This window comes from Theropithecus gelada, chromosome X, assembly GCF_003255815.1.
Source record: "Theropithecus gelada isolate Dixy chromosome X, Tgel_1.0, whole genome shotgun sequence".
Classification (NCBI taxonomy): domain Eukaryota; kingdom Metazoa; phylum Chordata; class Mammalia; order Primates; family Cercopithecidae; genus Theropithecus; species Theropithecus gelada.
In genome coordinates this window covers 150,994,673-151,133,149 of record NC_037689.1, presented here as the reverse complement: position 1 = coordinate 151,133,149, position 138,477 = coordinate 150,994,673, and the positions used below count along the sequence as shown (strand labels likewise).

At 55.6% G+C, this 138,477-nt stretch overlaps 3 protein-coding genes, 1 long non-coding RNA gene and 2 pseudogenes across 15 annotated transcripts; 2 read left to right on the top strand and 4 right to left on the bottom strand.

Annotated features, from left to right (window-relative positions):
- Positions 1-20,010: 20,010 nt before the first annotated feature.
- LOC112615109 lies at positions 20,011-22,251 on the bottom strand. The gene is made up of 2 exons (XR_003117280.1): positions 21,952-22,251; positions 20,011-20,318 (listed from the first exon to the last, which is right to left on the bottom strand). It is a non-coding gene; the product is annotated as an uncharacterized LOC112615109 (long non-coding RNA).
- Positions 22,252-25,905: 3,654 nt separating this feature from the next.
- On the bottom strand, positions 25,906-26,439 carry LOC112615310 (annotated as a pseudogene).
- Positions 26,440-27,552: 1,113 nt separating this feature from the next.
- LOC112615308 lies at positions 27,553-28,407 on the top strand (annotated as a pseudogene).
- A 5,232-nt stretch (positions 28,408-33,639) lies between these two features.
- On the top strand, positions 33,640-45,421 carry CCNQ (cyclin Q). 4 transcript variants are annotated; one of them, XM_025371800.1, is made up of 6 exons: positions 33,640-33,869; positions 36,588-36,771; positions 38,415-38,547; positions 40,316-40,543; positions 44,895-44,991; positions 45,203-45,421. In XM_025371800.1, the coding sequence occupies exons 1-5, from the start codon at positions 33,758-33,760 to the stop codon at positions 44,982-44,984; spliced, it is 747 nt and encodes a 248-aa protein (XP_025227585.1). In that variant the 5' UTR covers positions 33,640-33,757; the 3' UTR covers positions 44,985-44,991; positions 45,203-45,421. The 4 variants fall into 4 exon arrangements, with proteins under 4 accessions (XP_025227585.1, XP_025227587.1, XP_025227586.1 ...); XM_025371802.1 differs by having other exon boundaries at positions 33,640-33,865; positions 44,895-45,421; XM_025371801.1 differs by having other exon boundaries at positions 44,955-45,421.
- A 4,719-nt stretch (positions 45,422-50,140) lies between these two features.
- ATP2B3 (ATPase plasma membrane Ca2+ transporting 3) lies at positions 50,141-97,798 on the bottom strand. Of its 6 annotated transcripts, XM_025371734.1 has the most exons (22): positions 97,465-97,672; positions 92,354-92,551; positions 91,984-92,241; positions 91,469-91,594; positions 90,666-90,867; positions 87,945-87,952; positions 87,689-87,730; positions 85,846-86,010; positions 85,012-85,226; positions 84,139-84,381; positions 83,549-83,790; positions 80,540-80,774; positions 76,806-76,985; positions 76,617-76,704; positions 76,017-76,123; positions 74,778-74,969; positions 73,085-73,298; positions 72,162-72,373; positions 70,811-70,918; positions 68,159-68,341; positions 63,601-63,687; positions 51,904-53,120 (listed from the first exon to the last, which is right to left on the bottom strand). In XM_025371734.1, exons 1-22 carry the CDS (start codon positions 97,670-97,672, stop codon positions 52,800-52,802), a joined length of 3,834 nt encoding a protein of 1,277 aa, XP_025227519.1. In that variant the 3' UTR covers positions 51,904-52,799. The 6 variants fall into 6 exon arrangements, with proteins under 6 accessions (XP_025227524.1, XP_025227522.1, XP_025227519.1 ...); XM_025371739.1 differs by lacking the exon at positions 87,945-87,952 and having other exon boundaries at positions 50,141-53,120; positions 63,534-63,687; positions 90,742-90,867; positions 97,465-97,798; XM_025371736.1 differs by lacking the exon at positions 63,601-63,687.
- Positions 97,799-123,661: 25,863 nt separating this feature from the next.
- Positions 123,662-138,255, bottom strand: BGN (biglycan). Of its 4 annotated transcripts, none has more exons than XM_025371773.1 (8): positions 130,638-130,786; positions 128,292-128,540; positions 127,840-128,003; positions 127,168-127,381; positions 126,603-126,713; positions 126,319-126,412; positions 126,057-126,195; positions 123,662-124,991 (listed from the first exon to the last, which is right to left on the bottom strand). In XM_025371773.1, exons 2-8 carry the CDS (start codon positions 128,527-128,529, stop codon positions 124,794-124,796), a joined length of 1,158 nt encoding a protein of 385 aa, XP_025227558.1. In that variant the 5' UTR covers positions 128,530-128,540; positions 130,638-130,786; the 3' UTR covers positions 123,662-124,793. The 4 variants fall into 4 exon arrangements, with proteins under 4 accessions (XP_025227558.1, XP_025227560.1, XP_025227561.1 ...); XM_025371775.1 differs by having other exon boundaries at positions 127,891-128,003; positions 130,638-130,784; XM_025371776.1 differs by having other exon boundaries at positions 127,891-128,003; positions 130,642-130,784.
- Positions 138,256-138,477: the final 222 nt, after the last annotated feature.

Here is a 138,477-nt window from a genome sequence, read left to right as displayed (position 1 = left end):
AATGCAATGCTTCGGGAGTTTCAGGAAGTTTTCTTAAGTGCTCTAACGTTTAACTCGAAAAGATCCCTGTGAAGTTGAGGGCCTTAGCATTTCACAGATGAGGAAATGAAGACTCTGAACATCTGAATGACTTGTTCAGACTAATTCAGCCAGCTGGAGGTAGACCCAGAGTTCAATTCAACTCTTCAATGTGAAGTCTGGATCCAGGAAAGTAAATGTAAGTGCTCTAACATCTTCCAGCTTCCCAATATATTCAAGTTTTAATGTTTTTTGAAAGCTTTGGGCTCTCCAGATATTGTTCAAGTCAACCCTCTCCCATGCACCAACCTGCCTCTGAGAAATTGATTCCTTTTTAGGGAGAGAAACAATTGCCTTTCTTTTTGTGCTATAAATATCCCCCTGGGCACTGCTTTAGCTGCATCCCACAAATTTTCCTGTTTTGTAGTTTTGTTTTTGACTATTTTGGTGTATTTAAAAAGTTTTTCCTTTAGACTTCCTCTTGGACCCATGGGTTATTTAGAAGCATGTTGCTTACTTTCCTGGTGTTTGGCGATTTTTCTGTGATTCATTTGGAATTTGATTCTATCGTGGTCAGAGAACACACTGTATGATTTTAGCTCTGTTAAATTCATTGAGGTTTGCCTGGGATATAATCTATATTGGGATGTGCCCAATATAGATGGTGATGTTGAGTTATTTTATAATTTGCTGATTTTCTGTCTAGTTGTTTTGTCAATTTTTGAGAGAAGTGTGTTAAAATCTCCAACCGTAATTGTGGATTTGTCTATTTCCCCTTCCAGTTTTGTCAGAGTTGTTTGTTGTTGAGACAGGATCTGGTTCTCTTGCCCAGGCTGGAGTGCAGTAGGATAATCACAGCTCACTGCAGCCTCAACCTCCCAGGCCCAGGTGATCCTCCCACTTCAGCCTCCCAAGTAGCTGGGACCACAGGCACACACCACCACACTCGGCTAGCTTTTATATATTTTTTTTTTTGTAGAGATGGGGTTTTGCCATGTTGCCCAGGCTGGTCTTGAACTCCTAAGCCAAAGCAATCTGCCTGCCTCAGTCTTCCAAAGTGCTGGGGTTACAGGCATGAGTCACTGCACCTAGCCCTCCAGTTTTATTAGTTTTTGCTTCACATATTTTGTAGCTCTGTTGTTTGGTGTATATGCATTTAAAATTGCTATGTTTTCTTGGTGGAATGACCCTTTATCATAAACACTTTTGTTGTTAAAATGAATTTTAAAGATTTTTATGCAGGTGATTTTTTTTTTAACCAGTTACAGTTTTCATGATATTTGAGGCCTGGCGACAGAAGAGGGTCTCAGTGAAAAAAGACTCAACTCAGAGGAGGTAGTTTTGCTTTCTTTAGCTATTCTAGGCCCAGACTGAGGAAGAGGAAGGACAGTCTGCACCTCCTTCTGCCCTTCACCATGGAAAAGGGACAAAGCTGCCAGTGAACATTCTCTTCCATTTGGAAATGCCAATATAACAGAAGCACAAATGGGGCTGGAGGTTTTGATAAGAAACTTGTAACTCCTTAAGGAGGTGTTTGGTGAATTGTTAATTCTGCCTCTGACACAGACTCATATTTAACAAGCAGTGGCAGCTCATGGCTGATATTGAAACAAGATCCTTAGTTTTTTCTTAGTTAATGGCATTTCTTTAAATCCTGGTCTACATTATGGTTTTTCCTGAGTGTGTATTCTGGTATAGTAATTGATGGTTGGTGATGTTAACTAAGAGCTTATCTTTAGGGAGAAGCATGATGCAGTAAGCTCCCAATCCATGCCTGTGGAGTGAATGGATGAACCAATTCAGCTGGATTCTGGGTACAATCTAGGTCTGGGATAGTTACTGGGATGGTGGCTGAGGTATCAGGAGCAAGTGATCCACTTTTAACAAGTAGCTCATAAGACCCACAGGTAAGACAGGACCAGGGAAAGCCACTGGTTCTGCAGAGGAAGAAGGCAGGCCACTGAGCTGCCACTCAAAGTAGGAGTTCACCAGGTGGCTCTGGAAAGCAAGTCATAGCAGGCTGGGGGCACAGCATGGGCAAGAGCATGGAGGCACGGAAATGCTTCCCCTGCTCAGGGACCTAGAAAGAGGGTCTGTAGGCCGGGCGCGGTGGCTCTTGCCTATAGTCCCAGCACTTTGGGAGGCTGAGGCGGCTGGATCAGTTGAGGTCAGGAGTTCGAGAGAAGCCTGGCCAACATGGTAAAACCCCGTCTCTATTAAAAATACAAAAATTAGCCAGGTGTAGTGGTGCACGCCTGTGATCCCAGCTACGCAGGAGGCTGAGTCAGGATAATAGGATAATTGATTGAACCTGGGAGGCGGAGGTTGCAGTGAGCCGAGATCGCGTCATTGCACTCCAGCCTGGGCGACAACAGCAAGACTTCATCTCAAAAGAAAGAAAGAAAGAGGGTCCATAGTATTCCTGGAGTGTACTGTACCACAGGGCGTCTGTGCGTGTGCTCATGTGCGTGTGCACGCAAGTGTGTAGATATTCAGGATAAAAATGAGACTGAAAGCCGAAGAGCCTGGATGTGCCACACGGCTGCCGCATCAGAAGAGGGAGCTGCGGGGAGGGAGACAGCAGAGGCTGCCCTTTTGTTCAAGAGCCTAAAGATGCTTCCTGAATGCCAGCTCGGCTCCTGGAGTCCCTGAGGCAGAGCGCACTTGCTCCCCTGGGTCATGCACAAATGCACTCACGTGTGTACACAGACACAGGCATGCACAGGTAGGCAGATAGACACACGCGCACACACACACACACACACAAGCCTGCCTTGTTCACTGGCGCAGCCCTCCCCAGGCTCTCACATGGCCTCCTGCACACTCCTGCCTGCAGGCACCGCGTGTTCCGAATGTGTGCCCACGTATGCTTCCTTGTCAGCCTGATGCTGCTGGCCCTTGGAGGCGCCCCTCAGTGCCGCCTTGCTCCTGGACCCCTCTTTAGCTGGCTGCCTGGGACTAATCCCTTCCCTTGCCCCTCCCCCCTGCTCCTGGCCCTCTGTACCTTCCAGAGTGTGAGTGAGAGGAGCCTGCTGGGGGAGGGAGGGAGGTCCCCTGGCCCACAACTGGGCCTACAAGCATTCAGTGCCCGCTGCTGGCCCTACCAGTTGAGTCCTCACGGGGAGGCCCACCTCTGGACCAGTCACCTCCCAGGGCAAACAGGACGCGACCGTCTGACTTGGCCATAGGCTGACAGGCCCCTTGAGGCTGTCCTGTCTCAGGATCTGTTTGTGTAGACAGCCTCAGGGCTGCAGGGCCCAGCCTCCCATGTTACCTGCATTGGAGAGCAAACGATTTTCACATGTACATGAAATGCAGAGACCTGTGTGTGTGTGTGTGTGTGTGTGTGTGTGTGTGTATGCATGTATGTGTGTTGGCTGCTCACCCCTCACCCAGCCCCTTAGGGGGTTGCTGAAGGAGAAAGGACCAGAGCCTTCCAGAATCCCTCGGAATAGCCTGCATGCCCGCGTGTGTGCTCCCGGGAGGGGTGTGAAGAGAAGAGGCAACCGCAGCTGGAGCCACTATAGATGTGGTGGGGCAGGGGAGCCTGGCATTAGAAATTGCTCAAGTGCTTGGCATATACACTTGGGTGGAGGTGCGTGGTGTGCAAGGCCACCCCCATGAGATGCTAGGTGGGCAACTGGGTTCCTGGGTCTGGAGCTTGGCTAGAAGTCTGGCTGGTAGGGAGCAGGCAGGCCTCGGGGAGGGCGCCCCAGGCTGAGCAGCTGGCTTACTTCCTGGCAGTCCCAGCCTCCCGGGCCTCTTGCCCGCCCCTTGAGGCCCCCGGCTGCCGCCCTCACTGCCCCAGCCCCGGCCACATTGGCCCTTTGCACGGTGTTGACACACATTCCATCGCCTCTGCTTACCGCCTTGCTTTCCATGTGGGCAGATGCCTGCGGCGATGGCTGCCTGGGCCTGTCCTCTCTCCGGGACCCTACTTCCTGCATGGCGATCTTGTGAATACCTCCCACCCATACTGACTTTGACCCGACCCGGTGGAGGTCTAGGGGGCTGATTCTTGGAGTTTGGGGCACCCCTGTGAGTCCCCAGGCTGAGAGGGCCAACCTCCAGCCCTGGCTGGTGTAGACAAGCGTCCAGGTTTTGAATCCGGGTTTGCTGCCTGGGAGGCCCTGTCCCTACTTAAGGCAGATGGAGATGCCTCTGTCAGGAGGCCCCAGGCCTCGGGGCCACAGTAAGGGGAGTGGAGAGGAGAGAGGGCCGTGTGAGGACCGCCGGCGGGGCCGGTGTGCCCTGTCATCCTCTGGAGGTTGGGCGTGTGTTTGCAATTCTTTACAGTAAAAAACTGAAAACATGCTGGAAGGGAGATTGATCTCCTGACAGGATCACGGACTTGTCAAGGTCGTCTTCACTTGCTCTAGGCGTCGCGCTCTTCAGCTGACCGCAGTGCCGTCTCCACCACCAATGTGTCCACACACGCAGTGCCAACAATGGTGCACACGGCAGCCCCTGCTCCCCTATTTCTAGGCTTGTGTGGGACCCACAGCCCAGTGCACATGACTCTTCCTCCTGCAGTGGAAGTGGGGTGCACTCCCAGGGGCCCCCGGCCTAAGGGGCTCACTCCCCAGCCTCCATGCAGGTTGGCCGCTCACGCTCTCTGGAAATGAGCCAAGGACAACAGGAGCTGCCTTCCCAAGGTCGCCCCAGCCCCCATCAGGTTACTGGACGATGCAGGTGCAAAGGTCCCCCCACCCCCCCGCCTCCACGGCCCAGGAAGACTCTGGACTCAGCCCATTCCCTCGTGTCGGAGTGGCCTGGGCTGCCGCAGCAAATGACCACAAACCGTGTGGCTTCAGCCAACAGGAATTGACTCTCCCAGTTTTGGAGGCCGGAGTCCAGAATTGGGCGCTTCCTCCGGTGGCTCTGGGGGTGGATCCTCCCTCCTCTTCCAGCTTCTGGGGGCCCCGGGCACTCCCCACCTTTGCCTCCACATGGTCTTCTCTGTGTCTCTCCTGTCTCTTCTAAGGAAACTGTCCTTGGATTTGGGGCCCTCTGGATCCTCTAGGTTGCTCTCATCTCCACATCCTCAATTTAATGACATCTGCAGACACCCTTTTTTTGCATATAAGGCCCTGATCACAGGGCCCGGGTGTTAAGATGTGGATGTATCTTTCGGTGGGGGCACCTACCAGTCACCCCACAACGTGTCAACAGCCCAGGCCCCAGCCACAGCGCCCTGGTGAAGGGACAAGCTTGGGCACCAGGCCACACAGCCGAAGGCCACTGGGCACCTCCCTGCCTCTGCTCAGGAAAAGGGGCTCTGAAGCTGTCCCTGCACTAGGCCCCCTGGGGGCCCTGCTCCCTGCAGCCGGAGGTTCCTTGAGCAGTGTCTCCACCCTTCCCCTAAGCCCCGGATGGACAGCTTTCGTCCTGGGAGCACAGGCCTGCTGAGGGATCCTTGCTGTGGGCTAAGTGCTCCTAGCCAGGGCCCAGGGTCTCTGAAGAAAAGAAATCCCTGAGCTCTGGTTTCTCAGGGGCCGAGGGGGCTCCTAACTCATGCTCAGCTCCCAGCAGCCAGGGCTGGGTGGGCAAGGCTGGGACATGGGAGCGCTGAGCCCTCAGTATATGAAGGGGACACTGGCATCTGGTAAATGCAGATTCCTAAGGTCTCTGTCCTCCGGATCAGGACACTTCAACTCATTGAACCTCCTTTTTCAACTAGATGCACATGTGGGAAAGGCCTCTGCCCCCAGGATCCCGCAGCCAGCTGGGTCAGCTGAGCCAGCCCAAGGCAGAGGAGGGCCGCCCCCACTCTCCTTCTACCTCCTTCAGACCATGTAGCTCCACAGTTAGCCCTGGGGCGAGGTGCCGCCTTGGCCCCTGCCCTGCCGTGAAGGTGGCCCACAGCCCCCTTTGGCCTGGTCTTCTCCCACTGGCTCAGTCCTCTGGGGGACTCTCTTGCCTCCCATGGACACCTTGGCTTCACCCTGGACCTCCCTGCTGGGCCTCTGGGGACCTGCTGCTGACCTGTCCCCAGGAGGGAGCTGCCTCTGGCCTGGCAGGTGCCCCCAGCACAGCGGGCAGGACCACAGCTGTGGGACAGCGCCTGCTCCCCTGTGCCCCGGATACCTCGCCTGCCCCTCGTGGACCAGCCTGGGACAAGAGGAGAATGGGAGACCGGAGCTGGGGAGCAGCCAGGCCAGCCAGACTGGGAGGGGGTGACGAGGACCCAGGGAGGAGAGGGGATCTCCCCACTCCCAGACCCCCACTCTTCCTCCCCAGCCCCTCCTCACCCACCTTCACACTCCAGCTCTTTCTCCTCCCTTGGCTCTGCCAGGGGCTGTCTCATTCCCTGGACTTTTGACCTGCCAGGCAGTGGCCGCTTTGCAAGTGGCTTCTGGGCCATTGCCCGGAGGGGTGGCGTGAGAAGATCGCCCATGAGGAAGAGATATGGCTCCAGGGCAGTGAGTGGAAGGCTCTTTCCCCCAGGTACCCCATCTACCCTTCAAAGAGGGGAGGGTACACCAGTCATGCCACAGCAACAGTCGTTCATTTCAGAGGCTGCCCAGACCACTCTCTGCTCCCTGCAGGAAATACTGGACCTGTTCATATATTCATTCATTCATTCAACACATATTGAAGCACCTGTGCTGGTGATAGAAGAGTGGACTCGACCAAATGGCTGTCCCCATGACTTTGACAACCTAGCTGGGGAGCCGGAAGGTTACCTGAATGAAGGTCAGCTTATTCCAAGCCAGGGTGCACCTGGGCCCAGGCATCCTCTGAGCCCCTCAGCATGAGCATGGCTGTGGCAGGTTCCTGACTCACCAACCTCTTGTCCTGTGGCACCTGGGGGGTCCTGGGTGGCAGTGCCTGTGCAGCCATGAGACCTCCCTGGGGCCCAGAAACTGTGGCTACTGGGCTTCATGGTGAGCCCGGGCTCCCTAGGCCTGTGAGGCGTTGGGGTTCTGGCCAGCCTGCAGCCTTCAGTGGGGTGGGTCTGCACAACGGAACCTCTGGCCCATGGTCTGCAGGCTCCACGTCTCCGTCATGGCCTTCCCTTCCCTCCTTCCTTGCAGTTAACCTACATTTGGTGTCTCCTGGCTTTGCCCTTTGTTTCTCCTGCTCACGGTGCCAGCCTCTGAGAACAGGCTTCTGGGCCATCCCAGTCCCTCCTGCCCCTCCCCCTTACTTGAAGCCAGAGGTCATGGAGCTGAAGCACCAGGCCCTGGAGGAGGGTCATGGGAGACAGAGGGAACTGTCTAAAGGGGGTGAAGGAGAAGGGAGTGACACCTGGTTGGGGCGGGTGACTGTCAAGTGGGACCAGGCTTTCCAGAAGTCTGGCTAGGAGACACGGTCCTGTGAGCAAGAGGGTGTAGCTGGAGGGGGCTCCAGTCTGCCTGTCCCTCCCCAACCTTGGCTGTGTCCCCAGCTTTCCTCTCAGTGGCCCAGCCCGGCCTGGTGTTCGCAGTCGGTGAGTTCCTCCTGAGCCAGTTCTGACAGGGACCTGTTCTTCAGGACAGGGGGTGTTCCACGTGGCTTGGTTCTGTGGGGTCCAGTCTGCCCAGCCAGTGGCCCTGGGGCTTGACTTGTTGACGGCCCTTGATCCATGGCATCCACCACTCATGTGCTCCAAGGGGCTTTTTCTCACCGAATGAGTGTCCCATGGTTGCCATAAGAAATGACCATGGGCCCTGGGGCTTCAAACAGCAGCAATCGATTCCCTCACGCTCCGGAAGCCAGAAGTGTGAGATCTAGGCGTGCGCAGGGCCGAGTCTCCGGGGGGATCCTTCCTGCTTCTTCCAGCTCCTGGGGGCTCCAGGCTTCCTTGGCTCATGGCTGCATCACCCCAATTTCCGCCTCCATCTCCACATGGCCTTCTCCTCTCTGTCTCTCCTGTGTCTCAGAAGGATGCCTGTCATGAGATTTGGCACCCCCTGCCCCCCATCATGTAGACTGAGCTTATCTCGAGAGCCTGACTGTCATCACATCTGCAGATACCCTCTTTCCTAACAGGGTCCCACTCACAGGCTCCAGAACGTGGACACACCTTTTGAGGACCAGCACACCCTGACAGGCACCCCATTTCTGAGGACAGCAGCACGTGGATGCTGACAGGGCAGCTGCTCTCTGCTGAAGTGTGACAGGGCTAAGCCCTGCAGTGGGGACCCCTCCCTCCTCCTGGCCCAGCCGCCAAAGCCACACGCTCTGTCACCCTTGCCTGCTCTGGCTCTGGAGAGCTGAGGGCCCTTCTGGGGGCCCGGATGTGTCTGTGACTGAGCTCGGGTACAGGTTGATGCCTAGGGTGCCCCTGTTTGTGAATGAGAGGAGTGGGCGTTGGAGAGGCCAAGTCCTTGACCTAACCTAGCCAGAGGGGAGAGGCCAGTGTCTTTGCAGAGGGGCTGACCTCAGGAGACAGCAAACACAGGGGCGAGGACAGGCCATCTGGAAGGCTGGCAGGAAGCAGAGTGGTGGGGGCGGCGGGTCCAGTGGTGTCGGGGAGCGCTGGGGCCCGAAGGATGTGGGGGCAGGAGTATGCCAAGACAAGGGTCCGCCCACGTCTTGGGGGCCTCCTCGAAGGCTTCCATGAGTCCCATCCCCCAAACCTTTGCTGTTCTACCCCTTCCTATCCCCATGCTTGGAAATTATGCGGCCACATAAATGCCGCTCATGGTGGGGCCATGCAAGCTGCATTTTGTTTTCCCAGGAGTTAATCATTGTCCTTTGGGTTTGCTGTTTGCATGTATCACGAACTCAACCCTAGACCCCATCCATGTGTGGAAATGTTCTCTCAAGATGTCCAAACACAGCCGGCGTTCGAGTGATTTCATCTTGCAGAAACCCTTTCACAGCAGAGCCTCTAACCTCCCCAGGCTGTCTGCCTTGCCCCTGCCCCTGGGCAAAGCTGGCATCCTGGGTCTCCCTCTGCCCTTCCCCCCTCCTATGTTGCAGCCCTCAGTTTATGGTCACTTTTCCTTTAAAAATAATGTACTGCTTGTATAAAGTTAAAAACACACATTAAGAAAGAGCTAGACGGGATCTCAGTAGCCTTGACTGTTCCGCGTGACCTTGAGTAGTCATCTCCCCTTGCGAGATCTTGCTCGCGTTATCTCTGGAAGGACAGAGTGGGACTGCAGTTATTCACGAATGCTTCACTTATTCAACAGACACTTGTTTAGTGGTGACTCTTAAGAAAATGGTTTATCATGGAAAAGTTCAAACATAAACAAAGAGAGAGTTCATGAAACCCTGTGGATCCATCAACTGGCATCAATAGTTTGCCCATATTTTTCATTTATACTTTTCTTTTTTTCTGCTGGAATATTTTTTAACTTGTTCTTTTTAAACCGTTAGATTCACGAGGACTTCGGTGAGAAGTGCCTGGGAAGCTGTGGCCCCTCCCCACAGGTCCCTCTGACATTGGCTACTTGAACACCCGAGGCACGACCGGAACCCGGACGCGATGTCCATGCTCAGGTGTCTCCTGTGTGCGTGCACTCGTGTATGTACATCTCTATGCAACTTCATCACTGTGTACATTCATGTAACACTCAGTGCAATCAAATTACAGAACGGTTTCCTCACCACAAAACCCCCTGTGCTACCCCTTTATAGATGAGTGTTTTTGTAAGAAACTGCCAACTGTTTTCCCGAGTGGCTGCCCGGTTTGTCATATCCACCAGCAATGGGTGAGCACTGGTTTCTCCACACCCACTCCGACATCTGCTGTGGTTTAGTTCAGCCATGGGATAGGTGTGTGATGGCACTGCACGGTGGTTTTGATTTGCGTCTCCCTAATGGCTGGTGATGCTGAGCCCCTTTTCATGTACCTCTTGACGATGGTAAGACTGATCAGGAGATTCAAGTGGTGTCAGCCTGATCTGGCCTTTATAGAATTCTCTAGTATCCCTTTGCCCAGTGTTTTTAGCACCTAGATCCATTATTTAGGGTTGAAAATGGTGATTTTTCGATTCTATAATTATTCCGGCATTTCCTAGTTGGAATTCTGTAACAGAAGAGCTTTCCTTCATTGACTGGTCACCATAAAAAAACAGGTGAGGCAGAATACTATGCAGCCATGAAAAAGGATGAGTTCGTGTCCTTTGTAGGGACATGGATGCAGCTGGAAACCATCATTCTCAGCAAACTATCACAAGAACAGAAAACCAAATACCGCATGTTCTCACTCATAGGTGGGAATTGAACAATGAGATCACTTGGACACAGGAAGGGGAGCATCACACACCAGGTCCTATTGTGGGGAGGGAGTAGGGGGGAGGGATAGCATTAGGAGATATACCTAATGTAAATGACGAGTTAATGGGTGCAGCACACCAACACGGCACATGTATACATATGTAACAAACCTGCATGTGGTGCACACGTACCCTAGAACTTAAAGTATAATAAAAACACACACACACACACACACAAAAACAGGCGAGGCAGGAAAAGCCAGATAGCCATGTGAGTGTTCTTTCTATACATCACCCTTCAGAGTCACAGGCCAGTCCCCAACAATTTCTGCAAGTGACCCATTGTTAAGAATATTCTGACTCTGGGCTGGGTGCGGTGGCTCATGCCTGTGATCCCAGCACTTTGGGAGGCCGAGGCGGGCAGATCATTTGAGGTCAGGAGTTCGAGACCAGCCTGACCAACGTGGTGAAACCCCGTCTCTATTAAAAATACAAAAAAAATTAGCCAGGCATAGTGGTGCACGCCTATAGTCCCAGCTACTTGGGAGGCTGAGGCAGGAGAATTGCTTGAACCTGGGAGGTGGAGGTTGCAGTGAGCCGAGATCACACCACTGTACTCCAGCCTGGGTGACAGAACAAGACTTTGTCAAAAAACGAAACAAAACAAAACAAAACACAACACAACGAAACAAAAGAAAACAAAGAATCCCTATTCTGACTCTGGCATATGTCACATGCTTTATTCCATGGCCATCCTTCCTCCTCTTGGTGCTGTTGGCCAGTGGGGGTGCCTTGGAGGGGGCTTCCATGTCCCTTGCTGCAGTCCCAGCAGGATGTCCTGGTCTCATCTTCTCCACTCTCCACTCCAGACCTGCATATATACATCACTCCAAGGAACCCCAGGTCCTTTTAGGGGGAAATGTATTCAGAGAGACCACACTTAGGCATTACTGAATACCATTTCAGATTTCTTTGCAATTTTTTTCATCCTTATCCCATTAGGGGCAGGGCACAGTGGCTCATGCCTGTAATCTTCGCACTTTGGAAGGCCAAGGCAGAAGGATCACTTGAGCCCGGGAGTTCAAGACCAGCCTGGGCAACAGAGTGAGACCCCCATCTCTATAAAAATTTTCAAAAAATTAGCTGGGTGTGGTGGTGTGCACCTGTAGTCCCAGCTACTCAGAAGGCTGAGGTAAGAGGGTCACTTGAGCCCAGGAGGTCAAGGCTACAGTGAGCTGTAATCATACCACTGCACTCCAGGCTGGGTGACAAAGCAAGACCGTGTTTCAAAAAAACCACATGTATCCCGCCAGGTGTGGACAATACAAATACTGCTTTTTCCGTCTTTTCTTTTCTTTTCTTTTCTTTTATTTCTTTTTCTTTTCTTTCTTTTTTCTTTTTTTTTCTGAGACAGAGTCTTGCTCTGTCGCCCAGGCTAGAGTGCAGTGGTACAATCTTGGTTCACTGCAACTTCTGCCTCCCAGGTTCAGGCAATTTTCCTGTCTCAGTGTCCGGAGTAAATGGGATTACAGGCGTGCACCACCGCACCCAGCTAGTTTTTGTATTTTTAGTAGAGATGGGGTTTCACCATGTTGGTCAGGTTGGTTTTGAACGCCTGACCTCAGGTGATCTGCCCGCCTCGGCCTCCCAAAGTGCTGGGAGTACGGGTGTGAGCCACCGCGTCCAGTCAACCAAAATACTGTGTTTTCAAGACACTTGAAATACTTCTACATATGATTATGCCACCAACTTTTATATTGTTTGGTTCATCTATTTCTGTTTGTTTTGATTCTTAGGGATGGCAGTGATCTTTCTTTCCGATTTTTTATATTATGGAAAACATTTTTCATTAAACAACGTATGTGCATTCATATCCCCACATTTTTATACAAAAAAATGGCATATTGTTGTGTGCTTCACTGTTGGGTGTATCTTGGTATGCTGGGGGCGCCCCGGGCAGCATGCTGACTCTAGCTGCATAGTATTCCAACACGCAGGTCAGCCCCAGCTTGTTCAAACAAGCCCAGCTGATGGATGGTGGCGTCGTTTCCAGTACTTTGCTATTACAAATAATCACCTATTCTTGTTAGGTCTGTAGGACTCCTTCCCTTCCTCCCTCTCCCCCATTCATATGCATATATATATATATGGTTTGTCATCTGTGTACCCGAATCTCATCCTAACTGATAGAAGAGAGAACCAAACAGATGTGGTCTTGTTATTATCAAGTGGGGAGATAGTCATTTAATGACACACATAATAAGTAAATGTGTAATTATTATTGCAAAAATATCTATGAAAGAAAAATACGAGGCCACCTCCTCAACAAGAAACCGAGAGAGAGAGAGAGAGAGATTCATCTTTGGTGAATGTATCCAGATTTTCGCAATGAGAAAACCAAGAAAGAAGTTGTTTTTATGTGAGCATGCATGTCAGTTTTGTGACATTTCAAAAGGTAAAAACTGATTTCTGTTTTCATTACAATTATAAACTAGGTGCTCTGCATGACCCTTCTGATGAAAACAACTAAATATGCTAAAGAAAAGAAAATATTTTAAAATCATCTCTCTGTTTTTTGAGACAGAATCTGGCTCCGTTGCTCAGAGTGGAGTGCAGTGGCATGATCTTGCCTCACTGCAGCCTTGACCTCCTGGGCTCAAGCCATTCTCCCACCTCAGCCTTCCGAGTAGCTGAGACTACAGGTGCCACCACACCTGGCTAATTGTTTTATAGAGACGGGGGTCTCACTCTGTTGCCTAGGCTGGTCTCGCACTCCTGGGCTCAAGTGATCCTCCTGCCTCGGCCTCCAAAAGTGCTGGGATTATAGGCATGAGCCACCGTGCCTGGCCTTAAAATCATTTTTTTTTTAATGCACCAGTGATATGACAAAGAAGTAAGGAATTCCCAGAGTCCAAAAATTAAGTCAAAGCAGGAACTCCGAGAGGTAACCAGAACAGTGAGGCTAACTGTCACCCTTGGGCATTTGCAGACCCTGGTGACTTTGGGCTTCAGTTTTCATGGCCTCATGGATTGTGGGGACAGAAGACAAGGCCCAAGACTTGCAAAATGAGAAGTCTAAAAGGAACCACCCCCCTTACCACCATCTGCATGAAGGTGGGACCATAAAAGGTGTTATCATCATCGTCAGGATGAACTGGAAATATTGACCACTACCTCTTCATCACCAGGCCTCAAGGAGAATTGCTCATTTCCAAGCCTGGCATGAGGGGGAGGGGAAAATACCTCCTCTTGAGTATTTGTACTCACAAGCCAGCACCACGTGGTTTTGCAGCTGGAATTTACAACACCCAGATAGGCCATAAACTCCTCAAACTGAGAATTTAGTTTAAATACTTCTGGGCAAGGTGTGGTGGCTCATGCCTGTAATCCCTCCACTTTGGGAGGCCAAGATGGGAGGATCACTAGAGCTCAGGAGTTCGAGACCAGCCTATAGACAGACCCCCATCTCTAAAAAAAAAAAAAAAAAAAAAAAAATAGCTGGGTATAGTGGCATCTGTGGTCCCAGCTACTCAGGAGACTGAGGCAGGAGGATCGCTTGAGCTCAGGAGTTGGAGGTCGCAATGAGCCATGATCGCAACATTGCATTCCAGCCTGGGTGACAGAGTGAGACCCTGTCTCAAAAAAAAAAAAAGGTTCTGGGTTAGAGTGCCCCGGAAAACTGTCAGAAGGCAATGCAAATCCTCTCTGGAGGGAACCACCTTCAACCAGGTCTCAAGGCATTCCCACTGTGAGATCTGAGAAGGAAAAATATCCAGTCAAAAAATCCAAACACATGAGTGAAAAGGAAACCACTCCATGGGTAAGTGCCAGCAGAGCACAGCTCCCACAGCCAAAGCTGGGATCATCAGCTACAGAGCATAACGTCAGCGTGTTTAATACATTGACAGAAATCGAAGAGGGGCTTGAAAATATCAAAAAGGCAGTGTTCTATGAAACAACCAAGGACATTTGAAAATGGACCAAATTATACTTTTAAAAGTGGAAAATAAGGTAGTTGAATTTAAGAATTCAGTGAAGGACTTCCACTTGTGATCATGATAAATTAGTGAATTTGTGCCTCCCTCCTACTGAGGGCAATTAAAAAAACTGGAAAAATATGAAAGTCATCTGCTTGAAGGCATCATAGAGCAAAAAGAGGATGAAGAACTTCCAGGGCAGGATGCTAGGGAGGCAAGGCCAGTGTTTGCAGCTGCTCACACCCTGAGCGTGATTGGAGATTGAGAACGAGGGGAGTACGAACTGTCCAGGGCTTTTGATGGCTCCTGGGGCTAGCAGGACAGGCACGGGAACCAGGACCTGCTCATGGAGCACCCTGGTGCATCTCTCTCATTTTGGTGGGGACCCTATAGGGCTGTTCCCTAGGAGTAAAGGTGATCCAGCAATAGAAAGAGTCTCTAGTACTTTAGCTAGCTTTTTAGCCTCTCAATACCAGAAACTGGATTAGGGCAACTAATCTTAGATTGCTGGCATCCTCAGAAGCTGGGACAGTCAAGTGGCATCTTCTCTGCAGGAAGGTGACATCGCCCTAGTCCTTAAGCTATCACTATAAAAATGTCTGCAATTGAAATGTTCAGCAAACAATAAAAATAACTAGGCATATGAAGAGTGAAGGCAATATGAATGGAAGCAGCAGAAATAGACCCATAGTGGAATTATCAAATACAAACTTTAGGACAACCTACGGGAATCAAGACTGCATGGTATTGACATAAGAAAAGGCTCACAGATCAATGGAGTAGAATTGAGAGGCCAGAAATAAACCCACACATCAATGGTCAATTGATTTTTGCCAGGCGCACCAAGACCATTCAATGGGAGAAAAAATCATCTCTTTAATAAATGGTGCTAGGGCAACTAAATGTCTACATGCCAAAGAATGAAGCTGAACTCCAACCTCACACCATACAGAAACACTCACTCAAAATGTATGAAAGACTCGAATGCGAGCCCCAAAACTATGAAACTCTTAGAAGAAAACGTAGGTGTAAATCTTCATGACCTTAGATCAGGCAATAATTTCTTAAACGTGATACCCAAAGTCCAAGTGACAAAAGATAAAATAGATAAATTGGGCTTCATCAAAATTGAATAGTTCTGCACTGCAAATATTACTAAAAAGAAAGTTAAAAGAAAACTTGCAGAATGAGATAGAAAATTTGCAAGTTATATATCAGATAAGGGACTTGTATCTAGAATATATCAAGAACCTCACAAAACCCCACAATAAAAAGACAAATGACCCAATTTTTAAAGTGAGTGAAAGATTTGAATAGATATTTCTCCAAATAAGATATAGGAGAGGCGAATGAGCACGTGAAAAGATGTTCAACATCACCAGTCGTCAGAGAAATGCAAATCAAAGCCACATGAGATACCACTTCACACTAAGATGGCTCTATTCAAAAGGACGGACACCAACAAGTGTTTCCCAGGCACGGTGGCTCATACCTGCAATCCTAGACTTTGGGAGGCCAAGGTGGGCAGATCCCTGAGCCCAGGAGCTCAAGACCAGCCTGGGCAAATGGTGAAACCCCATTTCTACAAAAAAATACAAGAAAATTTAGCCAGGTGTGGTGGTGCATGCCCGTGGTCCCAGCTACTGTGGAGACTGAGGCGGGAGGATCACGAGCCCAGGAGGTGGAAGCTGCAGTGAGCCATGATCGTGCCACTGCACTCCACCCTGGGTAATATGTGAGACCCCATCTCTACAAAAAGTTAAAAAAATTCAGCCAGGCATGTAGTTGTGCACCTGTGATCCCAGCTACTGGGGAGGCTGAGGTGGGAGGGTTGCTTGAGCCTGGGAGGTTGTCACTGCAGTGAGCTGTGATCATGCCACTGCACTCCAGCCTGGGTGACAGAGCAAGATTCTGTCTCAAAAAAAAAAAAAAATACTATAATCTACAGACCTTAGAGTTTGTTAATTGTGCCAATAATATCTTTTCTATAAAGTTCTTTCCAGAAAAGGAGCACCTGTGATCACACGTTCTATGCAGTTGACCTAGCCCTTTAGTCTCCTTAAGTCTGGACCAGCTCTTTGTTCTTTGTGGCTTTTGACAGTTTTCAGGAGCAAATGGGCCAGTGATTTTGCAGCACTTCTGTGTGTTGGGGCTTGGCTGATGTTTCTTCATGATTCCATCCAGGTTTTGCACTTTCCATGGCAATAGCTCAGAAGTGCTGCATCCCTCTCTGTGTATGGCATCAGGAGGCCATGATGCCAGTCCCTTTGTCCCATTGCTGATGATGATCACTTTGATCATGTGGTTAAGGTGGCATCTTCCAGGTGTCTCTGCTGTCCGGTTCCCACGAGTTTTTTCATTCATTGATTATTTTTTGCTTGAAACTCATTACTACAATAGTTGCCAAATGGCGATTTCCTATTTCCATCATTCCTTCTTCATTTATTATTTGGCTTTGTTCTGTGAGAAAGAGCTTCTCTTCTCCCCCTTTACATCATGTGTTGCTTGATGATGGGGCTATGTTCTGAGAAGAGTGTTGTTAGGCGATTCCATCATTGTTCGAGCATCCTAGAGTGCACATACGCAAACCTAGATGGTGTAGCTTACTGTACTCCCAGGATATATGGTATGGCCTATTGCTCCTGGGCTACAAACCTGTACAGCACGATAATGTAGGCAACTGTAACACAGTGGTAAGTATCTGTGTATCTAAACCTAGAAAAGGTCCAGTCAAAATGCAGTATTATAGGCTGGGCATAGTGGCTCACACCGGTAGCCTCAGCACTTTGGGAGGCTGAGGCAGGAGGATCACTTGATCCTAGAGGTTCAAGAACAGCCTGACCAACATAATGAGACTCCATCTCTACAAAAAAGTTTAAAAAATAGCCAGGCGTGGTGGCAGGTGCCAGCTACTAGGGAGGCTGATGTGGGAGGATTGGTGGAGCCTGGGAGGTCTAGGCTGCAGTGAGCTGAGGTCATGCCACTGCACTCCAGTCTGGGCAACAGAGTGAGACCCCATCTCAAAAAAAAATGCAGTATAATAATCTTGTGGGACCACTGTCATATGTGCAGTTTGTTTTTGACCAAAATGTCATTATTCAGTGTACAACTATACTTATTTCTTTTTATCAGTGTGGACTTGGGGGTTTCTGACTTTCTGGAAGAACAGGGTATTCTAGGCTCATCTTGACTTTCCCTGGTCTCCTTTTCTGGAATCAGCCATTTCTCCTAGGATCCCTGATTCATTTTGAGTGGATAATGGCACTTAGAAGCTTACTGGGAAATTACACACACATAGAGAATACATACATATATGCAGATACATATATGTATCTTTATGTATATACAGTCCCACATCTATCTGTCTATGTATCTATCTACCATGAGTTCATACTGACCCATCCAATTTCAACCCAACAGCACCAGGTCCATTCTAGTCTTCCTCCTACTTCTTGGTTGGTAAATTCTTTCCCTCTTGCTGAGAAAGTTGGCTCCCATTATCCACAATATATTTATGTATTTGCTCAGTCCTAGAATGCTTGGAAAGTAGTTTCAGAATCATCAACTCATGTCTCTGCAAAGAAGAAAACTACTATGTAGATTTCCAGGTTTGTCTAGAGTCCTTTTTGTCTTTCCCTTGAGGACATAGAGTCCCATACCGCGTTCAGGCTGCTTGCTGAGTTTTTTTCTCTTTCAAGGTGGTTGTGTTGTTGTTTGATATATGGTTTGCTTCACTTGTTTCCGTTTGTATTTCCTGTGAGGATCTATTTCCCCATCCTTGTGACTTGATCTGTTTTAGGTACTTTGAAGTTCAAATGCTCTTTGTCTTCTGATTATGCTGAGGACATGAGTTTTGGGTGGTTTTATTTGTGCTTGCTTTTTAAAAATGATTTTGGTTTGGAAGCTCTGTTGAGAGTTCCAGATTTACGGGGCTGCCATTACCTTGGATATCCAGGATTTTCTGAAAAATCAAGGTTTTGAGCATGCCAGTTCTTCCCAATTGAAGTTTTAGATTGAACGTAATTGTAATCTAAATGCCATTTGTAAATGGAGCTTGACAAGGTGGTTCTTACATCTATATGGAAGAACAAATGGCATAGCTAAGACACTCATAGAGAAGGAGGGGGTGGGTGGAGTTGCCTCAGCAGATTCTAAAAATTATTATAAAGGTGCCATATTTAAGATAGTGCGGGCCGGGCACAGTGGCTCATGCCTGAAATCCCAGAACTTTGCGAGGCTGAGGCAGGAGGATCACTTGAGCCCAGGAGTTTGAGACTAGCCTGGGCAACACACGGTGAGACCCTGTGTCTACAAAACTTACAAAAAATTGGCGGAGCATGGTGGCGGGCGCCTGTAGTCCCAGCTACTCGGGGGACTAAGGTGGGAGGATCACCTGAGCCCGGGAGGTCGAGGCTGTGGTGAACTGAGATCACACCACTGCACTCTAGCTTGGGTGACAGAGTGACACCCTGTCTCAAAACAAACAAACAAACAACAACAAAAACAAAAACCTTAATCTATGACAAAGTTGGCATTGCTGGCCAGTGAGGGAAGGAGATGTTCAATAAATTAAGCTGGTTATCCATATGGAAAACAAGGTCTGACAACATCAAGTGTTGGCAAGGCTGTGAAACCGCTAGAAAGCTTGTACGCTACAGGGGGGGCGTATGGATCGGTACAACCACTTGAGGAAACAATTTGTCATTGCCCAGCAAAGTTGCAAGTGTACATTTCTGGTGGCCCATGGATTTTCCCCTGGATATACCCACTAGTGAAACTTGTGCTGGGCATCAGGACTCTGGTAACAGCCCAAAACGTGGAAACAATTCCCCCATCCACCAAGCAGGTGATACAGAGATCAGTTGTAGTTTAATCCCATGACAGAACAGAATGCTTGCAGGAAAAATGGATTATAGCTCTTAGTCTCGTGAATACCACATTCAAGTGGAAAGGCAGGTTATAGAATAATACAGACAGTATGATTCCATTTATATAAAATTCAAAACAGGCAAAACTAAAAAATATATCGTTTGGGGATGCAAAGGTGGTGAAACTGTAAAGAAACACACGAGTGGTAAATGTAAAATTCAAGAAGGTGGTCACCTCTGAAGTGGGGGTGGGGGACATGGGGCGAGGAGAAGGGTCACTCAAGGTCCTTCAAAGGGAACGTTACCTTTCTTCTAAGCTGGTGGTGAGTACACAGAAGTTCGCTGTATTGTTTTTTACACTTACACATATTTTGTAAATGTCCTTTTGTGTCTACTCAGTGTCTACTAGACCATTTTAAAAGGTGAGAGTTCTGCTGAATTCCATATGGAGAGGCACCGTAATTCTTTCGTGGCTAACAAACCTCAAAAGTCTTCATTAGGCCCTGGTGACCCCTCCAGGTAACAGACGAGGGGAGAAATTGGGTCCCAGGACTGGCTCTGACCCCTGCCATCTCCAGTCACAACAGCTGGTACTCACTGGTAGGGCTGTGCCTGTGGCTAAAATGTCAAAGTACCTCTGCACCCGTTGGTAAACTGCAGCTGACCCTGAACCAGTCTCTCCTTTGGGACCCCCCCCTCGGCCCCTGCTCCTCCTGATCCGGAACTAGTGGCTCATTCTGGGCACAGCAGTGGCCCTTGGAGAACCTGCATCAGCCCCTCAGCAGCCTCTGTACCTGGGCTATCCTGGTGTTAAGTGCTGGGAAATTCACACTGCGCCCTTGGGGTCCCAACACCCACACTTTGGGAGGAGAGAAGACTTCAGGTGACGTCCACCCACCGGCTCTGTGTGCAGCCCTGTCCACCCACAGCCAGTTTGCCTCATGGCTAGGTCACCTCCAAGCCTGAATTTGGAATTCAAATGAAGGAGTTTATTTTTACCTTTTATTCAACAGCGGCTGTAGCTTAATCAGTTCTCTAATGATCAATTGTTCTGATTTTAAGAAATCAAACACTTTGAAACCAATTCACTGAAGGCCCTTCTGTCTCTGCGAAAGGATTGCTTGTCAGTTGGGTTAGGGGCTGCTTCCTCTCCTGGGGGCTTTTTCTTCACCTTTCTTCTAAAGTAGATGGTCTGGCTGCCGAAGCCTTTCGCACAGGGTTGCCCATTTGCCCTTGGGCTGGTGTTGCCCCCTCTGGCTCCAGGCAATTGCTCCCTGTGCCCGCAGCTGTCATGCCCGGCTCTGTGAGGGAAGAGAGCAGCGAGGCAGTGTGGCCCTGCACTTGGCTGCACTGTGTGTTTAACTATGTCTAATGCACAAAGAAAAACTGCATCAGGACACACAAAATCAGTCCAAAATATGTTTTGTTTTTTCTTTTTTCCTTAGACGAAGTCTCGCTCTGTCACCCAGGCTGGAGTGCAGTGGCACGATCTCAGCTCACTGCAACCTCCACCTCCCGGGTTCAATCAATTCTCCTGCCTCAGCCTCCTGAGTAGCTAGGATTACAGGCATGCCCAACTGCGCCTGGCTAGTTTTTTGTATTTTTGGTAGAGATGGGGTTTCACCATGTTGGCCAGGCTGCTCTCGAACTCCTGACCTCGAGATCACGCTGCCTTGGCCTCCCAGAGTGCTGGGATTAGAGGCGTGAGCCACTGCGCCCAGCCAGTCCAAAATATCTTAATAAGGTATGCTTATTTCTAGGAAAAATAATCCTTATTTCTAGGAAAAAATAATCTTAGGAAAAGGTCTTTATCCAAAAGGACAAGAATTCTCTTGGTTTCCTCAGCTCAGGGGAGAGGCCTGAGTAGAGAAAACAGAAAGGACAAGGGCAAGATGTCCCAAAGGGGTAAGTGCCCTCCTGGCTCGTCTTGGCCTCTGACCCCGGCAAGAATCACACTTCCCTCAGGAGAGCAGCCTCACTCACTCCCACAGAAGCCCGGTGCGGAAACAGGCTGCCCTTAGGGGAATGCTTTGTTTTTAAACCATAAAATGCCAAAATGTTGGGAGAAAATAAGGCCCTGCCAGTGCTGTGGACACAGCCCGCAGTCCCCGGAGGCTGTGGGGAGAGCTGGGTATGTCCCCCTGGGGATGGGGGACATGCTGTATTCCTGAGCAGGCACCTGCCTGTCTGCCCGCCGAGGTTTCTGAAGGCAGGACATTTGCTGAACCTGGCAGGACTGAAGGCACTCTTACCCTAGCTGCCTTCTGCTCCGGGGGCACAAGGTGTGGGAGCCAGAGGTCTGAGGGGGTCCCGTAGGCACTGGTGGGGCCCAGAGAGGACAGGGCTTCCCAATCCCAAAAGGTCTTTAGCCTTAGCAACCAGGGGGCTGAGTCCGCCCTCGGAAAAGGGCGATTCCATTGGCAGGCATCAAAAAGTCCAGGCAAAGATGGGGCCCCTCTCACCCCCTCACCTTGGCACAAGTTCTGCCTGCCTCGGCCTCGGGGGGTGGAGGGTGGGAAGGGAGGGAAGGGAGGTCAGGCCACCTCCTCTCCATTCCAGTCCATTCCAGCCCCAAGGATGGGGAGGGGAGGCCCATGGGATGTGAGTCTGGGCTGAATTTTAATAACTGAAAAGGACCAGAAAAGTTAATGATCGGGGTGGGGGAGGTGCCAGAACACAGTGACTGGCGTAAACAAGCCCTGTCATGAGTTCCACCAACAGGAATGGTCTGGAATGGCCGGCACAGCCCCAGGAAGTGCTGGAGGGGCTGCAGGCCCAGGTGTGATCACCCCACTAGGCTGTGTTGCCCAAGCTGGGGTCAGGCCTCCAGGGCGCTTCCTCACCCTGTCCCCTCCAGATGGGGCAGAGCAGGGAGCAGCTGAGCAAGGACAGGCATTTGAGGACAAGTGGGCAGCACAGACATTTCCCACTCACTGAGGCTAGGAGGTTGGGCGGGGAGCACCCTGGGGTGAACAGAAAGCACTGGGCTGTGAGGGAGTCCTTGAGCAGACTGGGTCCAACAGGAAGCCTGCAGCTGTGGAACCCTGAGCTCAGCCCTGCTAGTGATTTTCTAGGCTCTGTTGTGCTGTGCCAGCTCCGAACCTGCCAGGAAGCCACCCCTTGCTCTTTCTCTGGCCAGAAGAGAGGAAGGCTCTCCAGTCCTGATGGCCTAGGTCCAGCGCCCAGGCCAAGGGCGCCCCTGCAGACAGGTGCTGACGCTAACATTTGTCCATCCGGCCCACGTAGCCGCCCTCCGATGTCTTTAGATCCGTGGCCTTTTCTCCGTGGCGGGCGGGTCTCCGGGGCAGTCTGTCCCCTTCCTCGCGTGGCGGCCTGCTGCACACCAGCGGCAGCAGCATCCCATCGCGGCAAATGGCTGCCGCGCAACAGGCTGCCTGGTGGTTGAGCGGAAACCATGGCAACGGGAAGCAGGGAGGATATTCCCGTCACCCTCTGGAAAGGGCAGCCTATTTCTGGGACCCGAGCCCAGTTCTTCACTAGTTGTGTATTTTGCTGTGAATTTCGATGCCGGAGACACGGCGTGGAGGGTGCGGGGCTGAGGTGGGGAGGGGCAGTAACCGCCCCCAGCCCCAACCCCGGGCCCGGAGGAGGAGACCCAGTTCCGGGCTCAGCCCCACCGGATCAGACCCCTCTCCAGCCACCCCAGGGGAGGGCGGGCGCTTTGGGGGGCACTGGGGCAGGGCCTGCTTCCCAGTCCCCAACAGAGGGGACCTTTTGGAACCCCTTGGCCGGGGACTGCCTGGGGCTCCCAGCAGCAGGGGGATGGGGTGAGGGTGGCGAGCCTAGCTCGCGGGACTCAGCGTCAAGCGAGGCCCCGCCGTGCGTGCACACGGGCTCGCGCATCTCCCCGCACGCGCACGCTGGAGCAGGGTGGCTTTTGATGTAGACGGCTCTGCCCCCTAGCGGCAGCTGTGATCAGCATGCGGGGCTCCTTCCAGGGAGGGCTTTGGAGAGGAAGGAGAAGGGGTCCAGGGAGAGAATCGCAGGCTGAGCTTGGGGTGGAAGATCCCAGGAGGGGCTCGCGGCGGCCCACTCCTTTTCACCCGCCACCCTCGTCCTGGGTGACCTCAGTCCCTCTTATGGCTGTCCAGACCTTTCCCCTAGGGGACAATCCCCAGGAAGACATAGGCCCCTCAAACTCCACGTGTCACAATGGAGCGCGTCTTCTTCCCACATCCGTCCCTCATCTGGAAGACTGGCACCTTCACCCACCCGGTTGGCCCAAACTTGGGAAAGCTCCTTGATATCTCCTCTTCGTCCTCCCCAACATCCACCTCCTCACTGATCCTGGGGATTCTCCATCCCAAATAGCTTTGAAATAATCAACTTCTGGTAGGCAGAATTTCGGCCCCCATGACCTTCATTCCCGTGTCACTCCCGTGAGTATGTTACATTACATGGCCAAAGGGACTTTGCAGATGTGATTCGGGCTACTCATCGGTTGACCTTAACATAGGGAGATGAGCTCATACAAGCAGAGCTTCACTGGCCGAGGCCAGAAGCCGAAGTCAGAAAGATGCAGAGATGATGGGAAGAGCTCTTGGCATCATTGATGGTTGGAAAGTGAAAGGAGGGCCCAGCTCCAGGGAACTGAATTCTGCCAACACCTGAATGAGCCCAGTTCATCTGACACCTTTTTTTGTTGGCTTGTCTTTATTTTGAGTTATGATAGATTCACAGGAAGTTCTAAAGACAGTGCAGGGAGGTCCCATGTACCCTTCACCCTGTTTCCCGATTTAAAGTATACATGCCAGGCATGGTGCCTCCTGCCTGTAATCCCAGCACTTTGAGAGGCCATGATGGGTGGATCACTTGAGTCCAGGAGTTCGAGACCAGCCTGGACAACATGGCAAACTCTGCCTTTACAAAAAATTTTAAAGTGTACAATGCAGTACTTTAAAAAATATTCATAGAGTTAAGTAACCATCACCACGATCTCATTCCAGAACGTTTTTATCACCCCCACCAGGAGCCCTGTATCACCTAAGCACTAACTCCTCATTCTCCTCTCCCCCTAAGTCCTGGCAACCATTTGTCTTCCTTTCTATGGATTTGCCTGTTCCAATCTGGCATAGAAATGGACTCATATAATTTTGTGGCCTTTTGTGTCTGGCTTCTTTGGCTTGGCATAATGTTTCCAAGGTTCACCAACACTGCAGCATGGACCAGTGTTTCATTGCTTTTGGGGGCTGAATAATGTTCATTGCCTGGATATGCCACATTTTGTTTATTCATCTATTGATGGACATTTGAGTTGTTTCTGCTTTTTGGCTATTATGAATAAATCTGCTATGAACATTCGTGCAAATTATCTGGTGTGGGCATATACTTTCACTTCTCTTGGCTGTACAGCTAGGAGTGGAATTGCTAGGTCACATGGTTACTCTATGTTTAACCTTTGGAGGAACTGCCAGACTAGTTTCCCAAATGGCTATAACCATTGAACATCTTACTAGCAATGTATGAGGGTTCTGATTTCTCCATATCCTCTCCAAACAGACACTTGTTATTTTCCATTTTAATTTTATTAGTCATCCTAACAGGTGTGAATTGTATCTTATTCGAGTTTTTCTTTTTTTCTTTTTTTTTCTTTTTTGAGACAGACTCTCACTCTGTCGCCCAGGCTGGAGTGCAGTGGCATGATCTCAGCTCACTGCAACCTCTGCCTCCTGGGTTCAAGCGAGTCTCCTGCTTCAGCCTCCTGAATAGCTAGGATTACAGGCACCTACCACCATGTCCAGCTAATTTTTGTATTTTTAGGAGACACGGGGTTTCACCATGTTGGTCAGGCTGATGTTGAATGCCTGACCTAAGGTGATCCACCTGCCTCAGCCTCCCAAAGTTCTGGGATTATAGACATGAGCCACTGCACCTGGCCTCATTCTAGTTTTGATTTGCGTTTTCTAGTGATCTGCATCGCTAATGACTAGTGATGTTGACCATTTTTTCATGTGCTCATGGCACATTGTACATAGTCTTTTGAGAAATGTCCGTTTAGATCATTTGCCCAATTTTTTTTTCTTTTCAAGCAAATGAATACTTTGATTAATACGGTAAGTTTAAAAAAAAACATGGTAGGGTTTTGACCCCAAATATTTATCAGGTCTGCTACTCAAATGAACTTATAGCTGGACAATGTATGAACCTTGAAGATGCCTCTTCCACTCCAGTTTAGGGTCCAATGCACAATTCCACACTCTCATCCCCCAGCTCCTCAAGGGTCTTTGCAAATCTCTTTCATTTTATGCTAAGTCTCTGAAATGCATCAGGGTATTACATCAAGTTGTACAGAATATCAAGATCTCATCCTCTATTTTAGGTTCCATGTCAGATAAAGCTGAATTAGGTTGTCCAAACAAACTCACCAGACAGGTTATATCAGATAGTGTACCACATAAAATTTAAATTTTGAACAAAATATATATCTCCTCCTTTGGTCTCACACAGAAATTAAAGTCCTCAAATACAGATAATACTCTCCATTCTCCAGCTCTTCTCCAGATTCGTGGGTCCAAGCCAGGTCAGCCCATCCACATTCCCAGTTGAAGTCTGGTCCTTTCTTCAGTAGTTGCTGTATGGAGTCATCTTCTAGAATTATTGCAGCTCCTTCAGCCCCTCCAGAGCTGGAGAACTCCAACTGTGAGGCTCATGTGTCACACACAGACCCAAAGTTCCATGGAGCTATCAGATCACACAAGAAAGAGCAAAGCACCTCAAACATCTAGAAATAACAACCAAAGCCTGGGAACAAATGTGACTGCTGCAAGAGCGTGGTCTAGGTCCTCATTCCTGTATGAGAGAGCATTTTCCAAACAAACTTACTTCCCCAGACAAAAACGCTAACAATCAAAACTCACTTTGAGTTCATCAACCACAGACCATAACAGAGAACTGAGTGTGAGTGAGGACAGAGCGTGGACAGAGGAAAACAGAAAACCAAAGGCTCTCTGGTTTCAGCTTCTCCTGGGTGTCAGCCAATCTCCACCAGATGACCAGAATCCATTGGCTGTAAACCACCGACCGTGCTCTCAACTCGTTCGTCTCTATCCTCCGGGCCAGCTCCACCAGCATCCCTGCCATCTTCACCATTTCCTTGGCCTTCTCCTCGGCCTTCTGGCACCTGTTGGCCACCCTGCCCTCCATTGCGTTGCCCGGGTTGTTGAGGTGGTTGAGGATGCTCCTCTGAAGCTTCCACCTGGGTTTTGATCTGGATGAGCATATTGCCCATCTTCCACAGCGTGCTCTGCTTCCACAGGTATGCTGGCCAGTGCTTGTCAGCGACGCGATGTCCTCTCGCATCTCATGGATGACTGGGAGCAGAAACTGCTCAAAATCCTCCTCCACCTCCAGCACCTCCACTTCCTTCGGTTCTGACAGCTCGACGACGTCCGGGGGCCGCATCTCTTCCTGCTGCCTCAGAACCGCAGTAGCAACGTGAGCAGAGCAGCGGTAAACAAAATCCCTTTACCTAATTTTAATTGGGCTATTTCTTTTTGTTATTGAGTTGCATTGGTTCTGTATATGATCTAGATACAAGTCAATTATCAGCTACTATGTAATTTGCAAATGGGTTCTGTTATTTTGTGGGTTGTCTTTTCACTTTCTTGATGGTGCCCTTTGAAGCACAACAGTTTTTCATTTTCCAATTTATTTTTTGCTTTGCTTGTTTGATACTTTGGACATCCTTTCTAAGAAACCATTGCCTAAGCCAAGGTCATCAAGATTTACTCTTGCGTTTTCTTCCGAGAGTTTTATAGTTTTAGCTCTTACATTTAGATTTATGATCCATTTTGAGTTAATTTTTGTATATGGTCTGAGCTAGGGGTCCAAGTTCATTCTTTGGCTTGTGGATGTCTAATTGTCCCAACACCTTTTGTTAAACAGACTATTCTCTCTGCCATTGATGTTGGTCTTGGCACCCTTGGCAAAAATCAGTTGACCATAGATGTAAGGGTTTATTTCTGAATTCTTAATTCTGTTCAATTGATCTATGAGTATCTTTGTGCTAGTACCACACAGACTTGAGTCTTGTAGCTTTGTGGTAAGTTTTGAAATTAGGAAATGTGAGTCTTGGAAAATTAGGAAAAGTAACTTCATTCTTTTTCAAGATTGTTTTGGCTATTCTGAGTTTCTTGCATTTTCACATACGTTTTAGGGTCAGCTTGTCAATTTCTGCACAAAAGTCAGCTAGGACTGATTTTCTCTTTCTCTCTTTCTCTCTTTCTCTCTTTCTCTCTTTCTCTCTTTCTTTCTTTCTTTCTTTCTTTCTTTTCTTCCTTCCTTCCTTCCCTCCCTCCCTCCCTCCCTCTCTCTCTCTCTCTCTCTCTCTCTCTCTCTTTCTTTCTTTCTTTCTTTCTTTCTTTCTTTCTTTCTTTCTTTCTTTCTTTATTAATGTAAGCCAGCTGGGATTTTGATAAGGATTCTATTGAATTTGTAGGTCAATTTAGAGTGTATTGTCATCTTGGTTGCCGGCAAAGCTCGAGTCCTGTCCTCTTGCTCTCCTCCACGGACAGCATGAGCTTCACCACTTGCTCCACCTTCTCCACCAACTACCAGTCCCTGGGCTCTGTCCAGGTGACCAGCTATGGTGCCTGGCTGGTCAGCAGTGTGGCTAGCGTCTATGCAGCTGCTGGGGCCTCTGGTTCCCAGATCTCCGTGTCCTGCTCCACCAGCTTCCAGGACGGCATGGGGTCTGCGGCCTGGCCACAGGGATGGCCAGGGGTCTGACAGGAATGGGAGGCATCCAGAACAAGAAGGAGACCATGCAAAGTCTGAACGACCGCCTGGCCTCCTACCTGGGCAGAGTGAGGAGCCTGGAGACTGAGAACCAGAAGCTGGAGAGCAAAATCCGGAAGCACCTGGAGAAGAAGGGACCCCAGGACAGAGGCTGCAGCTATTACTTCAAGACCATGGAGGACCTGAGGGCTCAGATCTCTGCAAATACTGTGGAAAATACCCGTGTTGTTCTGCAGATCGACAGTGCCCGTCTTGCTGCTAATGACTTTAGAGTCAAGTATGAGACAGAGCTGGCCATGCGCCAGTCTGTGGAGAACGACATCCATAGGTTTTGCAAGGTCATTGATGACACCAATGTCACTTGGCTGCAGCTGGAGACAGAGATCGAGGCCCTCAAGGAGGAGCTGCTCTTCATGAAGAAGAATCACGAAGAGGAAGTAAAAGGCCTACAAACCCAGATTGCCAGCTCTGAGTTGACCGTGGAGGTAGATCCCCAAATCTCAGGACCTCGCCAAGATCATGGCAGACATCCAGGCCCAATATGACAAGCTGGCTTGGAAGAAACAAGAGGAACTGGACAAGTACTGGTCTCAGCAGATTGAGGATGCCACCAGAGTGGTCACCATGCAGTGACAGGGTGAGACATTCCTTCTCAAAAACAAACAAACAAACAAACAAACAAACAAACAAACAAACAAACCCTCTGAACTCAGTGAATGGTACCTTATTTGGAAAAAGTGTCTGTGCAGATGTGCTTAAGTTAAGGATCTCGAGATGAGATCATCTGGATTAGGGCCCTAAATCCAATGACAGGTGTCCTTATAAGAGAAAAGAAGTCACAAACACAGAGGAGAAGGCCACGTGGATTCACAGAGAATAGAGCGGTGTCATCACAAGCCAAGGGACACCCAGATTCCCCAGGAACTGGGAGAGGCAAGAAGGAGCCTCCCCCAGAGCCTCCAGAGGAGGGAACAGGGTCCTGCAGACACCAGGATCTTAGGCTTCTGGTCTCCAGAGCTGCAAGAGAGCGCATTTCTGTTGTGTTACTTTGTTACGGCAGCCACAGGAAATGGGGTGGTGGGGGGGGACCATGAACGGGAAACAAATACATCTTCACTTTGATGCTTTTGTACAAATACCCCCTAGGAAAATAACACATTTAGGGCCCCATTAATGCATGACAATTGAGTAACTCATAGACAGGCCTCACTCCTCTCTCCCTGATACCTTGACCTTTACCCTCCCTCCCTTCCTCAGCCACTTGCTCCTGATCCCCAGATCCTGTCAGCATGTTGTCATGGATAGAGTGGACCTGTGTGATATGTGAGGGACAGCGAGATCAAGGTCCCTGGAGACAGACTGTGGCATGGAGCTGGAGAGCTGAAGTGTCCTAGGGGGAGGATAGTAAAAGCATAATGTTGCTCTTTGGGGCAGGTGGAAACTTCTAGAGTTCTCTGTGTATGAGAATGGAACTGCAAATCATTTGCCAGTGACTTTCCTGCTTTGCTCCAGCGAGAGGGTCACAGTGGGACCAGTGGCTGTGAGTGGAGTCCCCATGGGGTTGCGGGACAGGAGCTTCCACAAGGTGCCTCCTGCTGCAGGAGCCTTCCCCCACCTGAGCCAGGGAGCCAGCTGTTCATCACAGGAGGGGCTCAGGGGCTGCCTAGGAGACAGATTTCAGGCCAAAGTCTTTCCATCAGCTCCCACTCTGGCTGCTGTGCACCCCACAACGAGGATCCTCCATCTCCAACCATCGCAGTGGAGCCTTGTTTCAGAGGTGACCTCGCTGACCTCGTTGCAGGACTTTGAGGGTACACCCCACTCTGGTCCCCTCCCGCACCACCTCCTTGCTATCAGGAGTCGTCCCTGGGCTATCAGGAGTCCCGGGACAGCCCGGCCACCCACCCTCGCTGTGGCTGTCCTGCTGACACCCTGGGTTTCTCAGGTCCTTGCCTTCACTTGGCCCTTCTGAGAGCTTCCTGGCTCCGTAACGTTGCCCACTTCTTCCAGCTGCTCTGCCCTCCGACTTTCTTTGCTGGCCAGTCTCCCAGCTCTTCCGTGTGAAATCCTTCTCCCCACAAGAAGATTTTGTCCTCAGTGGCACGATTGCATGTGGTAGTTTTAAAAAATAATGGATTTACTCAGATATAATTCACGTACCATAAAATTCACCCATTTAAAGCATACAATTCAATGGCCTTTTAATGTATTCACAGAGTTGTGCCACCGTCACCACTATCTAATTCCAGAACAGCCTTGTCACCCCTGTCTCCATCAGCAGTCACTCCCTGTGATCTCTTCCTGGCCCTGGCACCCACTCATCTGGTTTTAGTCTCCCGCACATCTATTGCTGGGGTAGATTTTCCAGCCCTCATGCCCGACTGGCAGCACTTCTCCCTAGGTCCAACTTGGTCACACCCAAGATCCCGTGCATGCTTAGAGCTTGCTCAATTACTCTATTGAGCTCCTGGTTACTCGAGTCTCTGAAAAAGAAAATAATACCAGGCAGTAGATTCACCAAAAAGTCATAATCTGACCAGGCTTTGTGGCTCACACCTGTAATCTCAGCACTTTGGGAGGCCGAGGTAGCCAAATCACCTGAGGTCAGGAGTTCGAGACCAGCCTGGCCAACATGGTGAAACCCCGTCTCTACTAAAAATACAAAAAATTAGCTGGGTGTGGTGGCGCACGTGGCCTGTAATGCCAGCTACTCAGGAGGCTGAGGCAGGAGTATCACTTGAACCCGGGAGGTGGAGGTTGCAGTGAGCCAAGATCATGCTACTGCACTCCAGCTTGGGCGGCAGAGCGAGATTCTGTCTCAATCAATCAATAAATAAAAAGATGAAGGGTGGGTTGGCAGTGGGGAGCGGGGAGGGAGAACAGAGATGGAGGCTGTGGATCTTGCCGATGGTGAGAGGGAGCTGGCTCGGATGGCACAGTGGATAAGTGACTATGGCAGGAGATTCCCAGGCAGTGAGGAGTTTCTAAAGACAAGTAGTAGGCCTGGACTTTGATGAGGCTGCCAGGATGAAGACCTGGGCAGGTTAGGTGCTTTGGAAATTGCCTCTGCTTTTTGAAGACCACCCAGGCTTTCCCATGGCCCTGCCTGTGCACAGCCTCTCTTCTGGACCCCAAATGCCTCTTCCCTCTTTCTCTGCCTCATCCTTTGATCTTCAGACCGAGTCCTATTCCTTGAAATGAGTCACTCACTCTTTTCCATAATAGTGCTATTGTGAGGGAAAGGCTGTGATTTAATCAATGTATGGGCACATGGTGAGGATTAGCTAAGGAAGCGCTGGCAAATATTACAGAATCGTGTTTCTGATGGTGACTGGCAGCCCCAGGGCCAAGCCTGGGGTTGCGAACCAGGCTTCAGCCCTCAAGGAACTCACCATCTGAGCCAGGGGAGATGAGACGGGGTATGCCACATTTGGGACAATGGGGACAGGCTTGCCAGTGGGAGAGGAGGTGCTGCCTAAAGGTTTGCTGGCTCCAGTTGGTGGCTAGTGAATTATTCATTTATCAACCACTGCGCCGAGGTGACCCAGGGCTTTAAACTTCATGTGTTCATTGAGTCATTCCCTCGGCTCACATTCCCAGGCACCTTTTACTAGCTGAGCTGGGACTCTTCTCAGCACATAAGGCCCAGAGCAGAAGGAGGAGTTCGAGCTGCGCCTAGAGGATGGGCGGGCCACCAGGGGCCAGAGGGAAGCACTGTATGATTTGGGGTGTTCGCATATGTGCACGTGTGTATGTGGGGGGAATGTGTGATGCATGTGTATGGGGGGGGGTGTGTGTGTGTAGTGTGCACAGATGTGGTGGTAGGGGGAAGCTGAGAGGCAGCAGCCTGATTCTCCAAGGCCCATAGCTGCTTTAGGGAACATGGGCTTGAGCCTTCTAGATCTAGCTGTGGCTGGTCCAGCCCAGGGCACTGTCTGGAGGAACACAGGACCTGGCCTCCACCAACGGGGCTGAGGCAAGGTGGGCCCTCTGGGCATTGCCCAGGTTTCAGCCTTGGGCTGGGGAGAGGGTGGGGCTGCTCACAGCTTGGGGACAGACACAGTGCTCAAGGTATGGCAGGTGTCAGCAGCACCGGGAGCTGGGGACCCTGAGTCAGTTCACACACGCACACATATGCACACACACGTGCACACCTGTGCACATAGACAAAAGCAAGCTGGGTGATGGAAGTGGAGCAGTAATTCCTTCACTAGGCAGAATATGTGCAGAGACGTTCAGCTGGGAGGCCATAACCTTTAGGGGACCTGCCGAAGGTCTCTGCCATGAGGCAAAGTGGTGAGATCTGAGGCCGGTCAGTTGACAGGGTGACTCTGCAAGGACCTGCATGTGAGGCCAAGGCCCCACATTTTCTCCTGAGGGTGAAGGGACCCCGGAGGGTGTCAGGCAGGGCAGGACCTGTTGAGCCTCGCCGTTTAGAAAGCTGGCTCCGGCGGCTGCTATTGTGGGCTGAATGGCAGCCCCCAAAAGGTGTGTCCATGTCCTAATCCCTGTGACTGTAACCTTATTTAGAAGGACCTTTGCAAGATGTAATGAAGATAAGGATGTCAAGATGAGCTCCTCCTGGATTATCTAGGTGGGCCCTAATCCAGTGACAGATGTGCTTATAAGAGAAGAGAAGACAGGGAGAAGGCCATGTAAAGATGGAGGCAGAGATTGGAGTGATGGGGCCACAAGCCCAGGAAGAACTCAGGCTGCAGAAGCTGGAAGAGCAAGGAAGAACTGATCCTCTGCCAGAGCCTTTGAGGGAGCAAAGCCCTGGTGTCACCTCCATTTCAGGTGTCTGGCCTCCAGAATTGAGAGAGGATATACTTCTGGTGTTTTTAGCAACCCAATTTGTGGTCATTTGTTACAGTAGCCCCAGGAAACTAACCCAGCTGCGATGGAGAGGACTTGGGGAGCCTGGTGGAGGCAGGAGGTGCTGAGGAAGGAGACCCAGGCCGGACTGGGTGTGTGGGGTGGGGGTAAGAGGTGGAGACTTCCACATCATCCGGAGATCAAGGCGCCTGGGTAGAAGGGTTTAGGGAGTAGTAGCTGTTGCCTCTTCGTATTGCCAGCTGTCTGAAATTGTAGCAATGATCTGAATGTATCAGAATGGCTCAAGTGACTGTCACTAGCTTGGGAGTCCTTTTGGGGTTCTATGTCCCTAAAGCCTGATGCGCCATTTCCTGCTTGTGGAAGGCACGAATGAAAAATGGGATGGTAAATACATGAGCTCGATATTCAGCATGTATTCAACAAACATTTATTAGGCTCCTACTGTGCGTAGCGCTGGAAAGGCAAGCAGAAGCTTGATTCCCAATCGATCCCAGGAGGCTGGACGATCCAGACACAAACACCGTTCATGCGTCTATTGGAAAAGGCCCCCTTGGAATTTTGTGCACAGCATTTCCTTGGGGTGTCGGTGGATCGGGGTTTGCAAACACTAGCACCTTTTCCGGTGGCCGGTGCCTTCTCAGACCTCAGACACCGGCGCCTCCACGTGAACTCCCGCAGGCGTCTCTAGCCCAGGGCTTGGCGGGCGCTGCCGGCTGTTCCTGGCCTAAGCCATGTTGGGCCGCCAGCCCGGGGCTACACCTACTTCGGACGGCGGGGATTTGCGGCTCGGGTGACCGGAGGTGCCCTCCCGCGGGTCTGAGAGCAGCTCCGCGGACTCTCGCTCCGCGGGGAGGAGCCTGCGTCTCCCAGAGGCGGGGCTCGAGGCGTCTAGGGGGTCGCCACTCGCTAGCCGCCCGGTGGTGTCGGCCTCTGCGCCTGCGCCTGCGCCTGCGCGCGCGGCCAGGCAGCCTCTGTGGCGCAGGCGCGCGCTCACTCTTGGGTGCTGGCCCTGCGGGGCGGGGCGGAGGAGCGGCGGGGCGAGACGGAGACGGGTGGGGCGGCCGTGCCCGCCGCGAGCACCACCCCCGGCTTTGCCAGCGTCTGCGCGCCGGGGCCGCCTCTCCTTCCGCCGGGGCCGCAGGGCCTCATGGAAGCCCCGGAGGGCGGTGGAGGGGGGCCCGCAGCGCGGGGCCCTGAGGGGCAGCCGGCGCCCGAAGCCAGGGTGCACTTCCGAGTGGCGAGGTTCATCATGGAGGCAGGTAACCGCGGCCAGGGGCAGGCCGGGGCAGGCGGCGCCGGGGCCCGCTTCGCGGAGCGGGCGCGGCTGGCCAGGCCGGGCTTCCGGAGTGCTCGCCTTACAGAGGCCGGGAAGCCCGGCTCGGGGCTGAGGACCTTTGCGCCGCGCCCGGTGTGCTGAGCAGTGAGCCGCGATGTGTTCCCATTGCGTGAACCGGTGTGCAGGCCCTAGGAGAGGACGTGGCCGGGTCGGGCCTCCAGCGAGGCGGGGACCAGCCCGGGCACCTGCAGCTCTGCACAGTGCGCCACGCCTTCTGCCGCACCCGCGGGCCTGCACTGGCGCTTGGTCTCGCGGAGCCTTTTGGAGAAGGCTGTCCGGGGTTTCCTGTCACTCCTTGGACCTAGGCTGCATGCAGCTCCTGTTCCGAACCCTGCCAGGATATCCACAATAGTGTTGGGCTCCGCGTTTCCATCCAGCCATCAATAGTGTTGTGTTTTGTTTTGTTTTGTTTTTGAGACGGAGTCTCGCTCTGTTGGCCAGGTTGGAGTGCAGTGGCGTGATGTTGGCTCACTGCAACCTCCGTCTCCTGGACTAAAGCAGTTCTCCTTCCTCAGCCTCCGAGTAGCTGGAATTACAGGTATGTGCCACCACGCCTGGCTAATGTTTGTAGTTTTAGTAGAGATGGGGTTTCACCATGTTGGCCAGGCTGCTCTTGAACTCCTGGCCTCAGGTAATCCACCTACCTTGGCCTCCCAAAGTGCTGGGATTACAGGCGTGAGCTACCTCGTCCGGCCCATCAACAGTGTCTTGATAGGAGAGACTGTTAGTTGGTGGATAGTTATTTCCTACCTTTACTGCTTGGGGGAGAAGGGTTGGGCAGATATACTTTTCCTCAAGGTGGACAGAGAGTCTGAGGAATGCTGCAGGACTGTTCATCCCACTGATATGTAAATGTACTGTAATTTGCAAGAAGAGTTGCAATGTTATTATTAGGGAAGGATAGCAGTGACACCTCATCTGCTACCATCTGCTCGGAGAGTCCATGTAAATTGGGCTTTGCTCTGTAAAACAAGGCTTGGAAGGTCATGTCAGTAACAGAACCTTATCTGGCATCTCCTGGAATGAGGGGTCCCAGGTAGGAATTGTCTCTATATAACAAGTTTAGACCTTCTGAGGGACTTCTTTATAAAATGTATTGCATAAACCTTTGTTCTTTGTAGGAGGCTAAATATTGATTTCCCAAAGATGTCCCTGTCCTAATCCCTGGAACCTGTGAATGTCATCTTATATAGCAAAAGAGACTTTGAACATGTGGTTAAAGACCCTAAGATGGGGGATCATCCTAGATTATTTGGATGTAACCATCCTTATAAGGGAAAGGCAGGAGGAGTTACCATCAGAGAAGGCCACATGAGGACAGAAGCAGACTTAGAGGCTTTGAAGATGGAGGGAGGGGCCAGCAACCAAGGAATGCAGCCCTCCTCTAGAAGCTAGAAAAGGCAAGGAAACAGATTTCTCCCATGGAGCCTCCAGAAGGAGCCAGCCCTGCTAAGACGTTGATCTTAGCCTTCTAGGCTTGTTTTGGACTTCTGACCTCCAGGATCAGGAGAGTATAAATGTGTGTTGTTTAAGTGACTGAATTTGTGGTGATTTGTTGCAGTAGCCCTAGGGAACTGATCTACCTTCTTAGGCAGAGGACACTAGCTGTCATTTCATGGTTGATTGTTGGTTGTTCTCCACCTTCCTGTTTTGGCCTAGTGGATGTCATTTAACCTCTTGTGAACCCTGGTTGTTGTGAATTTGTTTTGGTTCTGTGCACCAGGGCAGTGATTTTCTTAGGAGCCATTCAGGAATGGGCTGGGGATGGGCTTTAACCCCTAAGTGAATCCACTGAGTTGTGTTCTGGTGTTTTGAGTTTTGTTAACCTTAAAATTTTTTTTCTTTTCTTTTTTTTTTTTTTTGTAGAGACAGGGTCTCATTCTGTTGCCCAGGCCGATCTCAAATTCCTGGGCTCAAGCAATCCTCCTGCTTTAGCCTCCCAAAGTGCTGGGATTACAGGCATAAATCAGCATGCCCAGCCTACTTTTCAACGTGTTGGTGTCCTTCCCCCGTACCTGGCCGTGGCCATAAACATTGCTTTTTCTCTGTAATGCGAGTGGTTACTCTTGGCAGTCACGCTGCTTGCTTTGCTCACCTCTTCTAACCCGTGAACTATGAAACCAGTGCTCAGTATAATCTTTCACTGTGACTTCAGGACTTGTGGTACCCACGAGGCCGTTTCTCTTCTGTCATCGTAGCTGTGGGTTGGGTGACTTCTAGCTAGCGGCTTGCTAAGGTGAACCCAGACACACAACAGCATATGGTCCTTTCCTAGGGTTTTGCAGAAGCAGCTATGCCAGTTGCTAACTGAGCAGTCCTTGGAACCCTTGTTTCCCAGAGCGTGGTCTACAGACCCCTGACATGGGCATGACCTGGGGCTTGTCACAAGTGCAGAATCTCAGAGCTGCAGACCTACAGAAGGGGAAGTTTGCATTTGAACACCGTCCCTAGGGGCTTGGGTCATCCACTGGAGTCTAAGAGCCCAGTGAGAGACCCGGCAGGAGCCACTGGCTCTGCTGGAAGCTCTTAGCCTTGTCCAAGAAGGGTTGTACCTGCTAGGGCCCATTCCAGTGGCTTCCCTCACTGGAGTAGTGAACCAGCGCTGGACTGAAGTCCTCTCTTACCTGCTTTCTCTCTGCAGGTGTCAAGCTAGGGATGCGGTCCATTCCCATTGCCACTGCTTGCACCATTTACCATAAGTTCTTCTGTGAGACCAACCTGGATGCCTATGACCCTTACCTGATTGCCATGTCTTCCATTTACTTGGCTGGCAAAGTGGAAGAGCAGCACCTGCGGACTCGTGACATCATCAATGTGTCCAACAGGTAATGGCATTTGGATGGGCTCCTGGTGTCCACGTGGTGGGGGGGAAGGGTAGGGAAGGCTCCTACGGGGCCCTGCCCACCAGGTGCCAGCAATGGAGCTTGGAAGGAAGTACCTGGATGGCCTTGAACCAGGGCCAGAAACACTAGCAGCAAACGTGGGAAGGAGCCTGATGTCAGAGGCCAGTGGGGTCTGTGAGAGAAAAGCTGGGCCAGATTATGGGGAGCCTGGAAAGCTGGATGGAGGGTAGAGGTGGGGCTTGAGCAGGGGGAGCTTGGAGAGGCATGTCAAAGAAGATTCTGTTGAAGTCTTAGACAGGGATGGCTGCATGCAGAAGAGCTTGCCTGCATCAGGAGGGTACAGACCCAGCCAGGTGGTGGGTCCCAGTTGCTTAGGGGCCTCGCCCTGCTGTGGGTGTGGGCATGGGCATGGCACAGCCGGCCCAAGCAGGTGTGTTCCTCCTGGGGCAGGATGCAGGGTCTTCGCCAAGGCGAAGGAAAAGCGGTCTGGGAAATATAAAACTGAGAGATGTTCACTTTTTGGAGTACCTCATTCCCATGAGAGGCTTAAATATCTTTCTTGGATGGCTGGACATGGTGGCTCATGCCTATAATCCCAACACTTTGGGAGGCCGAGGCGGGTGGATCGCTTGAGTCCAGGAGTTCAAGACCAGCCTGGCCAACATGGTGAAACCTTGTCTCTACCAAAAATACAAAAATTAACCGGGTGTGGTGGCGCATGCCTGTGGTTCCAGTTGCTCGGGTGGCTGAGGCAGGAGGATCGCTTGAGCCCAGGAGGTCAAGGCTGCAGTGAGCTGTGACTACACCACTGTACTCTAGCCTGAAAGACAGAGCAAGACCTTGTCTCAAAAAATAAAAAATAAGGCCAGGCGCGGTGGCTCATGCCTGTAATCCCAGCACTTTGGGAGGCCAAGGCGGGTGGATCACGAGGTCAGGAGATCGAGACCATCCTGGCTAACACGGGGAAACCCCGTCTCTACTAAAAATGCAAAAAATTAGCCGGGCGTGGCGGCGGGTGCCTGTAGTCCCAGCTACTCAGGAGGCTGAGGCAGGAGAATGGCGTGAACTCGGGAGGCGGAGGTTGCAGTGAGCCGAGATCGCGCCACTGCACTCCAGCCTGGGCGACAGAGCGAGACTCCGTCTCAAAAAAAAAAAAATAAATAAATAAATAAATAAAAAATAAAAATAAGATAAAAAAATACGTTCCCTGGGCCCAGAGTGAGAGCCCTGGGCATTGCCACCTCAGGTGATGAAGATTCCCTACTGCCAGGCTGAATATAACAGGAAGCACAACCGACTTGGCATGCTCAAGCTTCCGGTTCCTCTGGAGCCATCGCCAACAGCCAGTCTTTGCACTTGACATTTTGCTGAATGATAGCAGACAGCCCATCTGGCTAAAACTAGGACCTGGCTTCTTTCCTCTGTTGGTTACTGTTTTCATTCTGTACACTAGATATGGAGATGAAGAATTTTTGTATAAAAACACAAATAAAATGACCCTACATTAATCTGCAGATGGACAATGTAGTTTGCATCTGGACATTGTGTGACTTAAGCAATTTGAGCCATGCAATGCTCAGGGGAGACTGCACTGGCTGCTGAAGCATTGCCATTTCTCTGTGCAGGTACTTTAACCCAAGCGGTGAGCCCCTGGAATTGGACTCCCGCTTCTGGGAGCTCCGGGACAGCATTGTGCAGTGTGAGCTTCTCATGCTGAGAGTTCTGCGCTTCCAGGTCTCCTTCCAGCATCCACACAAGGTACATGCTAGGGAACTGGTGCCTGTTTGGGGAGGCTCAAGCCATGGTCTTTGTTTTTTATCCCAAAAGTCATCCCATCTCATACTCGAGAGCGCAGCACAGAAGGAGAGCAGGGCAGCGGCTGGGAACTGGGTCTCCCCGCTCCGTGTTTGTGGCTGGGTTGGCTGCCTGGCCTCTCCTGTCCCACTCCTGTGGGTTTTCTCAGCCAAATCTCATTTCAGCTTCTGCCTTTCTGCCTGCTCACCTGTGGGCGAGGTCCATGTGGCCCGCTGAAGCTGTGGCAGCTCCTGTGGCCCATATAGATGGTATGCACGCTGGGCCTTGGGGAAGCAGGCTGGTTTCGTGACCAGCCAGAGTCCCCGTCCCCAGGAGATGCTGTGATGCCTCGGAGCATGCATCCAGCTCCGCTGTGCTTAGGAAGCCATCTAGGAACGTGTGAGTCTCAACAGAAGAACCATTTCAAACAGCAGCAAAAGGGAAAGGCGAAACGCTAAGGCGACTGGCACACGATGCTCTGGGCACCGCAGCCCCACGCACGGGCAGCTCAGAAGGCTGGCTGGAGACAGAGATGGAGGAGTTGTGGTTTGGGGCTCTGGGCTAGGAGTTTCATTCTTTTTCATCAAAACTCTTACTGAGATCATTGTAGATTCCCACACAGTTGTGACATGTACCCTTGGCCCAGTCTCCCCCAAGGGGAACACAGCCAGGATGTCAACACTGACACAGTCCACTGGCATCCTTACTTCCACTTGTATTCGTTTGTGTATTTTTTTTGTTCCATTTTATCACGTCTCCGTTCACAGACCTACCACCACAGCCAAGGTGAGAGACAGTTCCAGCTGCACAAGCCCTTCGTGTTGCCTTTATAATCTTGCCTCCAGCCTTCCACACTCCTACCTTAGTATCTGGAAAGCCCTGGTCTGGGATTTCTGCTCAGTAGTGTCTTAGTGGGCAGAATGCTTGGTGAGCATCCTGGGGGAAGGTGGGAGATGCCCCGGTGGCTGCAGGGTGGAGCTGTCAAGGCGACAAGGCTTAGGAAAGAGCAGCACTCAGACCTCGGGGGGTGTGTGATCTGTGCCCAGATGGGAAACTGATAGGTTGATGTGGCTGGGAGCCTGCCAGCCCCTTCCCCTCCTTCCAGTCAAGGCTGGGGCGGAAAGTAACCTATGTATCCCTCCTGCATGGTGTGCTGGGGTCACACACACATGTGTGTTCCAGACTGTCCAGAGAGCTTGCAGCATCTGTCTTATTGTGTGAGGTTCCGGCAAAATGTCTGTTCTGAGAGCAGGAGCTGGCAGCTGGGCTGGGAGGTCATTTGGATGTTGTGGCTGAGGACAGCATGTGCCCTTGGCAGCAGGCCAGATGCATGGGGAGCAGCACCCTCTGTTCTGCCCATGAAGAGGGTGCTTTCCGGAGCACCAGGCCCCAAGGAATTTCATGGTGGCCAGAGCGGGCCCTGTGGTTGAGAGGGACTGCGGTGGGGGTGGCCCTCATAGGTTTCCCTAGAGCTGGGTCTGGAGGATGAGAGTGGGCAGGTGCATATGGTGAGGTGGTTTCAGGCAGACAGCTCCATGAGTGTGAAGGCCCTAGACAGGGTGCGCTGGAAGGCGGGATGGGAGGGGCAGGAGATGGGGCCAGCAGAAGGCCTTGGGGCTTCTTCCTAAGGGACATGGAAGCCGCTGGAGGGTTGGTGCAGGTGCTGATACGATTATGTCAGCATGAGGAGAGCAGCTGGTGGGATCAAAGGCTGATGCATGTGTCTTTGCAGTATCTGCTCCACTACCTGGTTTCCCTCAAGAACTGGCTGAACCGCCACAGCTGGCAGCGGACCCCTGTTGCCGTCACTGCCTGGGCCCTGCTGCGGGACAGCTACCACGGGGGGCTGTGCCTCCGCTTCCAGGCCCAGCACATCGCCGTGGCAGTGCTCTACCTGGCCCTGCAGGTCTACGGAGTTGAAGTGCCCGCCGAAGTTGAGGCTGAGAAGCCATGGTGGCAGGTGAGGTGGCTACTTGGCATACCGGACGTGCCCCCTTTGCCTCTGGAAGTCTGTATTGCAGTGCTCACCAAATTCTTTCTATTAATTATCCATGAAGAAAGATATGGGCTGCTGGGGAGCATGGAAGCTTCAGAGCGCCCTGTTGATGGCCTGGGCCAGGCTCTCCCTCAGCACAGTTGCCATTTAGGGATCCCGGATGTTGAACAAGAGTGCTAGCCTCCACCGAGATGTCGCCGGTGTCCCAGGAGGCGGGTTGCCCCAGCGGAGAACCACTTTTACTGAATTGAGTGGGAACTTGAGTGTGGTCACAGGTTACCAAACCTGGCTTCCCATCAGAAACATCTGGGGTGCTTTACGGAGAGGGCTGGGTGACTAGGTAGGTGGCAGCTAGCTGGCTAGTTGACAGACACCTAGGTGGATGGGTGAGAGAGCTGATGGGCTGGGTGGCGGGTGACTGATAGGTATTAGTAGGTAGATCCTGGAGGGATGGATGGTAGAACTCTGTAGGCCTGCCCAGCGGACAGCTTTCCAGGTGGCCGCTGCTGTTCTGCATAGAGGCGCCCCTGCCTCTCTTTCCTGGCCCGTGTGCCTTGCGGATGACCACAGCACTTGCTGATTTTTGCATGTTTATTGTCTAATCTCGTATCCCCAGTCAGCTGTGAGCGCCTGAGGCCAGGCAGCTCATCTGCCCCATGCCGCCACGTTTCTCGCGCCACCCTGGCACTATAGCAGGTGCCCATGTGTCTTTGAACCCATGCACCCGTGTTCCTAGTCTCAGGCTGGAAGCACCCTGTCCCCGAGGCAGTGTGCAGGTGGTGCAGGGCCATCTGTGTGGACAGACAGTATTGCTCCATGCTCGGGCTGCCAGGGACTTTCAGATAGCATGGCTGCCTTGTGCTCAGGGTTGGACTCTGGTGAGGGCAGACACCTTCTGGGGACATCTGGTGGGTGTGGCCCTGGCCCTGGGCTGCCTGGCTATCCTGCATCTCTCTTCCTTTCTGCTCTGTCTTCTGCGCTTGCTCATAAACCTCACCTGGTGTGCTGGTACCACCTGCGTCCCATGCTTAACCCCTTCCAGAGGAGTGCGAGCCCAGGTGAGCCTGCACAGCCAGGAAGCAGCTCCACCAGCAAGTTGTTTGCTGGCGGCCCAGCTCACCCAGTTGTTGTTCAGACTGCGAAGAAGTTACCCTTTGTGAGGTGGCGAGCTTATGTTCACCCAGCTCTTCTTAAAGGTTGCTAAACTTGACCTGACCTTTGCTTCCCAGCTTGGGGCTGTGCACCAGAAGCTTCCGGAATCCAGGTGCATCCTATGGGCTGGTGGGGTGCAAGGGCCTGATCCCTCATGATGAGTGGGGCCCTGGGAGGCCTCACCCACCCAGGTGCTGCGGAGCTCACAGCCTAGCTTTTGAAACCCTTTCTTCCTTGTGTGCTCTCGGCCACCACTTCTTTTTTTGTTTTTGTTTTTGTTTTTTTGAGACGGAGTCTCGCTCTGTCGCCCAGGCTGGAGTGCAGTGGCACAATCTCGGCTCACTGCAAGCTCCGCTCCACCTCCCGGGTTCACGCCATTCTCCTGCCTCAGCTTCCCAAGTAGCTGGGACTACAGGCGCACACCACCACGCCTGGCTAATTTTTTTGTAATTTTAGTAGAGAGGGGGTTTCACCATGTTAGCCAGGATGGTCTCGAACTCCTGACCTCGTGATCCACCCGCCTCGGCCTCCCAAAGTGCTGGGATTACAGACGTGAGCCACCGCGCCCGGCCTCGGCCACCACTTCTTATAGCGACTCCTGTCACTTGTCTGCCATGGGCTCGGCATGGCAGCTTGATGTGCTTCCCTGGAGAAGCTTGCCTGCACTCTGACTTGCCAGATGAGCAGGGATGGTGGCAGTGTCAGAAATGATGCAGGTCGTCACACAATGCTGCTGAAACTTCCACGTCCAGAGCCACACTGAGTGCCCTCCATCCCCTCGTTCCTTAGCAGAAGGAGAACCTGCCTCTTTCCAGCCACTGCTGCTCTTTGTCTTATAAACAGATGGACCGCCCACAAAAAGGCAAAGTCCCCAGAGGCCAGCAGTGTCTCCTCCTAGGACTTGGGTCTGTGTCCTTTCTGCTGTCAGGTGCGCCAGGGTTGTCACCTGTTCTGGACTGTTACATTTAATTGTGATGACATACACATCACCTAAATTGTACCATGTTCACCATTTTTAAGTGTGCGGCCCAGGGGCAGAAGCACATTCACGGTGCTGTGCAGCCATCACCACCATCCAGCCGCAGAACTTGTTCATCTTCCCAAACTGAAGCTCTGGCCCGTTCAACCCCAACTCCCCACCCCCCAGCCCCTGGCACCCACCCTTCCACTGTCCGTCTACAGAGTTCACGGCTCTCATTTGAGGCCCCTCACAGTGTGTGCCTTTCTGTGACTGGCTCCTTTCACTGAGCACAATGTTGGAGCCCCTGTCTCAGAATGTCCTTTCTTTTGATGGCTGAATCATATTTCATGGCCTGCATGGACTGTATGATATTAACATATTCATCCATGGATGGACGCAGGCTGCTTCCACGTTTTGGCCCTGCCTTTTTTTTTTTTTTTTTTTTTAAAGTGACAGAGTCTCACTCTGTTGCCCAGGCTGGAGTGCAGTGGTGAGATCTCGGCTCACTACAGCCTCCGCCTCATTGGTTCAAGTGATTCTCCTGCCTCAGTCTCCCAAGTAACTGGGATTACAAGTGCCTGCCACCACACCCGGCTAATTTTTGTATTTTTAGTAGAGACGGGGTTCAAGGAACTCCTGACCTCCAGTGATCCACCCGCCTCGGCCTCCCAAAGTGCTGGGATTATAAGCGTGAACCACCATGCCCAGCCCCTGCATGCTTTTTAATGATTGCTTCTGAGCTTGGGGTCTCCAGGAGCACACAGGTCACGGACCCCAGCAAACAAGTGTGCATTTCTGAAGTATTTGTTTTTCACCCAGAGCCCAGGGTAAGACAGCTATGCTTCCTGAGTCAGGACTTGGAGGGTGTCCAGGTTACCATCTCCTACCTCAGGTTGTAGGCCACAGAGGAACCTATGGTTCTTTGGGAGCATTCAGCAGGGGTGGACTTAGGTCCACTTCTTGCCTTGACTTGGGCCAAGGCCTTGATCTTATTGGTACATTGGTTCCCCAGGCAGCAAGTTTGGGCACAGGGTGGCTACAGACGCAGCATCTAACCAAGGTCTTGCTGCTTTGCTTACTATTTCCCTTATCAATGGGGATCCCAAAGAGCACCCTGGGGCTCAGTGCTGTGCTGGGAGGGCTCAGAACTCAGAAAAGCCGTCACACTCTGCGTTCCGGTTTATTACAAGGAAAGGACACAGGTCACGGTGAGCGAAGGCTCAGGGTGCACAGGACAGGCTCCAGGAGAGACCAGGCGTGAGCTTCAGTGGCTCCTCGCCCAGGGGAGTTGTGCCGACAGCACCTGTTTCTTTCAGCAACAGTGTGGGACAGCATGCACGGAGTCATAACTAGGGAAGCTCACCCAGCCGTGGCGGCCAGGGTTTCCGCAGGGGGTGGATCGCATAGGCACGGAGCGCCTGCATGGCCAACCCTGGTTACTTGAGCTGCAGCCACCAGAGGTGTGGCTGGGACTCTGTGGCCCAAGGCCCTCACCATAAATGGTGTGGTTAACACAGACCGCCTGGCAGTCCAGTAAACCAAGACGCTCACACGGGGCGGGATTTTCTAGGGGCCTAGAGGTTATTCTCCAGGAGCTGGGCAGAGGCCAGACCTGCCTTTGGAAGGTACAGGGTGTAGACCCCACCCTGTGGCATGGCCCTGGGCTGCAACCCTCCTGCCATGGGCCCTGAGGATGTCCTTTGCCGTCTTGCGAGTGCTCCTGCATGTGGTGGTCCGGGCTGTGGAGTGGGTCCACATGCTCCCCAGGGGCTGGGTTACGGTGGGCATGGGGTCCGGGTACTTAGTCTGCCTGTGGCTGCACAGGGACTGCCACCCTGTCCTCTTGCCGGTGTCCCCAGAGACCCTAGACCTGAGGGAGTCCCAGACAGGAGGCAGGAGCCTGTGCTCTGGACCCAGCTGTGTTACCAATTCCCTGCATGACCTCAGACAGGTCCCCTCCTGTCTGGGTCAGAGGATCACCAAGGCCTGTTCCATCTGGAATGTCCTCGGCTTTGTGAAGCGTTTCATTGGCCTCAACAGGCTGGAACTGAACTGGCTTTGCAGGAGAGCTACCATCTTCTTGGATAGCCAAGTCCCTGTGCCCCTCCCCTGCCCATGAAATGTGATTCTGTGCTTAGTGACAGGTGCCTTATTTAACACAGAGGGAGTCTAACTGGAACCTGTTTTCCTTCTTCTTTCTAGGTGTTTAGTGACGACCTTACCAAGCCAGTCATTGATAATATTGTGTCTGATATCATTCAGATTTATACCATGGACACAGAGATCCCCTAAGGCCCTGGCCCAGGCCTGCCCAAAGAGAAGCCCAGGATGGTTGGCTGCCTGGGGACATTGCCACCACGTCGCCATGACGGCTGGTCCCCAGAGGACCGGCTGGGAGGACTGGTTTGCTGCTGGAGAAGGACTGGAGAAGGCGATGGCATGCTGCTGCTTTGACAGTCCCTGGCAGTTGCGGTCCAGACGATGATGGGAGCCGCACCTCCAGTGGGCAGGCCGGGAGTGCACTGTGTGAGCTGACCCAAGGCAGCCACATCTGCTTTTGTCCTTTGAGAGGACTCTGACTACAACAGAGGCATGACATCAATGAAAGGAAAACCATGAAATCGATGAGACTGAATCCCTAGGGATTTTGTAAAGCCAGATTCATGGCGAGAATGAATGTGCAACATGGCTGAAATCTATTTTGTGTAATAAAAGGTGATGCAAGTCAATAGGGACCCTTGGCTTTGCTCTGCAGCGCATGCTGCACATGGGGGTGTGCGGGGCTGCCAGAGACTGCTTCCCTCGGAGTGCCCTCAGGTAGAGTGTCCCACACCGCCACCAGGCGGCAGGCCTGGGGTTAGGGAGGATCACTTGCATTCAGAAAAGTGAGACCTGATCAAAAGTAACTAAAAGTAATGCGTTTTTCAGTGACTCCCTGCTCAAAAGCCAGTGGGTAAGAAGGAGTCCAGGAGATGCTCTCTGGGTCCCCTTACAGGCTAGACATACGTTGAGCACGTGGCATAGGGCTGGGGGACTGGTAGGTTTACACAGGAGGGTGGGCTCCGGCTCCTGCAGGTGTGGGGGCAGGGGTGATGCAGGTCAGGGCAGAGTCTTGCTTGACTTTACAGAGCGACTATGTTCAGTGTCCTCAGGGTGAAGTATCTGAGCAGATGTCACAGGCCTCCCTGGTGGGCAGGCTTGCCCCGGCTGACCTGCCCTTCATTTTGTAGAACTCCCCTGTGGGTTTTGATGATTAACTTCTCCTAAATGTGGGCTCCTGCTTTACCTGGTGTAAGCTTTTTAAGACTAATCAGTCAAAGAACCACATTTTTAAAGCAGCTACTGTGTGCCCAGTCCTTGCCTACGCTCTGGCAACCTGGTGAAACTCCTTGCTTATGTGGAGGGAGAGATGGGAAACAGAATGAGAATGTGTAGCATGGTAGTGAAAAGTGCTCAGGGGAAGAGAAGGTGGCCAGGGCTCAGAAGAGTTATGGTAAAAATGACCCTGATGCCTGGGTGTGGTGGCTCATGCCTGCAATCCCAGCGTTTTGGGAGTCCGAGGTGGGTGATCACCTGAGGTCGGGAGGTCGTAGAGCAGCCTGGCCAACATGGCAAAACCCTGTCTTTACTAAAAATACAAAAATTAGCCAGACGTGGTGGTGGGTGCCTGTAATCTCAGCTACTTGGGAAACTGAGGCAGAATTGCTTGAAGTTGGGAGGTGGAGGTTGCAGTGAGCCGAGATCACGCCACTGCACTCCAGCCTGGGCGACAGAAGGAGACTGTATCTTTTTTTTTTTTAAAAAAAAGGGAGAAAATATTCACAAACTCTCCGTCTGACAAGGGGTTAATAACCAGAATATATAAGGAATTTAGACAACAGAATAACAACCCAATTTAAAAATGAGCAATAGACCCAAATAGACATTTCTCCAAAGAAGACATACAAATGCCCAACAGGTATATGAAAAAATTGCTCAACGTCAGTAATCAGGGAAATGCAAATCAAAACCATATTGAGGATATCACCTTACTCCAATTAGAATGGCTACTATCAAACTAAAGAAAACAAGCTTTGGTGAGGATGTGGAGAAAAAGGAACATTCACACACTGCTGGGGGGATATAGTATAGCCACTGTGGAAAACGGTATGGAGATTCCTCAAACATTTTAAAAATAGGCAGGGGGTGGTGGCTCAGGCCTGTCATCCCAGCACTTCGGGAAGTGGAAGCGGGAGGATCATTTGAACCCAGGAGTTCAAGACCAGCTTGGGCAACATATGAAGACCTCGTCTATTAAAAAAAAAAAAAAAAATTACGCCAGGCACAATGGCTCATGCCTGTATTCTCAGCACTTTGGGAGGCTGAGGCAGGAGGATGGCTTGAGCCCAGCAGTTCGAGACCGGAAAAGAAAAGAAAAAATATTTTAGCATTCAATATATTTTTAACATTCCAACAAACGAAAGAGTGGGTTCTGGAGTTAGACCGCTTGGCTGTGAAGGCTGGTTCCGTCACCCGTGTATCTTGGGCTAATTGATCCACCTCTCTTTTCTTTTCTTTTTTCTTTTCTTTTCCTTTCTTTTTTCTTTTTTCTCTTCTTTTTTCTTTTCTCCTTCCTTCCTTCCTTCCCTCCCTCCCTCCCTTTCTTCCTTTCTCCTTCCCTCCCTCCCTCCCCTCTTCTTTCTTTTGTTTTGTTTTCTTTTCTTTTCTTTTGCAATCATGACTCACTACAGCCTTGACCTCCTGGGCTCATTCGATCCTCCCACCTCAGCCTCCTGAGTAGCTGGGACTATAGGTGTGCACCACCATGCCTGGCTATTTTTTAAATTTTATTTTTACTTTTGGTAGAGATGAGGCCTTGCTATGTTGCCCAGGCTGGTCTCAAACTCCTGGACTCAAGTGATCCTCTAACCTTGGCCTCCTAAAGTGCTGGGATTACAGGTGTGAGCCACCATGCCTGGCCTGGTATGTTAAAATGTAAAACCAATAAAGAACATAGTAGTTGCTTGAAATAACAGGCAGTCATTGTGTTGGGGAAAGTTAGTGTCCACCAATTCTAGATAGGATCATGTGCTTCATGTTCATCTCTGGAAGTCCAGGGGACTGTAGAGGTGTCACTGTAAGCACTTAAGGGCAAAGGTGTAAACACCATCTATTTTCTTATCTGAACTTCCAGAAAGAAAGGACTTGGAGGTGACAGAATTGCAAGCCGGAAACAGCCTCCGTGCCTATATTTCTTCTGGAGCCTAACACAGCCTCCCACATGCATTGAACTGTGCTGTGAGTGAGAAAAAAAAGCCATAAGAAAAAAGGAGGAGAGACAGACACGGGAGAAAAGCCACACTACAACAGAGGCAGAGGTTGGAGTGAAGCATCTACAAGCCAAGGAATTCCGAGGACGGCTGGCAATGCCCAAAGCTAAGAGGAGGTCCTGGAACAGATTCTGCCCTGGAGCCTTCAGAGGGAGCATGGCCTGCCCATGCCTGGAGTTTGGACTTTTGGCCTTCAGAACTGTGAGAGAAGTTTCTGTTGTTGTGAGCAGCCACGGGCCACTCACACACGGGCCTCCCCGAGACCCCTGCACAAGCCTTTACTCCCAGGACTCAGCTGTTTCACTGAGTACCAATTTTCCCCCGTGGCACCTGTGTCATATCTGAAGCAGAAGCTTGTGGACAGGGGATTCACAGACACAAAGTTGCAATTCTTTTAGGGTAGCATGATATCTCTCCATGAAGGGCCAGGTGTCTTGGTGTGGACTTTGGCTCAATCTGGACTTACTCATCCTTATGGTTCAGGATGCACTTGGACACCAATGCAGCAAGGGCATGGTGCGATTCTTCTGCCTGCTGTTTTCAATTTGTCTTCTTTTCTTTTCTTTTTTCTTTTCTTTCTTTCTTTCTTTTTTTTTTTGAGACAGAATCTCACTCTGTCACTCAGGCTGGAGTGCAGTGGCATGATCTCAGCTCACTGCAACCTCCACCTCTTGGGTTCAAGCGATTCTTCTGCCTCAGCCTCCCAAGTAGCTGGGATTACAGGCGTGCACCACCATGCCAGGCTAATTTTTGTATTTTTAGTAGAGAGAGGGTTTCATCATTTTGGCCAGGCTGGTCTCGAGCTCCTGACCTCAAGTGATCCCCCGCCTTGGCCTCTCAAAATGCTGGGATTACAGGCGTGAGCCACTGCGCCTGGCCCCATTGGTCTTTTCGCTGGTTTTAGAAGCATGGACTCTGACGCTTTGAATGACTTTGAAGCCATTTTTCTCCTCTCTTGGCAGCCTTCCTGGAAAATGCGTCTTCCGATGCTGCCAAGTCGAAAAGGGAAAGAGAAATCCAATGAAGTGAGGGGAGTGTGGTCTTAGCGCCATCGCCAGGGTGGTCACTGGCAAGTCCTGGCTCTTCCGGGCTCAAGCAGGAGTGGGACCATGGAGCATGGGAGTGCACAGACACAGGTGTTTAGGGATGCAGCATGTGGATTAAGAGAATGAGTGAAATGGCGGGCTTTCTTCCTGTGGCTTTGGATTAGCAAAGGCGTCTGTGATTGGAACCCTGCTGCACTGCTGATGAGAATGGAAAATGGCGGTTTCTCAAAAGGTTCAACCTACAGTCCCGATAGGATCCAGTAATTCCACTGCTGGGTATAGGCCCAAAGGAATGGAAGGCAGGGTCTGGAAGGGCAGTTTGCATGCCCATGTTCACTGCAGCATGATCCACAGGAGCTGAAATGTGGAAGCAACCTAAATGTCCATGGATGGCTGATGGCATAAACAAAATGCAGCATATCCAGACAATGGAGTATGATTCCCCTTAAAAAGGAAATTCTGACACATGCTTCAACATGGGTGACCCTTGAGGACATCATGCTAGTCACAGAAGGGCAAATACTGTAGGATTCCACTTCTATGAGGGTATGAGGGGCCTAGAGTGGTCAAATCCATAGAGACAGAAAGTAGAAGGGTGGGTGCCAGGGGCTGGGGGGTGGGGAGTTGGGGTTGAACGGGGCCAGAGCTTCAGTTTGGGAAGATGAACAAGTTCCGCGGCTGGATGGTGGTGATGGCTGCACAGCACCGTGAATGTGCTTGTGATCTGTGTTTTACCCCAATAAAAGAAGTGAGGAGTGTGCATGTGTGTCAGGGAGCCTCAAATTCCTGGGCCCAAGGGATCCTCCCGCCTTGGCTTCCCAAAGCGCTGGGATTACAGGCCTGAGCCACTGGGCCATGTACTACAGGCCCTTTCAAGTCAAGGCAGCCATGGCTCCTGCAGCAGCTGGAGCCCCTCCCCACGGGGCCCGACATCCCAGCATTAGTTCCTCTTCCGCTTACACATCCGGCCAGGCTGCTGCACACCCAGGGGAAACCCCCTCCTGCCCGTGGCTTCTCCAGCTCTGTTAAAGCGGCATGAAGGCACCTTTGTTTTGTTCCGCACGTTAATTCACCAAATAATAAATCACACACATTACCCAGACCAGGATGTAAGGAGCCTTTCATTTTTTTTATACACAGAAATTTTGGTCTATTCTTTAAGTTAGGAAATTCAACTACAGACTTTAAATTATTATGCATCTGTGATCTTTCTCATTAAGTTTTTTTTGTTCATCTTTGTAACAGGCAGATAAAAATGTAAAACATATTTATGAACTGAACACAGTTGACCAAGCCATTCCAGGTAATATAATGCTTTATAAAGAGGGGCTTCCCAGTGAGACAGGGTCCCCCGCCTGAAGACTGCAAAAATAAGAGCAAAACATTCCAGGTCACGGTGCCCCGTTTCTGAACTGCACACCACAGCACAAAGGTGACCTAGGGACTAAACGATCGACATTTACATGAGGCAACTTTATACAGCAGCAGTGAGGGTTTGCTTTTAATATCTATTGGCCATTGGTCCTATCGGTGTGTCTACGACAGAGTGAGAAGAAGCCGGTGATTGCAGCAGCACGCAGCTCATCTTCCGCAATGTCAATGTCTCAAATTTGATTTCTTGTTGAAGAACACAAAGACCCTCAACAAATGGAGTTGCCCTTTTTCTTATTATCGTCTAAACAAGGACATCAGGGAACAGTTTACAAATGGGTAACATTCTCAATGTGCCCTTTAGAAAAAAGGGATGGCTTTGAGTTATCTGCAGCTGGCATTTTAAAGTGGGATTTTCTTTTCTAGCCAAAATTCTTTTGCCCGAGATTTGACTACTCCTGCTGAGGGGTGACATGGCATTAATGGTAATAGTGGGGATGGTGCCTGCTCCTGTTTGGTTTGTGTGGATGCCAGTGGAGGTGTGACAAGCCTCCCGAGGGTGCCAGTCCACATTGGTGGCTTCCATTCCGATCCTCTGTCCCTCAGGTCCCAACTGTCTCCCAGCGGCTGAGCCCCAGGCCCAACCACCTCCCTGCAAAATGTGACACCTGCAAGTGCAGAAGGCAAGGGTCCCCCATGGCATCACTGTGTGGACCTAGGGGCTTCCTCAGGAGGGTGGCAAAAGTCAGGCCCCTCTTTATCCCCTCTGCTCATTTGGGGGAAACTGAGGCTTGGCCACCAGGTGCCCACACTGCCAGGACAGGCTCCCCTCAGTACCTGGTGCTCAGCCACAAATCCATGCCTTCATGGCTTAAGCTTGGCCTCTGGACACAAAGACTAGGGTGGGAAGAGTGCTTTGGTGATGGCATCTCTGGTGTCACAGCAGACATTGAGGTGGTCTACTGAGGACTCCTCGGCATTTGCCAGAGCAAACAGTGGGAGTCCATCCAGGTGCTGAGGGGACAGGGTCTGAACTGTGGCTGCCTCCCTGCCGTCATTCTCCCACCGCCAGCTCCTCCGGGCTTCTGATGCTCCCTCTCCCTCCATTGGCTTCTTTAGAACTCTTGGCCCTGCCCCCGCCCCCTCGGACCTGTGCTCAGCTGGGGCTGCTCCCTGGACTCTGGGCAGGACCCACAACTCCAAGAGTGCTTCATGCTCTTGAAGTTGGGGGCGTGGCCAGGATGAAGGATGTGGAATTGCAGCAGAAACCAAAGAAAGCTGAAAACGAAACTCCCGTTTCACTAACTGGAGGACTCCTTCTCATCAATATTTTGTTTTTTTCCTTTTAGATTAAAATTTCAATTGAAAGGGTTTTCTCCTCTGTGGCAGGGGTCTCAGTGCAAATGCTCCAATTATACCTGCTCCAGACCTGGAGCGTCCCCTCTCCGCCTTCTTGGGAATCTCAATAGGACCAGGCAGAGGGCAGGAACGAAGGGTGGGGGCAGGGAGATGAGGGACAAAAATGGATTGGCCAGAAAGCTATTCTTGCAGTCTAGTTCCCCGAAAACAAAACAAAACAAAACAAAACAAAAAACAACAACAGCAAAAAAAAACCTTGCTACATTCAATAATGAAATTTCCAAATGAAAATGCCTGAAAAGAGGAATGCAAATATCATGCCAGTAAATAGTTCCTTATTGAAATATGCTTCTGGCCATATATATGTGCATGTGTACAGATCCACACACATATATGTGCACACATGCACACACATGCACACTGCAGATGTGCCTAGTTTTTGCTGGGGGCGGATTGCTTTGTGGCTGCAGGGCCGCTTGCAGGCGGTTCCCTCAGGTGGCACCCTTCACAGCCCTGCAGAGCACTCAACTTTTTTTTTTTTTTGCATGAATATGCTGACCTGATTGCTCCTTCATGGGTGCAACAAAAGATCCCAATAAACCCAAAGCAGCCCCCTGCCCACTGCACAGCCCAAAAGCAAACACGCGGTGAAACTGTAGTTCGTTAAAAAAGAAGCATCAATAGAAAAAAAGGTGGGGAACTCAGCTCTTCACACTTTCTACTTCTCCTTCCTCCTTTGGACGAAGAACCTTCTCCTCCCCCTTTTTGTCCTCCTCTTCCTCCTTTTCCTCCTCCCCGTCCTCGTCTTCCTCAGTCCGGATGAGGAGCCTGTGGCAGGCTGCACCCTTGTTGAATGGATTTGGCTTCTTGCAAATGCCCTGCCAGAAAGGTCTTCAGCCACCTTAGTTGTTTCCCCGTTTTGCAGGTGTGCAGGTCCCTATATGTGTGTGTGCGTGCATGTGTGCATGTGACTTCGTGTGAGTCCGAGTGTGCGTGTGTGCATGTGCTGAGACAAGTTCTTGTTAGAGGGATGTCTCCACGCTGTGGAGCGGGCTCCCGGGACTGGAGGAAAACACTGAAGAGGTAGCTGACTTGGTGACATGCGTGGTCAGGTAGATGCCGCTGTCTATGGCGTTGTTGTTCTGGTTGGGGGATGGGGGCTGGGGGGCCCGGAGGCGCTCCTCGTTCTCGTCCACGTCCGTGTCGTCGATGAGCGGGATGTTGTGGGTGTAGTCATTGATCAGAAACTCGGGCGTGGCCATGAAGTTGTGAATGGAGGTCTTGGATTCTGGTTTCTCCAGGCCTTCATAGAGTGAGCTACGGAACGCTTTCACCACCCGGATCTGGAGTGGGAGATGGAGGGACAGGGCCCAACGTGGGAGCAGGGAGGGAGAAAAGGAAGGGAAAGGAAAGGAAAGGTGGAAGGAAGGTAGGAAAGAAGGAAGGAGACAGTCAGTGGCCAGCTGGTGCTGGTAAGTTCCACCCACATCAATGGCTGGGGGTCATGGCATGAGAAATGTCCACCCATTTGTTGGAGGGCTGCTACGGAATGGGGTGGCTCTGCCTGCCTTTGGAAAGGGTTTTCAGGTGTGGGCCTTGGTCTCGTCAACCGATCTGCATGCAGGAAAAGCTGGCAGTGTCTTTCTCTAGGCTGAGCTGGGCAGGTGTTCTGGAACTCGAGAGTGCTGCACTAGACTCGTGGCTGCGACCTCCCAATTCCCTGTCCCAGGGGGACGACTGGCTTCGGTGACCTCCGGGGTCTCTGCCCAATCTGAATTCCAATTTGGTAGAAAAGAAAGACGATTTGAAAAGGAGAGAATGCTGGTGAGTGGGCTCTCTTCTCGATCTTACCAGAAAGTCGGAAGTACCTGCTGGTATAAGCAAGTTCCCAGCCTATGGGCACTGCCGGTCTTTCTCGCATGGGTCTCCCTCCATCCCCCAGCTCCCATGGCTGGAGCCGGGACCTGCCATGCCCAGAGTCCCCCTGCAGCTAACTGCGCTGTCCACTTCTGCATCTTCGTCTTATTTGATCCCTCAGGGCACCCAACACAGATGATCATCCCTCTTTCTGGAAACTTCTCATGGCTTCCTGACATTGCCCCTGCCTGGCCCTCTTCCACCTCACCAGCTGCTCTGGCCCCGTCTCCTCCACTGCCCTCTCTTCTGTCCCTGCGTGCCCCAGAGCTCTGGCTTGGCTCTGTCCCTCCTCCCCTCTGTCCATATCTCTCCGCCGTGGCCACCGTGCTGGGGCCCATCTGGCTATAACAAGGAACTGTGGCCCAGGCCTGTACTCAGAGCTCCAGGCCAGAGAGCCCAGCAGTCCCCAGCTGGAGGTATTTGAGACGAAAATGGCCACACTCTTGATTTGCACCCACTAAAGCCTGTCTCTGCTCAGATGCCCCTGTGGCCTCCTCATAGCCCCCGAGTCCGACTGGGTCTGGTTCAATCTGGTGCCCCTGCTCCTCTGGCCTCACTCCCCATCCTCTCTCCCGTCTCCTCCTCCATCTTCCAGTCAGACATTCCGAAACCTGCGTCTCCACCGCCCCCCCGGGCTTCGCTCTGTGTTGTTCCCTGGCGGTCCCTCCCCACAGGAGTTAGCAGACCTCAGATCAGCAGAACTCCCTGCAGGAAAGAGCTCCCGCTGTGCCCCAGACTCCCCCAGCACAGTGGCCCTCTGCCCCCAACTGAGCTCATGGCACCTCTGAAGCCCCCTGACCCTCCAGCAGGGCACTGCTCCAAGAATGAGCTCTTCCCTCCTCTGGCTTCTCCACCTTGCCTCACGCACTCAAGTCCTTGCTGCCTCTCTTTGCTCCCTGGCCCCTCAGCCTGGGCTCCTTCCTGCTTCTAGAAGCCAGGAGTTGATGGGGAGACTTCTGCCTGGCCTCGCACAGGCCAGCGTCAGCACAGCCGCCAGTGGTAGCTGGCCCACCTTGTACTGCCGTCCCTATAGGGGGCAGCAGACAGAGCGCTGAGCTTCCAGGCAGACCCTGGGGTTCATCCAACACCTGTCCACCCCTCCCTATGTGAGCAGGTGGACACATTAGGAGTTCTGAAGCATTTCTGGGGCCAAGGTTCTATTTAGGATTTGGTTTTCTGGATTTAGACAAGGTGTCAGGGCTTACTCAAGGGCTAACCCCAGCTCTCTGCTAGTTTTGGTTAATAAAGTTTTACTGGTTTAAGGGCACAGTTGTGTCACGGCAGCAGGGACCAGGCCTGGAAAGCTAAAAATATTTCCTCTCTGGCTCTGTATAGGAAAAGTTAGCCGCCCCCTAGTTTAGACAATGAATCACCTTTTTTCAGTGACTTTCTTTCAGCGCTGCAGGGGCTCAGCTAGGCAAAGCACAGTGCTCCTGAACAGTTGAAATGATGCCAACCTCATCACCTCTCCAGTGCAAAAAGTGAGCCAGGGCCAGGTTTGGTGGTCCACGGCTGTAATTCCAGCACTTTGGGAGGCTGAGGTGGGCTGATCGCTTGAGACCAGGTGTTCGAGACCAACCTGGGGAACAGAGTGATACTCCCTGTTCCTATTGAAAATAATAATAATAATAAAAGTGAGCCAAAAAGCTCCACATTGGAATTTTCTAGCACCCTATCTGAAATCTGGTTAGGATTTTCTCTGGATTCGGGAAAGTCACATCTGCCAGACGGCAGATGGTCAGCTATTCTCACTCAGGCCTTTATCTCCAGACTGGTTTCTGAATTAGGGGTAACACAGAAATTGAGAATAATTTGACATTTTTAATGAAAAGAAACAGAATTCACCTTTTGTAGCCAATGCAGATGTTGCCTCATTATTTAGGCCTTTTCTGGTACAGGATTGTGGTATGGAAGCTGCCTGGGACATCGCCTACTCCAGCTGTTGCCCATGCCCATCAAGTCACAAAAAGGACACAATGCTGCAGGCCTTGACCCCAGGGCTGTGTGGGGTGAGATTGCTGGCAGTACACCAGGTGACCTTGGCCACACCCTTCTCCTCACTGAGCTGGTGGCCTCATTCAGACCTGGGGTGTGTGATCAGGCCAGGCCCCTGCTCAAACCTATGCACAGGTCTCACAGCACCTGGCTCAACTCCAAAGACCTCCACAAAGGGCAGCCAGGCCATGAAACCAGTCCTTCCTTCCAGGCTGGGCTTCTGCTGCTACTGCTACTCCAGTCCCACCAGCTGCTCCAGCGTGCCCCTCCCGGATGGCATCTGCCTTGTCTGTGGCTTAACACCAGAGCCTGGCCCAGAGCAGCTGCTCAGCAGACACTTGGGAAATGCACAAGTGACTGAGTGAACCACTGCAGGATGGAAGGGCTGCCCCTCAACATTCTGCTGTTCGGGGGTGCTAAGCTTGGCTGGAGTCCTGGTGAGTCTGTTACAGCTGACAGTGAGTCAGCTTTCTCCAGGCTCTATTTTCCCTGCATTCTAATCCTGGGCCATTAAACAATGTTTTGGTGTTGGTCTTAGGGTAGGGTGTTTTCAGCCCACCCAACACTGAAGGATGCAGTCAATTCCTGGGAGATTGATTCAATGGAAAGCAGCAAACATTTCTAAGAGAGGCCCATCCCAGAGGGCTGCACTCCTACCTGGGTGCTCGAGGATGCCCTCCTTCCACCAGCCTGGGTTCACTCTGTCCTCATTTCAGGCTCCTGCACCACCTCCTGCTCTACTCCCAACCCAGGACGCGCCCCCCTCTACTACTCCCAAAGGAACCTCATGGCCCCCAAGGCTGTCAATGCTGTTTATAGACCATCAGGTCACTGTAAATACTGCAGATACCACCTGCACCACGTCCACCTTTTCCTGGACTGCCAGACTTCTGCCCTGGCTGCCTCCCAGGTGTCCCCCCTTCGACGCCTAAGGGACCTCTCAAATTGCAGGAGGCCCAGGGAGGACTCTTATCAGTGCTCCAGCTGAACTCTGCCCACCAGCAGCCTTCCCAGTGCAGGGCTCTGGCCAAACCTCAGAGGCGCTTTGACGCCCTGACCCTATGCACCAGACATCTGCATGTCCTGTGGGCCCTACCCTAACTCAAAGGCATCTTCCACATCTGAGCCTCTCCCCACCTCCATTGCTGCTGCTATGTCCTGCCTGGGGTCCTGGGGTCCCCTTGGGACCGCAACCCCCACCAGCAAAGCCCTCTATCCTTCCTGTCCCTTCTCCAGGTGGAGTTTCTGAGCTCTCTCTGGCTGCCGAGTCAGACTCTTGGTCCCCCATCTGGCTCCAAACCTTCCAGTAGGCAATGGAACTGGCCCGCGTCCTGACTGTGTGGAAATTCATTGAACTGTACCCCAAAAAGCCCGTTTCACTGTAGGACAATTTAAAAAGAAAGGAAAAGAAAGCATTCTTCAGGGAGAGATGCCCCTAGGAGGGTCAGGTTGGGCTGGGGGTTCCCCATCTCATCCGGGGGAGGCGAGGTGGCTCCCCACTATGTGTGCCCACCTCCTTGTGTCCTCCTGCTGTCTCCCTCTGCCACACTTCTCTGTTCCCCATCGTGGCTGATGACCCTGAGAGGCCACAGTCCTTTACTCCTCATAGTCCCCCAGTGCTGTCCGACACTGCTCCAGCCCCTCCTCCTCTTCCATCCCTGACACCCGAGGGCCTTTCCTCTGGGTCTAGGTACTCTCTTCTGGTCCTCGGCCTTCCATTCCATCTGCCGGCTAACAGCCTCTCGGCTCTGGCTCCGGCTCCAGACTTAGGTGTCTAAGCTGGGTCTCAAACTTAGCAGGCCCAACCCCCTGGCCCCAGCCCCGTGGCTCCCTTCAAACGCCATCCAGAACCTGCCCTTAGTCCCCACCCCTCCATGCCCTTAGCATGGCAGCCCAAAAACCAGAGCGTGTCTTGGTCTCCCCGGCTACAAGCCCTCCACTGGCTGTGGCCCTCAGAGCCTGCCCCGGTTTCTCTCACTCTGCCCTCTTTTACCCCTCAGCTTCCAGCACATCCCACCTGGGGGCCTTTGCTCCGGCCACACCCCACACCGGGAAGGCTCCCCTCACTCTTGCCTCCCCCAGCAGCACGGTGCCCACTTCTGCTCCTTCCTTCAAGTGCCCCCTCCATCCGCCTTTCACTGGAAGGTATCTCCCTGGGGCAGGGGTCTGTCTGTCTGGCTCACTGCACCCAGCAGGGGCTCAGTGGACGAGGCTGAATGTCTGGGGCCCACACGGCCTGGCATCAGTCTCCTGTGCTGGCTTCGGCCATCACCATGGCTCTTTGCCCACTTTGCGATGCCCAGCTGGCTGGAGCTGTTTCTGAACGCCCCACGCAGGGGCTCCCCGGAGCCATGACCCCTGCCCTTTCTGCTGCCTGGCTGGCCTTTCTCTTTCCTCTGAACTTAGCTCAAGTACGCATCCTTAGAGAGGCTGTCCCTGGCAGTTTGTTACCAGCTGCCCAGAGGAGACACGCTGGGTGCTGTGGGCTTGGCCTGGGCTCCTGACCTGCGTAGATGAGCAGTTCTGAGCCTTACACAGGGCCGGTGACTCTGCAGACTGACAAGGCCCATCCCTGGCCACACTGAGCCAAAGCAGAAGGGGTGCAGGTATGGAGTGTCATTTGCGATGCCACTGCCAGCCAGCTGGAGTGGAGGTGCCCGCCATGTGCATGGGGACATGGGGAGACATGCCCCTGCTTAGCCTTCAAGTGCTGGAGTTTGCAGTGCAGGGCTGGGGAGGAGGATGAGGGTGGAGAAGGGCCGCAGAAGCAGGGAGACAAGCGAAGGACCAAGAAGAGTAGAAAAAGGAAAGGAAAAGAGAACAATCAAAGCAAAGGCTCCTGACCCGCAGTGACAACGGAAACGACAGAAGCTGTGCCTGATACCTTCTCACTCTTCCTTCTAATTCCTCAAGCAGAAACAAGCCCTATCCTGCTGCCTCTGTGCTGGGCATCAGCTGGCCTGGGGGGCTCCGTGCTCTCTGCTCAGTCTCAGTCACTACGGTTCACAGAGCTCCGATGCTTCTGGTCGATTTCCTCCCTGCCTATCCACTGCTCAGCACCAACCACCGGTCCAGAACCTTCCATTGGAGGCAGGAACCTGTCAGCTCCCCAGGCATCTGAGCTTTGAATTTAGAGCAGATTCTGAACACAGCAGCCAGGGAGACCCATGGGGAACTTCTCGCCAAGAACTTTAGGGTTTCCAGGCCCAAAACAACCCTGCTTTCAAAGCGACAAAGGTGTCCTCAAGAGCCTGTGGCAATATGAACCATCAGTCAACTCAGGCAATGAGAAGCCAAGCTCAGATAGCCTGAACACTGAGGAGAAGATGACTTCCGTCTCACTTCCCTGTGTGGGGGAAGGGCAAGGGGAAAGCCCCTTTCTCCCCCATGGGGATGTGACATGCTTGAATTAGGAAAAATGAAAATGCAAACTCCACAGCTGGCTCTTTCCCCAAGGAATCGAACCAAAGAACGGAAATGACAGACATGGTTCTGTGTGTGTTGGCAAGCCAGAACTGCTTTCAGCTGGCAAGTTTCATGAAAATTGCCTCCCACCTTGTGTACACACTCATGCCCAGGACCGTGTGAGCCGAGGCCTGTGCTCCTGACATCAGCACTGAGCTGCTCAACTGACCTGGGCGCGGCGAGTCCCAGGCCTGTTGGGTGCTCGGACTAAAGAGGACCCAGGAGGAGGGCCCAGCTGAGCCCTTGCCTCCGTACTGGCTGAATCCAGGTGCGGGACCTCCAATTAGACTTGGGAGGTCTCTGGCCCTGGCTCCCAGCTTGGGAGTCCACACTCGGAGTGCCTGATGGGGAGGGCCTTGGACCAGGGGTTCTGGGCTGCCCTAGGCTGCGTTCTGGTGTCTACTTTAGGAATTGCCTGGAAGGGCATTCCCCTGTGGTAGGGCCCAGGGTTCCAGGAAAGCCTAGGGCAGGGCAGGGCTCTTGGGGGAGGGCTGCTACTGCTTCCAGCATGGAGGCAGGGTGCAGACTGTCAAAGATCTGAGAAAAAAATGCCAATACACCTTTCCCAGAAACCAGGTAGGGAGGCTTGGCTCAAAGCACATGACCTTTCTGAGAATGCAAACTCCAGAAAACAAGACTCCTTCCACCATGGGGCTGTGAGTGTGGTGAGCATGTCGCCCTGGGCCCTGGAAAGGAGCGTCCAGGGAAAGCCTGGGACTCATGTGGCCCGGTTCGGCCCCTTTGGCCAAACGGTTTTCATGTTGCCAAAGCCAATAAAACCAAGCAACTGCTGTGATCTGTTTCCAGCTAATGATTAACCAGAACTAAATGGCCCTGAGGGACCCCCGGTGGCCACAGGGGACCAGACTCATGGCCTGCTGCCCAACCCCTGCCCTTTGCTGGGCCAGGTCAGGTGGCATCTCAGGAACGACTCCAATAGCAAACATCTCACACAGGCCTGGTGTTGGCGCTGCCGGAAGGATAGACTTTGGATGCGTGGCTGGGGTGTGTCTGTGTGTCCCGGTGGAAAACAGACATAAAAGTCCTCTCGAGTGGCTTCGGGGGGACTTTCCAAATGATCGTGCACCCTCCTGTCCCTCCTAGGGGCAGACACGTAGCCCCCTGGGCCTGCTACCCTTGGTAGACCTGAGTAACTGAACCAGCTATCCCTGGCCAGCTCTCCAGAATATGGATACCCAATAGAGATAGTGATACTGTGGCCTCGGTGTGTGGGTGTGTAGTTGAGGCATGGTGCGGGGTAGTCACCAGACTGGGCAGGGGAGGGGCAGTGGAGGCTGCCTGGAGCTGGGGATCAGAAGTTGTGGCCGGTACAGTCTGACAATGCATGCAGAGGAGGGACGGGGCCTGTGTTGGGACTCCTGAGTCCAGAAGCAGCAAAGGCATGGGAGGTTAGACAGGGTGGGGAGGGCTCAAGTGTGTGAGCACTGAGCCCCAGCGATCCCGAATCTCTAGACCCCTCCTAGTCACCCCCTTGCTACTTCCTGCATTGGCCCCAGGGGCACAGGGTGAGGGGATGTCATGGTACCAACCCCTGGCCCTTCTCCCTGGAGGGCCTGAGGTCCTCATTGGTAAAGGCTTGGGACGAAGGCAGCTCCAGTGCCCAGAAAAGCCCCAGACTCCTGGTGGGCTGAAAGGCAGCCTGGCTTGGAGCAGGCAAAGAGGATGGGAAACTGTGGGTTTGCCTTAGGAAACCATGTGACTTGACGCCCCTGCAGGCCTAGTTGGGGCAGCCCTCTTGTCTAGGGGAGCTCCGTCGCAGCTTTCGGAGCATCTCTCATCCACCAGAAAGTTCCAAGTAGAGAGTGGGCACTGGTGCTAGTCCCCGCTCTGCCAGGCCTGGCTGCTTATGGGACCCAGGGCAGGTCCTGGCCCTTGGGGACAACCTCCTTGCCCTGATCTCTAGGATGAGGGTGCTGGGCTTGGTGATTGCTTGGGGTCCTTGAAGCGTGGAGTGGGGGTTGGGTTCTGAGTTCTAAACCAATCTGCTGCACTGTGATGATGGCAGGAGGTGGTTCTGGCGGGTGGCTTCCAGAAGTGGGCACGTCCTTGGTGTTGCCAGGTCCCCAGCCAGCATCTTCCTCCACGGCAGAGTCCTTTCTGGGATGCTGATGTTCAGCTGGGATGGGCCTCTTCAGAGGGCCCTGCCACCCACCTTCTGCTGGAGCACATAGTGTGCAAGGGACAGCTGCTCTCCTTCTGGCTATCCGCCACTTAGGGCCCCCATGGAATAGCTCGTGAACAGCAGGAGGGGTGGCGTCTCTCCCACTCTACTTACCCGGCACTGCCAGGCTCCGGAGGTGGGGAGGAGGGGGACAGATGGCCACGGAATGAAGGCAGGAAAGAAGTGCTAGGAGCCAAGGAAGAGAGGAGCAAGAGGCCGCCCCAGGGAGGAAGTAGGAGGAATCCAGAGGGAGAAGAGACAGCAGGCCCCACTGAGACTGGGCTGGACCTGGAGAGGGACAAGGAGCTGGTCCTGGGGTGGGATGAGGCCAGAGCTGTGGAGAAGGCTTGAGGAACGCATGGAGCGGGGCTGTGGTGGCTGCCTTCCCCTTAACTCAACAAATGGGCAGATGGACAGACAGACAGGAAGCACAGAGAGAGATGGCAAAGAGACATACGGAGGAAGTCAAGGGGGAGGGAGGCTGAGGCACAGCCATGCCCCTTGTTGCCCCTCAGCTCCCAGGAAGGAAGGTGCTGGGAGGCCACGAACCATTTTTGGCCTTAACTGACTTGGCAGAGCCTCCTGTCGGCCTCTCTGGGTGGAGTGACGGCGAGGCCCCTCTGGGCCCACGTCTAGGGCACTGGAGGCGCCGGCTGCTTTTCAGCCCAACCGCCACAGTGTTGGCCAATATTTGTGACCAGGGTAGGTGGCACCATGATGAGTGTGGAGCAAGCTGGAGGTGTGCGTGGCCTGTGGTTTGGAGAAGAAGTGTGTGAGTGTGTGTGTGTGTGTGTGTGTGTGCACGCGCACGCGTGTGTGTGTGAGCACACGTGCTCTGTTCCCAAGGGGGACAGGATGGCCCTCCTCCCTTCCTTAAAGGGCAGAGTGGCCCAAAACGACAGCTTATTCAAGAGGAGGGGTGACCCCCACCAGGGACCTCTCACCAGTTCCTAAAAAAAAAAAAAAAAAAAAGGAAAAGAAAAGAAATCAAGCTGGCAGAGTCTGTGATGGAAAAAGGCGTGGTTAAGGACTCCCATCTGCAGGGGAGTGGCGTGTTCATGTTGGCGGAGGGGAGCGCTTCGGGGGCTTGCTAGAAGGAAAGGAAAGAGGTAGCACAGAACCATCCTGACAAGGGCTCTGGGCCCACGCGTGAAGGTTTACTATTTGGTGTATAAACTCTCTTGAGTTTGTTGGAGAAAGCAGGCTGCCTGGCTGGAGCCACTGGGTTCCCTGCATTCTCTCCCATCGGGGTGGTGGGGTCAGCAATAGAGTGGCTTTCCCTTTGTCTTTGTAAAAAGATGTGAGCAATTATGGAAGTTTCTACCTCCTTAGGATAGCCCCTGGGTTCTCTTTAAACTGTGACCAACATGGTAGGAACTTTTTGTGGCAACGTCTTGAAGAAAAGTGGTTTCTCTCAGCTTCTCAGAGGAAGGAGGGGAGAGAGTGTGGGTTAAGGATCTGGTTAAGGCCTGATCCTGAGGCTCGTTTGGAAAGAGTGAAGGCGCTTCAGGAACACCTGGCCACATACCCAGCCTCTGAGCGCCAGTTCTGGGGACACCTCTAACACCCAGTGGCTTGGGGCAAGGCCTACAGGGCAGGCGCCACCTGTGCAGTAGTGACTGGCCAGCACTGAGCCCACCTGGGGACAGGCGACAGCAGCATCCTTAGGAAACCACTTTAAGGAGGATGCTGGAAGCGCCGCTCCAGTTCCTGGGTACGCGGGCTGGATTCTTCTGCGGCAAACAGTGTGGGAAAGGCACCCACCACCCCTCCAGCCCCGGAAAGGCGGCCCTGAGCCCGCGTGCTGCCCTGACGTTGCACCACTAAACACTGAGCAAGGCCCCAGCCTGACACCAGACACCCCCAGAAGTGGCCCAAGTTCATGAAGAACCATCGGCAAAGGCAGACAAGTTCAAGAAAAGAGAACCAATGGCACAAGGAGCACTAAACATAAACCCAAAAACCAAACAAAGCAAAGAACGGGAGGTCCGGAAGTGCCATGGGTTGAATACGTTTCATAAAAGAATATGGCTTTCGAGAGACACCGTCTGGGCGGGAAGGACTGGACAGGGCAGTAAAGAACAGAAAAGCCACGGTGAGCGGAATGCAAGACTGGAAAAGAGAGAAGGCCGAGCTGGGGAGGCTTATTCTTCCCCAGAGATGCCATTTATGAGAGAAAAGGGAAGTCAAGACTCACTCCCAGCAGCACTGGTGGGATTGGCAGCAGAGAGAATTGCGTGAGTAGGGGTAGAAAGATTGGTTACGTCATGAAGCTGGCTGAGGACCGAAGACCGCCGGCGCACAGCACCCTGAACTGAACCGCTTCTCTTGAAGGTACTCACTACCTCCATCTGTGGGAGAGAAAATGAGATAAAGTTTGGCTTGCACTGTTGTCCAGGCTATCGTGGAGGGGAGGGCTGGGCAAGGATAGGGGCCACCACTGGGCACATAGGGTGACAGCAAAGCCTCACCAGGTCACCCTGCTCACTGGGAGCTGGCAATGTTTGGACAGGGCCCTGACTGATGCCAGCCTCTGTGCCACCCACCAAGAGAGGGTTTGCTGAGCAGATGGTTAGTGGTCATGAGATTGGGAAGGGAAGGGGGTCACAAGTCAGGGCACACTGCAAACATGTCAGAAATGCCCCTTGCAAGCCACTTGTCAGAAAGTACTTCATAGTTCTCAACCTTTTTTTTCCCTCCCCAACACACCTGAGGGACATGACAGGCTCCTATTAGAATCCGCCCTGCTTCCTCTAAACCCGGAGGACTTGTGCCCCATGCTGTGTCTGCCTGCCCATCTCCACCAGCTTCTGTGGCTCATCCGAGTGACTGGGCGGGGGGCGCCCCCTCGAAACCTCAGCAGAAGAATAGACCTAGCGGAGGAGGGGATTCTCCCACCGACTGGCAGCCATGGCTTCGCTTTGTCCCCACTCTTACAGCTTCCTACAAGTTGAAGGGGAAGCGAGGCTGGGGAAACTGAGGCCTGCAGGAGGGCCTTGACCCAGTGTCTTTGGATTTCCTGACCTGCCGTTGGCTGGCATGGGGACTCATGTCCATCTTGCTGGAGATGATGTGAAGAGCAAAGCCAGTGTGCATATCTGGAGCCCAAAGCTACCTGCTCCAGCCCGAGCCCTGCAGTGCTATGTGGTGGCCACCAGGTTCACCTGGGTGTCTTGACACGGGCCAGGGCTTCGTGGAAGATGGCAGCTTGAGTGTTCAGACTCCCCCTGCACCAGCCAAAATGAGGATGTACGCCAGTTCAACCCTTGACACGCTGTGGAAAGGACTCCTCCTTCTCAGCCTGCCTAGTCCCCTTCTGCCCAGCACATCCCACTCACTCGCTTGTCACAAGGGGTACCTCGTGGCACTGGCTGCGACCGTGAGGAATGCATATTGAGTATATCAGCGCACGGAAGGAGGATGGTTGATATGATGGCGTCGTGGTGGCTTGCAGGGGGATCTCCTGTCTAGATTCAGGAGAGGACTCTTGCTGCGGCAAAAGTGATGAGGGGTAGGAAAGATGCCTTTCCTGCCTCGGATTTGCATTGGTCTGGCCTGGCTACAGACGGTGTCCCAGTGGGAGAGCCCCATCAGTGACAATACCACAGTCGCCACCACCCCATACCTGGAAGCCCAAGAGCTGAGCCAGGAGCAAGGCCCAGTCGCTAATGAAGCTTCTTTTTGGGTTATTATGGGATGCAAAAAAGACAGACCGAGTCATGAGCGCTTCAAAAAGCTACATGCTCTGGGTTTGAAGGACTCTTTTATTCTGGAATGACACCCTGTCCATCTGGTGCGTTGATATGTTAGTATGGAACCATGGTGCGAGCAGGTTACAAAATCCCTTCACTTAGCAACAGAAAAGCATGTGCCGGCCTCCAAAATCTGGGGAGCGATTTTTGTGGTTCCCAAAACACAGAAACCTGGGGCCAGCTGCCTAGGAAATGTTTTTCTTGGCTTGGGGCATACGCACAACCTGACGGGCTTCTCCCAAGCTTTACCTCCATTTTTCAAGCAGGTATTTCGAATCAAAGAGAGCAGATGCTCTTACGTAGCTGGCTAAAAGAACCGACTGGTTCAGCATTCCTGGGAAACATGGTGAGTTGGATGTGACGAAGTCAAAGCGAAAAACCATGGGGGGGTCAGGAACCCATGAAAGAGTCAGATCGGCTGTGCCGAGGGGAAGGAGTGCACCCTGTTTCCTCATAGGTAAAGCAGGGGACTCACCAGCCCGTGTCTCTGTGAGCACCGACAATTGAAACAGCCTGGAACTCTAAGACTCTAACCGATGGGACCCGCTTCTACTAGCCAGGCTGCAGTGGCCCCCACATACAGAGGACAGGAGACACACAGGTGGTCAGTGTACCACTGACACCACTGATGCTTCAGGTCAGGGCAGGGCTGTTGTCTCAGCTGCTGGAAAAGCTAACGTTGCCTTTGGCTGCAGCGGCAGGAGTGAAGTGGGCCGCCGAAGGGCAAGGTCCTGCTGTCCTCACCCCCAACCCCAGGCTTGGGCAGCTCTGGGCTCTGGGCTCTGTAGCACAACAGCCCATCTGGGGGCAGCTGGGGGGCTCATAGGCATGGTCTCGTAGAAGGCACAGTTGGGCCTCTAGCAGGGCACTGGGGCAGATGTGAGTGCTGCTTCTAACATTTGATGTGTTTAAGATTTAGCACAGAAATATATTGCAGGGATTGAGAAGAGACTATCTGTGCTGCACCCCTGGCCTGTCCAGGCATTGTGCTTGAGGCATTAGCCCCTGCACACGGGAGGGGAGACACAGGCCATCTGGCGACAAAGCCTGCTCCCCTTCCTCACCGGGGCTCTCTGTGTTCTGACCAGGCCAGGCCATAGGTAACAGTGTTCGGAGTCCAGACCTAAGACACCCTTCCCAGGCTACGCTGTGTTGGGTGTCTAGGATGCCAGCCTCATCTCCCAGTTCTCAGTTGGAGAGGCCCCTTGGACTCCTTGGGGGCTCTTTAAATGTGGAGTTCTTTGGTGCCCCTTGACCTAACCTTGCATGATCGTGGTCTCTGGGGACTCTGTAGCTCTGGAAAGTTTTGCAAGGAGCCCGTGTGAGTGAGAGGAGTCGGAGAGGGCTTCGTAAGCATGAGGGCCTCAGGGGATGCAGCGGGAGTTGGGGAGGTGCAGTGGCACAGGCGGGCAGAGGGCATGATTGGAAAGGCAGCCGGGGGTGCAAGGGTGCAGGAAGGTTGGGGTGACACCAAGAGGCAGAGGCTTGAAGGTCATGGTCAGGAGCGTGGACTTCATCCTTAGGACAATGGAGAGAGGCTCCACCAGTCCCACTGCAGAGGGCGGCGTTGGAGGGGCTGAACTGAGCCAAGGCAAGCAAAGGAGGCTGAGGCCCGGGGAGTGGGGCTGCCCTGAGGCTGGGTCCCTTGAGACTAGGCCCTTGAGATCACTGGGAGGGAATACAGGACCCAGGGCACCGAGAACAGCTTTGTGCAAATTGCATGGATGATTCCTTGGGACAAGCCCTTGGTGATGTGTGACAGACCCTGGGAAGGGGTGTGGCCTCAGTCCCCGCCTATTTCAGCTTGAGCTGGGGCTGGTGGCTTAGGCGGGCCCTGGCTCCGCAGCCAAGTGTGCAGTGGTGTCCTTACTCTGGCAGGACCTCAGGGAGGAGAATCAGTCGCTCCATGTCAGGGGCATTGCAACTGGGGATCCTGGACAGGGCCTGGAGGGGCAGGGAGTGATGGCTGTGACCTGAGAGACGGTGGCCCAGGCCTTGCAGAAGGAGGTGGAGTGTGAAGCATGCTGGGTGGCCCTCTGGAGGCTGCTGGGGGAGGGGCAGGCCATGAAGGAGAGGCTGCAGGGGCTGCAGTGGGAGAGGGGCCAGGACGCAGGTGGGGTCCCCATGGGCTCTTTCTTCCTCCCGGGCCAGGATTTTCAGCACTCAAGGGCCACAGCAGGGTGGGGCGAGGGCTGAGCAGGAGGTGGGGGTGCCAGGCGGGTGAGGACAGCAAGTCTCCAGGCAGTGCCCACAGCAGGCAGGAACGATGCAGGGATAGCCCGACCCCAGGAGCCGGAAGGGAGCCTTGTAGACCTAGGCGAGCGCCGTTTCTGGGGAGTGGTGGGCAGAGGCCAGGCTGTAGTGGGATCACAAGAGAGTTCCAGGGAGGGGTGTGGAGACACAGCGAGTCTGGAGCATTCTGGCAAAAATGTTGGCCGGGAGGAGATGGGAACAAGGGAGCAGGGTAGCTCTGGCAAGCGCCTGATACTGGTGGCAGTGGTGGCTATCTGACTTCAGAGAGGAACACAGCTGACGCCCTTGGTCTTGGCCAGCCCTAACCCTTGGTGATTTGGATGAGCAGAAAGGACCAACTCGGTGGCCAGAGTCCACTTCCCAAATGAAGTCTCCCCATCGCATTTACAGTGTCATCCAGCGAACCTTGAGCTCACTGGTGGCTGTTTGAAATGGGCCTGTCTTCCCGAGAATGTCACTTGCCTATGACCTGGGGCCGTTCCCGCCAAGTAAAGGGAGCCCCAGCAGTGATGAAGACAGTGCTGGCCTGTGCCTCTGAGAGAGCCATTAGTCACCCACACACACCTTTAGCTATGGGGGATGCCTGGGCTCTGAAGGAGGTGTCAGGGAGAGGCAACCTCAGTGCCACAGCCATCAGCGGACACACCCCGGAATGGCAAAGGGGACACTGGCAGCTATTTTTGTGACCTTGGCAGCAAGACCAGAGGGTTTCCCTGTGGGTGTTGAGTGCAGATGGCCAGCTCTCGGCTGCTGATGGCCAGCTTGCCTCTACCCTCTTGGGGTGGAAGTGCCAGGGCGACAGCGAGGCGGGGCTTACCTGCGTCTGAATCCGGTTCAGGCCCCGGAACCAGAGGATCTGGCCCCTGCGGAGCTCCCGCTCGGCGTGGTCGATCTCTTCCTCGCCTTCGGCCAGCTCCTCGTCGGTCATCTCGTCCTTCCCGGGCCCATGCCCAGCTTCCTTCAGGCACTTGAGCTGACTGGTGGGGATGGTGGCAATGACCTGGGAGAGCCACAGGAAGTGGCCGTGAGAGCCGGGCTGAGCAACATCTGCCTGGCATAAAGTCCCCCTCCAGAGGGAGACGCCGGCCTCCTTCCTCCAAAGGATGTCATTTTTTTGTGTGTGTGACTAAGCAAAGGGAGTAAAGCTAGAGCAGCCCCCCGGGAACTGGCAGCCCCTGGAGAACCGGTGGAGTGTTCCCTCGGGGGGCTGAGATGCATTATCAGGAGTATGTGGAGCTCTGGGCCTGCCCCTCCTCCATGGAGTTCCATATAGCCAAAGGGCCCGGGGAGTGGCCCGAGTGGAGCGCTGTGCAGCAAGGGCTCCTGGGAGGGATCGCTAAGCCCCTGGAACATCCTGCCTGACAGCAGCATGGCTCACCGGGGCTGGTGGCTCGGGACCGTGCCCCATAGTCTACACTAACAGCTGGACCTCCAGAGGGCTGGAGACGGAGGTCAGCCATGTGACCACGGCATGGCTCTGCGAACCACCCCAAGAAAAGCTCTGGACACTGGGGCCCGGGTGAGCTGCCCTGGTTGACAATACTCCCTGCATGTCGCTCCACACCGTTGCTGGGAGACACAGGTGCTGTTTGCGTAGCTCCCCTGGGAGAGGACAGCTGGAGCTCTGGCCTAGCCTCTCCTGGAGAGGGCATCTCCTGGGGGAAGACCAGCCTAGAGAAGACCTGTGCATTGGGGGCTAGGGAGGGTGAGACGTGACAAGGAGGGTGACAGCTGGAAAGGGTGACCGGATAAGGAGCCTGGCAGGAGTGAAGAGAGGGCATGGCTTTGCGTATTGCAGGCCACTGGGAAGTTGGGGGAACAGTATAGAAGGACGCAGGGGAAGCCACAGAAAGGGATGATGGGCATCTGGAGTTCTAGAACAAGATGTCTCGTCTGTCTTGTGTGTCTATGCCAGTGTCTTTGTCGAATGTGGCCAGGAGGGGACTTGAGGACTGGTTCACAGAGATTCCCTTCTATTCGTTTTTCACTTGAACATGTTTTATCTTTGTAACTGAACAAGGTTAAAAATGAAAAGGACAACCCAGTAGCCCTGAGAGGCCAAGCTACAGGCTGGTACCACGTTCCTGGCGGGGAGACCAGAAGACCAGTGGCCTGGGAGCTTGAAGAGCAAGAAGAGGGCCTGGCACCCCTCTGGGCTGTGGTTAGAGTCCAGGTTTTGGGAAGTGAAGGGACTCCATGGAGCAAACAGGTTCAAGCGTGATTGGGAGGTGAGGTGCAGTAGCAGAGGGAAAGGAGAATTCTGAGAATTCTGAACATGAAACAGGAACTGGGTGGGCTGTCCCCGAGGACACTAATGCTGGGGCAGATCACTTGAGGTCAGGAGTTCAAGACCAGCCTGGCCAACATGGCAAAACACATCTCTACAAAAAATACAAAAATTAACCTGGTGTGGTGACATGTGCCTGTGGTCCCAGCTGCTTGGGAGGCTGAGGTAGGAGGATCACTTGAGCCTGGGAGTTCAAGGCTACAGTGAGCTGTGATCATACCACTGCACTCCACCCTGGGCAACAGAACAAGACCCTATCTCAAAAAAAGAAAAAGAAAAAGAAAAAGAAACAAAGCCAGAATGCTATGGACTGAACTATGCTCTCCAGTTCATGTGTTGAAGTCCTAGTGCCCAGTGTGGCTGGATTTGGAGTAAGGAAGTGATCAAGGTTAAATGAGGTCACCAAGGTGGGGCCCTGATCCTACTGGATTAATGCTCCTAGAGAGGAGACACTAGAGACCTTGCTCCCTCTGTCTACCATGTGAGCACAGAGTGGGGAGGTGGCTGTCTGCAAGCCAGGAAGGAGCCCTCACCAAGGAACTGGCCCCGCTGGCTCCTTGGCCTCGGATGTCCAGCTTCCGGGACTTTGAGAAAGTAAGTGTCTGTTGTCTAAGCCTCCCAGTCTATGATATTTTGCTATGGCAGTCGGAGCGGATGAAGACAGAGATAAGCAGATCCGGAATACCCAGGCTGTTTCTTCCTGATCTAATTGTGGGGTCCTAGACACTTCCCGGTGTGCAGCTTCAGCTGCAGCCCACAGAACTCGATGTGGGGCTCTCTGTCCTTTCCATCAGGTCAAAATATTTCCTAATTTCTCTGGAGACTTTCCTTTCACCCCATGGATTATTGATCAGGGTGCCATTTGATTGATTTAAAATATGTGGGGATTTCCCAAACTACCTACCCATTTTGAAGGGGCAATTTTTGGCTCTTATCATAGAAAGGGGAGCTGTGGGCAGTTTTCCTGGGCCCTGTCATATCCCAGCCATGTTCCTTTGCATTATTTTGCTGACACCTTCCCTTGTGGCCTGTCCCTGGGTCCTGATGTGTCACAGGCCTGAGCCCGCAGTGTGCTTCCTGGGGTGTGGACCCCAAGACTCTGAAGCAGGGTTAGGGCAAGTGGGCCCATCACAGAAGCTGTCTGCAGGGCAGTCTGGAATGAGGGGCAGGGCTGTCACTCACCTGTCCCCAGACCAGCTCCCCAACACCAACAAACAGGCACCAGAGCCACTGTTCCGTGGATAGTGGGGAGCAGCTGAAGGGCTTCCCGCCGAACTGGACAATGACAATCTGCAAAGGGCAAGTGGGAGAGAGGCAGGTCCAGCTGCGGCTCCTGAGCCACCCTTGTTCTCCAGCCCCTTGAAGGCCCAGCCACCCTGGTCGGTTCGCCCAGGTGCATAGGCTGCTCCCTGCGAGAGAACCACAAGGCCGGGGGTGCCATGACAGAGCAGCACATGGCCTCCACCGCCCCTGGGTGCCAGGCACCTACTGACTCCAGCCTCGGAATCGGGCCCAGCTCCACTGACCATGCTCCTATTTTCAGCAAGACAGGCTGTGACACCCACACTGTGGGCACACTGGATACGCCTCATTCTGGAGGACCCTAGAACCTGCTGGGGTCAGCTTGCCTTGGCCTCCTGCCTCCTCAGGAGGCATTCAATTCCCAGAGGCGAGCTTTCCAAATGTAAACTGACCCTGTCCTCTGTTGGACTGTCACAGTCTGGGCCACTATCCCCTTGTGCTCATTACCCAAGACCAGGTACCAGACAGCCAGGGAGCACCCCTATGCCCTAGAACTGCTTCAATGATGCAACCTAGCCAGTCCTGAGCCTACCAGCCCTGCCTCACCCGCTCCTCCCCGAGGGAACCACAGCAAAGGCTCTTGTCCACAGCTCTCACACCCTGCCTCCTGCTTGGTACTCTCCCATGTGGGCTCCTATGGTGTGGCATGTGCTCTCCTCTTGGGATCTGTGAGTCATAAACTGTCTTTCAATAGCAACTGTCTCCTGACCTGTTGGACTTACTATACCTCATTTTTTCTACAAATACACTATATTTTAGAACACTTAGCCCCTCCTAGACAGTGGGGCTGACCAGCCTGTCCACAGCACTGTGTTAAGCAGAGGTTAGTGTGTCAACATTGGGCATGGAGGGCATCTCCAAAAGAAACCTCTGGAGCTATGGCAGCCTCATGCCAAGGAATTAAGTGCTAGAAATGGGAACGGCAGACCTAGAGGGAGCCAGGGAGGACTCCTTTCAGCATCTGTGAGAAAACTTAGTTCTGATGAAGGCTCACGAAACCCTTCTGGAAGCCAGCGCGCTAACCCAGGGCAAGGCCAGCAATGTTTGGAAGATGAAGGCCCGCTCCGACATGCAGAGAGGACAGGGGGCTACAAGAAAGCCAGGTGGGGTGGGGCTCCTTCTGGGAGTGGAGGTGGGGAGGCCAGTACTAGGGGTGGACATGAGGCCTTGAAGCCCACCACCTCCACCTTTTGCAAGTGGCAGATGCCAAGAGTAGAGCCGCCCCTCCTACCTGAATCCCGAAAGTGCCCAAAACGATGGTGCAGAAGATGGGGTTGCTGAAGATGCCGTCGAACACGTTCCTCTCGCCATGGATCTTGCGGGCATTGATCTCGTTGAAGAGCTGCATCATGACGAAGGTGTTGAAGATGATGGTGTAGTGCTCTGAGGGTGGCGAGTGCAAGGGCGCGTTCCTCCCGCTGTCGATGTCAAAGAAGAGCTCCCCTGGAAAGCAACATTCCCCACTTAGGCAGTCACCTCAGTGCATGACTCAGGATCGAGACTGCCATGTGTAGCTCCCGAGATGGGTCCCTTGTCTCAGGGGACGGCCACTTCCAGCTCACAGCCAAGGCCCAAGGCAGCCACACCTACCCCAGGCTCAACCAACCAGAGTCCTGAGACCCCACTGGGCCAGGGGCCAGACCCTGAGTCTGAGGGCAGGAAGGAAGAGGTTAAGAAGGGATGTTCTTAATGCTGGCTATCCTCAGATGCCCTCCTTTCTCTTCCTCTCGCTTGCAAGCCCCCCTCCCTCACAGCTTCCAGCGCGACACCCCAGTCACTCTGCAGGAGCAATCTTCACAGGGTAAATGTGGGCTGTTCTGTTCCTAGGGTTACCGTGGCCACTCTGAGGCTGGGTAGAGGCTGCCTACTCTACACAGCCGTCGGCAGGATGTTAAGACATGAACTGTTTCTCAGCTGCTCAGGGGCCTGGGAGGAGAGGCTGAGAAAGAGCTATAGGCTACCAGCAGGCCTGGCTGCAGGGTTGCTAGCCTGGCCCATCTGCTCCTTCCCCTGTGTGCCATCCAGTCAAGAACTGCAGCGTCTCACCCCGTACTGGGCCCGGAGACACAAGTGGAGACACACCAGACAGAATCTGAGCCCGAGGTGGTGGCGACAGTGTCCCGAAGGCCTCCCGTGTGCCCCTGGCCAGCCTACCGACAAACAGTAGGGTGAAGATGATGGCGAGCTGGTACACGGCATGGCCCAGAATGTTCTTCATCATGGTGCGGGAGATGAGGGGCTTGTCACGGCCGTACGGCTTCCGCAGCAGCAGCGACTCCGTGGGTGGCTCCGTCGCCAGGGCCAGAGAGGCAAACGTGTCCATGATCAAGTTCACCCATAACATCTGCACGGCTTTGAGAGGAGAGTCCTACGGAGAGGAGGCAGTCACCTTTCCATGGGCCGCCTGCCCGGGAAGGTTGGGGGTGGAAACGCAGTAGCTCCTGGGGGCTCCTCATGGGGTCCACATCACCAGGATTTCATGCCCATGAAAACAGACATCTCCATCCCTACATTGCCTTTATGCTAGCAGGGCGTTTTCTTTGGGCTGTCATGTGCCCGCCTCCCTTCTCTCACCTGGCAGCAGGTGTGCTCCAAATCCCTCGCAGGAGGTGAAAAACCCCAGACCACAAAACAGCCCGACGATGGGGTCTGCCCCTGGGGGCAACAGAGTGAGGGCTGCTCTCCTTGTCTCCTGCACCTCAGGGGCAGGAGGAGGCAGAAACTCTGAACTGGACCTTCCTTCTCAGCTCCTCTGAGTTGTTGGTTAAAAATCAGCCTCACAGAAGCCAGACACACAAGGCCACGTACTGTCTGATTCCATTCATAGGAAACTTCCAGAACTGACAAATCCATAGAGAGAGAAAGCAGATGAGTGGGTGCCAGGGGCTGGGGTTCAGGGAGTAGAGAGTGGCTGCTCACGGGGTTTGGGTGTCCTTTTGGGGTGGTGATGAGAGTGTTCTGGGAATAGACAGTGGCAATGGTTGCTCGACGTTATGGAGGAATATAAACCTCTGAGTTAGGTACTTTCATAAGGTTCAAATGGTTCTGGTGAAGTTTGTTAGGTGATTTTTATCTCAATTAAAAAATTTTTTTTGAAAAGACCAAGTTGATCAGCAGGCAATTTAAATCCCTGTCAGCAACAAATAGGTATTTATTTGCCCCCCCTTTCTAAGGGGGGGGGGCGAAGAAAATCTGGACACTCACCAATGGGGAACATGGGACTATTGAGAAAGGGTTCCCATGGGATGCACAGCCCATGCAGAAACTCATACACAGATGCTCCTGGCAGCACCATTCACAGGAGCCAAAAACTGGGAACAAGCCATGTGTCCATCAGGACAGACGTACATAATGTGGCAATCTGTGCCATGGAGTGTTATGAAGCCATGAAAAGGCAGAAGGTCCTGCCCTCTGTGTGTGTGAGCCTGAAAACGCGGTGCTAAGCGAGATGCCAGACACAAGAGGCCACATATGATTTGATCCCACAGGAATTAAACGTTCGGAACAGGCAAATCCATAGACCCAGGAAGCCCATGAGTGGTTGCTGGGGGCTGGGATGTTTGGGGGAGAAATGGGGAGATGACTGCTCAAGAGCACAGGGTTTCTTTTTAAGATGATGACAGTCTTCTGGAACTAGATAGAGCCGATGGTTGCACAACATGGTGAATGTTCTCAAACTTTGAGTGCTGAGTTGTATACTTGAAAATGGTGAATTTTTGGCATGTGAATTTGATGTCAACTAAAATAATCTGCAGCAAACAAAACAAAACCCTCACTCTCACAATCTGGCCCTCAGGCCTGAGCCCAGGTGTCCTACAGCAGGGGCGCGGCAGCCCCCACTACCCACCTGAGTAATGCAGGCGCCTGTGAAGGCCACGATCACGGCCACCACATTGACCGTCAGTTGAAACTGCAGGAACTTGGAGATGCTGTCATAGACGTTACGGCCCCACATGACGGCCTTGACGATGCTGGTGAAGTTGTCATCGGTCAGGATGATGTCGGAGGCCTCCTTGGCCACGTCGGTCCCTGCGATGCCCTGCGGGGTGACACACACTCACACACACAGAGTGTTTGTGGGGGCCCCTTCCCCAGACCCCCCGATCACCTGGCCTACCTGGGCTGACTCCCTGCCCTCCCCTTCTGAATAACATCCCACCCCGCCCCCCAAAGCCAAGAACAGCATTGTTTTTGTTGTTGTTGTTGTTTTCATGCAACACATTCTAGTACTATGAACAGTAAGTTGTCACATGTCACAGTGAGGGGGGCTTTGCTCATAAACACATAAAGCCCAGCTGCCACCACGTGGCCACCAAGCAGTGTGGTCTGTTCTTAGCACTCCAGAGACGCTTGCTGGCTAAGGAGCCGTGGGAAGTCCTACATGAGGACACCCTGGGCGGGTGGGTCTTTGCCCATGCAGGCGCAGCTGCAGCTGTGCCAAGCTGCTCAGCCCTCTCCTCTGCCCCAAGCCTGGCCCTGTGACAGCTGCCACCTCTTGAAGCTTGGGCTGGAGCTCCCTTCTGGGCTACAGGTGCTGGGAAGGACTGGGCTGGGTTCCCCGGGTGGCACTCCTTTTCGGTAGGGCAGGGAGAGGTGCTCGCCAGGTTGCTGCGTTCAGCGGCTGTTTTCAGTGGCTGTGGGGCCACTGTGGGGCTGCAACCTGCCATGCGGGTGGTGTCTGCAGGGCCACCCTACTCAGTGGGTGAGCAACAGGAAGGAAGTGCAGAGGAAGAGCACATCTGGGGACTCTGCTTACCTCATCTGGGGATGACAGTTCATTTAGAGAGGACTGGGGGTGGGCAATGCCATCAGTGATGAGCCCCTGCCCCCCATTCCCCTTCCTCTCCACAGTATGTCTGGGGCCCACTGTCACCTTGGGCATCACAGCAGATGCCTTTAACCACATGTCCCCTGACTGGCCAAGCCCATGCCGGCCCAAGTGGCCAGGATGTGAGTGAAAGAACCTTCAGGCACTCTGTAACCTGCCCCAACACTGGCTCCCACTTCCTGGTACAAAGCTAATGTCCATGGGACAGACGCTGGCCTCATCTGCCATGGTGAGTTGGGCTGGCACCAGGTGGCTTACCATGGCGAAGCCTACGTCCGCCTTCTTGAGGGCCGGCCCATCGTTGGTGCCATCCCCTGTCACAGCCACCACCTGCCGCTGCTCGCCAGTGGTGCTGTCGATAATCCCTGCAGGACAAATCAGGGCAGGGCAGGGCTGGGGCCATCTGTCACCACAACCCTGTGTAGCCCAGGGAGCTATGGGGGTAGGTTGGCTGTGAAAACCCTTCAGGATTGCCCCGTCCTGACTGTCCCAGTCATCTGTGCTCCCTGTCACCTGGATCATCTCCTATCCCCAAATAAGTAAGCAAGTCTCACTGAGTGACAGGGCCAGGGTGGGAGGGTAGGGATCTGCTTAGGGCCTGGGGACACGACCCTGGGTCCCTGGCTCTAGACCCACTGCTTCTAGAGACTCGCTGTGTGACCTGGAGTGAGTCACTGGCCCTCCCCGAACCCCAGTTCCCTCATGGGCCCCTGCCCTGCTGCTCTGGGCTAATGGGACAAATGGACCCAGCTTCCTAGGCAGGCCCTGGGGACCTGTTTGGGAACCTGGCTTTTGGTGTCAGGAAGCAGACAACCTCAGGTTGGCCACCCCAGGAAAGGGGTGTGGGACCTCGGCTACCTTTGACCAGCGTGTGCTTGTCGGTGGGAGACGACCGGGCCAGCACCCTCAGCTTGGGCCACACCTTGTCCAGCCGCTCCTGTTCTATCTGGGGAGGGGAAGCACAAGGACGCTGCAGAGCTAGGGCGGGCACACAGGGGGCTGGGGGGAGGAGAGGAGGGTCTGGGGTGGCAGACAGCTGGGTGCTACCTCGCCTTTCTCGTTGCGGATCCGTCGGTTGAACTCCTTCCCTTCCAGGCACAGGAAGTCCTCCCCGGGCTGGATGATGCCACATTTGGCTGCGATGGCCCGGGCCGTGTTGATGTTGTCTCCAGTCACCATGCGGACTGTGATGCCAGCACGCTGGCATTTTCGGATAGCTTCAGGGACCTAGCAGAGATAAGAGAGGTGGGTGGGGTCATCGAGGCAAGACGTATTTTGGGTTGAAGCAGTACCCCTTCCTCCATCAGATCTGCGGCCGGCCCAAAGTCCAGCAGAGATGACAGTAAAGCCAAACCATGGGTCCCCATGCAGGGCCCCTGTGGAGGCATAGGCCCAGAGGAGGCCCAGAGGGTGGCAGGGCTGTCCCGCCCCAGCCAAGCCGCAATGAGCAGGTGCTTGCCTCCTTCACTGTGTCAGGCCCTGGGAGTGCCAGGCCCTGGGGACCAGTGACGACACAGATCCAGGCCCTGATGGCAGAGGCATGGCAGGGAAAAGTCACTGGAAGCTTTACGCTGTTCAGGGGCACCATCAGACTCGCGTCTGGAAAGGTCACCTGGGCGACCATAGAAATCACCCAGCTCTGTCAACCTCATTTTCCAGCTGGAAAACAGACACGGGGCTGCTGAGCCAGGGTCAGCCTGGGTTACAGACAGGCTGGCAGGGGACATAGCTCTAAAGAAGAAGGAGGAGGGGGCCTCGCACCCTCAGCCACCTTGAGGGCTCCCAGGTAGCCAGAGGGTCCACCACGGCTAGGGTGGGCACCTGGACTCCTCTCTCACTTGCCTCTGTAGCTTATTATGATATTTTAAAACAATATAAAACCTAAGACATTTTTCTCAGGAGTTAATCTTTTTCCTAGTGTAGTTTTGCAGGACAACATATCTTTCTCCTCTCCAGGGGAAGCAGAACATAGCTTTGGTTGTGTAGTGCACATTTCCTTTTTCAAACACAGATGCTCCTCAATTTACAATGGGGTTAGGTCCCGATAAACCCATGATAAGCTGAAAATACCATAAGTCAGAGATGGCTTAGCTCAGCTCACCTTACACGTGCTCAGAGCACTTACATTAGCCTACAGTTGGGCAAAAGCATTGAACACAAAGCCTACTGTGGAATACAGTGCTGATTATCTCATGTAACTCACTGAACACTGCACTGAAAGGGAAAAACAGAATGGTTGTATGGGACTCGAAGTAAAGTTTCTGCGCGTCGCCTTTGCACCAAGTTAAAAATTTGTTAAAAGTTGGGGGGCACCTGCATCATATTAGATTCTGGAGAAAGAGAAAGAGGTTCCCCAGTGCTGAGTGGAAAGCACTGCACGGGGTTGAGGGCGGGAAGCCAGGAGACCGGCCGGGAGGTGGTGGCATTGTCCCAGTGGTGGGGGGACAGGGAGTTGCTCTTCAGGCTCAGAGACAGAGAGACAGGGTCAGGCAGCTGATGCCACTGAGGTGGAGGGGCAAGGGGAGAGGAGAAGAGGAGCCAGGTTCAGAGTTTGGGAACCTGAATGAGGAGGTCAAGCCTAGGCAGTGGGGCTTGTGAGCACTGTCGGGTGAGTGCAGAAGCCTAGGTGTGGCCAAGCCCCCAGGCCTAGGGAGCCTGGGGTGGGTGGAGTAGACACGCAAGAGCAGGAGCCAGGGGCGGGGCAGCCGGGAGAGGCCAGGGGAGGACATTGACCTGGGAGTCCCGGCATGCTGGCAGCCCCTGAGGCCATGGGCAGGGGGGCTGTGACCTTTGCCAGGGAGACAGCTGGGGCCCCGCTTCAGGCTGTGGCAGAGTGATCCAATGGTCCCTGCAGCGAATACCACCAAGTGGCCTCGCTGTCAGCCTCGGGGACACTTTCTACTCTCTGAGGATCTTGGGGTGCTGGATAACAAGATCATGAGCCACAGAAAGACAATTCTCCTCTGAGCCAGTGAATGCCTGGCCCTGAAACGTCTGGAAGCCACCCTCTGCTGCCACCAAGTGGCCGTGACGAGCCTGAAAACCAGCAGTTGCGAACCCAGGCCTCCTGCCTCCTCAGGCCCAGTGTGTGTAGCCCGGTTTCTTCCCCAAAGGAAGAAACCCCCAAAGGGCCCCAAAGGGCCAGGCCAGGCTGTCCTTCCTCGCCTGCTCAGCCCTGCTCCCTGCCTTCTCCCCAAGGCCCCACAGCACAGCAGCCAGCCAGGTGTCTGGAGAAGTTGCCAGTGGCCCCCGCTGGCCCAGCTCCAGCATCAATACCACCCCTGCCACAGGCTTCCTGTGGCCTCCCAGGGCCCAGCCCCGCGGGCCCTCCTCTGGCTGCAGCCGTGCCACATCTCCAAGCACCCTGGCAGGTTTCAGTGAGGCCCTTGTGCCTACTGCCTGTTGTTGGCAACCAGGGCTTCACTGGGCCCTCTGTGTGTCCTCAGCCACCACCAGGCTGGCCAGTCTTTGTGGGGGTCTGCCCAGCCTCCACAGCCTGGCCCTGTCACTGTGGTCTACCACTTGGACTCTCTCTCAGCCACTCGCAAGCTGGGAAGGAGCTGGCCCTCTTCCCCAGGACCCTCTGGCAAGATTCCTTCCTCCGCTCCGTGCTTCAGTTGCTCCCTGGTCCAACAGAGGGACTCGATGGCTCCTGAAGGGAAAGGCCTCTAAGCCTGTCCCCAAGTGTGGCCTTGCTTCACCTCACCAGCACCCTCTCCTTCTGCTCTCCCAGGCTCAGCGGGGTCCGGGACTCACGCCACTGCCCACCATCGTGGGGCCCATTGCCCTCGCTGGACTTCTCTGCCCTGTCCTCCGCTACCACCCATTTTCTCCCAGGGCAGGTTTGAGGTGCTCCCTCTCCAGGCGTAGTGACCATGTTCTCCTTGGGGCGCAGGGCTGCTCTGTTGACATGACCCCATGGCTGGTGTTTAGATGCACTGTCTTTGAATCAAGTGTCTTTGCTACGTGATCCAATACATGCATACCTGTCTCCCAGAGGAGAGCCCAGAAGCTTCTCCTCCCGGGTTACACCTGCACCCCCAGGGTGGCTCCTACAAATACAAGTTCTCAGGGTGATAGGCAGGATCAAAGTGGCCCTGCTTCTGACAGAGGTGGGTGCCATGCAGAGGCCCTGGGGAGACAGAGGGGTACCCCACACCTTACACTCTCCCTCCGGGGCTGGCCATCCTCCAGGCCTGGATCCCTCCAGGCTCTGGGATCTTTCAACAACAAAGTGACTTCCCAGCGTCAAGGCTGTGGCATCTGCCACACAGACCTCAAGGTCTCCCTCGTCTGGACTCCCCTGGTGGCATCGTCCATATGGAGATATGCTTCTGGGCTCCCTCTCCCACCAGGACCTTTGCTATGAGCTCCCCACGGGACGTCCTGACTGTTGAGTAGCCCCAGCCAAACTCTCAAGCAATAAACGCCCACCCTGTCCCCCAAACCTGTGTCCCCTCAGGCTTCAGCACCACCTCCAGTCCATCAGTCCTGGGCAGATCAGATCCCAAATGTCGACGGTCTCTCTGCCACTGCCACCTTCTCACCTGGTAGAAGGTGGAGCCTGAGCTGGGCCCATAGGCCAAGCAGGAGAGGCCTCCCAGCAGGCAAGACAGAGCCTTTGTGCGGGTGCCAGGGCGAGAGCACCCAGGACAGGGCTCAAGTGTACTACGGAGGGACCGCAGCAACTATGTGTGAAGGAAGGCCACCCCTACCAGTCTGGACAAGCTCGGGCAGAGGGCACAGTTACCAGGGCAGCTCACAGAGAAGGCAGGGACTACCTCGGGCCGCACGGGGTCCTCAATGCCCACGACAGCTATGCAGGTGAGGTCACCCACGACCTCGTTCTCGTTGTCCCAGTCGGGCTCCTGGCCTGCAGAGAAGTCCCGGTAGGCGATGCAGATGGTGCGGAGGCCATCGCAAGCCATCGGCTCAATGATCTTCCTCACCATGTCGTCCCGGTCCCGAGGCCGAAAGCCTCGGAGTTCGCCATTGCTGTTTAAGATGTTGGTGCACCTAGGCAGGGGGTGGGCAGAGATGAGGTGGAGGTGGGGAGAGAACAACAGGAAACAGTTCTGGTAACACTGGATTGGGGGCTTAGCCAAGGACTGGGGTCCTTATCAGAGAGGAGAGCCCCGTGTGGGAACACAGACACACAGGGAGAACACTGTGTGACAACAGGCAGAGATTAGAGAGGGGCAGCTGCAAGCCGAGGAACACAAGGACTGGCGGCCACCACCAGAAGCTGGAGGAGGCAGGATGTGTCCTGCCTGACATGTTTTGGAGGGGCTTCAGCCCTGCCCAGGCCCTGATTTGGACTTCTGGCCTCCAGAACTGGGGGAGAATCCATTTCTGTTGCTTGAAGGCACCAGGACACTCATGCACTGCTGCAGGCTGAGAGACCAGGAGAGGGGGAGGCAGGAGTATGCGGCTCATGGCAGCTCCACCAGATACTTCATGGGACAAGGGGGTGGAACATGGGCAAAAACTGAAGTCTGTGGACAATTGCTATAACCACATTCAGGCAGCCACAGCCTCAGTAGAGCACTCATGACTCCAGGAGTTTCTCAAAAGGGACAGGACTAGGAGGATTCAGGTGGGGAGAGGAGGGAGCAAAGGAGCTGAGGGCCACAGAGGTGGGCGTGGTGGAAGAAGCCAGTGGGGCTGTGAGTGCCAGGTGCTGCCACTCAACAGGAGGCTGGTGATGAAGGAAATTATCATAACAGAAGCTGTGCAGACGGAGGGCCTCCTACGGATGTGGATTCACCCACAGAGTCCTCACACCCCTCCCCAGAGATAAGTGTTCTGTGATCTCCATGCTGCCGGGGAAGCTGAGGCATGGGAGTAGGGGGAGTAACTTGCTCATGTATGCACAGCCAGCAGAGTGAAGCTGGGCTGGGCCTTTTATCCTCAGTGCCTCAGTGTCCCCCAGTGCCCACCAAAAAAGCAGCACAGAAAGAGGGCTGAGGCCCCCACACCAGCAGGGATGGCTCCAAGGAGGAGGTGGTCCTGGCCCTGGCGGTGAACGCTGCGCCTGGCAGAGTTCTCGGGAGAGCGCTGTGGGTGGGGAGGTCAGGCAGGGTGCACTTGGTGGTCCAGTCCACTGAATGCAGGAAGGAGGGCTGGGCCTGGGCCTTTGGGGAGCCCTGGGCGTTCTGCAGAGGACCCTGCCCTGAGGGCCCTGGGATGGCAGTCATGAGGAGCCAGGTGGGTGGGGGACAGAGACGCCAAGGCCAAGGGTGTGGAGTGCGGGAAGGCTGAGTGGGAGTGGGGAAGCCAGAGCACTTGGAGGTGACGCTGTGCGCTCTCCCTCACTTTGTTCTAATAGCTTTATTGGGATATAATTCACGCACCACACAGTCCACCCATTTAAAGTAGATAATTCAATGGTTTTTAGTATAGTCACAGAGTTGCACAACCATCACCAGTCTCCAATTCCAGAAAATTTGCATCATCTCTAAGAAAATTTTCATCATCTCTAAGCAACAACAAGAAAATAGATCAACTGGACGTCATCACAATTTAAAACATTTGTGCATCTAAGGACACTATCAAGAGAGTGAAGACAGGCCACAGAATGGGACAGAATGTGTAGAAATCGCATAGCTGATAAGGATCTAGGATCTGGAATATATAAAGAACATTATAGCCCAGCAATAAAAAGACGAACAACCCAACTCAGCACCAAGCCAAGGGCTGGGACAGACATTTCCCCAAGGAAGACAGGCAAATGGCCACTCAGCACATCAAAAGAGATCAAAACCACCAGGAGATATTGCCTCATACCCACAAGGATGGCCTCCCCATCAGCACTGACACACCAGAAAATAAGTGCTGTTGAAGATGGGGAGAAGGTGGAACCCTCCTATGTCACTGGTGGGAATGTGAAATGCTGCTGCCCCTGTGGAAAACAGTTTGGTGGACACCACGAGCCAGTCATTTCTCTCCTAGATGTCCACGCAAAAGAATTGAAAACATGGGTTCAAACAAAAACTTGTACATGAATGTTCACAGCAGCGTGACTCGCGACAGCCAAAAGGTGGAAACGACTCACATACTGGTACACGGATGAATGAATGAATGGACCAACAAAATGTGCTTTACCATACAATGGGATATTACTCAGCCTTAGAAAGAATGGAAGTTTGGGCTGGGCGCAGTGGCTCATTCCTGTAATCCTAGCACTTAGGGAGGACGGGATGGGTGGATCGCTTGAGCCCAAGACTTCAAGACCACCCTGGGCAACATGATGAGACCTCAGCTCTACAAACAATTTAAAAATTAGCTGGGCGTGGTGGCATGCACATGTAATCTCAGCTACTCGGAACACTGAGGTAAGAGGATGGCTTGAGCAACAAAACAAAACAAAACAAAACAAAACAAAACAAAACAAAACAAAAAAGGAAGGTCTAATACCTGGGTGAAACTGAAAAACTTTACACTAAGGAAAGAAACCAGACACAAAAGGCCACACACTGTATGAGTCCCTTGATAGGAAATGTCCAGACAGGGAAATCCATCCAGACAGGAAGCACATGAGTGGGTGCCAGGTCTGGGGAGGGGAGTGGGGAGGGCTGCTCATGGGTCTGGGGTTTCTTTCCAGGGTGATGGAGGGTGTTTTGGAACTGGTTAGTGGTGACGGTTGCATGATATTGTGAATGTGCTTAATGCCATTCAACTGGACACTGTAAAGTGGTTGAAATGGTGAACTTTATGTTTGGCCTCTTTTACCACAACAATAGCATCAGAAACTCTGCACATACCCCAGCACCTCCCTGCTGCTCACTCACTTTTTCAGCAGGATCTCTGAGGCCCCCTTGCTGAAGAGGCGGAAGCCACCGTCGGGCATGTGGATGACTGTGCTCATGGACTTGCGGACCGAGTTGAAGGTGTATACTTTGTAAAGCTTGTCTTCCGGGATCTGCTCGCGCACGGGCTGGAAGTCTCGCTTCAGGTCCAAGACGAAGCCCAGCAGGGCGCACTCCGTCTTATTGCCCACCTGGCGTGGGAGGGCGCCTTCCTTCTCAGGAGGCTGCAAGATGAGGAGGGCTAGCATGGCACTGGGGGCCTGTGACCACCCTCCATGCTGCCCCTGGAGCCCCAGCTCTGTCCCCTTGTGGTCACCATATTGTTAGGGTGTGGGAGGCGGGGAGCAGAGGAAGGTCTGCCTTAGCCACAGGCAGTTTCCCAGCCAGAGCCACCTGTGAGGCCAGGGATGGGCAGGAAGGTAAGCAGCACCCCAGAGACCACTGTGGCTCTGGGCCAAAGTTCTCAAGGGGGGGCCTAATGAGCACCTTGCAACAGCTCACCTGGCACCCTGGCCAGGTCCCTCCGCTGCTCCCACCCCCAGCCCTGCCCGCCCGCTTCTGCTCCAGCTCACTAGTATTTTGGTGGTATAGGCACTGTTGATGGAGATGGCATGGACCAGGAGGTCGAGGATCTTAGGGGTCAGGGCGCTGGGGGCCGGAATCTCTTTGTAGTGGGTGTCCCCTAGGTAGGACTGGACCACGGTCATACGGTTGGTGGTAAGTGTGCCCGTCTTGTCAGAGCAGATGGCTGTGGCATTGCCCATGGTCTCGCAGGCATCCAGGTGGCGCACCAGGTTGTTGTCTTTCATCATTTTCTGCAAAGGGCAAGGGTATGGGCATTTGGCCCAGGTGCTTGTTGGGGTGGGGGAGTGAGAGATGTCAACACAAACACCGCACGACTCTGTTCTGCTCAGTTAGCTCCACGTGTGGCACTAAGAACACTGGGGACCTCGGTCAGCCCTGAGCCAATAGCAAGGCTATAAGGCATCAGAAACCTCATGCAACGGTGGGGGTGGGATGAGCACCTGGGACCTTCCCTGCCCGAGCCCCCTCTCAGTTACCCACCCACCAGCCCTGCAGCTCTCCCACCCCACCACCCCACTCCTGGCTCCCTCCACTCCTCCCACTGCCTCCCAGTGTCCCAGGCCCTCTGCTGATTCCCTGCCTCCCCACTGCCTCCCGGCCCCTCCGTCCTACTGCGCACATTGTGCAGATGCTGACCCCTGGGTATTCCACTGCCTGCCTGCTTTCTGGCGCATCTCATGCCCAGGGACTTGAGCTGACAGATCAGCAAAGCTGCCCCCTGGGTCCCTGCTCGGCACCTCCTCTCCTCCCTTGAGCCATCCTAAATGTCCTCCAGTTTATACTGCTGCCAAGGCGCCCAATGACTTCTTACCCCAGTTTCCTAGTCTGTAAACAGTATAAACTGTAAGTTTTATGATTACCTTGACAGAGTAAGCTAAGGAGATGGTGACTGCAAGTGGCAGGCCCTCTGGGACAGCCACGACCAGCACAGTGACACCAATGATGAAGAACTTCACGAAGTATTGCACATAGACCGGTGTGCACTCTGCCAGCCATGTCCGGCCTTCCAAAACAAACGTCTCGATCACAAAGTAGAGGACCAGGATGATGACGGTGATGGCGGACATCACCAGCCCTGCCACAGAGGAGGGAGGAGAGGAAAGGGGTTGCCACGGGTGAGGGAAGGAGGGGGACAGGAAGAGAGAAGAAGAGGTATGGGCATGGTCTTGGAGGCATTTGTGAAGGCCTTGTAGATTTGCATTGCGTTTCAGGATAAACAGCGCGGGCTTGGCTCAGCAGGTGAGCTGGTGCCTGTTTGCAAGGGGGTTCTGCGTGGCCTCTTCTGGAGTTCTGCTGGGGTTGGGGAGTGGACTTTGTGGCCTGATGGCACGAGAGGCACCGCTGGGGAGGGCTAGAAAGAGTCTATCCTGCACTGTCCCCGAGAAGTTGGGGTACCAGCCCTGCATGCCCCCAGCTGCTTTATGAGCCTTGGGTAGGGGCACCTCATGGGCAGTGGCTCAGTGTGTGACCTGGGGTGTTCGTTGAGGGTTTGGGATTTATGCTCGCTAGGGAAGGGCTGCACCAGACCCCGATGGCCACTGCCGGCCCTGGCCTGTGCCCCTGGCTGCCTGGCCCACACTTCACCTGCCACATTCCTTCCCACTTGCTCTGCACAGCCTGGGCTCATCTCCAGGAGCCCAGTGTCCTCCACGCCCAGTTGATGGCCTGGGCCCGCCACCTCCTGCTGTCCCTACCTGCTTTCCCGATCTGCACCGCTAGCTTTGTGAGCTTTCCCTGAAGGACAGACTTCTCCTTCTTGGGTGCGTTGGCTTTCTTCTTCTCCCGCTCCTCCATCTCCCCACCCTCCGCGCTCTTCAGGGGCTGCATCTCCATGGCCACTGCGCCATCCTGCTTCTTAGCTGCACACAGAGGAACCCCATGGCCAAGGTCAGTGCCTGGCTGGGGAGAAGGGGTTACAAGGGGCTTTTGTGGGGTAAGACATGCCACACCATAGAAAGGAGACGGGATTCAGTGGAGCTCTCCTATTTCAAGTCTATCAACTTCCCATCTCTCGCCTCCTAAGCTCAAGCCCTCTTGGGGTGGGTGGGGTGGCTCCAGCACTGTTCTAGGTGGGACAGAGATGGTTCTCTCGGGAGAAGGGAGGACAGACACAGCACAAGGAATTTGGGCACACAGACAGGATGACCAGTCCTGGAATGCCCCAAATAATACCTGAGAGCAGAGGCCTGTGGCCCAAGGAATGTTCCAGAACCCTGAGCTGACTCATCTGCCTACTGCTGTCCGAGCCCCCTCCTACCTCCCTTAGGGAGGCCCAGGAGCCCCATGCACTCTCCTCCCACCAGCCAGCCCTGCGTCTGTTCAGGCTCCATCTGTCCCTCCAGCACCCTCCCTGTCTCTCCCCTGGAGCAGACAGCTCCTCTCCCTTCTTCTCTGGTGGGCCCTGTGCTCCTCATCCTTGCTGCCCTCGACATGGTGGGGGTGTGCCCCCCACTCTGGCTCCCTCCTCTACCCACTCCTCTGCTTCTGTGACTTCCTCATCTCCCTCCCTGCCAAGCTCTGGTCGCACCCACTCCACAGCCCAGAGTAATCCTGGCCACCCCACCTCCCTCTTGTGCCCAGGGACTGACGCAGCGACCTGGGGAGAGCAGACTCGTCTTTCTCCCTCACTACTCTGGTCCCCGATCCACTGGGGCTCTTGGCACTACCGCCATCACCTCTGCCTCCTCCTGCTCCTCCTCACCTGCCAGCCCGAGGCCATTTGCCATGGCTCCTCTTCTGAGTAGCGTCAGGACACAATTGCCCCACGCAGCTAGTCCCCTCTAGCTTTGTGCCCCACCTGCTGCCACCTCCTCAACCCAGGGCTCCAGCCATTGGGCTGTCCCCCAGTGCCCTCCCAAACCCAGCTCCATACTGGGCGTTGCCTGGGTCATCTCTGCCCATGACCTTCCTGAGGGTCAGGACCTGCCTTGTCCCCCATGGCCTCCCAGCACCTAGAGCTGGCTGCTGCATTGGCCCATATCTCCTCTCTTCCGTGGGCCACGGCCAGCCTCCTCCCCCCTCCCCCCACCCTGTCTCCTGCTTCCTGTGTCTCACAGCCAGGCACACGCTGGCCCTAGGGTGTCGGCACCTGCCAGGCGTCTGGGGCTGAGAGGAGAGCCGGGCCTCTGGCCCTCAGAGGACCACTCTGTCTCCCAGGTCCACAGGCTTGGCTGAAAGGAAGCTGGCCTGGGAAACACTGACTGGGACCCAGAACTTCAGGCGAGTCAGCCCTTCTGGGCCTCAGTTTTCTCATCTGGCCAGAGTGGACTCGGGGCGCCCACTCATGCTGGGCTAAGGTCTCCTCTAGGTGGCTGGGCTGAGCTGCCAGCAGTGTCTGTGGCCAGGATGCCCTGTGCAGCCCCAGGGGTGTGCTCTCTCCTCCCTCTGCACTGGGACGGGACTGTGCAGCCCACTCACCTGGTCTCCAAGTGCTGCTCCTGCCATTGAGGCAAGTGACCCTCCCCCCACACTGTGCCCTCCACCAGCCCCACCCCCAGGGCTCCAAGCTAGTGGTACCCAAGCAGCGGCGCCCGTTACCTTTGGTCTGGCTACTCTCCATGGCCCCATCCTGCTGCTTGCCTACAATGGAAGAGGGATGACAGACACGAAGGCTTGAGGACACCGTGTGGCACATACATGCACATGCACAGCACAGCCTGGGGGCCGCGTGGCAGAGGGGGTGGGGAGGAGGGGCCTGATTGCTGGTGACCCTAAGCACTGCCCACCACAGCACTTTCTTCATGCCCCGTCCTCTCCAGGCTCACCCCGTCACCACTTCCCAGCACACGGTCACCATGAACACTGGCATTCCTGAGCCAGACCTCTGCCCAGGGCTCCCCCTTGGGCCTTAAGCTCAGCCCTACAGTGAACCCCTAAAGCCAGTCTTGGAAAGGCCCTGGGTCACACATAGCTGGCAGTGGGAGGTTCCTGGAAGCTGGAACCTCCCCAGGTCAGGATGTCTGCTCCTTGCAAACCAGCTCAAGGGGTTCACTTAGATGGCCCCTAACCCCTGGAAGCCAGGCAGACAGCACCCAGCTCCCCTTGCCTAGGGATCGGTTTTCCCTGCAGTCACATCTAGCAGTTAGCTCAGTGTGTGTGTGTGTGTGTGTGTGTGTGTGCACTGCAACGTCCACCTCCCAGGTTTAAGTGATCCTCCTGCCTCAGCCTCCCAAGTAGCTGGGACTACAAGCATACACCACCACGTCCAGCTAATTTTTGTATTTTTAATAGAGATGGGGTTTCGTCATGTTGGCCAGGCTGGTCTCGAACTCCTGACCTCAAGTGATTCACCCGCCTTGACCTCTCAAAGTGTTGGGATTATAGGCATGAGCCACTGCACCTGGCCCCAGTGTGTGTTTTAAAGGGACAAAGGAATGAGACTCTAGGACTCTGCCGGGTGCTTTTAGGTCATTCATTGGTCAACCCAGGGCTACTGCACAGGAGTGCCAGCCTGAGCACTAGCACCCAGCAGCCCTGGAAGGCCAGGCTGGCCCCAAGTGGCCCTATCCAGGGGCTCAGGTGGTGGCACAGCCACCCCTTCTGAGAGCTGCAGTTAGAGGAACTTCCTGGGGGGCCCTATCTGCACCAGCCCTAGCTCTGGAATCCAACCAACTAGGGCAGGAGGGGCTTGTGGCCAGTCACCCATCCAATGGCTCATGTCACTGGGCATCCAGGGACACAGATGGTGCCAGGTGGCTCCCAGGCAGTTGGGGTTGGGATCTGGGGTCCCCAGGCAGCAGGGAGAGCACCGCTTCTCCCTCAGCCAGGGGTGGGGCATTGATCAGGCCTTCTTTGCCCAGGGTTCCTGTGGGCATAGAGGGCCTTCTTGCAGGGAGGGGAGACCCCCATGGACACAAGATGGCAGTGTGATGACCGCACAGCACAGCAGGGGAGACAGCAGAGCCTTGGGGCCGTGGGGGCCTGAAGGAAGCATGGACTCCAGACCCAGCCTGCACACAAGCCCTGGGAGGCCTCTGGAGGAGGGAGGCAGGGGGAGGCTTGGGATGAGTATTGCTGGAAGAGGAGGGCTGGGCCCTGCCAGAAGAGGCAGGAGTAGGGGGAAGGTGAGGAGGGGAAGCACACTTGGAGAAAGGTGCTTAGGAGTCAAGGTCAAGAGACAAGAAATAGGGGGTTGGGTGCAGGTAGAAGGCAAGTATCCTAGGCATGTACTGGGCAGGCTGCACCAAACAATGGGGATGGGGCAGGAGAGACGGGGAGGGTGAGCAGGGAGCCCCCTGGTCTTGCGGCTACCCTTTCCCCAACTGGTCAGCTGCTGTTCTCCCTCCAGGGACCCCTCAGGTTTCCCTTCCTCCAGGAAGCCCTCTAGCTCTGACTCCTAAGTAACACAGCCTGAGGGTGCTGGAGAGGAGGGGCAGGTGGGGCCTGGGAGGGGCTAAGTGGTCTTGTCAATTTCAAAAAAAAAAAAAGGAGAGGCCTGGAACAGTTAGGGAGGACACTCTCATTTAAGGTACAGAGAAGGTGAGCAGCCTGGGGAGGGTGGCTGGAGACTCCAGAGGAGCGTGGGTTCCTGTGGATGATGGAAGAGGGCAATGTGTGCAAGGCATGAGGAGGCAGCCCAGGCAGGGGAAGCTGGGCTTCCCAGGACAGAGGCCTAGGGACTCCAGCCCAGCCCAGATGAGGCTCAGGGCCACCCATTTGCCTGTGCACCCCCAGGGCACTCACTGGGGTGACACTGCACTGAGCCCTACAGGACTTGGTGCCACAAAGAAGAGCCGGTACAGGGAGACACAGGCCCAGGCTGCCAGAAGGCAGGGCTCGTGGAAGCTTCCAGGCCACAGAGGGTCATCCAGGTACTCCCTTGCTGCCTCCTGGGGTCAGGGCTGACTTTTCCCCCGGGCCCTGACTGCCTGCCCCACGTCCCCACGCCCCGCGCACTGGCCCCAGGGCCCTGGCTGGAGGTCCCTGGCAGGAAACAGAGCTTTCCCATGTGGGTGCAGCTCCCTACTGTGGTTTCGCTGCAGGAGTGGCCAGAAGGCAAGCCCAGGCCAGACCAAGGCCGCCCAGTCAGAAGGAGCTGCGACAGCAATGTGATCTTGTCCATCAGGGCCTCTCTGAATAGTCCTCAGGTTAGAGGGTCTGAGGACTCCACCCACTGCAGGGCCTGATGGTGACAGCTCCAGCCACACGGCAAGGAATGGGCCCTCCTGGCTCAGGCTTGCCTAGCTTTGTAAGCTCCAGGGCAGGGCCACCACCCACAGGTGGGCTGCCCTGCCCTCACCTGTCCCAGCCTCCTCTGACCTCTGACCCCCACCTCCCTGGCTGCCTCGTGGCCCCTGTCCCTCTGACCCCATTCCTGCCTAGGTAAGTATGGGATCCCGAAGCCTTTGGGGATGGTGGTCTCAGGGAAGCTCCCTGTCCACAGCACTGGAGGGGCTCTTGGCCTGCCGGCCCTTAGGGGGAAAATCCTCAGAAGAGAAGTCTCCAAGGAGAATCAAAAGAGAGGGCCCGGCCTCCCACCCACTTGGGCTGGCTCTCCCTGAGCCCTCAGTGGCACCAGCCCGCAAAGAGAGAATGGGCTGCATGGAAGGAGCTCCCACCAGCGCCAGGGACTGGCGGCACTGCTGCGCTACCTTTCTTATCTTTCTTCTCTTCCTCCTCTCCACCAGCTCCAAGCAGCGTGAAGATGATGCCTGTCTGTGAGTTCACACCAACGGCGGTCACCACCATTCTTCCAGAACCTTCCATGACATGAGTGCCTGGAACAGCAACACAGAGACTGAGACAGGAATTTGCACCACCCAGTGGGAGACATATTCAGTGCCCACAACTTGTCTCCCAGGGTCTCCCAGAAGCAGGGACGCGGCGTCCAGGCCGCTAGAGGCTGTGTCCACCTTAAAACTAGGCTGAAGCCTCCTCCCTGGCTTGGAGGGGACCCCGAGGCCCACAGGGCCCACTTAGGGCCTCCAGCCTTCCTGTCCCGTTTCACACTACGTTTCCAACTGGGATAAACACTGGGCTACGTTGAAACCTTCCGGAAAGGGAACACTAGCCCCACTGGATATTGTCGAGGGGCTGGATTTGGGAGAAGCACAGTGCTGTGCTGACCCCCACAAGCCTCTCTGCTTGGGGCTTCCCATTCAGGACACAAAGCACTCTCCTGGGCCTGGAGGGCCAACTGCCTCGCCCTGTGGCTGGAGCTGCCACGATCAGGCCTCATGGTGGACGGAGTCCTCAGAGTCCCAACCTGATGGTTATGCTGGAAGGCCCTGGTGGACATTATCCTGTCCAGGCCGCCTGCTGGGCTACGTGGCTGCTGACGCCCCTTGGTGCCAGGCTGGCCAGGAGGGTGGCCCTCACCTGAGAGCAGCATGGGATCTTTGTCGGCTGACTTGCGCACATGGTCAGACTCGCCCGTCAGGGAGCTCTCGTCGATCTTGAGGTCATTGGCCTGGATGAGCACGCCGTCGGCTGGCAGCAAGTCGCCTAGAACACCGGGAAGCAGAGGCCTTTCTCCCCACCACCTCCTCCCAGCTGCCCCAGGGGAGGTCCCGTCAGGTGCCGTGGGCCGCCTGGGAAAGGGACTTGGGAGCCCTCCTCCTTCTGGGGAACGAGGACATTTGCATCCTTTGTAGGGGGGAAGCCCTCCACAGAGGCTGTGGGGACAGCTGATTCCTGGGGGGCCTGCTGTGTCTGAAACTCTCCCACTCGGCCCTGCCCGGTGCTCCCCCCACGTCCCCCACCTCCGGCCTCCTGCAGGTGGCGGCACCCATGCCGCCGGGGAGAACCTGTGCTGGGGGTCTCCTCTGGCCCACCCTCCCCAGAAGCAGGAGCCGAGCTTCCTTGACAGGGTAGGTGAAGACCAGGGCACTCACCGTACTTGACCTGGGCAATGTCCCCCACCACCAGCGCAGCCACGGGGACCTGGAGGAGCTGCCCGTTCCGGATGACCGTGAACTTCTGCTCCTGCTCAATTCGGCTCTGCAGGCCTCGAAACTGCTTCTCCTTGCTCCAGTCATTGAAGGCTGTGACCAGCACCACACAGATGACAGACAGCAGGATGGCAGCCCCCTCTATCCAGCCAGCCTCGGCCTCACCCTCATCTTCTGTGCCTCCTGACACATTCCCGCAGGCTGTGCCAAGGACAAAAGGGAAGCAGTGGAGGAGACATCACCATCCTGTGACCCTCTCTCATCTCAAGCCCCATTCCTCCCCCTCCTTCCAGCCCAGGCCCCCGGGCTTTACCTTCACTCTCCTCTCCCGGCGGCGCATAGAACGAGAGGCCCAGAGAGACGATGGCAGCCACCTCCAGGATGATGAGGGTCACGTCCTGCAGGGCCTCCCACACCAGCTGCAGGAAGGTCTTGGGTTGTTTGGGGGGGATGAAGTTCTGCCCGTAGATCTGCCTGCGCTTCTCCAGGTCATTGGTGTTGTCCGCCAGGCCTGCGTGGTGCCCGGGAAGCACAGAAGGAGAGGATGGGATGGGACGGGCCGGCCTTGTGTGTCCCAGGCCTCCTACGTGGCCCTGCTTGACTGCTCCTTGGGTGGCAGCAGCCCTCTGGGGCCGTCTGGCCAGCGCCTGGCTCTCCCTCTAGACAGGAGCCTTTCTGCAGACCGCTGGGGGTGTGCACGTGGGAGTGAGCACGCGGCCCTCTGGCTGCTGTCACGGGGAGTCCCTAGCCATCCTCCTCCTGACACACAGATGGCAAAACAGGCCAGGAGGCTCCCGGACTCCAGCAGGTCCCAGCTCCCTGTGCTATCCTGGCCACCTCCATACTACCGCTGAGGGGGCACGGAAGGCAGGGGACAGGACCCAACAAGGGGGCACAGAGGGGGCCCAGTAGGGTATTGCCAGGTACAGCCAAGGGTTGCTAGGAGACAGGACAGAAGAGAACAGCCAACCGTCCCCTGGGGAGGAGAGCAAGTGTCCAGGGCACTTTAGTGGAGACATGGGGAGGGCCACCAATCAGGGGAGGCAGGGATGGCACCAGATGCCAAAGACTAGGCCAAGGCTCTGTCCCTGTCAGGAAACACCTCTCTTGCTCCTAGCCTATGAATTCCCTGAGCAGGCTTGTCACCAACACCCCGCTCCCCAGCTCTGTAAGATAGGGCCAGCCAGTCCCAAAGACTGGCAGTGTCACACACCCCAACATGTGAGGATAGGAACAGCCTGCAAAGAGGGTGGGCAGGGCCCGAGGGACTGGGGCATGAGCATGGCCAGTGACAAGGGATCGGGAGTCTCCAGGGTGCCTGCGACTGCTGGCGACAGGGAATGGAGGCCTACTTTTCAGAAGTTTCTCGGGGAAGAAGCAGTGGGGAGGGAGCATGAGAGTTAGTGGGAGATGCAAGTTCTTGGGTCCAGAGACCCAAAGAGGAAGAACGGTGTCGCGTGAGGAAAGAGAGGCATGGGAGTGGGTTCCCGGTGGGGAACAGGCAGGGAGAAGCCAAACCGGAGTCACGGTGCTGAGGGAGGAGACTGGGAAGTCTTCAAGCCTTTTCTGGGCTGCATGGCCTCGCAGGGGTCAGGGAGACACTGCCCACCCTGGGCTGCTCATCAGCTGCTCTCTGCAGGGCGCAGACAAGGCGACTGAGGCTGGAGGTGGAGAGGGCCCTGTAACCATGAGTCAGAGCTCTGGCCTGTGGCCCAGGTCAGGACAGAACCTACGCTGCCCGACAGGACCCGGCGAGCACAGGGCCCTCAGGACCCAGCCGCCTTGGTTCTAATGTAGCTCCGGCGCCAACTTTGAGCCCTCAGCCAGGGCTCACGGCTCGTCTACATGGCGACTTGAATGACACCCAGAGCCATTCAGAAGCCCCAAATGGACTTTGCCTTCACAATCAGAGCCACTTGTCCCTATCCAATTCTGTCACTTGTCATCCTTGAGGATGCTCACTTCTCAGTCTTCCTTGGCCTGAAGGTACTGGAAACTTACATGTGTGACTGGCATCCAGGCCTGGACACCCACTCAGCCACTTTCTATCAGGGTAGGCATGTGGCATGACACCATCCTCTGGCCTCACCCTTGGCCCCAGGATTCTCAGCCCCCGCTGATGCGGAGGAGCCCTCCCGGGGGCTCACCCGGCGCCCGGTGCTGTGGTGGCCATGACCAGACCCACACTGACACCTAGTGGACAGAAAGCAGCTTGCAGCTCCCAGCCCTGGGCAGCTGGGCTTACGCCTGCCATCTGCTGCAGGGACCAGATGACCAGAGAGCCCAGCCCCAGCCCATGGGGCACTCACAGTGGGTCTGGGAAGGCACACAAGACTCCCCAGATGACTGGAGAACAGGCACATGCTAACCTTGGGGCTTCTGAGGAGGGATAGGGGTAGGGGTAGCCCTGGCCGCAGTGGAACAGAAGCTGTCGCCTGCAAAGCCACAGCTCATTCGCCCCAGCTGGGTGATGGCCACATGGCATCCTCCCCACCCAGAAGAGCCGCAGCTGTCCCTGCCTCTCTCCCCGTGGATCAGGTTTCTTCAGGAGCCAAAGGCCCCTTGCTGAGGCCTGAGCCTGCCCCAATCGGGAGCCTGGGGGTAACTCACGACCTCATTTCCTGGGTGGTGGGGAGGGGGCTGGGGACCAGGGACCCAACTGAGGGGTGTGCACCTCGCTCCGGACTGGGACTATCTCCTGGAATTACAGGAGCTAAGCCAGGTGGAGACAGTACTAGGGAGTACAAGACCCCCCAAGTGACTTGAGACCAAGCACATACTAATCGCGGGGCTTCTGGGGTGGGAGAGGGACAGAGGAGGCTCCCCAAACACCTGGGGTCTCCACTGCCCTTAGCCTGGAGCCTCCATGCAAGTCTACCTCCTGCCTGCCTCACCTCACATGCCCAATTTGTCCCTGAGAGCAGACGGGACCCCTGGCCCATTCCCCAGGAACTCCCTCACCCTAATCAGCCTCTCCCTTGGCCTTGATCTGCCCTTGCAGCTGCAGCCTTGCTCGTTTCTCCTTGGCCTACACAGGCAGCTGCCCTTGGCCTGGCCCTGTGGCCTTACCCTTCCTGTGGGCTCGGGGTCCTGATGGCTGCCCCACCACAGCACCCATTGACAGGGAAGAGGAACACATGCTTCCCCAGCAGGCCCAAGGGCAGTCCAGGTCCAGGGCATGGGGGCAGGGCTGGCCAGTTGGCATGGACACAGATGGGCTGCCTGACTGGAGCAGAGGCCAGATGCCATCGGAATTGGATTAGGAGCATATCGTGTCGGCTCCCAGCTAATCCGCCCCTCCTTTCCAGTACTGCCTGTGGAGCCCAGAGGGGGACCGGGTGGGGCCAGGTTCCCGGGCGAACCCAACTCTGAGTTCAGCCTGAGACCCAGGTTTCCTGACAACAGCAGCGCGGTTTCCAGGATGGGTTCTGGAATCCTCTTGGAGTGCTCCCAAGGCAGGGAGGGCAGTGGATTGACGAGTGTGCCACCAGAAGATAAAATTCCCTTCCCGCAAGGCACCATGCGCCATAAAACACCTGCCCCACGGGGGAGTGCCTGCCTCCTGGGCAGCCCCAAGTCTGCCCACCTTGTCAGGGGATTGGCATGGGGCTTGGGGCACAATGAAGCCAGCTGCCCCCGTGGCTCAGGCCCTTGTGTCTGAGGAGGACTGAGGGGCGGGCGGGTCTGAGCACCAGGTCTGGGTGCACGGCTGGGCTAGGGGATGCGGGGAGAGAGTCACCCGCTCCTGGCACTGACAGCTCAAGCCCGAGGACCTTGAGGGTTGAAGAGGGGAGGGGCCGGTCCTCTGCTGCTCGTTCTGTGGGCAGCAGATCCAGGCCTGGCCGGCTCCCTGCACTGTGGCCTTGGGGACCCAGGTGCTTGGAAGCCCGTCAGAGGCCAAGCCACCCACCTGTGTGCCTGCCCTTCTCCGTGCCCTGCCTCCACAGGCACGCAAGAACTCCTGAGCTCCATGGCAGAATCGGGCAGGTTCCCAGGAGCCTTGACATTTTAAATATTTAACAAGGCCTGGCAGACAGGGGGAAGAGCAGACAGCTGAGGCCCATCTGCTTCCTTTGATCTGGGAGAGGCCAGAGCCCTTGTGGATAAATGGCCCTCCACCCAGCCTCCTCGGGGGCTGGGCAAGGAGGAGGGAAGGCAAGAGATGCTCGGGAGTGGAGCCAAAGACATCGGCCCCAGCAGCAGCTGCACTGCGAGGGTGTGTGCGGCGGCGAGGCAGGATGTCACAGGCGCATCAGCTCCAGGGAACAAAGCTAGGGAGACCCAGGTAGACCCCAGAGTTCCTGACCTGGCCCGCAGCCCCCGTCCTCCATCTCCACTCCTCCCTGCAGCCTGTGTGCCACCTGCAGACAGATGGGGCCGAGGCCGGAGCCACAGGAGAACAGTCTCTGGGTTGAGGGTGAGGGCAGAGTGGGAGGCTGGAGGTGCCAAGGAGCCTCGCGGCTGAGAGCAGAGGAGATGGTTGGGCCCAGGCGTTGCCCAGACGGGTGGCAGATCAAATCAGCCCACACTGGCTGGGGCACAGGCCTGGCACTAGGCTGGGATAGCCCCAGCAGCCATGCCAGGCATGCAGGGCCAGAGAACGCTGTGGCTCCTAGAATCTGGGGCTGGGCCTGGCTCCTGGGGGTCCCTGCTTCATGGCAGACCCCAGCAACCAGGGCTGGGCAGGCCTCACAAGGCCGGGTGGAGCATTGCCTCCCATGGGGACAGTCAGGCCTCCACCCCAGATCTTTCTAGACAGTGCTCACCGGGCTTTCTAGAGCCTCCCTCAGCAGTGAGACCGACACTGCCCTGGGCTGGTGCCTCTTTGGGACAGCCTGTGGCCAGTCAGTGCCACCTCTGATCAGCACTCTGGGCCTCCCGTGTCCCAGCTTCAGCCACCCCTTCCCGCCAGAGCCAAATGGCTCTGTGCCATCCCCAGGCCATCCTCTCTCTTCCCAGGAGTGGCCCTGATCACCTGCAACTCCGAAGGCTTGCACCCTGCACCCCTTCCTTCTGTTATGATCCCCCTTAACTGAACACAGGGTTGAGCACACTGGAAATCTCCAAATATAGAGATGGGGCTGTCTTCCTCCTCCCCACCCTGCCCTGTTCCTTGGAAGGATTTCTGTTTGGGGCCCATTCCGCCTGTATGTGCATCCCATGAGGTACCCATCTCCTCCTCCCCAACCTCACTCTATAGAGCAGAGAACTCCTGATTATGGAGGCGCGGGGACGAGGGGGTCAGGTCACACCCCCTTGAGGACCCAGGTTACTCAGGGCATCTCCTCCTCAAGGGAAATGGCTGAGAGGAGGGGCACAGGTGGCTCTTGACCCTGGCCAGCCCTGGGGGTAATGACACCTTCAGGATGCTCCTCTGAAGGCTGGGAGCAGGACTGGGTGGCACGCAGCCTGAGAGGGACTTACCCTCTGTGGGTGAGGTCTTCAGCCTCCGGCAGAGCCCGCTGACATCCCCGTAGGCCTCCTCGATCTTCTGCAGTGCCTCGGCCCCTCGCAGCTCCATGAGGGCACGCAGCTCTGCCAGCGTGCACCCAAAGCCTCCAGCGTGGGGGGCATCCCGCTGCTGCTGGGGCTTGGGGTGGAACTCGATGGAACTATTGGCCATGTCGCCCATGCTGCCTGTCAGGCCTTCTCACAAGTGCAATGTTGGCTCAGCCACAGCTGGGGACAGGCGGCCACCTACGGTCCCAGTGCCCAGGCAAGGTTTGGCAGTGGTGAGAAAGCTGCTAAGCGTGGACACCTGGGGAGACGGAGGCGAGAAGAAGCCAGGGGAGTGGTTGAGACACAACTGAGATCCCATCTTCCAGAATATTCTCTGCAAATCTTCACTCAGTCTGTGCCATGACCCTCGAAGTGCAAAAATCACCTCCCAGGCTGGGCCAGTGGCCCTCATGCTCTGCCAGGCCCCACAAGCCAGATCACTCCGGGGTCTTGCCCACCATGGGTATCCAGAAACTGGAAGTGTCGATGCCTCCTGCCGGGGCCCTGCAGTGGCTAACACTAGCTATAGCTGGAGGCAGAGGCTCTCACTGCCCCCCAAATTCATTTGGGAACCCACGCTGAAGTGAGGGCAGTGTGCTGGGACTGATCAGTGGCTGGTCTTGCCCATGCCCCACCACCAGTCCTGGGCTTGTCCACTCTGGTTCACTCCCTGCTCTTGCCTAGTTAAGATGCGCCCTGTGCAGCGGGCATGCTGTGAGTCCCTGGTGGTCTTCTGGTGTGGCCTTAGTGGCTCACGGTTTCTGTGGCCCTGAGATTACCTGGGGGGCCAGGGGTGAGAAAAGGAAGAGGGCTGGAGGAAGGGTGGGAGACAGGGGAGGGGAGAGAGGGACAAGAGGGAAGGGCAAAGAGAGGGAGGGAAAGGGGGATGGAGGGAGGGAGAAGAGGGAGGGGATAAAGGGAGTGGCTGAGGAGGAGAGGAGGAGCGGGCACACCGGAGAAAGCCAAAGCAGCCACAGGTCGCTGGCGAGTCTGCCAATGTCCCGGCCCACAGCATGGTGCCACCCACTCCCCTCCACGTCATTCTTCCCTCCAGGTGACAAAGTAAGGGGCTAAGGTCTCCCCACACTGAAAGCATCAAGGCCACGGCCCTGGCCACACTGCCTTCCCCCTCTGCCAAGCATTGCAAAGTTGTCATCCCTCTCCTTGGCCCCGGGGCAAGGATCCAAGGACCCGCTGGTGCCCAGGCTGCCCCTCCTGCAGCCATTACAGTGTTTGGCGGGGCCCACTGCAGCTCCTCTCTCTCTGCTTCTTCCCAGCCCGAGCTAAGCCTGCCACATCCTCATGGAACTGAAATGGCCTCAGTGTACATGGCCTGGCCTTGACTTCAGCCAAGAGCCCTCCTGGCGGCTCAGCAGGGCCCTGACCCCTCGTCTCTGGGGAAGCTCCTGGCTCAGAAGCATCTGTTGGAAACTAGTGGCCCAGAGCCCTGAAGAAAGGGGAGAAAGCCCTCAGGCAGCCAGAGCAGACATGGCCAAGTCCATGGCCTTATTTTCAGGAGAGGCCCTGGTGGATACTTCATGAAACGTCCATCCACAGTGACCCACGTTTAAAAAGCATGCACACCTGCGTGTTTACTCTCACGACACTTTGCATATGAAGCAGCCTTCACTTCTGGAGATGTGGGGACAAAATGATGGCCATGTGCCTGTGCCATCCTCTCTCCCCACCTCTCCCTGCCCTGTCTTGCAGTTGGTCACCTGACACATATTTACCGAGCAGCTACTACATGCCTGGCAATGGCTCGATGTGCTGGGACAGGTGCTCAACAAGTCTCAACTAACCCCGTCCCTCTCTGGCTGGGACAGGGAAAACGGCAGGCCCAAGGGCCAAGAGCTGCAGAGTTGCAGCTGGGGCAAAGGTGAGGCAAGGCGCCTGGGGACAGGCCTGGGGGAAAAAGACTGGAAGGAGTGAGAGCCGAGGAGAGGGGCCAGGACAGCAAGCGAAGCTGTCCCAGGTGGGGCGGGCTCCTTCTGGAGGTGCCGTGTGGATGAATTGCCCTTGCTTTTGTGACGTGGGAAACTGAGGCTGGCTTGGGGAAGTGGCAGAGCCAGAGGACAGCTGGGTGTCCCGCTTCTGACCCCTCAAGGCAGCAATGGCAGCTTTCGGCTGTCACCTGGACTCCTCATCTTCTCGAGACAGCCTCCCCTCCCCACCCCAGGACCTTTGCTTGGGATGATGCACCTGCCAGGGCGCCTTCTCCCTGACTCCCTGAGCTCCAGTCACCTCGTGCCTTAACAATCCCACCATGTAGCAACTTGGTGCCACTGTCAGGATCAGGCTCTGCGCCCCCAGCGGGTGACAGAGTGAATGGCTTGTGTGGTAGGCTCTTGGGTGGCACACAGCCATGACAGAAATGCTTGTTCCTTAGAGCAGGGGTTCCCCGTGGCACGGTCACTGAGGACTGGTGGCCCTCCCCTGGCACGTGCTCATCCTTCCTCCTCTGACCAGGGCATACCCAAGGCCAGCTCTGTCTTCCCCAACCCGGTCCCTGCCCCTGATGCCACAGCAGTGGCCCAGACAGAACCATAGCAGGTCCTACAGCTGCTCCTGACTGGTGCAGCCATGGCTGTGTCTGAGTGGACCCGCAGTGACTCATAGGGAGGGCAGTGGGCAAGGAGGCAGTCCTCCCCTCTGCCATGGTCCTGGGGCCAAGTTCCTTCTCCTCGGCTGGCCCTGCTGGCCCTCCCCACTGCAGGATCCCCATCCCTCAACAAGCAAGCTCCATGTCCTGTGGACCACCTCATAGGTCTCCCTCCAGTCCAGCAACTCGTGACGACCCTGCTGTGAGTCACCCCTTTTCCTGGTTCAGGCACCATCGCTCCAGTGGGCCCCTGTTTCAGTCTCCCATCCTCATCAAGCAAAAGGCCAGATTCCTTCTGAGCACCTCCCAGCCCCACTCCCGCCCCAGCCGCACAGCCCTGCCAGCTCTGAGCCCTGACCGCACGCCCTCTGTTCCCGCTCCACCTGCTGACCTCCGATGAATCCTCTTAGTCACAATTCAAGTGGAACATTCTCCAGGAGTCTCTGCCAGTTCCCCAGCCAAAACTGATTGCGCCTGAGTCTATAATCCCACGACCTGTTCCTATTTCACTCTGCTTGGCATTGCAATGATCTGTGAGCATGTCTCCCACGAGCTAGGTCCTAAGCTCTTTGAGACACGTGGTATGGAGTCGGCAGGAAGTCTACCGCGTGGTCAGTCCCGCATGTGGCCGGGGACCTGGAGGAATGAGTGAATGGGGGCCTGGCCCACAGAGGAGGAGCTTGGAGTCCTGGGAGGCGGAGTCTCCATCCTGGAGGACAGGGTGGGGTCAGGGTGCTCTGCTAACCCTCATCGTCTTCATGAATGCAATAGGCTATAGGGCAGACAGGATCCATCAGTTAAAGTAAGTCCCGTTTAGAGTGACTGTTGGCTGCTGTAGAGACCAAATGGCATATACTCTGCTTTCCTGGGTTCTGTATAAGCCTGGGTGATGGCCTCCCTGAGTCCCAATAAAGACAGCAGTCATCGCCGAAATGGCCAAGAACTGAAGTGACTAGGCCTATCAGTTCTGCAGGCCTGACAGAGTTTCCTGCCTGGGCTGGCTGCCGAGAACGGTCTGTAGGCACCAAAAGGGCAGGGAACATACCATTTCTGTGCTCTTTCATCTTTCTGACCTTAACTGGCTTAATTGAAATGAGAACCTCCACAGAGGGGGCCTCGCACCTTCTGGCATGTGCACCATCCCCGCACAGACTGGCTGGCCTCGTGGTGGGAGACAGCCAGGGGGGTCCCTGGCTGCTTCCTCCAGGGGCTGCTGGAGGGGATGGCCCAAGTCCAGGCCCATTATTCAGCCACCTTCTGGACTCTTCCCTCCAGCAGGGCCCAGACACCCTTGCCTCCCCACTAGGCTCAAACAGAGTGCCTGCTCCCCACCCAGTGACTCAAACCCACCCGACCAGAGACCCAGGGGTCCTCTTTCCCCTGTGTTGTCCCTCCCTGGCTTTGGGGGCTCTCCCAGCACCTCCAGCTTAATCCCCCATGGACTTCCTCCAGACCCCGGACAGCTCAGCATCCTCCAGAAGGCTCGGCACTTTCTAAGTAGGGGGCACCCCCGCTCCCATGGGGCCCCTCTCAGAACCCCATGGCACACACTGAGTTTTGAGCCCACATCTGCATGCCAGCTCTTGACAGACATGTTTCTTTCATTGCACCCTTGGAAACACCCTACAAAGACCAGGAGAACTCTCCCCGCCTTACAGAGGGGGAAACTGAGGCTCAGGAAGGCTCCTGCTCTTGCCCTGGTTCTCCCAGTCCTGCCTTCCATGTGACTTGAGGTGGGTCACGGCCGCCCTTGCTGGGGCACTCTGATGGCACCTCTCAAAGTCTCCCCAGCAGGCCCAGGCTGCACTCCACTTGGCCACCTGCTCTGCCTTTATGGAGGAGAGGACAGATGGAGGGCGAGATCCCACCACCGTCCTCCAGATCTCAGGTGATGCACACATTGGGATTCACCCTGTTCTCTTTCCTGAAAACAGCCCCACTGCACCCCAGCCGAGCACCCCTTCAGTTTCTGGGGTCTGTGTGGACATATATCCCCACAGCGATGGTGGGGCATGTACTGCTAGGAAGTCCCAGCTCCCGAGTCACTCCGTAGTCACCAGACCCTCAGTGATGAGAACATGTGGCCCCTGGGGGTTCAGACCATCTGGATGCCAGAGCCAGGCCCAGGATGCTGTGGCTCCGAAGCAAGAAGGAAGCAGAACTCAGGGGCAAAGGGCAGGAGATGGAGGCCTGGGGGCCTACCTGGGCACATGCCCTCCACTGTGGGCCCTCCTGGAGGCAGACTAACTATCACCTGCACCCTCTAGTACAGACCCACCAAGCAAGGGCCTGCCTTTCAGAAGGGCCCATCACTCAGCGACATGACTCACTATGGGGATTCCTTGAAACAATAGTCCCCCATCTCTGTCCACCTCTAGGCTCCTAGAACACAGGCCAGGCCCAGCAGAACCCAGAGAGGAAGAGCAAGCCAAGGCAACAGCGAGAGGCGCAGCCCAGGCCTCACTGATCGGGCCCAGGGTGGGCTCCTGGACCAGCTGGGGAGCAGGTGGGGAGAGGGCACGGAAGGAGGGCGTCCAGTCTGGCAGCCACCCTGCCCTCTCCTGGGCCTGGCATGATCCTAGGCAGGTCGAGATGCTGGTGGCCGGTGTGCACCTGGGAGGCCCTTTTATCCCTGATTCCTCACATCTTCCTGCCCTTGCTCCAGGCCCTCTCCTTCCTGCACACCCCGCCCCTCCCCTCTGCTTGATGCACCTTGGCGACCACCTGGGAGGGGAAAGGAGGGTTCCAAGGACGAGACCTGCATGCAGCCAGGGAGAGGGGAGGAAAGGAGCTGAGGCAGGGAACAGCCTCATTAATATTTCAGAGGCACCTTCGCTGCAGCTCCTGGGCCCTCACGGTTCCACTTGTGCTGGTGGAGGGAGGAGGATGGGAAAAGAGAAGGAAATAAAACCCGAGAAAACAGATTTAAAGGGACAGGCTCCCCCCCACTCCCTACTGGCCCCCAGTGCTCCGTTCCTTCCTCCTCCTGTTCCTGGTACAATCTGTGCACATGCCAAGTGGTTCTCATGCCTGGAACAGCTTTGGGCAAAAACAATAACTGTCACCATGGTGCCCCCTCCCCACTCCTGCATGCACCCACCTGCCTGAAGCTCTGCCCTGCAGGGCAGCCCTGGAGGGGCCACCTTGGGGACCCACTGGCAGTTGTGTGCAAAGCCAAAGCAACCGCCTGTCCGGCGCTGGGTGCCACAGAAAGACACAGGCATTGGAAGTCCTTGTTAACAAGGGCCCAGCCAAGGAGGATTCTGGAACCCAGAGCAACACCCTGGAGGTGGCGGGAGCCCAGGAGGTGGCCCGATTCAGCCTGCGCCTTTGGGTGGATGCACTTCTGCAGCACTCTTGGCCCCTAGGTGGCCCAACGCTCTAGTCTAATCTACAGCAGCCCATGCCAGACCTGGGTGGGCACCGCTCACCACTCAGGGAACTTCACAAATACAGAGTCTTGGGTCCAGAGCTTCCCATTCAGAAGCGGGAGGACCAGAACGATATAAAGCACCCCAACCCCTGGGGGATCTGGGTGTCTAGCCAAGCTTGAGACCACACATTTGCCTGCCTTCAGAGGCTCCAGGGCTGGCCCAGAATTTTCTCATTCAAACAAGTACCACCAGAGAATGGAAGATTTGGTGCAGCCACTGTGGAAAGCAGTAGAATTCCCATAGGGCCCACCCACCCCACTGCTGGGGTGGGCCCCAAAGAATTGAAAGCAGGGACACAAACATATTTGTCCACTCAAGTTCATAGCAACATTATTCACAATAGCCAAAAGGTGGATGCAACGCAATGTCCGTGGACAGGCAGCTGGATAAACACAATGTGGCCATCCAGGTTGTAGAATAGGACTCAGCCTTAAAAAGTAAGGCCATTCTGAGACGGGCTTCAAAATGGCTGACCCTTGAGGACGTTGGACTCAGTAGAAGGAGCCAGTCACAGAGAGGCCAACACTATATGATTCCACTCCTGTGGGCGCCTCATAGGAGAGCTGTGAAATCCAAGGGGATGGACAGTGGAAGGGTGGGTGCCAGGGGCTGGGGGGTGGGGAGTTGGGGTTGAACGGGGCCAGAGCTTCAGTTTAGGAAGATGAACAAGTTCCACGGCTGGATGGTGGTGATGGCTGCACAGCACCGTGAATGTGCTTCTGCCCCTGTTCTGCACACTTAAAAATGGTGAACGTGGTACATTTTATGTGATGTCTATATCACCACAATAGAACACGCAAGCAGCCCCCACCAGCCACTTCGCCCTGTGTCCAGGGTGGTGGACACTGGGCCTGAATGGCCTCCCGTGCTGCCCAAGCCACACACTGTGATTGCAGGAGTTTCACTGCCTTGACCAGCCCAATCAGCCAGCAGTTTGCTTGTATGGATTTTAACTTCCAGGAAACCCCCCTACTGGATATGGAAACCCAAGCAGACCCTTCCCCACACATCCTACCCCACCCTACAGCCTCTGTGACTTCTAACACCACCCATGTCCTGCCCAGCCAGGTGGGTGCCCTATTTGGTGGCACAGGACCAGATCAGTGGAGAGAGGCCATTGCCACTGCTCCTGCCCTCTTGCTCACAAATGGTCCCCTCTTTTTGCTACAATTCTTCAGAGGTACATCCCCAGAAGGGCTGGTCAGGGGAAAGGTCAGCCTGGGGAAAGCCTGGCCTCAAGATGGGTACCTTCCATTTCTCAAATGTGTCTTGAGGAGGTGTTAATTAATCTCTAGAGGTGTGTGGCAGAAACTTGCTAGCTACTCTCCCCCTTCCTAGGTCATGTTTTAATTTTCAGCTAAGTGTCTCGTCATTCAGCTAATGATTACATTCCCCCAACTCCCTTGCAGCTAACCATGACCATCTGACAGTGTCCTGGCCAATTGGGTATGAGCAAAAGTGACAGGGATGACTTCAAGGGCCATGTCCTTAAAGAGAAGGAACGTGCTCTCCTCTGTCCTTCCCCTCCTTCCTGCCGGCTGGAATGCTGGTACTGCCGCAGCTATCTATCTGTTGCCATCTTGCACATGGAATCCATGTATGACACAATCAAAGGAGCTCAGATTCCTGAGGGCTAAGTAGGTGTCACGCTGAAGCCACTGTTAGGCTGGGTCTCTGTTACATAGGCCAAGCCCATAGCCTGAGTAAATCTTCACTCCTAACCTAAATCCAGCCTGGTTCTGGGAGAGCCAGGAGGCCTCCCTGAGGTCTCCAAGACCTACCAAATCCCCACTTTCCCCTGAACTCGCTGGGGGGTGATATTGTCCTAAAAGTTCTAGCTAAGGCAGAAGGGAGAGGATAGAGCCACGGACGAGAGGCAGAATGACTATCACTCTGCCAGAAGCCTCTATAGCATGGGGTGGCCATCCCCACCAAAAGGCATATGCGGCTCAGGCACAGAGTGGTTAGAGAGCTTACTCAAGGTCACACGGCAAGCCAGGAGCAGAGGCCAACATGACCTCAAGTGGTCTAGCTCCAGAGGATTCTACATTGCTCCTCTGCCAAGTTACTGCCCTGAAAACCCAAGAAAAGCAACGAGCAAGTGATTAGAACCAATTAAAAGAGTTCAACAAAGTGACTGGGCAGGAAATCTGTCCCCGTAAACCTCAGGGTTCCAGACTGCAGGTGCTGGCTTTGGTCACTCAAGCTCTCTGGGCCTTCACTTTTTAATCTGCGAAATGGTCCTCGTTCCTTTTCGCTGGGTTGGTGAGAAGGCAGGGCTCCACCTACCCACACACCCTAAGGCTGGTTTCCAGTGTACTGGGCCCATTTTCCCCGGAGGTTCCTTCAAGCCCATGAGGTCACCAGGAAGCCCAGCAGGGCAATGCTCTTTGCTGAGTCAGCCCCTCCCGCCACACGTGCCCCTCCCAAGGCTTGTCCTGAAGTCCTCAGCTGGACTCCAGCTGGACCCCACAGTTCACAGGTCAGGACCAAGCTCGACCGGTGAAGCCAGAACATTCCGTTCGGCCGGGGGCTGAACCCATGTGCCTCTCTGGATGCTTCCCCAAGCTTGCCTGGACTCCCGCAGTGCTCCTGTCTCCCACACAGGCAGCCCTCACAATGCTGGGTGTCCCTGGATCCCGCAGGGAGGTTGGAAACCCCTTTGTGATTGAGGCCAGAAGTCTACACTGAGGGTTGGGGGACAGTCATTTGTTTCCTGCCAGAGAAGGCAAGAGCTGCAGAAGGAGAGAGTGAGGGAGCAGGAAGCATAATGACACTAATTATCCAATTACAGCGGGTGTGCGAGCTGCATTGCAGCGTGAGCCTGGCCAGCCACTACCCTGCCCCCACGCGCTCCCCACGCCCCTTCTGCCAACCCGGGCCTGCCCAGCAGCCCCGAAGGCACAGACGGCATGGGCACCTAGAAATGCTGTGGCTGTGGCCAGTGTGGAAGACTCTAGCCTGCAAAGGGACAGAGACCTCGTGTTTGGGGTTCAGTAGGAAGCTGGGACCCTGTCCTCCCAGCCCTTCATAGCCAGAGAACATGTGGATGGGAGGGGAGGTGCCCCAAGTCGCCCTAGCTCTGCTGTGGTACCTCGGTGCCCGTCCCATCCCGCTTCCAATCTCGGAGCCAGCTCTGAGGACCGGAAGCCATCAAGGCCTAAATAGGTAATTAAGGAAATTACAGGCAGCTGGAGGCCATGGGGCTGTGGGCCCTGGGCTAAGTCCTTCCAGCTCGGACAGGCAGTGACTAAATAAGGAACTACCAGGACACATACACGTGTCCTCCCAGGGAACGAGTCCCATGGGGCCCCATTAGGAATTCTGGCAGGGGCAGTAGAGGGGGCGCCCTGGTTTCTGGAAGCAGGCCAAAGTCCTTGGGAGGACAGGCTGGGGGATGCATTGGTGTCAAGGTCAGAGGCCAATAAAAGGATCTGGAAGGCAGACTTCCAAACGGGGGCTCCAACTGAAGATGGGAGTCAAGCCTGCCCTTCTGTGACACAAACCCAAGGAACAAGCACACCAAAGTATCCGTGCCACTCTCCCCGGCTGAGGGCTCAGGATGCTGCTGCCAAATGTGGTGATGGAGGAAGAGCCAGTGGCGAGGGTGCCCAGAGAGAGGGTACCTCAGAAGCTGCAGCCAAGGCTGTGACAGCAGGACCTGAAGGTCATCAAGGGCTTGGCTGCTGTCTGAATCGCATGAACTGAGCATTGCTGGTTCATTTTTGAATTGCCTAAGACACTATTTCTGACCGAGGAACTCGGCAAATGAGCCCAAAGCTTTTCTAACAAAGCCCAGAGGAAGCACCACAAAGCTCCTGCAGCGCTCCAGGAGCGCCTGAAGGGAGTGCAGAGGCAGAGGGCCCCTCTCAGGCCGGGACCCAACACCAAGGCAGGGCTCCGAGTCTCTCTCAGCGCGCCTCACAGCCCATCAGGTCCCCCCACTCTCCTACCACCAGCTGCTCCTCCAGTTCCTGGCCCTCTTATCGTCATCTGTCATCAGCACCATTCCTCCCGCCCCCTCTGTGCTCATGGACAGATGTCTGCTCTCCCCACTGGGAAGGCACCGGGAGAGCACAGCTGGGCTGGGGATAGGACCTGGAGGGGTGGATTTCTGCTCTGCGTGCTCACCCCCTCCCCTCCTCCCTAGGTTGGGAGACCCCAACCCTGCCCATCTCCATCTCAGGCCCCCCCTCCCACAATTGTGCTATAGCCCAGCTTCCTCCTTTGGGGAAGGGTGGATGGGGCGCAGAGGGCCAGGCAGTGGGCTGGGAGCCCTGACCCACCCCATCCCACCTACAGACACAGCCACGAGTGCCTCCCTAAGGGCTACCAGGGCAGGGGTCTGGAGCAGTGGCCCCCAGGCCACTCCTTTCTTACCCTCTGGCCCCATGGATGGGTCACAAGGGGGAACTCTTGCTCCACTCCCCAGGACAGAGATTTCCAAGCCTAGCTGCTGGTCACAGTGTTGTGGGCAGATGAACCACAGACCAGGAGGGAGAGACGAGACTAGGTGGGAGACATGCCCTGCCTGTCCACAGCCCTCCCTCTTCTCCTGCACCAGGCATGGGATCATCAGCTGGCAGCCGCCCTCTGACTACAGGAGAGCACCCGGAGACCCCAGGAGCCAGAGGAGCCAGGACCAGCTACTCCTGAGCCCATCTCTCCTGGGCCTGTGGCTCCAAGCCAAGATGTGGCAGTGTCTGGTCCTGGATGCTTCCAGGAGAAATGGAGCTGAGGAACATGGAGGGGGGTGGAATGAACCCTTGTGCCTGCTGAGCCATTGCTCTGCCCGGGAATTGGGGCTGGACACACTCTTCTGCCCCTGCTGCTCTCTGAGGGAGCCAAGCAGTTAGCACAGGGCTGGTCCAATCTAGAGAAAGGGCCCCTCCCAACTTGGTCATGCCCTGTGCCACCATCACACCCCTGGCCCGCAATCAGTGGGAATGTAGGTTCAGTTTCGAACCGGCCACTCCATGTGCCTTAACTCAGTTCAGGGTTTGATTTGAAATGCCGGAGTGCAGGAAATTCTGAGTGTAAGGACAGTGATTTCCAAAAGATCAGCAGAAAGGCCAAAGTCCTGTCATCTGAGGTCATCTTCTGCCAGCCCACAGTGGCTTCCCAATCTCCCGCGCTCTCTTGTGCTGCCAGCTTTCTTTTCGTGTTTCTCAGTCAGGAGGCTCTGGCATTCCCAGGGCCGTCTGGCTGTCCTCAGCTGGGGGCCTTCACTCAGGATGGCGCTCTCCTGCCCACACCCGCCTGCTGTCTGCAGAGAGTCAAACCCGCAGCATCTGCACAGAGCTAGCCGCCACCCTACCCCATGGGGACCGGACTCATCTGCGGCTTCAGAACTCTGAGGATGTCCAGAGAATGTATCATCCAGTGCTTTATCTTGGCGGGGAGGGAGGAAGGGGGACTTGACAAAGTGGTTCTAAAGTCCACCGGACGGAGAAGCAAGCTTTAGGATTGCTGAGGAGGGGCTGGCAGGGCAGGTATTAAACAATACCAGGTACAAGAGGCAAAAGCACATCACCGGCACAGCAGTACACAGATGGGCTAATGGGTCAGGACAGGCAGCCAGCACCAGGTCTGACTGCAGACCAGTGTCAGTGCATCCAAATGAGCCAGGGAACAACCGATTTGCTACCAGAGGTGGGGACAACTGGTTAGCAATCTGCAAAGGATGCACCTTAGAACCTCACCTCAAACTATTACCTAAGACACATCTCCTTTGGATTCAACAGGTTTGGCAAATTACAGCTTAAGTGCCAAATCTGGCAGCCCAGTGTTCTTGTGAATAAAGTTTTATTGGGACACAGCCTCGCCCACTCATTTTGCATTGTCTGTGGCTACTTGCAGGCTACCATGCAGAGTTGAGTAGTCGGGACAGAGACTATGTGGCCTGCAAACTGGAAACCTATTTACCATCTGGCCTTTTGCAGAAAAAGCTTTGCCAATCCCTCAATTAAAGAGCTAAATATCTTAAAAATGCAGCTACACCACCCCAATACACATACACACACACACACACACACACACACACACACACACGAAGACACATGGAAAACTCAGAAATGAATAGCTCTCAAATTTCCTAAAAGGATTTTCTAAGCCTAGAAGCAATGGAAAAAATCACAAATAATTGTGAGCAGCAAAATGTTTACCTTTTGCATGAAAAAAAAAAGGCAAAGAACAAAGGTGTTAAAAAGTATTGGCAACAAATCTGTTAAATTGTCACTGTTTTTTCATGCATACAGTTTATTCAAGCCCACAGAAGAAACACTAAGACTTCAATAAGCGCCTTTCATTCCAGCACTTTGGGAGGCCGAGGTTGGCGGATCACCTGAGGTGAGGAGTTTGAGACCAGCTTGGCCAACATGATAAAACCCTGTGTCTATTAAAAATACAAAAATTAGCCAGGTGTGGTGGTGGGCACCTGTAATCCCAGCTACTCAGGAGGCTGAGACAGGAGAATGACTCGAACTCTGCAGGTGGAGGTTGCAGTGAGCCGAGATCACCCCACTGCGCTCCAGCCTGGGTAACAGAGTGAGACTGTCTCAGGAAAAAAAAAAAATGAAGGGAGGAACAGATAATTCACAAGGAGAAGACAACTTATAAATATGAGGAAAAATGTTCCCCCTCACCAGCAATTCAAGACATATAAACTAAAGTACATATTTTTGACCTAGATACTTATGACAACTCGTTTGATTAAAATATCTAATGCTGGCAAGGTTGCAGTGAGCGAGACCATCCAGTGCGATGAAAAAGCCCTTTTGGAGAACAATTTGGCAGAAGATACCTCTGTCTGGGTCCTCTCCTCAGGACAGAGACTCCTCAGCAGAGCTCACGTATAAGAGCAAAATAAATCTGACTGCCTGGGTTTCCAAAAATAGCCAAATAATTAAGCGAATTACAATCTCTTGGGAGAATATTATTCAGCCATTAAAAATTGTAATTACTGAAGGCCGCCTGATACATCCTGGGTGCTTGGTAAATAACTGTTGAATGATCAAATTTCTTCTTTGCACAGTTCAAGATCATTCTTTATTTTTGCAATAAGCATTTACTGCTTTTATAATCTTTAAAAAATTAAACTATAACCATTCTGAAAAAACCATTCATTTAGGAAGGGATTATATTAATAAAGAAAATGCTTATGTGAAGTAAAAAACAGATTACACAATTGAGCCCATGGTATAATGACAGCAATGTGAAATGAATCAAATGGAGATGTTGGATTTGCATTTGCGTGATAGGATGGCTTTACTACATCTTTGACTTCTCTATGTTTTATACGTTTCCTATAGAGAGCATGTTACGAGTATTGTTTTTAAATAGGAAGAAATCAATTTAAATAAAAACAAGCCACGACTCCTCCCTGCTGTTTCCTGAACACATGCGGCACGCTGGGCATATGGTGGGGCCCAATAAGGACCAGGTGGTGGCCGGATCTGGTTTCTGCCCCATGCTGGGTGTGCTAGGGCCACTGGAGTCAGCATGAGGCGAGGTCTGGGCATCCCCCATGGCACGGTGAGCTGCTGGGACAGAGGCCTTTTCCCTCCTCCCTGGTCTGCGTTTGTCCAGGTATCTGTGCAGCCCCTGGAGAGTACATGCTTGGCCACTCCCTTCCAAGGAGCCATGGGGCAGTGGGCTTGGCTGGGGGTGTCTAGGTCTGTGTGACGACTTGGGTCTCTATTTGCTCTAAAGCAGCTCTGTGTGACAGAACCTCCCAGAGTCTCTGCACTGGCCCATATGGTAGCCACCAGCCACGTGTGGCTGCTGAGGAGGCGGAGTCAGGGCAGGATGGGCAGGGACTCAGGTTGTAGACCCGAGCCCTAGGAGATACTGGCTGGCCTCGTGGCCTCAGTCCATTCTCCTGGTCCCAGCCAGGTTTACACTTGCTTTGGTGAACACATAGCAAAGCGCAAAGGCTCCAGGAGGGCAGGAAGGGCATTGTGTTTGCTTTTTGCTTTCTGTCGTCACCCCTGAAGCAAACACAGAGCCTGGCACACAGTGAACCAGGGCAGTGTCCCTCATGCCCATCACATCAATAAGATGTGGCCCTTGGCATAGCTGGCGCCATTCTGACAATGGTATGCACTCATCCATTCTGAGGAACGACCTGCTCAAGCCCAGCCTGGCACTTTCTGTCCCTACCTGTCAAGCTCTCAGACTGGAACCTGGCCCATCGCAGAACACCTCTCCAAATATCTGTGAGCAGTCAGTCCTCTCTGGGGCTTCTCTTCAGGATGGTTCTCTGGGGGAGCGAAGCTGCTGCATTAGTGGCCTTGTGCCACCAGGGAGTGGGTGTGAGAGGTGGCTTCAGGGTCCGTGTGAGGACTCCGGTTTCCACTTCCTGTAAAGCAACTCTGTGTGACAGAACATTCGGGGGTGATGGAACTGTTCTCTCTCTGCACTGTCTGTGACAGTAGCCACCAGCCTTAGGTGGCTCCTGAGCCCTTGAAGTGTGGCTGGTGCACCTGAGGAAGTGCATTCTAATAAAATTGCTGCTTGAACAGTGCAGCTGGAGAAAGTGCTAGAGCCTGTGGCCTCAGGGCAGAACTTCTCATTGGAATAAAATGGTTGCTCACTTACTGAGAGACCCACCTACAGAACATGAGAGGGTGGCTCAGGACCCCTTTAAATAAGGTGTTCTCCAAGGACATGGACATACCCGCTTTGCACAACTTTGATTTGGAACTAAGACTCCGAAAACCTCCTTGTGTGCTAAAAGACTCCTGCCAGTTCCAAGATTCCCCAACCATTGGCATTTCCACCCTTGCCCTGTTGCTCTGATTCAAGTTCTGCCACCTACTCAGCTATGTGACCTTGGACTTGTCCTCTTCCCAACCTTGGGCAGTCCAGGATGCCCGAATTCCCCTGCATTTGAGAGCCTGCTTCCCTCTGCCCCGGTGATGCGTGGCTCGGATCCTTCTCCACAGGCTTCCAGGCCCACTGCCAGCACCACCCACCCAACAGAAGGAGCCCAGGCAGGGGAGGGCTTTCCAGCTACGCGCTGCTTGGCCTGGCTTCTGCCAGCTTAGCCAGGGCGGGGAAGGGAGGAGCCCTGTGCATGCTCCAGGTCTCTGCCTGGCATACCCAGCCCGGGGCGTTGCTGGGGAGCTTGCTGCAAAGTCACAGCGAGAGCCCAGTGCCTCGGCCTATCTCAGAGATGGCACTGGTGAGGCTCGCACTTGCTTAGATGGAAGCGTTTGCCTTCAGTGCCATGGCACAGATCCCCATCTATCAGCTGCCATTTATGTGCACTACCAGTGCTTCGGGGTGCCCTGAAGGGGCCATGAATGCAAAGCACACGGGTCTCTGAGTTGCTGGAGATTGATATAAATCCACCTGCTGTTCATTTCTCTCAGTGGGTACATGGGGCAGAGGTGCAGGTGGCTCAGCTTCTGAGCTGCAAGGTCTTCCCAAGAATCCTTGACTTCAGCCCACAGGGCTGGGAGTACCCGAGACAGTGAGTTCACACAAACCACACTCTATTCTGCTGACTTCTGCACACACTTCTGGAGATATAGGAACTAATGACTGCAAGCACAGACCAGACTCCGGAGCCTGATGGACTGCATTTGAGCCCTGGATTTGCTACCTACCGGCTGTGTGACCTTGGGCAAGTTACCTAGCCTCTCTGGGCCTCAGCTTCAATGCAAAATGGGGATAACAGCACTTGCAATAATTTGTTGTTTCAATTAAGTGGGCAAGGAAATGTCTGTACAGCACTCAGTGTCTGACATAAAGTGACTGCCATTATAACTATTATCATTGTTGACATTACTTGATGTGCTACTGACCACTGATGGAGACAGTGGCCATTGGTGAAATACACAAGCCATCAATTTAAAATCAGAAGGGAGTTCATATGTGCTGATGACTTGCTCTGTGAGGTGGGGGAGGAGGTGCAAAGGCCAGAGGAAGCTCTGCCTGGCTTTGCTGGCTGCAAGAGGCCCAGAGGGTACTCAGCTCTCAGAAGCCCCTGGGGCTCTGGGGCACCCTTGTCCTGTCTACTGGGCAGGCAAGGCGCCCCTTTCCACAAGACATTCTCAGAGGGTCCTCCACAGCTGACCCCGGCACTCCATGGCTGCATCCCTGGGCTGGGAGCAGACGTTCTGGGATGGAGAGCACTCACTGACTCACAGGCTTGGCTTCTCCCGCTAGTGAATGATTCAACCTCTGAAGCTCCAGCTCGCCCAGGCCCACCCCCACCCTCCCTGGATCTGGAATGGAGAAGGGACTTGGCCAAGGTCACAAAGACCATCAGGTATGGGGCTGCTGTCGCTGAAGCCCTAGGCGCCCACATGAGCCTCCTCTGGCCCCTTCCTTGCCCCTCGGGGGCCGATTGGGGCATCTCCATCACCTGGCATTGTGGCTGTCCCCTGGCATGCTCTTAGCCTTAGGGGTTTCCTTCCTCAAGGGACTGGCTCTCCTTCTGGCTCTGTGCAAGCCCCCTCCCACGCCCGCCCCACATCCATCTGTCTGTTGCCCCCTGCTGTGTGAGAGCCTGCCCCTGCACTCAAACCACCTGGCCGTGCTGGGCATGGCCCAGGTGGAGCTGATGGAGACTGGCTGTGTCCTTGGCCCCCCCCTGTCTTGGGGCCTGCAGCAGAGACAATCAATGGCCCGGGACCACAAGTTCCCAGCCCCTTCCAATGGTGCAGACTTGAGGGCTGACCTCACCCTGGGACCCTCTGCTGGGTCTCAGCTGTGTCCCATAGGGGCTCAGGCATCCCCAGCCCTCTCCTCGGCATCCCAGCTCCCCTTTCATGAGCCACATGGCTTTGGTTTCTTCATCTGTGAAAAGAGGCGGCGGGGGGTGGGGGTTGGGGATGAAAACAGCCATTCACTCGTGTGGTTGATGTGAGACTCAGATGGAGCTCAGGAAGTGGGGCTGGCCTTTGATTATTATGATAACCTCTCCCTGCCTCCCTGCTCCACCAGGTCCATAGGAATGTCCCCAGCCATCTGCTCATGAAGGAAGTGGCCTCAATTCAGGGCTGAGTCCCTTCTCCTCTTGGGGGCCTCAATGATCCCATCTGAAAAATGGGGACAAAAGTCCAGGCCTTTCCTCTCCTGTTCAGTGAGTTTGCAGATTCAGTGAGGTCAAGGTCATGAATATGCCATGCAGAAACCAGGTGCCCACTCTGTGCCAGGCCTGTGCAAATGAAGAGCCAGTCCCTGCCTTAAGATGCTCACTGACTGGTAAGGGGTGATGGCAGGGGCGAGGGCACAGAGCCTAGTGGGCAAAGGAGGGGAGGAAGTGCAGGGGGTGCCTGCCAGACTGGCGCCCAAGTCAGCCAGGGGAAGTCGCTGACTTTTAGGGTGCCAGTGGAATTCACGATGGGGGCCAGCTGGGGACAGGCTGGACTTGATCCTTCAGCAGGTAGGGACTCCCTTGGGGTCGGAAGCCTCGGGGCTTCATCTTTGAAAGTTATATGGCCTCGCCAGAAAATGGCAAGCATCTAGTTGAAGAATTCTGGTCCCTTCCCTGCCCCTTGAGTGAGCCAAGGAGCATTTCCACAGTTTCTCCTAAACCCTCATGGAGCCGTCACCCCGGGGGCTCTCCAAGACTCCCTCCAGCTCTGACCTGCCCGTGCGCCATGCCCCTGCCCTGCCTCCCACCTCTCCTCAGCCGGCTGGCTGAGCCACCAACCCCCGGAAGGGCCAGCAGAAGGAAGGACACCAGGTCATAGAGAGAAGCCCATCGTCTCAGGCTCTGAGAGATGCGGCACCTGCTATTCCAAATTCCAGAATCTTAAAGCCAGAGCTTTCACCCGTGAGAAAACGGAGGCGGCCACAGGAAAAGCTGGCCAAGGTCACAGAGGCGAGGAGGGGGAGACAGCCGTTCCTGGAGGGATGGAGAAGTTACCTAAGTGCGGCCCCGGGGGCGGCTCCTCATGGGCACTGCCCATGACCACGGTGGGGTCTGCTGGGCAGCCGCGTGGGCGTGCGGGGAACGGTGTGGGAACGCGAGAGGGGAAGGATGATACAGTGTGAGGGCGCGGGGGGGAGGGGGTGCCCGAGACTCTGGGAAGGTGCGTGCGCACCGGCGGGCTCCCGGCCCAGATCCCGCGCCCCCAGCTGTGCCCACCCTGAGCCCCGGCCCGCAGCCCCCAAAGGCCTTGTTCCTCAGACACGGATGCGCGTGCGCGCGCGACGCGGGGCGCAGGGTGCAGGGTGCGGGGCGCTGCCCGCCGGCCTGGGGCCCCGGGGTGACGCGCGGCCGCGGTGCCGCAAGGACACGCAGGCCCGGCGCGGGGCTCAGGTGCCTCGGGCGGGGACCCGGGTCCCTCTACCTGCCGCCGCACCACCTGCCGGGTCATCCTCCCATCCCCGCCCGCGTCTGTGCCCGCGCCGCGCCCGCGCCCACCCCGGCGGCGCCCGCGCGCCCCGAGCACCACTTACCCGGGCATGGGCACGGCCGCCGCCGCGGCCTCGGCTCCGGCGGCCGCTGTCACTGCAGGCGGGCGCCAGGCGGGCAACGATCTGCTCCAAGGACGGAAAGGCCCGGGCACGGGGCGGCCTGGCCAGAGGCGCGGGACGCGACCCTCCGCGGCTGGCGAGGGCTGCGGCCGGCCGAGTGCTCCCCACGCTCTGCACCGGCGGCGGGCGACGCGGCGCGCTCGGCTCCAACCGCAGCTCTGAGCGCGGAGGGAGGGAGGGGGGAGGGGGAGGGAGCTTGGTGAGGAGAAGGGAGGGAGGAGGGAGCGGGCGCGGGGGGCGGTGCGCGGCGCAGGGGCCTCGGGGCTCTGGTGCTACGCACCCGGTGCGTGCCCTTCTGTTCCCAGGACGCGCGGGGGTGCCCGCCCTTCCAGGCCTGGCATTGCCCCCAAAGGGCACTGGCCCAGTGGGGGTGGGTGGGGATGGAAACTGGGGGACCATGGCACCTGTGAGTGCAGAGAGAGCACCCTGAGCTTGCGGCTGGGGCACCAGGCTGCCACTACCTCTCCAGACCCCTGCCCTCTAGGTGCTTCTCCCCAACAGTAAAATGGGGCACAGAGCCAGGTGGCTGATGTGTAGCGTGGGGTCCTTGGGTCTTGCCTCGGTGGGTTCCAAGGCATTGGTGATCTCCTGCAAACTCACACTACCTGTTGAGAGTACAGATGTCCAAATGCGTCTACCCAGAAGAAGCCGCGCTTACCAGAGATACTCACCGTTGCTTATCACGGGAACACGGTTAGGCAGAACACAGAGACTGCACACAGGTGGGCGCCAGAGACAGACACGCAGGGGCACATACATCCCCGGTGTGAGTGGAGACAGACTCACAGACAAACCCCAGTGCAGACACCTGTCCAAGCCCACAAGCATGCGTTCCCACCTACCTGGACAGAGACCCCCATGCCTGCCGGTGGATCCCCAGGCTTCCCAGCTCCAAGGGCAGTGGAGGCCTCTGACCCCAGGGCCGGCCTTTGCCAGCATTCTGAGCAGCGAGCAGAGAATGCTCGCTGGGGCACAGGTAGAGGCTCTGGGCGGGAGCCTGAGGCAGGTGCAAGAGGCCTGGATGCAGCCTTGAATTCTTTCTTGCCTTGGACAAAGAGGGCCCTGGACATGCTGTGTGCCAGACCAGAGCTGAACACCGGGGACACAGCAGGGACCACAAAGCAGGGAGTGGCCAGCAGATGGCAAATGTGCTCATGCCGCTGAGGTCAGGGTTATGGAACCCCATTGATGGGGAGCCATGAAAGAGGCTGCTGGCGGCTCAGGGAAGGCCTCTTTGAGGAGGCACCACTGTGCTAGGGACCAAAAGGACAGGAAGGTTCTGCTGCCCCTGCCACCAGGGAACTGTCACAAACCCCACAGACTGCTCCTCCCTTCCACAGGAAGCAGCTGGTTCTGTGGAAAGCCAGCGAGATTTGGCATCCCAGAGCCAGGGCCAAGCCCCTGGCACCTCTCAGTGTGGGCTGAGGTTCACGCACACACACACTCAGACACCTGCTCACATGTGCGCTCACACATGCTTACTCACACCCACTCACATGCATGCACACATACTCACACCTGCTCATATGCACGAACTCATGCTCGCTCACCTACCTACACAAACACACACACACTCATGCACACACAATCTCACGCACACACATCCTCACAGTCATATGTGTTCACTCACACACCCTCACCCACACCAGCTCGGTGGCCCACACAGTTACACAATGATTCATGCATAGTTACATGCTCTCACACCTACACAACTCACACACTCATCCAGTGAGCACACGGGCACATACATGCACACACACACAGTTACTCACAGTCACACTCACACACACACTCCCCACTCGGTTTGCACCCACACTCACACTCTCACACATATTCATTTCCACACTCATGCAGTCCCCTTCCACGCCAACTCTGAGGCAGCTTTTCCTGAGCCTGGGGCATGTGCTCCTCAGGGCCCAGAGCTGCCATGGGGACATCCCCCCATCACACACACACAGTCTGTGACTTCCCATTGCCCCAAATGGGAAAAATCAAGACTAAAGCAAGCCCCAATCATGCTGGAAATTTATCGTGAGCTAAGTTCTGGCCATTTCTCGAGAGCCCTGCCATCTTGGAGTCGCTCCTCTTACTACCCCACATTCCAGATGGGGAAGGGGAGGCCCAGAGGACACTGGATCCCACCCCGAGCAGGTTGTAAACTGGATTTTGGCCCCCGGCCGGGAGGCCAGCTGCCCCCCATGCCCCCAGGCACCACAGGAGGGCAGAGGAACTGTGGGCACAGGAGTGCCTCCTGAGGGCCCGTGGCCTCCCTTCCCCAGCACATTCAGGCCGTGTTCCTTCTTGGCCTCCCACACTGTGGCGGGCTCCCTGGGGTCATGTCCTTCCATCCCAGGCCCCAGGGCCCTGCTCTGGAGTGAGCAAAGGCAGAGGCAGTCTGCTGAGCCGGCCTCCTTTGGTGGCCCCCAGCAGGAGCATCCCTTGGGCAAGGAGTGGGTCCTGGCTGAAGACAAACACCTCTTAGCAGACATGTGTGGGCAGGGGAAGAAGCAAGTCTGGGGGAGAAAATCTGAGGCAGGGGTTACCTGCCCCACCACTTTGCCTCTGTCCCTGGGCCCCCAGGGCACTGCTCATGGCTAATCCAGTCAAGAGTTGGCCATGGTGCATACCTTTGTGATGAGCCCACTGGGGCCAAGGTCAGATGGCCAAGGAACAAAGTTTCATGGAAGTCCCCAGTCCTCAGCAAACTGTGGCCCCTAAACAGCTAATGGCCAGGTAAGGTGATGGTCCTTTCTCTGTGGTTTGTGTCTGTTGGTTCCCAGCCCAGAGCCCTGAGGGCCCAGGCCTGGGAATGAAGACACCTGAGTGCCAGGCAAATGCTGTCAGTGTCACTGGTGATCCTTGCTCACTGGCCAGCCCCTCTTGGGTCCTCCATCAGTAAAGAGGTGGGAGCTTTACTAGAAAGTTCTCCCACACAGCAAGTCCTGTCCTCTGCACTGGGAGTACTTAGGGAGCCAAACCCAGGGAGGCCCAGACCACTCTGCTTTCCAGCTCCCTCCCAGGTCCCAAGCCAGCCTGCCCCACCATGCCCTGGACCTGCCTCCTTAGGGTGCACCAGGCCTCTGTCCCCACCACACTCTTCCACATTGCTGATGATTGCCTGGGAAACAAAAGCCACAGAGAACACCCCGCTCTCAGCAGCTGCCCCCACCGCCCCTCCTGGCTGCCTCATCCCCACTCTCACCCCTCCCTCTCTCCATCTGCCTCCAGCCCCTTCAGTCCCTGCTCCCCTCCCACAACTGCTTTCTCTCTTGGCTCCTTGGCCCCTACCTGGTCACCAGGCCCCTTCTCTCCCGGGCCTCTAGGCCATGCCGCCTCCTTGAGCAGGTCCCTCCTGCCACTGTTGGGACAGCAACGCCTTGGCCAGCTCTGAAGTGAGGGCCCCTTTGGCTGGGCCCGGGCCCCCCATTCCGTCTTCTCATGCCCACTGTCTCCCTGGCTGAGGTCCCAGCCCCTTCCCCAAGTCCTCAGGGACCAAGCCCACATCCACTTGCAACCCAGGGGCAGGCTAAAAATGCCCCCACGGAGGTGTCCTTGTCCCAACCCCTGGAACCGGAATGCAACCTTATTCGCAAATAGGGTCTTTGCTGATGTGATCAAGTGAAGAATCTTGAGATATGGGGTTATCCTGGGTTATCCAGGCAAGCCCTGCATGCAGTGACAAGTGTCCTTATAAGGGGGAGATTACACACACACACTCTCACACACGCACACACATGCTCCCACCCACACCCATGCACAGAGACACACATACACAAACAGAAACACACACATACACACACATGCACACATATGCACCCACACCCCCCAAAATACACATACACACACAGTCACACACAGACACACACATATGCACACACTCATACACATGCATACACAAGACACACATACAGACACAGAAACACATACACACACATTGCACACATAAACACACATGCAGACACCCCACACATACACACAGTCACACACACAAACATACACACAAACATGCTCACATGCACGCACACACATATGCACACACATATGCACACTCATGCACACACACTCACATGCACCCCCCCACAAGAAGCCATGTGATTGCAGTGGCAAAGTGGAATGAGGTGGCCACAAGCCCAGGACACTTGGAGCCTTCCGGAGCTGGGAGAGGCAGGAAGAAGCGTTCCCTAGAGCTTCTCGGGGGAGTGTGGCCCTGAGACACCTGCATTTCCGACTTCTGGCCTCCAGGACTGGAAGAGGGTCTATGTCCTCTGTGGTGAGCCACCCGGTTTGTGGTTATTCATGACAGTGGCCTCGGGCCACTCATCCAAGTCCCAGCTGGGCCACCGAGGAGCTCCAGCTTGGCAGAGCCCTGCCCACAGCACAACACAGGCTTCTTGGGCTGCTTGGCTTGAGTACATCCACGCCTGGTGGTTCTGGAAAGCTCTGACTGGCAATGCAGAGTGTGTGTGTGTGTGTTAGTGTGTGTGAGAGTGTGAGAGTGTGAGTGTGTGACTGTGTGTGTGCAAGTGTATGTGAGTGTGAGTTTGTGAGTGTGTGATTGACAGTGTGTGAGAGTGTGTGTGGGTGTGAGTGCGTGAGTGTGTGAGTTTGTGAGTGTGTGTCAGTGTGATTGTGTGAGTGTGAGTGTGCGTGAGTGAGTGTGTGTGTGTGTGAGTCTGTGAGTGTGAGTTTGTGTGTGTGTGTCCCTTGTGTGTGTGAGTGTGACCGTGTGAGTGTGTCAGTGTGTGTGTAAGAGAGACAGATGGTTCTTTGGGCATGACTCCTGCCAGTGCAGCTCCAGCATAGTCCCCTGGGACCTCTTGCCTGGGCCCTGGCTGCCCCTGTGCAGCAGGCATCAGGGCCTTTCAGCACCCAGGCTGCCCAGGGTTCTCCAGGGCACCAAAGAGGCTGTGCCCTCCCAGAAGCTGAGGGAGACAAAGTCTCTCTGCTGGCGATGTTGCCCTGCCCTGGCTGTCCAGAGTGGCAGGCAGGGGCTTGGCCTCTTCCTGTGATCCCTGCCTCCTGAGACTAGAGCTGGAGTCTGTGGGAGCAGAGCCTGGAGACCAGGCCACTGCCAGCTCCTCAGGGCAGCCCCTCTGACTTGGCTCCCAGGCCTGCCACCTGCCCCTGCAGCCCTCCAAGGAGGGGTCGTGTCCCTCAGGGGTCCTGCCTGCATTGTGGGCCCAGCCTGCCAAGGTCTGGCTCGCCGTCCCTTTGGCAAGCCCAGACTCGTCTAAACCCTAGCAGTGGATTCGGCTTAGGCTCCCGCTGGGCCCTGCTGTGCCCAGAAGGCACCTGACCTGCAGCAAATGCTGGGAAACGGCCCCAAGGAAGCGGCTTTGTGACCTTCATGGCTGTGCGTGTTTGTATGCACATGTGTTTGTGTGGCATGTTTGTGTTTCTGTGTGCTTGTGTTTGTGTGTTCAAGTGTGCATGTGTGCATGCGTGTTTGTGTATGCATTTGTGTGCGTGTGCACGTGTGTTTGTGCGTGTGCGTGCATACGTGTGTAAGCCCATGCCTGCTGCCTTCCAACAGCTCCGGGATGCTTCTGGCCCTCAATCGGGGGTCCTCAGGGCCCTCTTCCCCTCTCCAGGCCAGGGAGCATCACAACCAACCCCGTTCTCACATTACACCCAATCTGTCCCTAAGTTCAGGGGATCTTACTCAAGCAAAGATGGGCTGGAACCTGCAGCCCATCTGTTGTCCACCCTGGGCCTTCCTGTGCCACAGCTGGGGCCCTGAGCACAGTCCTACTTTCCAAGCCACTTGCAAATAAATGTGGGGGATTGGCAGCTTGCAGGGAGAACCTTCCCAGCACAAGTGATCCTCCCACCTCAGTCCCCTGAGTAGCTGGGACCACCGGCGTGTGCCCAATGCCTAGCTAATTTTTTAGTTTTTTGTTTCTTAGAGACGGGGTCTCACTATGTTGCCCAGGTTGGTCTTGGACTCCTGGCCTCAAGCAGTCTTCCTACCTTGGCCTCCCAAAGTGCTGAGATGACAGCCGTGAGCCACCATGCCCAGCCATTTTCTTTTTAAGCCCAAATCAGTCTCACCTTGGCTAGTATTATTTAACAGTTTTTACCACACTTGGCGGTGGAGTGAGGCTACGCGATTCATCTTCACACTGTGGTCAGGACCAACTGCTTTGAGGATGGAGCTCACCTTCCACCATGACCCAGAAGCCCTTGCAGGCTGTGACCCTGTCCAGCTCTGGGCTCCTGCCTGGGGGACTTGGCACCCCGTCCGGGCAGAGTGTGTGCTGCCTGCAGGGCACCCCCTGCTGTGTGGACTAAGCACGCAGCCCGCAGGATGCCTTCCTCTGCACTGACCACCTATATCACACTCGTCCTGCTAGCTTGTCCTCCACCCACACTGCATCCCCGAGCTGGGACATGCAGAGGACGGGTGTGATAAAGATGTATGAAATGAGAGGGAGACAGAGAGGAAAGGAGGCACAGGAGGGATGGGAGGGAGGCAGGAAGAGTGGACAGAGATTCACGGGGGCTGTGTTGGACCCACTGAACACGGAGCCAGTGCCCCAAGACTCACTCACAGATGAATGGGCGGAAGCCCCATCTTTCCATCTCTGCCAGGCCGCGGCGCTGGCTGCCCCTCCTCCCAGCCAGTGAGGGGACTTGCCCGAAGCCTTGACTCCTGGCCTCTGGCCAGTTCCCTTGCACCACGCCTGCCCAACTCAGCAGACATTGCCAGGCCGTGGAGCACATGGCCCAGAATAGTGCTATGATGCTGATGGTGACATTCTATCACTGGGCCACCACACTGCGTGGCACCTCCTATCCCAGGAAGGAGAAACCTGGGAACGCCAGTGCCCCAGTGCCAGTCCAGGCTTAAAGACACAGTTATGTGCGAGGAGCCAACACACAGTGCCAGGCTGTGACTCACGCGGGCCCTGCCCACTCTATTGCTGTTGGGAGCCTGGAGCTGCCCAGGGAAGCCCCAGGTTCCGCCACCTGCTCTGAGGCTCTTCGTGCAGGGCCGAAGGAAGGTCACAGGTGGTAGTGTGGCTCTGGAGACTGTCCCCCTCCAAGCTGTCCTTTCCGGGACGACCTGTGTCCCCAGCATGCAGCTGACCTGGATCCTCTCTGGAGCCGGTGCCAATGCCTTGCAGCCCGAGCTCGGCTCTCCTGGCACACAGTGTGACTTGCTAGGGGGCTGGCTGGGGAGCCAAGGCCAGGCCAATGCAAGTGGGTGCACACAGCACCCTGCCCTGGCTCCATGGGGCCCCGTCCCTCCTGTGTCCCCTTGGGTGTTGGTGGTGCCTCGTTGTGAACCCTAGACTCCATGGAGCTGGGCAGGCCGGGTCCCGCTTAGATTTCCAGGCTCTAGCCCGGTGCCTGCAGTCGGTGTGCTCTTGGCAAACGCTCCACGCTGAGAGGGCAGGTGCCATTCAGGCCCGTTTGGATTCTGGAGCCCCGTCTCAGGACAGCTGGGACCATGAGTGTCTAGGAGGGAGGGGAAAGGGGCTAGCCCAGATCTGAGGATGACGGGGCCCCTCTTCTGAGGGCGAGGAGCCCAAGGGCCAGGAGGGGCATGGAGAGGCCAGGCCGCCACAGGAGCAGCGCACGGAGCCGTGTTGCACAGTGTTTCTTTAATGGAAAGACAGCCACCGACCTCAGAAGCAGCCCCTCCTTGCGCTGAACCAGAAGGAAAGGGGAGACCTAGCCGCCAGTGGTGGTGAGGGGGTTCCATGAAAACCGGTGTCTGGGACTCTGGCGGAATGTGGGGCCTCTCCTCTCTTTGGGGCAGAAGGGCCAGGGCCTGACAGGCCTAAGGCTCCCCTCCTTGATGGTGTCATCTGGGCAGGATGCTGGGCCTCCAACTTCCAGCCTCCTCTGGGACTGTACAGGTTTGGGGGCAAGGCCTGAGCAGGGCAGGCTGAGGAGGCTGCTGTCCCTGGGGTTTCGTGGGCAGGGGCTGGGTGCAGGCCGGACAGACAGAAAGCAGAACCAGCTCAAGGCAGAAGGCCAGAGGGTGTGGAGAGAAAGGGACAGGCAAAGCCAGGTTTGGAGAGATGGAGGGGACAGGCCACCAAGCTCAGAAGCGAGAAAGGTCTGAGGAAGCACAAGACACACATACACACACACACACAGAGAGAGAGAGAGAGAGAGAGAGAGAGAGAGAGGAGAAGGAAGGGGAAAGAACAGAAGGGAGGACTGGTCGAAGGGCCAGTGGAGCAGGGGGGCTGGGAAGGACAGGCCATGAACTTGCAAGGGGGCTGAGGGGAGCTGCGGCAGTGGGGAGAGTTGAAAGGCTGGAAATGCATGAGGAGGAGGAACAGAACATGCGTGTCTGGACAGGTGCAGCAGCCCTGGCAGAGTTCACTGTCCCCATTCTTATGGAGCACCTCCTGGCTGCTGACCCAGGAACTATTCTCCTAGGACTGGAGCCTTGGACACTTGAGTTTGGGAGTGAATGAGAAAAAAGCTTCATGGGGTGCCTCTGGGTGGCTGTGGTGGGAGAGCAGGGGCAGCTCTGAGGCGGAGGGAGCATGTGATAGGGGCCAGACCTCGCGCCCACCTGCACCCTTGGGAGCCAGGGAGAGGCTGTGATGGGGCGGCGAGCTGGGGTCGGGGACCTGAGGTGGGGGGCTGGGTTGGACGCAGCTGGGTCCTGGCTTAGCTTCCTGGCTCTGCCTCCCCATCAGGATGTCTGGCTGTGTTCCCCAGAGACCCCCACCGAGGCCCCGCGGTGGCTGCAGCTGCCTCTACTTTTTGTAGTTGCCAAACTGGATGGCCAGGCGGTCAGTGACGCAGCGGAAAGTGGCCGGCTGCACCTCCCAGTAGGGCACGGGGTTGTTGAAGAGGCTGATGCCGTTGTAGTAGGCCCGCTTCACCCCGAAGCCCACGGGACAGAAGTCGTTGACACCCACTTTGGTGATGTTGTTGGAGTGCAGATAGACCACCTGAAGGTAGACGGGCTGCGTCACTGCAGGCCTCCCTCCCTCCATGCCAAACCCACTGCCCCCAGGAGGCATTTTGCTGTTACCTCTGCACCCTACTTCAAGGGCCACACCAGAGGCTCCCTGTTGTTGGGAGAAGCAAACCAAGGCATGGGCGTGTTCTTTGTGTGGGTGTCAGCCAGGATTAAGGCACTGGATGCGACCAGGGACCAGGATGAGGGTCTCAGGTGGGGCAGGTTGAGGACATGTGGGGGTGGGGCTGGGGTAGAGGTGTGTTTGGTGGTGTGAGGTGAAGGAAAGGCGGCCTGACCCTCGGGGGAGCACCCTCACACTCCATGGGGCATGAGAGGAGAAAGAGCCCTTGGGGTGCCCCCCTCTTTCTTCCAGTCATCAGAGGAGCTCGCCCTCTAGCAGCCCCTCCAACTCTCTGGAGCCACTGTCTTGCTGTCTTGGAGAGGAGCAGAGGAGGGCAGGCAAGGCGCCTGCTGGGTTGGGCTGGGAGCCCAGTGCTAGTGAACATGACAATGGCCACTAGAGGGCGCTCTCAGCCCATCATGGGCATGGCCTGCGTGGTGCTGGCTCACAGCTGGTGCGGATGGGGGTGCTCCAAACACGTGTGGATGGAGCAGGGCTGGGCAAGACCAAGATCACCACCCATTTGGTTGGGGGCCAGGCCAGTGATGGAAGCTCCCGACAGAATCCCAGGCAAGACCGTGCTCCCCCTCTTCAGCCTACTTCCTGTCCTGGGCTGTCGCTGTCTTGGCACGGATCAGTACACCCCCACACCCACAGTTTCTTGACTCCCTGGACTCTGCCACATCTTTCTGGTGTTCGACCCATCTGGAGACCCTCAGGTCCAAGATCTACCGGGCTGCCTTGCTCTGTATCTACCATGGAGCCCCTGCTCCCTGCCTCCTCAGCACCAGCTGGGAGCATCAAGACCGCTCCCTTGCAGATGCCCAGAGTTGGCCGGGAAGGAAGGCCAAGGGGCTGAGGGACTGCTTGGGGACATGCACGCTTCCCCCAGCCCAGCCTTAGGGAACCTGGCTATGCACGCCCAGCTCTCACCTGGAGGAGCTTGAGGTCTGGGAGCCCCGAGGGCACCCTGGCCAGCTTGTTGTTGTCCAAGTGGAGCTCCCGGAGGGTTGGCAGGAAGCTCAGGCTCCCGTTCTCGATCATCCGGATCTGGTTGTGGCCCAGGCCCAGCCTGTGAGTGGGAGAATGACAGGGACTCAAAGGCTGGAGAGAAGGATGGTGGGCTGGGCGCGAGGGGCCACACAGCACTGAGGGACTCTGGCATCACCCTCGGGCAGTGCCGGGCTGGCCTCACCTGTACAGCTTGGAGTAGCGGAGCAGGTCCTCCAGTTCGATAGCCTGGATTTTGTTGTGGTCCAAGTGGAGTTCATTCAGGGTCTCAGGGAGGTCTGCCAGGAGAAGAGGGCACAAGGGAGAATGCAGGTGCTGAGGGCAGGGGCCCTAGCTCTGCCCCAGGTGGCGGGAGGGGACTGTTGAGCCTTTCCCTGAGTCGACCGGGCCTATCCAGAGCCCCCACCCTGGCCATCTGTGCCGTTGGGGGTGAGGTAGGCAGGCGCGCAGGAAGAGTGGGCTTCCTACCTTTGGGGATGCCAGTCAACTTGGCCTCTGAGATGCGCAGGTAGTTGAGCTTCAGGCCATCGAAGGCTCCAGGTTCAAAGCCACTGTTCTCCAGTGGGTTCCCGCCCATCTCTAGGTGAGAGACCTCATTAGCCCGGGAGCCTGGTGGTCCCTGCACAGCCCTGGGTCCTGTCATTTCCGGGCTAGTGTGGTGAGCCCTGCTAACTGCCGGCTGCTCCCATCTCCTGAAAGCAGTTCTGCTAATTTACCGGGCTAATTGTAAACTCCTAGCTGTTCAGGACTGCTAGTCCCAGGACTGCTAGCTCCCCAGGGGCAGCAAGAGGAAAGGGAGGAGTGCCAGAGATGCAGACAGGGCTCCCAGAAGCCACCCGGCCCCTGTGGCCCAGTCTTCTCTTTAGCCATGGTGATCGCCTGCATAGAGGATTTGCCAAGAAATTCATGGATTATCTTTTGACTGTTCTCACCATACTCTTTCTTGAACCGAGCCTCTAAAGGTGTCCCTTGGTCTCCCTTCCCCATGCCCCGAGACAAGGCTCTGGAATGTTCTGGGAGGCTTTCAGCTCACCGATGCAGTTCATGTTCCGGAGCCCACTGAACACGCCCTTGGGCACCTTGCGGATGCGGTTGTCGTGGATGCGGAGCTCCACCAGGGAGCTGGGCAGGTTGGGCGGGATCTCCACCAGGTGGTTCTTGGAGATGTAGAGCTTCTGCAGCTTCCGTAGGGGGCTGAAGGCCTTCTCGTGGATCTTGGAGATCTTGTTGTTCACCAGGACGAGGGCCTGAAGCAGGGCGGAAGGAGGAGCTGAAGGCGCGGACTCCCTGCCCCACCCGCCCCTCCCTCCTGCCTTCCTGTGCCTCCCCAGTCCACTGGGCCTCGAGGAGGTCAGTCCGTGCTTGTGAGCAGAGTGCGGGGCAGGAGGCAGCACCCAGGCCCAGCCCTGAGCCTCAGCAGTGCCACCACTGCCTTGCCGCTCCAAGCCTCAGTTTCCTCACACACACACTGGCTACAATGAAATCCGTTCTCCTCTGTTGCTGGGAGGAATGGATGTGATGAAACGTTTTCAGTCACGAAGGGAGCCGAGCTGAGTGATCCAGTCCTGCAGCTGCGGTTGCTCAAACCCACATGGGTGAGCTGCAAGCCCGGGAGCTCCCATCACGGCTGGCTCCAGGCTTCACCCTGAAGCCCACGGGTCCCCGAGCTCCTCTCATACCCACATGTCCATGCACATGCACCCACCCGGACCCCTGCCCCCTGCTGTAGGCCTGCTGGTTCCTCCCAGCTCCTTACATAGAGGTGCTGGAGACCCTTGAAATCATCCTTGCGGAGCTCAGAGATGTCGTTGTTCTGCAGGTCCAGCAGTGTGGTATCAGGCGAGATCTCTTTGGGCACAGACTTCAGACCTAGGGGCCCCACGACCACCAGCAACATGAACTTGGAGCCATCCAGCCGACTAGCCCCACCGCAGGGAGGCCCAGGGACACACGCACGCGACACCGACGGGCACACGGGGATGCCACCACAAGTGGGTGCAAACTGCACAGCTCACAGCCAGATGGCTGGACCCCTCCTACACTCACATCATGCTCGCCACCAGCCCACAGGACCGGCATGTGCCTCCCTCAGAAGGGGCTCTCAAGCTGCACCTGTGCCTCCTTGCATGCCCCACTCCCCATCACTCAGGGACAAACCCAGATCGGAGCACTGAACCACCCGCAGGTGGCAGTGGCAGCCAAAAGGACACATGGCGCTGTAGGTGGGTGTGACAGAGTCCGGGTCCAGGATGCCCGAGGTGTCGGCGCCCGAAGCTTCCTCATCATTCATCATGAATGGCCCATCGTCCAGGGTGAAGTCCCAGAAGCCCCTCTGCTCAAAGGGCAGGGCCTGGCTCAGGGCCAGCAGAGACGCGAGGAGCCACAGGGGCCACATGGCGGATGGGCCTGGGGGAAGAGGCAGGGGGATTCTCAGCACCAGTACCCGCCCATCTTCCCCATGCCAGGGGCTAGTGTTCCGTGAGTGCAGTGGCACTGCGTTCCCATCCCTCACCAGGGACGGCCAGACCCTGGGGCGGGAGGCGGAGAGGGCGGAGTGTGGGCAGAGGGCTCCAGGCAGGAAGGGAGTGGATGCTGCTGGCAAGGAGGGAGCCCCTTCCACTCCACTCCCCTCACCCCTTCCACTACCCCCCTCCCCATCCCGGACAGGACTTGGCTTAATCAGGCGATGAAATGTCTCCTCATTAGCAAGTCTGCAGGCCCCCACGCCTCTGAGTCTGCCAGAAGCCTGCTTTAGGGCAGGGGCATCCGTGAGGCTGCGTGGAGGAGGTGGAGGAGAAATCTTAACCATTGGCCCTCAAGGGCTTTGAAGAATTCACTTTTTGGGACGCCACTATGGCCTCCTATCCGGGCCAATCCTTCCTTTGAGTTCTGGGCTCAGGGCAGCGTGGATGAAGTTAGTTGAGTTTGGCAACTCTGAGTTGCTTCCTACCTCCTGAGCCCCCCTTCCACCCTGCCCACGTTTCTCAGAGACCCTCTAAGGCCAAGGCAGGGAGGCAGGGTGGAGAAAGAAGGGGTGTCCTTTGAGGCCATGAGCAAAGTTGGCTGAGGCAGCACTGAGTGGAGACCCCAGAGGTGGAGGCCATGACGCCCCCAACACTGCCCCTGGGCCTTGGCTTCCTCCTCTGGACCACTCGCCCCAGCCCCCCTGCCCCCCCCACACACTGCCTTGGCTCAAACAGCCCTGGAGCTCCTAGATGTGCTCCTACCCTTCCTCCCTGCCCACAGCCTCGGCAGCTCAGAGAGGCCCCCCAGGGGAGCAGGCTGCCGCCAGGGTGGCAGGGCAGGGTCAGGCTTGCCTGAGGCCCCCCAGGCCGAGGCGGCGGGTGGGAGTGGAGGGGAAGCAGCCCTGCCCGAGCCTGCCACCAGCACCCACCTCTGCTTGCCTCCTTCCTCCTCATCAGACACGGTCTCCCGTCCAGAGGCAGCCGGGAATGTGCCCTACGAGAAGAGGCTGGAGCCCTGCCTCTCCTACCACTCCATCCACCCTGACTGCCTGGCAAAGGTCCAGGTCTCACCCCAGCCTCACCTTCCCCATCTGTTAAGTGGGAATAAACATGCCTGCCCTGCTCGCCACCCAGCCTGGGGTGGCCCTCGGTGCATCTGGAGACGGGGAGCCCAGCTGGGCAGCAAGGGCCTCTGGTAGACCTGAAGCAGTCGCACACCCAGGAGACCCTCACTTAGGGCCAGTACTAGCTGGGGAGGGGCAGTCTGGGGCTCCAGCAGGGCCAGGTGAGCCCCCTAAGCCCAGCTGCTGGTTGCAGGGGCCTAAGGAGGCTGTGGGGAGGTGGGGGCTCTGCCCCCTAGGCCAGCACTCTCTGAGCAGCCCCGCCCTGCCCGATGCTTCCCCAGTTGACCTGGGGGCTGGGTTGGCTGCTGGGGGCTGCCACTTTGGGGTCCTTGCTGCCAGCGGACCGGGGGCCTGAGGCCACTTCGGGGCCAGGTTGGGTCTGAGCACAAGCACTGTGCCTCCAGTTCCATCAGTCCCAGGAGAGGGTTGGGATGGAGGCCTGTCCTGTCACCCCCTTGCAGCTCCTCGGGCGCTCCAGGGAGCATCTGCTGGCATGCGTCCCCTCTGCACTGGCATCCCCTCTAGAAGCCGCCCATGCCCCCTCCCACACCCGTGGACAGAGGGGCCTGTGGTGAGGCTGTGGCTATAGCAGCTGCCAGGCCCGTGGTGTGGCCTTTCCGCAACTGGCCCCAGAGCCCTCTTGAGCCCATAGGCCCCGGGCCATACTGCAAAGTAGGAGTCAGAGCCCAAGGCTTAGCTCAGCTTCCCCCTCATGTGGAGCTGGACTTTATGCTGACCCCTGGGGTCACCAGGAGGCCCCTGCTGGGGCAGCACCCAGTCTCCCTCATTCTTTTGAGCCTTGAGACCCCACAATTGCAACCCAGGGCCTGCCAGCCCCAGGCCGGCCTGGCAGGACCTAGGGGAACCCCCCGGAGGGTCTTGGCCCCTAAGTAGGGAGAAGGCTCAACACTCACCTACCTGGATGGCGTTTCCCTTCCTCCGGGACAGGGCAGGGCAGGGCCTCTGATGCCTGCTGCCACTGCGGGACCCTCTCCCAGTGCCACTGGACACCCGGGGGCAGGAGGAGGAGGAGGAGGAGGAGGAGGAGGAGGAGGAGCAGCAGCAGCAGCAGCAGTGGGAGAGAACAGGAAGGGCAGGATGGAAGCAGGAGAGCAAGATGGAGTGGGGGAGGAGGAGACTGCCCTGCCCCTCCCTACCGATGCCCCTGCCAAAGCCGCTACCTCCCAGGGAGAGTGAGTCAGGGCTGGAACACCCCACCAGAGCCCTGGAAAGCTCCAGGGTGGGCAGTCCACCTGGACAGGTGGGGTTGGGGTGGTCTGGCTGGGCCTAGGGGAGGCTGTGGGGAGGGGCTGGGGAAGGCTGAGGGGACAGAGGACCATCTGACCATGGCCAGCTTGGAGCCCCCAGGACCCACGCATTGGCCTGGAGGAGGACTCTACAGGGACTCCTGCCCCGGGGCCAGGGGTCTCCCCAGCAGCTGGGACTTCCCTGCAGGCACTCCTGTTAGGTAATCGGGCCCTCCACCAGGGGAGGGGGCACAGGCGCAGGGCAGTCAGTCATGGCAAGACTGGTCATCGGGGTCTCAGGTGGGTTCCCGGGACCAGCCGTGGGGCAACAAGGACTCTGAAGGCAGGCTGCCTGATATAGTAGGATGTCTGGGGGGTCTCCAAGAGACTGAAAAAGGGGCAAGGGGAAGAGGTTCCCTCGGAGCGGGGAGGGAGGTTGAGGGCTGGGAGGCCCATACACTCGGGCCCCGTGACAGAGGCAGAAGGACAAGGTTTGGCTGGTTTTCTATGGCTCATGGCTGTGCCCAAGCAGTGGGCAGGCTGGAGGAGTGGGGGCCGGGCAGGCTTCCCGGCACATCCCTCATTTCCCCTCAAAGAACTGGCACAAAACTGAGACCTCTCCCGAGGAAGGGACAGGCTCTGTGTCTGAGCCCACAGGAGGCGGCAAGGGGCCCATAAAGCCAGAGGGAGCCAGGGGAGCCTGGGGGGAAGGATCCCCTGGAGCTGGCACGATGAATATTCCCATTTTATGGACACAAAAGCTAAGGCCGAGAGAGAGGCTCTCACTTCCCCCAAATCACTCAGCCTGACTTGGAACTCAGCTTTGGCGCTTCTAGGCCCTGAGCTCTCAGCTGTGCTCCTCAGCCACAGGGGCTCCAGCCATGTCTCTGGGCCTGTGAGAGCCTGAATGCCCGAGACTGGGGGTGGCAGTTTGGAGGTTCTGGAGATGGATGGGCTCAGCTGTTCTCCCAAAGCCTGGCCCCTGCCTTCTCCCCACCACCTCACACCGAGCCCCTCCCTCCTGCCAGAATATGCACACACACGTACACACATACACACACATACACACAGATGCACACATACACTTACACACTCGTATACACACACACGTGCACACACACATGCACACACCTACACAAAACACACATGTACACACATCCACACACATCCACATACAGGCACACATCCACACACATACATGCACAGACACATGCACACTCCTATACACACATGTACACACACATATACACGCACAAACCTAGACACACACGCATACCCATGTATACACATTCACATACACATATGTATACACATATAAACACACATACACAGATGCACACATACACATACACTCATGCACACACCTATACACATACATGCACATGTACACACACATGCACACATACACATATGCACACCTACACACTTATACACACGTACACACATGCATACATGCACACGCACACACATACACATATGTAAACATACATGCACACATCTATACACACATGCATACACATTCACATATACACATGTATGCATACACACATACATACACATATATCCACACAGAGGTAAGGCAGGTGAGGCCCCCAGCCCAGGAAGCAGGAATACCCCATAGTCAGATCCTGAGAGACCCACAGCAAGTCCCTCCAGTCCTCAACTCTCCACCACCACAACTGAGGCATCTGGGCCTCAGTTTCCCTTCATTGGCCTCCCTGGATGTGTCCTCAGGGACTTCAGGGAGGGTTTCAAGCCCCATCAAAGTGTGCCCTGAGCTCCCTGGATGCCACCTCTTTAGAGCAAAGGACAGGAGCGGCAATGGCATGAGCCCCAGGTTGGGCGACCGCAGGTGTGAGTGAGGGAGGAGGCTGGGCTTCCTGGAGCCTCCGCCACCACCCCAATAGGGCCCTCCTTGTCTGCCCCTCTGAAAGCCAGCGCAGTCCTCTGCACTGGATTGCTTGAGGTCACAGCCAAACAAGATGCGTTGGCAGCCTCTGAGAGCATGGAGGGTCCGTGCCAGGCATTCAGGCCAGGCCAAGGGCGGCGGGAGCAGGGCTTGAGGTCTGGCGGGCCCTGGGAGCTCGCCTGCAGACGGTATGGCTCACAGCTGCCAAGTGGCAGACGCCGGACGCTGTCTCCGCAGCCTCAGCTCTGGGCGTCTGCCCCCCTGAGCAACCCGACCTGAACTCTGACACACATGCCATCTTGCACGCAGCCCTGCAGGGTCCCCGGGACTGTGCCCTTCCTCCCTCCCCTCTGGCCGCCAAAGCCTTTTGGGCCCAGTTTCAATCAGCAGCCAGTTGCTTGTGCCCCGACTGACACCTGGCCTGCCCCCGCCACTCTCCCAGGCCCCAGTCCACCAGTCCCTCCCCACTGATGGCTCCAGTCTGCACTTGGGCATCAACCAGAGAGGGGATGTGTAACCTCCATGGCCTTGCCAAAGCCTGCTGTGTGCGTTCATCTGTGGGAATGGCTGCCTGAGGGGCTGGGGGCTGGAGTGGGGAGGGGTGGACCTTGTGCACCCCAGCCACATTCCAAGCCCCTGCCATTGCCCCAGCATGCCCTTCAGGCAGCCACGCTTGGGTGTCTGCTCGCCTCGCAGCCACGTGTGGAGGGGCTGGGAAACCCCAGCTCATCTGCTGCTCAAATCCTTTCCAGAGGTTTTCTGGCAGGGTGGGGACAAGGGTGGAGTTCTCCCTTGATGCGCCCAGCCACTTCCCACATCTCTGTGCCAGCCCTTTGCAACCTGTGGTGCCCATGTCGAGGTCCAGCCTGTCCCCACAGTCGGCGGAGTGCAGGACTCAGCCCTTCCTGTTGTGTGCTCCTGGTCCTCTGCATGCAGACTACTGCTGCCCGCCCCCCTCCCCCCACTCCCTGAAGAGATTCTGGGCCTCCTGCTAGAGTCTCCAAGGGAAAGGGAGGATGCTGTCATCTCTCAGAGGCAGAGCAGGGGACTCATGTGATTTCTTTACTTAGCCCCCTGCCGTCCCCCGTTGACTATAAGAAGGAAGCGATACTCTTAAGACTTGATGAAGGGGTAAACTGAGGCTCAGGGAGTTGGCCCCAAACTCTTGCCCAAGGCCACACAGTGAGGAAACAGCAGAGCTGGTACTGCACACACTGTCTGTCTGTCCATCTGTGTCCTTGCCCACTGCAGACAATGCCACAGGCCCCAAAGCTGGCAGGCCTCACACTTTCGGGGCTGTGCAGGGAGCTCCCCTGGAAGCATGGCCCTTCTCTCTGGATGCCACCATCAGTAGCTCCCCAAGGCCCACAGATGCAGAAGGCCCTCCTCAGCCCCAACACAGCCAGCAGGGCAGCCCCTACCCAGCCTCTCACCTCTGCCTCTGTCTGCAGGGGCGTCTCCTGGAAAAGCCATTTTCTCCCCAGGTGAGCACTTCAGGGCCCCAGGGAAGATGCTCCCGGCCTGCTCCCCAGACCCTGGGGCCCTGCCTCCCTCCCTCCCTGGTACAGGCCCACCAAGGCCAGGAGGGGAGAGGAGGGTTTCCTGCAGCTCCTCCCTGCCGCAACCTGCTTTCTGCCAGGGGCTCAGGTTGGGCTGGGATTAGCCTCCTTCAGCCAGCCAGTGCGGCCCACAGGCTGCTTAGCCTCAGGCTCCTAGGGCTGCTGGGCTCCTATGGGTGTGTGTATCCTTGCATGAGGGCAGCCTCCAAGACCCATGGGATGGCAGTCAAGGCCAAGCAGGGACTCAGACTTCCAGAGGATAAAAGTCACACTGGCTTCCCAGACTTCCCCTGTCTCCATGGACAGGGCTGCCTTCTAATCTTGTGGCCACCCATGTCTGCCCACTATGCTCCCCTTGGCCCATTTGAACACCTCAGGGACCAAACAGGACTGGGATGCCCAGCAGAGGCAAGTTCAAGAGGTCCACGGAGTCTGTTGGGTCCCTGGTCTTCCAGCTCATCTCAGGCCAGTGTTTAAGTGGAGCTCAGGCTTAAGATGCAGTGGACCGGGAGAGTTCCATGCGAGAAGGCTGGCTAGAGCCCCAGGCCCCTAAGCCTCAGAAGTGAGCCCCATGGGAATGGGCAGCAGCTTCACCAGGCCTGCCAGGGAGCCGGGACCTGCCTCGGGCTGGCTGGGATCGGAGCTGCGCAGGTGGGAAGCTGGGAGGGGGAGGGTTCTGCAGTCCTTGGAAGAGCCAAGGCTGGCGGCCCCTCCATAGCCACCCCAGAGCCCCAGAGGCTGTTCTGACCCAGAGCCATGATGGGGCGGGAGAAGAAGGCAAACGGCAGAGGAGGCAGCTGGGGTGGTTTCCAGGAGTCTAGAGTCCCAGAAGGGACTTCTGGCTGTGGGCTCCAGGTCGGGGAGGGGACCTTCCGGCCTGGAAGGGGACCTGGGGAAGGAGGAATGAAGCACAGCTCCCACCCCTCCAGAAGAGGTGGCCCCAGGCCTTCCCCAGGGAACCCTGGGAAGCTGGTTCTTTCTGGAAGGCCATGGGTCCTGGAGGCCACTTAGGCCAGGCTGGCCTCAGGCCAGGAGGACCGAGCCACGCGCCCTCCCCACAGCGCAGTCCCTCTGCACGCCCCCCTGAACTGGTCCCTCTAAGACTTGCAGAGAGGGCTCTGAGTGGCCGAGCTGTGGCCCCTGCTCTCCCAGCCCAGCATCTGAGCAGAAGAGGACAGGTGCTGGGGCACTGACCGCCCCAGGCCCCGGCCGGCAGGATCCCAGGTTGGGCTGCCTTCTGAAGGAGCCGGTGCCCACCCAGCGGCCTGCAGCCCAAGGCAGGGTGCCCTGGGAAAGCCACCATCACCCCCAGCCCCTCGGTGTGAGCAAGACCCCCTGCTGGTGTGTCCCCACCCACCAGTGCGGTTCCCATGCCTGTCGGGGGCTTGGTGGTGGGCCTGGACGCTAGGCGAGCAACGTGGGGCAGGGACCAAGCTCTCCCACCCACAGATGAGTGGGAGGAGGTCGTGGTGGGCATGGGAAGACCTTTCCAACAATCAGGGGTGTTGGGGGGTGAGCAAGGCAGGGGAGGGGCCCTGGCAGGTGGGGCGCCAGGGACCCCAGGGCTGGGGCTAGGCCTGCGGGTGGGGCGTGTGCTGGGGATTCTGTGGGCCGAAGATGGTGGGGGGTGGGCCCAGGAAGCACGGGAGACGACAGAGCGGGAGGTCCCCATCCCACCTCTACACAGGGTGGCAAGGACTCAGAAGCCCTTGCTGAAGGCTCTGAGTGCTAACTGTCAAGTGTGAACTCATTACAAAGCCCTCCTCTGGGGGCTCGGCGCTGGCACTGGAAGGGACACGCTATAGCTTTGTCTGAGTGACTCTGGAATGTTGCTAAAGACAGGAAACTCATTCTTGCCTTGGAAACACTCCCCTTCCTTTCCCAGACTCCCCATCTATGCGGTGGTAGGGTTAATGCCCACTGCCACCTGGGTCCTTGGGGCTTGAAGGTGGGCCAGGGAGGCCAGGGCTGCCACCGACAGCTGGCCAGCTTGCCATGGGAGCCCTCTGCGCTCCCTGGCTCACAACCTGCTCCCACCACCCAGCCCTGGTGACTTGGAGGCTGCCCCACATCTTCCTTTCAATACACCCACATGGGCTTGCCCTCAAAGGCTCACTATGCTGGCCCACAGTGGCCATACATGGACATGTTCCACACCAAGACACCCCTGCTCATATACCAGCTCTCCTGGGGTGCGGCTGGCACAGGCAACTGGGTGTCACCAGGAGGTGCTCACCTGCACCCCTGGGCGCTGGTCCCCGGGAGCCTTTCTGGCACGGGGGCGGGGGTGCTGAGCATCTCCAGCTTGTCTCAGTTCCAATTAGTTGCTATAGGGCAGAGAGCTGGCAAGACAGGGAGGGGCGAGAGCACAGAAACAGGAGCCCCTGAGGATGGGACCTGAGCAGTCTGGCGGCCAGGACAGCAGAAGAGAGACCTGCCTACCAAGACAGACCACTGGAGACTGATGTGTCCTGTGCCCTGCAGGTCCCTCGGTCCCCTGCTCTGCTCAGCAGGCGCTCAGGCACCCAGCCCCGCCCACGGGGCAGTGAGGGGGCGCTCCCCTCCCTGGACCTTCCAGAGCACTCCCTCTCCTGAGTCCCTTGGCAGGCCCCTCTGGGACCCCAAGCCAGGTCCGCCCTGGGGAATATGGCACAGTTGCCTGATTTTCTCTCCTTCCCTTCCTCATCCATTCTGAGTCCCAGTCCAAGGGGGTCCTGGAAAACAGACTGGGCTGAGCCACCCAGGCAGCCCCAGTCAGGGCCCTTGCAGCCAGGGCTCCCAGGACCCATACTTCTCACAGAGGAAGTACAGGCAGGGCATTAACCTGGGGGTGAGTAAGGAATATCTGGGCAGGGTGCCTGGGGCAGGCCTGGGAAAGCAAGTCTCTCAGCCCATGCTAAGGACTGGCCTCAGGCAGCGCAGCGGAGGGCTGCTCCTGGGTGCTGAGCTCGGTGGGTGCTGGGCAGTCCTCCCTGACCCGACCCAACCCGGGCCAGGTGCCAAGGCCTGGAGCAAGGAGGCGCCTGGGCAGAGCAAGGCTGAGGGAGTGGAGCATGCGCCTGGGACTTGCAATGATGAAACATGGCCGTTGGCAAAGCTGGGGTGCCAGTCACCCAGCCACGCTCTAGGGTGGCAGCCAAGAAGACGGACCCCAAGTGGGAGGCAGAGAGACAAGAGCTGGATGAAGCCGAGCAAGGTCAGAAGGGAGAGGGAGAGGAAGGGGTGAGGGAAAGGTGCCTGGAAGGTGGCGAGATGAGGCAGAAGCCTGACAGGGACCAAGGGGACCGCAGGGTGGCGATGAAGGGGCATGGATCAGCAGCCTACAGAGAGCACTGGGGAAATCTGTGGACACCCTCGGGGCACTGGGGACAGCAGGACCAGGGCTTGGGATAGCGGAGGCAGCAGAGCCAGAGGCATCTCTGGGTTGCTGAGGGGGCAGCTTGAGGCCAGCAAGGGGACAGTGCGGACAGCGCAGGGCGGGAGTGGGCCTGGCTCAGGAGCCCTACCTGGAGAGGGGAGGCACCAGGCTCAGGCTGGCTAGTTGGCGGGCTGGGGTGGTGGGCCGTCCGCACGTCTGTCTGTCCGGTCTGTCCGGTGGACCGAAAGCAGCTACTCACTCCTGGGCAGTTTGTGGAGAGAGGGAGACAGAGGCGGCGGGAGGGAGGCTAAAGGCTGGGCAGGCGGGCCGACGGGGAGAGGACAGCGGGGAGAGGGCGGGGAGGGAGGAAAAAAGGGAGGGGGCTGGTGGGGCGGAGAGGGCGGGCGGGCAGGAGGGGGCAGGCTTCCCGGCCCCCCTGGCAGCTTCAAAGGGAGCAATTTTCTTGTAGACGGCTGGACTAGCTTAGCCCCCGCCCCCTCGCCCCCTCGCCCCCACCACTTCCCCATCCTCCTTCCCCCGCCTGGGGCAGACAGCAAAGGAACGGACACACTCACACTCACTCAAACAAGGACCCAGAGAGTCAAACTTTCCACTGCCCAGATGGGGACACTGAGGTGCTGGCTGGCATCTCGCCAGGTAGAGGAAAGCGAGATGGAAGAA

What these genes read in the sequence shown, in the direction of transcription:
- BGN (XM_025371773.1), bottom strand. Translation starts at nt 128,529, where the DNA reads ATGTGGCCCCTGTGGCTCCTCGCGTCTCTGCTGGCCCTGAGCCAGGCC. An exon ending in GGTTCAGTGCTCCGATCTGG is followed by an intron (nt 128,004 to 128,291) that starts GTTTGTCCCTGA and finishes TGGGGCCCCTAG; the next exon opens with GTCTGAAGTCTGTGCCCAAA. An exon ending in GTTGACTGGCATCCCCAAAG is followed by an intron (nt 126,413 to 126,602) that starts GTAGGAAGCCCA and finishes TTCTCCTGGCAG; the next exon opens with ACCTCCCTGAGACCCTGAAT.
- CCNQ (XM_025371800.1), top strand. Translation starts at nt 33,758, where the DNA reads ATGGAAGCCCCGGAGGGCGGTGGAGGGGGGCCCGCAGCGCGGGGCCCT. An exon ending in GAGGTTCATCATGGAGGCAG is followed by an intron (nt 33,870 to 36,587) that starts GTAACCGCGGCC and finishes TTCTCTCTGCAG; the next exon opens with GTGTCAAGCTAGGGATGCGG. An exon ending in ATCATCAATGTGTCCAACAG is followed by an intron (nt 36,772 to 38,414) that starts GTAATGGCATTT and finishes TTCTCTGTGCAG; the next exon opens with GTACTTTAACCCAAGCGGTG.
- ATP2B3 (XM_025371734.1), bottom strand. Translation starts at nt 97,672, where the DNA reads ATGGGCGACATGGCCAATAGTTCCATCGAGTTCCACCCCAAGCCCCAG. An exon ending in GGAGAGTAGCCAGACCAAAG is followed by an intron (nt 86,011 to 87,688) that starts GTAACGGGCGCC and finishes CTCTGTGTGCAG; the next exon opens with CTAAGAAGCAGGATGGCGCA. An exon ending in GGTGCAGATCGGGAAAGCAG is followed by an intron (nt 85,227 to 85,845) that starts GTAGGGACAGCA and finishes CCTCTGTGGCAG; the next exon opens with GGCTGGTGATGTCCGCCATC.